Below are 144,179 nucleotides of genomic sequence, written 5' to 3'. Positions count from 1 at the left end.
AGCCTCGCACCTCCTGTGAGGATCTGGGATGATGGAAGTTATCTTGAAACAAAGGCAGGAGCAGGATCTCAGGTTTCAGGTGGTCACAGTTGCTTCCGGCTTGGGCAAATATGAAGATTTCATGAGACACTTGAACCTTGTCTCCTCTATCCCAAGACACTGCCCATTGGATCACTGACTAGAATTTATCTCTTTTTGACCAGGCTTTCCATCCTGGACCTGAGAGTGATTTCCTGATGGAGGTTTCAGTGAAAGTGTTACATTGCTATGGAAAGTTTCAGGTTTGACTAGCTGGCATTTTATGACAAAATGTTTCTGTATTGCAGGGTTTGTCTGCTCCAGTGAGATCAAGCAGGATTAAGCAGGGAGCAATAGAACAATCAAACGCTAACAAAAAAAGGGCTTAACAAAATGTTTTTCAAGCGTGACATCAGGAAGCAAAAGAAGAGAAACACAACATGGGGTAGTTCTACCTACTGGCATGCATAATACTAGATGCAACAATAAACTGTATTTTCTTACACACAACACACCTTTCCCCCAAAACTGGCTGCTGAAAATTGCAAGCACGTTATATATGAGAAATACGGTAGAACAGTTTGATGGCTATGGGCAAAAGTGAAAGGAAAATGTGCTGGCTACTCACAGGGAACAGAACAGGGAGCAGGCTGTTCTCCCTCCCTCTTGCAACTCACTTACTACAAGGAAAACATCTTTTTAAAATCCATTTTGCCATTCAAAAACAAGGTGCACGGGGCATGTTGTATGCATGAACATATGGGATAACAAAAGGGTTGGGTTTCCTAGAAGAGCTGCTCAGAAATTTTACCTGTCTCTGAGAGCAGCCGTCACCACATTCTTGTCCCTTCATTTGAAGACATTCGTCATGCGAGATAATCTCTTTACTTCCCCCTCACCCCTTCTACGTTCTTATTCCAGGCCCTTGTAGTTGGAGACTGGGACAAGATTTGAAGATTTTCTCATTCTTATTTGTTGGCTCTTGATTTAGGACTTCAGATGCCTTGTTCCAGGAGAAGTGTGTGTGTGTGTGTGGGGGGGGGGGGGGGAAATAAGGTCGACCCACCCTGAGACCGACCATGACCTTTCCATTTGATAATAGGCAAATTTCTTGATACACGGCAATAACAGAATAGAAACAATACAAGCAATCAAACAGTTCTGTATATCTACCAATTCTAGGGCTGTCATCAGAGTCAAAGTACATCTGGCCAGGACACAGGCTTCAGGCTGAGGCTCTTTCTTAGGTGTCAGATGTGAGGAGCCCATAGGTGGCATGCCGAGGCCCATCTCACCTTCCAGTGGGGTAGATGAGATGGACTGGTAGTGTGCTCTCTGTCCATGGTGGCCCAGGGGTTGAGGACCCCTCTCAGGAGCCCTTTCAGGAAGAGGATGGGAAGGGACCCAGGTGGGACCCTTTGTTACTCTCAAGTCTCTGCTTTTGTATTCTCCTTCCCTCCTGATGACTCTCCATCCATGGCTATTGCTGACTGGTCTCTTTGCGTGTTCATCACCCTGTTCACATCCTGTGTTGTCAGCACAATTCAAGCCCATCATGTGCACGCCCTTCCCAAAACAGGAAATCTAGGCCCCCCGTTGGCCTTGTGTTAGACAGCCTGTCAGCTTGAAAGGCTGTGTGAAACTTTGTGACCACCTTTAGAAATCAATTAACCCCTTCTGCCCATCCTGAACCATTCTAATATATATATTCTAATATCTATCTATTTATCTATAATATTAGAATGGTTCAGGATGGGCAGAAGGGGTTAAGGTGTGTGTGTGTGTGTACACCCCCACCCCATAAGCCAATCCCCCGAAACAAACCTTTAAATACCATTTCTAAGCCATCCCTAATCACACACCCCAGTCATTATTAGAGAAGGGCCTGACCTGACACATTTGAATTCCCTGAAGAACTGAGTGTGCTGGCAACAAGCACCTTTTCCTAGTGACAGTTGTCTGGTGCTTGTCTAACACCTCTCCCAACTATAAAAATGGGGCCAGTAAAAATATGACGTCGCCTCACAAATCTTACAGCTCACATTCCCTGGCCCATCCCAGACACAGCAGCAGCACTATGATGCTAATGGGTCATTCCTGTCAGATCTGGTTGAAAAGGTCCCTCTGAATGCAGGTCTCCTCTCTGCTGCATAGAAGAGGTGGAGAACCTGCTGTCACCGGTCCATTTGCCGCCTTCTGGGCCTTACAAAGCCTCCTCACCCCTTAAGTATATTGTTTGCCCTGCCCCCAGCTCTTATTTAATTAAAATCAGCCTGTCCAGGACTTAAATTGAGCAATAGAAACATGTCTGTGTGTGGTCTGATGACTTAATAATCATTTCTTCTTGCAAGAAAGAAGAGCCTGCCTCCTGCAGCTGATTCCCTGCTTTAGCTCAGGTATCATAGGTTTATTGTTGCTAGATGAAAGCTTTGAAGTTTTCTCCTCGCTGACTGACACAGCTGCTGCATGTCTGCTGTGGTTATGCACAGTAGACCAGTTTTGTTCTTGATAAAGGTAAGGGCATTGGGGCCTTGAACGGGACACTTAAGAATTGTGCTGCTAAACTTGAGAAAGCAAAACCAAAACTGACGGGTTTTCTCTCTTTTATCCCCAAATCTAAAATTCATATTGATGAATCATGTTTAATTCTGATATGATCCCTTCCGACTGCTAAGCAAGAAGGTGTGAGAAGTGAAATGAAATAATACGCTCTCTAGAGAAGGAAGCTTTCACCCCTGGAGGAAATGATGTGAAAATCTAGCCTGAGGGTGATTAGATGACAACTGATTTGGGTATAAGAGGTAACAGATAGTTTAGATGGTCTCAGACATGAGACCTTGCTTCTGTTGCCTGTAAGGACAGATTGCACACCACACAGTTGGCAGATCTGGGAGTCCCCTAGCTTCACAATGAATAGGACGGGACATGAATTTCCAGCAAGTTCTAATCCTAAGAAACACTGAGACCACAACACGATAGAGTCTCCTGCCAGTGCAGTCTTACCCTCGAGCTAACCTTGGGGGAGATGCTTTGAACTGGTAGGAGGATAAAAAGGAAGGCACTTCTTTACATGACAGTGGTGTTTCAAGCAGTGACTTAACTCCATCTAGGATAGCAAAAGTGGCTTTTTAAAATCTATCTATCTATCTATCTATCTATCTATCTATCTATCTATCTATCTATCTATCTATCTACTTAAACGTTTTCTAGAAAAGAAAAAAATATATACTTAAACTTTTTCTAGAAAAGAGCTGCTGAGGGAAGGCATGCTCTCAGGTTGACCACCCTACTTTTCCATTTTTATTTTTGCAAGAGCATTGCCTTGTTGCTCCTATTCCTACTCCTGTGTCCCCATCCTCTAAAAATATTACTCTACAGTAATGATCTGAAATTGTCTGGTACACAGGACTTGCTCTGGTGTTTTGGATCAGTGCCGCAAAATAACGTGCGTTTCAAAATCCAATAACTCTTGAGCATGGTGAGGCTGGCAAAGGTTGCCAAAAAAGTAGAGTGGTAAAAAGCTAAGCTAGATTTCAGAGTGGTACTGCTGAATGGCCTTTAAAGTGTTGTTGTACTTCCCACCATGGTGACTGTACAATGTTACCTATCCATAATGCAGCTCCCAAAACAAAGGAGAAATGGAGAGTGTCAGGTGATGGACCCTGCAGGTTATATTTTTTGAAATTCAATTAGAAACACAAGAAATGTAGTGTTAAGGAGAGTGAGAAGAGAATCGGGTATGGAAACAGGCAAAATAGCCACCCAACCCACCATAACTCTGTCTTGTAGTAACTTGATCCTCCATTTTTTCTTGTTTTATTTATTTCATCCCTGGGATGCATCCTATGAAGAGTTTAACTAGTTCAGACTATGGCTGTAGACATCTTACATTTGGCACAGCTGAACATCAGAGATCTTTAGTACATAAGCTAAAGGAGAGATGACGCTAGTGAAGATTTTTACAGGATAAGGCATAATTTCATAGGTAGGAGAACAATCTCATCCCTGGCATTATTAACGTTAATGTTAATAATAGTAATAATAGTCATTCAAACTCTGGGGCATTTTATCTTCTGTCCAAACACATGACAAGTAAATAAAGTTCTTAAGTAATTTACCCAAGGCAGAGAAGGCCCCTAAACCCTGCAGACTTCAAGGGAGGCAGATTTCCTCTCTATTCAGCACTGGTGAGGCCTCACTTGGACTACTATGACTGGTTTGGAGCCACATACTCGAAAAAGGATGTGGACAGATTGGAAAGCATCTCATGGAGAGTAACAAAAATGATTAGAGGTTCGGGACATATGACTTATGAGAGAAGGTGGAAAGAGCTAGTATCATTTGGTCTGGAGCAGGGGTGGGCAAAATGTGGCCCGTGGGCCGGATTTGGCCCGCCAGGCCGTTCTATCTGGCCTGCGGGACCCCCCCCAAATTAAGAAAATGAATATTTATCTGCCCCTGATTGCCTGTCATGAGGCCCTTGATGGCTTTCCAAAACTCAGTAAGCGGCCCTCCACCCAAAAAAATTGCCTGACCCTGGTCTGGAGAAAAGAAAACTGAGGAGTGATTGATTTGGTAACAGTATTCAAATACTTGAAGGGTGATTTTAGAGAGGATGGAGATGGGCTCTCTGTGACTGCAGGGGACCGGACTAAGAACAATGGCCTCAAGCTGCAGCCGGCAAGTTTAGGTTGGAGATTAGGAAAACTTTCTCACAGTGAGGGAGGTCAGGCACTGGAACAGGCTACCCAGTGAAGCCGTGGGATCTTCACGCTTGGAAACTTTCAAAAGCAGGTTGGGCAGACACTTGTCTGGGACGGCTTAGTCAGGGATGATCCTGCCTTGAGCAGAGGGTGGGACTATATGACTTTGAGGTCTCTTCCACCCCTAGTTTCCCATGACCTCCCTAGGACCGTATGTTTTGAATCTGGTATCCAAGCTCTTTCCCTCTGTCTCTGATTCAGAAAAGGACGCTTTCATTAAACTTGCCTGATTGGGCATGAAGACGGTGGAAAATGGTGCAAGAACAACTGCGATTTTTAGCACAATTACATCAGGCCTGAAGCTGAGTCTATTTTCCAGGATCAAATCTGAAGCTCTGCTCTTTCGCTTAAATAAAAACAGCATCTCCCTCATTCCGGTTGTGGTTTTAATAATATTATTTCCTGTTGGCTTGTTAAGATGTGACTATGCCTATTACAGTGTGAAGCTTGTTTGTTCTATACACACACACACACACACACACATACACACATGCATCCTTAGCTTCATCTAATTAGTTACTGACAGTTTAATCTTTTGTTCGTTTTGATCATTAAGTTACATGGAGGCTGTCTCTTCCCTGAAGCCCCCATGTAAACAAATGCATCCACTTTAAATAAACTCTGCTCAGGGATGCTGCTTAAAACCCAGCATAAGGGAGAAGTGAGAAGCCAGGTTTCTCTAGTGCCTCTCTCCATGCTCTGGAATCTCTTGCCCACACTTCTATTCATCTTTCCAATCTTCCTTGCCCCTCTGACACATCTCCTGTTCGTTGCTTGGTAACCTCTACAGCACTGCTGTGCATACCAGCATAAATTGCTGTATGCTTCCCCTTCTGGTTTTTTTTTTTTTTTTAAACTAGGAGACAGCCTAAAATAGGACTTTTTTTCCCTTTTTTTTTTTTTTTGACAGACAAATCAAATTCTGAATAAATGTTGAAAGCTCTGTTATCTGACAAATGCTCAATTAAAAAAATTGCCATGGAAGGTACATATTTAGAAACAGCTGATTAACAGCACAGGACATCTACATGTCAATTATTTCACAAAGTTAATGAAAACTCATGTTTCCTAAAAAAAATAAAATAAAATAAAAGATTGCCAAAAGGGAGAAGGTAGAGAGAGAGAAAGGAATTACTAATCATTAGTATTGTGCTAGCACCTAGAAACCTCAGTCAATATTGGGGTTCTGATTATATTAGGAATTGTAGGAAATCAGATGTGCACTGTACCAAATAGCTAGCTGCCTAAACAGGGAAGATGTCCTGGCTGAGTGTTTTAAGCACGGTCATGCTCCACAGATGGGAGGCACTACCAACACATTCTGGTCTGTCTATCTTGAAGGAAAAAAAAGCGGTGATAGCTGTCTGCATTATTTTTGTCTACACTCTTCTGAAGAGTGCATCAGAAGAGACAGGTTGAAGAATGCCTAGTTTGTGGCTCCTTGCTGGGCTGAGCTTGAGGTAACCCTTTCAAGTCTGAGCCATTTTGGGGCATATTCAGAAGCAGAATTTTAGATGCCTGTGGAAAGTTGTGTTGTAATGAAAGCGTCTGCAGAATTTAGATACCTCCAGGGTTAGGCAGCAGTTCAGCAGAGATTTTGAGAATCACAGTTTTGGACTTAGGTACTTGCATTGAACTGATGTACTTCTGTAGAATTGGGCTGGGATCTCAAACGGTAAAAGAGGGGAAAGCCATGAACACTGGAAGCTTGATCCTCAGTTGGTGTCATTGGCATCGTTTCAATGAAGGTAGTGGAATTAGGAATAAGAGACTCAGTAGGCGCTCAGAACAAACTCGGGAACAGATAATCTTGAAGAACATAGGGCGCTGATGGAAGTGATATTCTTGTTGTGCCATGAGCCCCTTGAAAGCACTCTACAGCCTGACAGAAGTACACAGCTCCAGAGCACTTCAAAAGGGCCCAATCACATGACAAATGAACCCTCATTACATGAGGATTCAGCTGAAGGCACCCCAAAGTGCAGCACCTTCATTAACTTCTGTCAGTCCCTGCCCAGGAGCAGGGCTGGGCTGATGCAACATGGCCCAACTCTGGTGCTGTGTTCAGTATAGGGGGGAGGAAGAAGGGAGGGGAGGGAGCTCAGTCTGGGGATTGCCCAGTGTCTGGGGGGTGGATTGGAGTCCACATGGAATATTAGACTGCAAAAATGCACTGGACTTCAACCTAAAAAAATATTATACAAGGAGCGGCAATGCTTTGTGTTTTTACCTCAGTTAGACTGGGGAATTACCATTTAGCCTGAAGTACTGCAGTGAAGGACCTAGGTATTACAGAAGATCATGAGATGAATATGAGCCAATAGTGTGCTCTTGTTTCAGAAAAAGTCAAGAATATACTGACTTGTATTACCAGGACTTGCATTTGTAAGTCAAGGGATATGATTCTTCCACTGCATTCTGCACTATTCAGAACTGGCCATCACAGTGCTTCAGGTCTCAGCTGGAGCAATGTGACCAGTTTTGGGCTCTCACTTCAAGACGGATGTGGACAGACTGGAATGAATCCAGTGGAGAGCGACAAAGATAATTAGAGGCCTGGGAAACATGACTTATGAGGAAAGGCTAAAAAAGCTAGGGTTATTTAGTCTGGAGAAGAGAAAATGGGGTGATCTGGTAACAGTCTTCAAATACCTGAAAGGCAGCTACAGAGAGGATGAAGATGTGTTTTTCCCTGTGGCCGTGGGGGACAGGATTAGGAGTAATGGCCTCAAGCTTCAGCAGAGGAAATTTAGGTTGGCGATTAGGAGGAACTTTCTGACTTTGAGGGTGGTCAAGCATTGGAACAGGCTACCCAGAAAAGTCAAAGATTCTCAATCCCTGACATTTTCAAGAGTGGGTTGGACAGGCACTTCACTGGGAGGGCTTAGTCAGGGCTTAATTCTGTCTTGTGAGGTCCATTTCAGCCTTACTTTCCTATCATAGAAATGATAGAAAATTAGGGTTGGAAGGGACTTCAGGAGGTCATCTAGTCCAACCTCCTGCTCAAAACAGGACCATCCCCAACTAGATCAGTCCAGCAGGGCTTTGTCTAGCCAGGCCTTAAAAACCTGCAGGGATGGAGATTGCACCACCTCTCTGGGTAACCTGTTCTGGTGCTTTACAACCCTCCTAGTGAGAGTTTTTCTTAATATCTAGCCTAAACTTCCCTTGCTGTAACTTGAGCCCATTGCTACTTGTCCTGTCATCTGCCCCACTGAGAACAGTCCAGCTCCATCCTCTTTCAAACCCTCTTCAGGTAGCTGAAGGCTGCTATTAAATTGCTTCTCTGTTTCCTCTTCTCTAAACTAAATGATCCCAGTTCCCTCAGCCTCTCCTCACAAGTCATGTCCCGCAGCCACCTCACCATTTTTGCTGCCCTCCCCTGGGCTCTCTTGAATTTGTCCACATCCTTTCTGTAGTAGGGGGCCCCAAACTGAAAACAGTACTCCAGATGTGGCATTAGTAGTGCTGAATAGAGGGGAATAATCACTTCCTTTGATCTTCTGGCAATGCTCCTACTAATACAGCCCAGTGTGTCATTAGCCTTCTTCATAACAAGGACACACCATTGGCTCATACATCTATATACTTTAAATCTGTATTTGATAGATATACCCCAAACTACATGTTTTAAAAGGGGATTCACAGATTCACACAGATTCTCAGAAGTTTAGGGCTGGAGGAGACCTCATGAGATCATCAGGTCCAACCCCCCTGCTCTGGGCAAGAAAGACTGCTGGGATCAAATAACTTGAGCAAAGTCCGTATCCAGTCTTCTTTTGAAGATCTCCGGGGTAGCTGCACCACCCCTGCTGGGAGTCTGTTACAGAGTCTGGTCATACAGTTACTTTCTGCTTCCTAAAAGGGGAGAAGGCAGATGTAGATGATTGATACCAAATATTTTTTCTACATGTGTCTGCGGGGCTGAAACAGATGACCTTAAAACGACATTAGTACATCTTCAACATCACCTTGGAAAGACACTGTTTCTTTTTGTGCCAGACAAAACCCAAGTGACAGTCTGAAGTAAGTCACAGAAAGATAAGATTTTTGGTGATGAAGAGTGCTAGGATCTACATTGGTGTATCACCATTTTAAGAATGAATTGTACTGCTCAAGTTGGAATACATACCTCTTTTTTTCCACTGTTTGAAATTGATTGAACAGGGAAGGAGAAACCTAAAATCAGGCATGCTGAGGGCAATTATGTTTCACTGAAATAGAGCAGGAAGCATTGGCCTTAGTCCATGGGCATACTAAAGTGTCTTTATTTACGGCAGGCCAGTGTTAGCTGAAGCTGACAAACTGCTTACTGCCATTAGTACATTTTTAAAAAGGGTTATTTAATTCCGTGCCTGTTAAATGTAAAATACATTAACAGCCCTAGGAACAGGGAGCAACATCCATAACTCTACTCCCTATACATATTATGTAGCTTATGTTCTTGGCTGCAAATTGGCACAGCTTTGATAGAAGGCAAGAAGGATATCCATATCCCCACTTCTACTTCACTTGTAACCTGCTGGTTAGGCTGTTGTCCTGGGAGGTGTGGTTTGGAACCTCTTCAGGCTGTGGTAGTCCTAGACTCCAGGTGTCCATTTTCCTGGCAAGTGCTCTAGCCATTAGAGGCACCTGTACATGTGCTGTGAGGATGCTGTGTTGTGTTGTAATTATATCACATTGGAGCAGACTCAATTGATCGAGTTTGCTGGAGCATGGTAATTACTGCACTCCAACAGACTCCAGCATCACATGTATCAGTGTCTGTGGTAACGTGGGGCTCCCCGACTAGCCACAGTGTTAGTTTCCCCACTTGCCTTTGGGCATGCCGTCCACCTGACTTTCCTGCCATGCCTTGTTCTTAATTAATTACGATGTTAATTAAGGTGGAGGGCAGCCCATTTCTTGCCCCGATGCCAGGGGGCACTATCTGTGGCTCTGTTCCTCCCCTGCACTGCAGCCCAAGCCTCACAGATGGCATCCAGATGACAGTGCTCCCGACCTACAGCTGGACCAAGCTTAGGCCTTATTGTCAGGTCTCAGTCAGAGACACGTTCATATTGCTCTCCTCTCACAGGGTCTCTGTCATGCCTCGACAACTTACTCTGCCTTGTTCCCTCTTGGAGTGGGCCCCTGAGGCCATAGGCTTTATTTAGTTTGTACCTTGGGTGACATACATACCATCTTTTGGGCCTCTCCTGTGACCCTTAACAGGGTAGTGGCCAGCCAATTACCCGACTGGGTCTAAGCTTGTTCTAGACCCTTCCAGGGCAACTCTAGCTTCGAGCATCAAGGACAATAAAAAGTCCTTTTTCAGATATGTGGGGAGCCGGAGGAAAAGCAGGGGCAACATTGGACCCCTGCTAAACCAGATGGGACAACTGACAACTGACGCCCAGGAAAAAGCCAACCTATTAAATGGGTACTTTGCATCGGTCTTTCATAAGTCCCATGGGACGCCCATGCCCACTATGGGACAGGGAAGTCCGGGTGAGGGTGATCCCCTGCCCTCCATTAATGCTGACCTCGTGAAGGAACATCTTGAGAAGCTGGATACCTTCAAGTCAGTGGCCCTGACAATCTTCACCCCAGGGTACTCAAGGAGCTGGCGAGCATCATAGCCCAGCCTCTAGCGCGGATCTTTGAAAACTCTTGGCACTCTGGTGTAGCGCCCGAAGACTGGAAGAAGGCCAGTGTGGTGCCTATCTTCAAGAAAGGGAGGAAAGTGGATCTGGCTAACTATAGGCCCATCAGCCTGACTTCTATCCCGGGGTTGATCTTAGAAAAGTTTATTAAAGAGGCCATCCTTAATGGACTGGCTGACGCCAACATCTTAGGGATAGCCAGCATGGGTTTGTCGCGGGTAGGTCTTGCTTGACCAATCTCATTTCCTTCTACGACCAGGTGACCTATCACCTGGACAAGGGAGAAGAGATTGATGTCATATATCTTGACTTCAAAAAAGCCTTTGATCTGGTATCCCATGATCACCTCTTGGTGAAACTGGCCAATTGTCGTCCTGGGTCCACCACGATCCAGTGGCTGGAAAATTGGCTCCGTGGTCAGACCCAGAGGGTAGTAATTGATGGAAGTCACTCATCATGGTGTCCTGTGACCAGTGGGGTCCCCCAAGGCTCTGTCCTTGGACCCATAGTGTTCAACATTTTCATTAATGATGTGGACACTGGAGTCAGAAACGGACTGGCCAAGTTCTCCGATGACACTAAACTTTGGGGCAAAGCATCCACACCAGAAGACAGGCGGGTGATCCAGGCTGACCTGGACAGGCTCAGCAAGTGGGCGGACGAGAATCTGATGGTGTTCAACACCAATAAATGCAAGGTTCTCCACCTTGGGAAGAAAAACCCGCAGCATCCTTATAGGCTCGGCAGTGCTATGTTGGCTAGCACTATGGAAGAAAGAGACTTGATGGTCATCATTGACCACAAGATGAACATGAGCCTGCAGTGCGATACTGCGGCTAGTAAAGCGACCAAAACGCTGGCTTGCATCCATAGATGCTTTTCAAGCAAATCCCGGGACGTCATTCTCCCCTTGTACTCAGCCTTGGTGAGGCCGCAGCTGGAGTACTGCATCCAGTTTTGGGCTCCACAATTCAAAAAGGATGTGGAGAAGCTTGAGAGAGTCCAGAGAAGAGCCACGCACATGATCAGAGGTCAGGGAAGCAGACCCTACGATGACAGGCTCTTTAGCCTGAAAAAGCGCAGGCTCAGGGGTGATCTGATGGCCACCTATAAGTTTATCAGGGGTGACCACCAGTATCTGGGGGAACGTTTGTTCTCCAGAGAGCCCCAAGGGATGACAACTAGGTTGAACGGTCATAAACTACTGCAAGACCGTTTCAGGCTGGACATAAGGAAGGATTTCTTTACTGTCCGAGCCCCCAAGGTCTGGAACAGCCTGCCACTGGAGGTTGTTCAAGCGCCTTCATTGAACACCTTCAAGAGCAAACTGGATGCTTATCTTGCTGGGATCTTATGACTCCAGCTGACTTCCTGCCCTTTGGGCAGGGGGCTGGACTCGATCTTCCGAGGTTCCTTCTAGTCCTAATGTCTATGAAATCTATACACGCACGCTGACACCATTAAACTATTGTAAAAGCATTTATCCCACTTTAAAGTGTGTGCACATGTCTCTCATTTCATGTACACATGGCCAAAGACTACAACTAGTAAAAAATCATGGAGGTTTTTTTGAAAATGGTTTGCCAACTGAAATGACTGTTTTCATGGAAAAAGTTAGGTTTTTAAAAAATTCCCTTTGACATCTTTCTTTCTTTTTTAAGGAGTTTCCATCACTCCCTTTCCCCCTCTTTCTCTTTACAGGAAAAAAGGAGGGACTATGCACTTTCCTCTTTTAAGAAATTTCATACAGGGAAAATTACTTTTTGGCTTGCCAACTGAACCTGCAATGTTCATAGACTACTTCTATTAGACTTGGGCCCAGTTGCTTTGTATTTATTTTTCAAGAAATCAATCCCTAAATCTTTTACTGTATGTTTGTATGTCACCTTGAGAATATCATTGAGGGTGAAAAGAGATAAAAAAACAAAAGCAGAAGAAAGGGAAGATAAAATGTCCCATCCCCTGACCCAGCCAGTGTTCAAATAACAGTCCAACTCTTGAGGGGTGGCATGGGGTCTGTGGTGGTTGCAGCTGGAAGGAGCCACTGCCACCACAGCCTGAGCTTCTTAGAAGGGCATGGGGTGGGCTGGGAGCTCTCAACTTTTGGGGGAGGAGCTCAGCCCCCCAGAACCTCATCATATTTCAAACCCTGCCCCCAGCCTATAAATGAAATAAATGAAATGGTTCATAGCTAATTGGTTATTGTTCTGGAGAGTTTCTAGCTTGCCTGATTAAGATCTCCATTTTGGAATGCGAGTGAGTAAAACTGAAACAGACAGAACCTGTCTCACTAATTCAGTTCCAGTTACTCATTTATATCAGGAAAAGGCTAGTGTAAACACAATGCACATTTCATAGTCATTCAGTGGAGCAGCCGTAGATTCTACATGCATATAGATCCCTTTGGTACATCCCATTTATGCTTTTATGGCTTCCCAATGAACAAAGCAAAAAAGACTTATTATATTTCTTAACATTAGCTTTAAAGGATCAAATATCTTCCTATGCTTAAAAAAATAAGCAAATTATGAGGCATAAGGATAAAGTCACTCTGCAACTGAAATAAATTATATAGCATATATCACACTTTCAAATTCCTTGGTATAGATATATCAAGTTTTTCCTTGATAAACATGCATCAGTATGAGCTGAAAAGTTGATGGGAAAGGAAATGTAGATCCCCAAATGGCAGCCTAAATATTTTTTTTTCATCTGCTGCTGCTGTTCTCAGATTAAAAATTTAATCTAAGTCCTCTCCTGTTATCTATTTAGCCAAATTTATTCTACAATAAAATGTTAACTGATGAAGCAGAATGTTCCTCTTCCTTTGAAGGCAGTCACGCTAGACTGAAACAGAAGGAAAACCTAAAGTTTTGTTTAAGGAAGAATATCTAATGATTTTCTGGAAGATACTTACAGGCTATAAATGCCTTAATTACTCTACTCGGCATCTGCTAGAGATAGGATAAATAAACTAATTAAGGGTTAACAGCCCAATCCTGCTGCTATTAGAGCCAATGGCAAAAGTCCCATTGAATTTTATGGGCACAGGAGGAAACTCTACTTGAGTTTTCAGTGCCTTATTCAGAGCACAGAGCCTACTGAGTATGGCTGAACCACTATTTAACATTAAAGCTGGTGTTGTTAATCTAGTTCTTGATCTTTCATTCTTGATTTTCCTTTAGGAGCTGATGAATATGAGTCTTTCAGTAGGCTTCTAGCAGGCAGATTCCATGGAAGTGTATGTAGTTTAACACATCTGTACCTCACTGCCTTAAAAGGATTATTCAGGGATCCTTATTTTTACTGACATCCTCAGTTGGTGACCAGGGCTGGTAGGGTAGGCAAATTTTCTAAAGCATTCACCAGGAAGCTTATGAGAATTGGCTAATTTCATGGAGTGCATTTTTCTGGTCCGTATAAATTATTTTGTATGTTTGCTTGGTTCACAAATCTTAGTGTTGTGCTAATTGTCGCAGGTTATCCCCCAAAAATTGAGATACTGTGCTCTATGGGCAGTTGCTCAGCTCTCGCCTGCCATGCATTGATATTAGTTGTTATACAGAGTGTGGGAGGTTGCCCTGGTCTTATTATGGCCACCTGAATTGTGGTCCTGGCTTTATGGACCAAATGCATGGCTCCATACCTTCCCCACACCAGGTCTCCATGCCTCACAGATGACATCCTTATAGATGTTCTACCAATTCCTGATGCAGCCCCTCTATGGGCCTTCTGACCCCTCAGCCTCTCAGCCCCACTCCAGGCCTTCAGATCTCTGGATCTTAGCACATCCTGGGCTACCAGACCCCTCGCTCTCCCTCTCAGTCCCATTCAGGTTGCCAGACCCCTCAGTCTCTCTTCCAGCCCCTTTCTGGCCCTCACTTTCATACAAACACTCCCTGGGCTACCAGGTCTCTTGGTCTCCCATCTGGCCTCTCTCTGGACTGTGAGACCCTTTTGGTCCCTCCTTCTGGACCATTTTAGTTCTCTGCTTTAGTTCTCTGGGCAGCTGTCCAGGTCATCTTCAGGTCCCTATCCAGACCTGCACTCTATTCCCAGCCCCTTGCTGGGGTGTTGGACCCCTCTGGTCCCACTACGCTCTCTGGGCTGCACTCTGTCTCAGGCCTCTTGCTGGGCCACTGGACATATGTGGGCCCAGTCTTCCCTGGCCTCTCTCTGGGCCCCTGGATCCATGTGGTCACAGTATTCCCTGGCTAGGTGCTTTTCTGCCAGGGTGTGCTCCTCTAAACTTCACTCTCCACAAGGTAACCCACAAGGCAGTGGGAGCTGATACTATCCACAGCCCCATCCTCACTTCCCCTGGAGTGGGCCATGTGTGGCATTTCATGAAGACTGCCCTGCCACAGGCAGCCCCACTATGTTAACCTGCTTCAATAGGATGCAGTTTCATGTCTTACACAGGACCGGCCATCAGGACTACCTGATCTTATTTGTCCCTCTCTGAACTCCCTCTAGATGTCTTACTCCCCTCCTGGGCTGCTAACCATTGGGGCCCCTGGCCCTTGCTCCATCTCCCATCCAAGTCTTCCATCTCTGGCCCCAGCTCACGCTTGGACCTCTTTCCTCGATTCCTCCTTATCAGATGGCCTAGCACCAGCTGTTATCATCCTGGGCTGCACACCCCTTGACTCCTTCCTCTTGGCTGAGGGCACACAAGGACCTTTGGCTTCTCCTAGGCCCTGGCTCTGCCTCAGGCACCTCTGAACTGAGAGGCCTGTTCTTTTTTTGTTTAGAGCCCTCTTCCTTCTCACTCTGTGTTCCATCCTTCCCCACACAAGTGCAGCAAGCTGGAGACACCCTGCCTGGCCACAGAACAGCCCCATTCTGCAAGAAGGCAGCAAGTAAAGGAGCCCCATTCTGCAAGTAAGTAGCAATCACCCTCCCCCCACACTTGCTGCTGCCCATGAGACCTGGGCAGGGTGTCCCTGGATGGGGACAGGGCTGCTGCCCATGGCCAGGCCAGACAGGGTGACCCTGGCTCTGTGTACATGTGAGAGGGAAGTATTGGGTTGCTGCTGCCTCCAGGCAACTTTAGGGCTGTGGGAAACATGGGGTAGAAGGGAGGGGATTGGGGATAAAATCCCTTCCACTGATGCATGGACCCAGGGACACCGTGTCCAGCTGTAGCAAAGACCCAGTCTCTTGGAGAGCTGCAAGCTGGGAAGGAGGGCTCCTCCACACATGCAGGGAGCTGGGAAGCTTGCTGCTTTCTGGGAGTGCAGAGCTGCTGTGTTGATTTAGGAAGACCACAGAGACCTGGGGAAGCAGCCCCACTTTCAGTGTGGAGCCCCCCTGTCCCTTTCAGCGAGACCACAGAGCCCCAGGGAAGCTTCTTCCCCAGGTGTCTGTAGCCTTGCTACAACTGACATGGTGGTGGCTCTCTGCCCTGCAGGAGCAGTGAGTGGGCCCTGCTCCTAGTCATGCCCCTTCTCACCAAGCCTCTGCTGGCAAGTCACAGCTATGCAGGTGAAGAACAGTCAGAGCAGGTTTTTTGTATTACCATGTGACCACTAAGCCGAACAACACTAAGCCGATTAAACATTCATCGACTTGCAGCATAAGGTCTAACAAGGCCCAATGAGCCTCTGTCATGGACTAGGGATTCTTTTGAACTGGGTAGTGTAAATTCTTGAATAAATTCACCTGACCAAAACCCGATTCCAGATATAGTAACCTGAACATTTAAGAGTGACTACTTTGTCAACAAGCAAAGAGCCTAACGCTAGGCTGTCCCAAGTGGGTTTGATTTGTGTGTGAACAGAACTCCAGTTGGCCCTGACTTCAGTGATTCAGTAATGCTTATAATAAGTGAGAATCTGACCCAGAGGAGCTACTTTATTTTTAATTAGAACATTTCTTTCTCGGAATCTGCTTCTATTTCCCTCCCACCTATCCACACTTCCCCTGTGTGGAAAACAAGCTCGGTAATATTCTAGCCAATCAAATTTCCGGCATTCATGGGAGGTTTGAAATTTAGCACTATGTGTTCACCATTTTCTATTTCCAATTCCCCCCTAAAATTAATGACTTTGCACTTCAAAGGCTCATTCCAGATTACAAAACAGATGGATTGCTCCCTGTTATATGAGTGAATGTAGTCTTGATCAAAAAGCAGCAATCATTGAATACATCATATTCAGTGACATTTGGGAGGGGGGCATTGTTCTTCATTCTGCCCAATGAAGCATGCTGGAACACCTGTTTCCTGTTTCAAAACTGTTGGTGATGGCTGCCAAAGAAGTCAGTGCTGAAACAGTATCATTAAGTTTCCTTTTAAAAAAGAAAGAGGGAACTTTGAAGACAGTCCCATACCTCAGCTGGGATTGACATCAGACATGTCCTATCTACAGATTGTCCTAGGTGATGATCTCTTTTAAACTTGGGGTAAAGACAGGGGCAAGGAAAGCATGTCAATAGATAAGGTTATATAAGAGAAAGTAAGAGAGTGGTATCCTAACTGGGATTGTACTACAACTGTAGATAAGGGGCTGCGGCAAGGATTTATTGATAGAAGCAAATTTGTTCATCAGTATTACTCAGAGCATTGGCCTGGCCCTGAGAAAAGCTGTTTGCCAGGTTATCATTGGTGCGTTCATTTTACATTATGCTATTTATTGTATTAACAGAAACCATTGCTTTGGTGATGTTCATGGGAGACGCAAGAAAGATTTTGAACTGGATAAAGGCAGCTGGAAAGGGAGGGACAATAGATATAATTTGTGGGCAGACTGGAGTGCAAAAAGTCTCTTCATCTTCGACAAAGGAAACTCTCCTCTTAAAATGGCTGTGAAATAATCATCTTTTAAGTAGCAGAACCTGTTTAAACATCAGATAGGGCTCAAAGCATGATGAGTGGGAGGAATCTCCCATTGATATACCTTTCAGCCCCTTTAGGAGAAGGGCATGCGGTCAAAAGTTGCCTTGGGTCATAGAGGACATGGGATATCAAACAGTGGCAGGATGATTGTGCAAGGGCAGGAAGGAGCAAGGAACACTGGGCATTCATAGGCGTGCTCCAGAAGGTGTGTGTGTGTGTGTGTGTAGGGGAGGGGCACTTTAATTAGCGATCCGTGCTAATTGAAAGCACCCGAGTGTCATGTGTATCAGTGTCCCTGTGCCAAAAAAATGGTGGCAGGGCACTTTGAACTAAAGCTTGTTCAGTTTAGTCAGAGCTGTTTTTGCTTTGAGTGGGAGACTGATCAAGATGACCTTGCGAGGTCCCATCCATCCTTACTTTCCTGTGACTCTATGAAGAGCTAAGTCATTACAACTGTTCAATAGTTTAATTAGTTTGCATGATAATATACTTAGAGACGTCTTACTGCTGCATTGAGGCCTCAGTTGTCCTGAGTGTTGTAAATATAGGCAAGATACAGCCCCTGCCCCAAAGAGCTTGCAGTCTAAGTAAGGAAATCAAATGTCTGTGTGTGAATTGTCTCTGAAATGGTCACTTTGAATATTCACCATCAGAGGAGTCGTGGTCACCTCATTTGCATTGTCTTTCTGCTTCTTGACTGGAATAAGAATAAATATTGGGAGATGGATCTAGCAGAATTTATCTAGCTCCCGTGTTGACATTGAACTGTGTGAATAAATCATTTCCATGTGTTTATTGACCAAGATGAAAACTTCTGTGGAAGCAAGGGAAGGTTTCAGATTAATGATAAATGATTTTTTATTTCATTTTTTTTCCTTGCAAAAAGAATAAAATAAAATGAAGAAAACATTAGAGGTAGGGGTGGGGGTGAATTAAACATTTCATGTGACAAACAAAGCATTTCGCTTGGTTTTCATCTTTTTGAGGCTTTTTTGTTTGTTTAAGTTAAAATTAAATTAACTCAAATTGAAAGCTAAATATCTTGAATTTTTCTTTTTTTCAACCGTACGTACTGGTCAAATCTAACCCAAAAGCAGAAGCTCTATTTCTCAATGAATAAATGAGTATGTGAAAAACTTGGCTCCGCTCCCTTACGCATGGAACTTTTGCTATATACATATAGTTAAAGACGATGGTTTTCAAAGAGTAAGTCAACTAAATACATTTCCTAATTGACAAGTAAGGATGTATTACCAGTGAACTCTCAGAAATGGTGGTCTGCTCATTTCAGCACACTGCAGCAGCTATTGTTGCTATTCCTAGCCTAAATTTATTGGAGAATGTTGTTCTTGCAGGCTAGCCGTTACTTAGTGTTAGCAGCTGTTAGTGCTGTGTGGGGATCACTGTACAATGAGAGAAATCATTTGCACAGGTGGTTATGCCCTGAGGTATTTTTGCTACAAAATTAACACATCTTTATGATATGTTCTGTATTTGTAAAATAATGAAACTTAGATACCAGGACCTGCCAGAGAGATGTCTTTGATTTCTGTAATCCAAATATTTTTTATTCACTGTAAGAAGCAAATACTTCATATGAAATACAGATAATAAATAAGAAATAATATAGATCAAGGTCCCATTGCAGCAGGCACTTAATCAGCATGTTGAGAAATAATTTCTGTCCAGATGAGTGGAGCATTTGTATGGAAAAGGTAGTAATAGAAAGTAATAAGTGAGGAATGAGACAAAGAAAATGTGGGGTTAGAATCAAGATCTGAGAAGTCCTAATGCCGTCCCTTGGCTCCAGCAACATCCTTCTGACCTGCTGTGCTGCTGGAATGCAAACCTTTAAAGATAGTTAATGTGCCTAGTCAGCTTGGTGAGGCTGGCAGTATTGACTTAGCTGTGTAGATTGCTTTGGGAGAGGAGACCTGAGACTATAAGTACAATGAAGAGAACAAAAGAGGCAAAGAAACAATAAATAAAATAAAGATGGGAAAAGAATAACAGGTAATAAATAAGAAGAATAGCAATGGTACAGGAGCCGCTCTCCCACCCTACTAGGCATGAACTAACCAGCAACTTGATATATTCTATCACTTCACACAAATGGTTCGTGTAAGAAGTTTCTACAAATCAAACAGGGGAAGTAAATTTAGTCTGAATATTGGGACCAAGTTCCCAACAGCAAGATCTATTTCATTGTGGAATGATCTTACCAAGGAGAGGCTGAAAAAGTTATTGCTTAAGAGGAACCTGGACAAAATGCTAGGAAAATATACCATGGAGAGCAGTGTTTCCTTGGCAGGGAGATTGACTGGCTGACCTACAAGGTCTTTCCCCATCTCCATCTTCTGTGACTATATTTATAGCTTTCCTGCCTCCCCTCTCATCATACATATATTTGAAATATATAAATATGTATATGTTTAATGGCTAGAGCAAAAACATCACTGCCAGCCAGAAGAAAAAAAAATCATATTTCACAGCCGTGCAATGACTTGTGCAGCCAAGTGAGACGCAAAGGGGGAAAGAAAATCAATGTTTGCAATATGGGGAAGGGACAAAAGCAATATAGGACTATTACGTTCCAGTGTTCTGCATTAGGAAATTACATAAAAAATGATTAGGGGAGGAAAGGAGATCCCACACCAGCAGTTTAAAAGAGGCCCAAGCAATACATTTTGATCACCCCATAATCTATTCAAGAGAAACAATCAATGTTGTCATAATCCTGGACAAATTATCACTCAGTTCAGAAAGGAGAACAGCCGGGCAAGTGTACTTGGGAAGTTTGCTCTGAGGCAGAAGGAAGGAAGTATGATCAGCAACTGCCGGAATTTGCAGCTGCCAGTGACATGGATACAGTTCTTCTGGCACCTGGAAATTCCCAAGCAGACCTGATCCAGTCTGTTATTAATCACGTTGTTGTTAACAACTGTTGGTAGTCAATAGTCATTGATGTATGAGTTAGCAGAGGTGCTGAACATGACACTCTCAGTCAGCTTCTGTTGACAAAAGTGAATCTCCAACCTTGATGTCAGGCAGTTAGCAAACCAAAATCAGTCAATCCAAAGACTTTATTAAAACTCGGCTCCCAGACAGCTTTCTGTTTTCAACTGCTCAAGAACATTGAAGCATTAGAAATAGGAGTCTCATGTCCTTTATCAGTCTAAGGAATGATGTCATTTCAGGTCATTAGCATTGACCATTGGCAACTTGTGAATGGGGTCTGAGCCCTTTAAAGTTGAAACCTGAATCAATGAGGAGATGCTTATAGCACTGGGGCTCAGGACAGTGGAGGCTACAATTGGGGTCTTTGAAACACATCCTTCAAAAACAAAAGCAAAGGCTGAGTATGTTGGACTTTGCAACATCATCATGTCAGTCTATTAGATATTTCTTGTCTCCGCTCTTCTATTCCTTTGTTGCTTCAGGTGGGGCAGAAGGTTCTGGGACAGCCACCTTTCCTCAGCCAAGAAGAGCTTTGGATTGTGGTCCATAAATTAGGAGACTAGGAAGGTTTGTAACATTGCCCTGGAATTCAAGAGCAGTATCTTGTTTTGGTTGCACAGACAATGATTTGGATGTGGGGGTGAAGAGCTCACTGGCCAAGTTCACAGACAACACCAAGTTATGGGGGAGCGTGATCACACTTGAAGATAGGCTGCAGATACAGGCAGACCTAGACAGGCTAGCAAGTTGGGCAGATTGGAACTAGATGAGATTTAAGATCGAGAAATGTAAAGTGCTCCACCTGGGGATGAACAATCCCCTGCACACCTACAGGTTTAGCAATGCCAATCTGACCAGTATTACGAATGAAAGGGACCTGGGGGTAATAATAGACCACAGTATGAACATGAGCCAGCAGTGCGATGCTGTAGCCAACAGGGCAAATACTACTCTGGCGTGCATCAATCGAAGCATCTCCAGCAAAGCAAAGGAGGTGATTCTTCTGCTCTACTCTGCATTGGTGAGACCGCAGTTGGACTACTGCATCCAGTTCTGGGTGCCGCACTTCAACAAGGATGTGGAAAAGCTCTAGAGAGTCCAGAGAAAGGCCACCTGTATGATCAGAGACTTGCACGGCAAGCCATACGAGGAAAGGCTGAGGGACCTGGGACTCTTCAGCCTGAAGAAGAGAAGGCTGAGAGGGGACCTGGTAGCAGCTTACTGCTATGCTAGAGGAGTACATCAAGGGCTCAGTGAGCAACTGTTCACCACGGCACCCTTGGGAAAAACCAGGAACAATGCTCACAAACTCCTGGAAGACCATTTCAGGCTCAACATTAGGAAAAACTTCTTCACAGCTAGGGTGTCCAGACTGTGGAGCTCCCTCCAGAGGTGATGCAATTGCCTAACCTGGAATCTTCAAGAGGAGACTGGACAGCCACTTTGATGGGGTCACCTGACCCAGTTGTCGTTCCTGCTTGGTGCAGGGAGCTGGACCCGATGATCTTGCCAGGTCCCTTCTGGCCTTACAATCTATTAATCTGACACACTAATACCATTCTGATTGACTGGAAGGGCTGGGGGAAGACTGATCTTTCTCTGAAAAATACAGGGCAATTAATATAGGTGCATGATAACTAAAATAGAAATCTCTGAAATGATGGAATTTCCTTCCTGTCCCACTCCCTCGGTTGATTGTATCCATAATATCTACCACCTGGTCTGCACCACAGAGTCAGTTGAGAGCACGGGGATAATCACAACTGGCTTTCAAACTAATGGAAGAGTGAAAAGTGTATTGTGCCTAAACTTCAGTAACAATTTTCTGCTCCCACTATCAAAAGCTCTTTCTTGACATCCTGAACAATTCTTGTGGGGCTGTTGCTGATCCAGTAGAAAGTTTTTCTTTCTGTGATAATGTTTTGAATTGGACTTACTTCATGACAAAGGTGAAGATGCCAGGGCGGCTTTAGACTGGACTGTTCTGCTGTCAGCCAGATCTTTATTTTAAGATGGCTTTTTGTGAAGGTGGATTTTTGTGAATTTAATAAGCTATGTGCAGTCCTATTAACAGAAATCTGCCAGGCTTTTGATCCAATACCTTGAGTAAGCTTGTGGGATCTGATGAGGGCACTCAGGAACCCTGGGATCATGGTGTTATTGATAGAAGAGCTATGTAGAGGATGAAAAACTGTGCCTGAATTAACTGTAGGTATATATGACATGGTTTCTTGTTTTTGTGAGAATTCAGAAAGACTGTCAGACCGCTGTCATTCAATATCAATATTGATTTCCGGATGGATAAGCTAGAAGGACAGCTATCAGTGGCATTGACCTGAGCACTGTTTTGCTTTGAGATCTAAAATGTATGGATGATAGTTCTCTCCATTTGAATTGCTGCAATTGAGGGCTAATTTGGTCAGGCTAGAAACAGCTGACAGTGTTAGGTTATCAGTCTGGCCAAAATCCCCCTGTGCTAGCACAGCACGACACGAATTTTGTCTGTCAGCAGCTAGAGGTGCAGGGCCCCAGAATCCAGAATCCCTGCACCCATCTCCTCAACAACTGGCAGACTTCGTGGTCTCAGCAGGGGCTACCATCCCTGCAGCTTTCACCCTGCTGCGCCTTAACACACAGTGTCACCCATGGCACGTGTTTCGCTTATCTGCAGCTTGAGGTACAGTTTCCTCAAACCCCCTGAGCCTATCTCCTTGAAACTTGGTAGGCTTCATGCCCTCAGAAGGGGCTACCATCTCTGCATATTTCATCTAAATTTAGCCAGAAATTACAAAAGTAATAGGCTGTTTTGTCCTTCCCCATTATATCTTATGGGCGGAACGTCGAAACAGTTTCACCATTTCGACCCTGTTTCGATGGAACAAAATGGAACAGCTGTTTCAAATTGAAACAAAATTCGAAACAAAATGCTGTTCTGTTGAAATGTCGAAACGCTGGTTGAAATGTAATGCTGCCATTTCACACAGCCCTATTGCCTACCTCTCCCTGCTCAGGTGTAATATTGAGCAAAAGGCAACTGTCAAATGCTTATAAAAGGGTAAGAGCAAAAAGAGATGTTGTTCAGAAGATATGAACACACAAAGCAGCCTACCACTATGGTGTGGGTTCCTCAGTGAACTTTGTGGAGACGTCATGACACCAAGGTTCCCATGAAGCTGTGGATCCACAGGGCTATGCCTATACCAGCTTTCTGCATGCCAGTGAAACATGGATGCTGAGGAAACCTGACTGGTTTTTCTTTTTCTTGATTCTTTTCACCTTCATCTGCTATTTTATGTCAGGAGAAGATCAAGATTCTCCTGGCCAAACCTAGAAACTAGCTCCTTTAGCACTGGTTCACTGGTACAGCTATCTCTGTGTGGACATGCTACATGAAAGATGAAGAAATTAAAGAACATGTACCAAGGGTATCTGTGAGCAGGTCAGGAATGTTAAATGTTCAAATACTGTTGCATCTACTACCATTTTTCTTACAGGCAGGCTATTGTATTAGTTCAGGCATAGCCATGACTTCCTTGTGCTACACAATGCCAGTTCTGGATCTACATTTGTACGTGACCCAGCACAAAGAAGCCCCGACACTGATTGTGGGATTTTATTGTAATGTAAATTATGATCTCTGCTGCACTCCTCACTATATTAACTGAGAGCCTAGGTAATTTGTGTGTGTCTGAAATATTTTTCCAGACTTCTGCCTAAGTGAATTTTAGTCATTAGCTTCCAGTGTAGATGCTTTTCTAAAACTGACCTTGTTTCTTACATTTCTGGCAGGGACTACATTTGGAGAAAGGTAGAGCAGATCAGAGTCCTGCATTCTAGCCTACAAAGACTCACAAATAAGTGATATTAAACTTACCAGCCCACAAATCATTGGGACTGTGGCGCTGGTACAGAAGATGTCTAATTATTTTGGCTTAGCTTATTAAGCACATTTGAAAATTGGCTGAATTGCTTGATTTGGTAAAAAATTACATGCTACATTTAATCAGCCCTCCTTTAAGGAACAAATGTCATTAAACACCACTTAATTAGCTGTTCCTACATCCCCACTGTGTGAAAAATTGTATCCTTGACGACTACAAAACATTTTTAAGGTCAAATGTGGTGAATAAAAATATCATTGAATGCCCTCTGGTAATAGACTACATAAAAGTGCAGCTCATTTCCATTAATTGAAAAGATTAGTTCTGTATCACAGTTAATCAGAATCTGATGGCTGCTCTGTACAGATTGAGAAAACCCAGTGTGGCTAAGTTTACATTTTTTTCAGTTGTTTATGAGCATGCTGATTTGTTATGGTGTATAGAAATAAAACTGTCCTCTTGCTCTATTAACTTAAGACTGCTGCCATACATTATGCCATGGAGTGTGAGGGACAAGTCTAGTGAAGGAGGAAACTGATGCTGGAAAGATGGAAATTGATGAGCTGCTAATTCACCAAATTAGTTTTTTTGTCTTCCTCAATTTGTTTTTGGCTCACGTGATTTCTCTTCTCCCAGTTGAATGAGATCAGAGACCCACTCCTCTCTCGAACCTTTTCTCCATCTTCTCCCCTCTTTCCAGTCAATGTAATGTGTGTGTCTGATCCTCTAGTCTGATTATTTTGCACAGAACTCTGCCACTTGAGTGTTACTCCTATTTAAAAACTATGTCAAAGGCCAGATTTTTGGCAAGCTGCAATGTAACAGTCCATCAATCTCCATCATTGGCTCCATCTCCTAATGTATAGAAGAAAAGGAAAAAAGGGGCAAATTATTACACTCTGGTAATACAAATAGATGTTATTTTTAGGTTGGAAGCTAAGGGCTTTGTTATACGTTGCACTTGGAGCTGGTCAAATGTTGATCAGAGTTAGGGCCTTGTTGCACAGTAATTTTGGGTGGCTCCTGGAGCTCTTAACACCTGGATTGTCTGCACAACAACACCTGGAACTAGTTTTAAACATTTGTTAGGTGACTACCCTGCACGTGTTACACTAAATTGTAAGTGCTCTAGGCTACACCTTACTGTAAACACCTCACCTGCCCCCCATCCCCTGCTCACCTAGACTGGGCCCACTGCCACCCTGTCCTCCCCTGAACCCCAGATTCCTGCTCACTCCTTCTCCCCACTTACTTGTGTCTGCCAGTGCAGTCTGTTCCAGGGGAGTAGATAGGGAAGATTTAACCTGGAAAAGAGTAGACTTTGGCAGGTTAGGCCTGCCCTGTCTGCTCCCTTGGGAAAGACAGTGTAATCTGCATGCCCTAAGGACAGGTAGCGTGGGCAGCCACTGTTGGCATTGGATTTATGACCTAGATACCTTGGTCCAGGCAGAGCCAAACCCTCAGGCTGACCATGACCTTTCCATTCAATAATAGGTAAATGTTATGGATACATAGTGATAGCAGGTAAAAATAATACAAGCAATTCTATATCTACCGGTCCCTTATTCAACCCCCTTAGTGCAAGTGGGTGGTGCTCTGAATAAAACAGTTAACTGTTGTGTCCTGCATAACAACATGGCTTCAATGAATCCTGACGGAATCTGCAAGGAGAACCAGATACTGTTGGATGTCCCAGAGGCCTCCAACTGGAGAATGGAGGCATTCAATAATGCAGAGATACCACTACTGAACACAATGCAGGCTATGATGGACCTTCTACAAAGGTGCCAATGCAAGGTCGCAGCTTCTCAGGCCTTGCTAAAGCATTCAATGGGCTATAAGCTGGAGATGGAGAACTGAGCGGAAGCCATGGATCATGAGGATGACAGGGTTTTGTGGATCAACCTACAGAGCAATGATTGGAAGGGTCCATATGAGTAGCTCTGCCTGGTGTCGACTTGGGATGATCAACAGTCTCAAGAGCTTCTGCATGAGCAGGGACATATTTGTGTACACAGTTATGCTGCTGTTGCCGCACATTGAGCACGAGGACACTGTCATGCGTCACCCCATTGCACCAGAAAAGAGGGTGACCATGGCCATCATGAAACTGGCCACCCCTGCCAGGGCATAGTCCAAGCAACTGCTCTCAATATACTTTCCACTCTCTGTTGGCCTTCTTCTCCTGCAGCTGTTGCTAGGTGCACCTTTCTGATGTCATCCATTGAGCACCCAGCCACCTGGAGCCAGCAGGAGCTAACAAATCTTGGTGTCCATGGTTCCTGCCAGTCCCACACTCCCATTTTTCATTCCCAACAGTGTAAGTCCTTGTGTCCGGAATGAGTTCTCCGTCATTCTTTGGGGTCCTCAAGACTCTTTCCCCTAGACTCCGGACTATCCTCAGAGCTGGCAGCATGATCTGCGCTCCCATACTTTTTAATGCACCTTTGGCCATTTGAAGGCATGGTGGAGGTCACTGAACTACAGGTTCATGGTAGAGCCAGAAAACATTACAGCATTCATTGTGGCAGCCTACATGCTCCGCAAAATTTGCAAGACTAGGGGAGAGGTATTCAGCAAGTCTGAGAAAGTACAGGAGGCAGCGGCCAGATAGACACATGGGCAGGTGGGACATGGTGACCCCTATGATCAGCATGCAAATGCTGGTCAGGGAGCCATTGTGCAGCATTCCTTGGCTGCACTCATTCTGCCTGTTGCAGCTGGAAAGGGTGCCCTGTAGGCCACTGATTGATCCGTGCTGAATGCTGAACTGTTCAGCAGTTACTGTTGAGTGTTTCTATAAATAATATTAAAAATGTCATTGCAACACTTGTCTGTCTCATAAATACATTGTCTCTAGTGGGGCGATGGGGTGGGGGGCAGGCTGCAGTGATGGTGGGGAGGGGAGGAGCTGGAAAGGGCTGAAATCTACAGGTTGTCCTTTGCTTTGTGTGTATGGAGGGGTGAAATGCCGCAAGGACATTAAAATGCATTACCTACCACTGGCCACATTAACTCAATGCCCAATATGCATGGGAAGAAATAAGAATTCATGGGGTGCTGATTCATGCACATATAAGCGCTTGGAGCATTTCAGCCCCCTGTGTGGAGAGGAGGAAAGTGATAATGAAGCAGCATTCTGCTCCTGTCTCTCAAGGTGCGGATATGTCTAGTTAGAAGGCCAGGGTCTCTTGTTAGCCGGGGGAGGAGGGGGAGCTTGGATGGTTGGTATGTGGATTTTAATTTGGTAGGTGGAGCATGGGGAAATCGGGACTTGGGGGACTATGGCAACAGAAACTTGAACAGAGATGTGGCGAGCACTGTCTGGGAATGGAAGGGAAACATTGAATGAAACAATAACCCCGGGAATATGAATGCAGGAATGTGGGTGCAGAAGTGGGGGGTTCCAGGCATCTTCCAGGATTGGGACTCACTGTGAGATAATGCAGGGAGCGCATTATTGCAGTTCCAATTAACGTACCCCAACACTCCGATATTCATGAAAAAATATATATAAGAAATTCACAGGGTGCAGTTTTTTGCGCATATTATTAGCGCTCAGAGAATTTCAGCTCCCTGTTCATAGGGGCGGTTGTTTGAGTCAAATTTAACAAAAAAGCAGGGATTAGCGGTGCACAGTGCCCCCTGCTGTGATTTAGTATGAAGAGATCAGCAGGATGGATTGCTGTGGGCACCCCCTGCAGTCATTTATTGTGAAAAGTGCACTGAGCATTTAATGAGATTTAAGACCAATGACGTGTACACAGGGACAGAAAAAAAAGCAAACCCCGTCTTTTGGGAGTGGCCTCACATGAATGGAACATGGATCACAGTTAAACCTATCCTGCAGTGGTGTAACTTTAGGCTGCTTAAAGTGTGCTTAGAAATAGTCTTTGGTATTAATGTGTGGACCGCCTAGAGGTCAAGAGCTCCAGGAGCTGCCTAAAATGAATATATAACAAGGCTGTAGGTTCTGTGGCCTATCACAAAGGTATCCATCTGCTCAAGGAAAACAGCGAGATGGATGCCAGGCTGGCTCCTGGCAGGAACTCTGGTGTTGCTTTAAGTTGCATTAAAAGGAAATACACTCCCTCAACTCATATGGCACAGATGAGACAACCTAGAAACCCCAGTTGATACCAGGCTTAGCTGTGGCATAGGTATACAGAAAATGCATACAGAGCCAGCGAGTTGCATACAGAGCCAGCCAGCGATTTCAATGAGTTAGAAACATCTGAGGGGAGAATTTATCCCAGATAGCCTGATAATCATTTCGGCTGTTCCAATTCTCTGAGCAGGAAGAGAGGGATGGTGGTTTTAAGATGGATTTGATCCATCTTTGTTCTCCTTGGATTCTGGGAATGTTCATGGATCTACCTGGTCTCCAATATAAGAAGAGCAATAGGTCTGTTACACCCAAGAATTTATTTCTCATTGCTTTATATGGGCTCCAGGCATCAGAGAATATCCATAAAGGCCGAGTATTTCCATCACATGACTAAGATGCCTCCTGCAATGCACTCAGTGCTAGAGGCTGGAAACAGGAATATTCATAGATTCATAGTTGTTCGGGTCAGAAGGGACCTCAATAGATCATCGAGTCCGACCCCCTGCATAAGCAGGAAAGAGTGCTGGGTCTAGATGACCCCAGCTAGATACTCATCTAACCTCCTCTTGAAGACCCCCAGGGTAGGGGAGAGCACTACCTCCCTTGGGAGCCCGTTCCAGACCTTGGCCACTTGAACTGTGAAGAAGTTCTTCCTAACGTCCAGTCTAAATCTGCTCTCTGCTAGCTTGTGGCCATTATTTCTTGTAACCCCCGGGGGCGCCTTGGTGAATAAATACTCACTAATTCCCTTCTGTGCCCCCGTGATGAACTTATAGGCAGCCACAAGGTCGCCTCTCAACCTTCTTTTGCGGAGGCTGAAAAGGTCCAGGTTCTCTAGTCTCTCCTCGTAGGGCTTGGTCTGTAGGCCCTTGACCATACGAGTTTCCCTTCTCTGGACCCTCTCCAGGTTATCCGCATCCTTCTTGAAGTGTGGCACCCAGAATTGCACGCAGTACTCCAACTGCGGTCTGACCAGCGCCCGATAGAGGGGAAGTATCACCTCCCTGGACCTATTCGTCATGCATCTGCTGATGCACGATAAAGTGCCATTGGCTTTTCTGATGGCTTTGTCACACTGCCGGCTCATGTTCATCTTGGAGTCCACTACGACTCCAAGATCCCTTTCCACCTCTGTGCCACCTAGCAGGTCATTCCCTAGGCTGTAGGTGTGCTGGACATTTTTCCTCCCTAGGTGCAGTACTTTGCATTTCTCCTTGTTGAACTGCATCCTGTTGTTTTCTGCCCACTTGTCCAACCTATCCACGTCTGCCTGCAGCTTTTTGTCCCAGCCTTACACCATTTTGGAGGGGGTTTCAATACCTCAATGGACGGTTCCATCCACTTTAAACCCTGTACAGTATCCAAGCAGGGACAATGTCTTTGGCATAATTAGGAATTGGTATTTTGCATCCTGTTGATTGTACTAAGCATCACTTCTTTCAGAAGAGCTACAGCAAGAAGGACCCTGTGCGGAGCGTGCCTCTCATTTCCATCTTCATTAATGGGTCTTCATTTGTGAAATGTTAGCAGGCAGTGCAGCTCTCAGGATCCAGGGTGTGTTAAACCTTCCACTCACCAGTGTGCCCTGAGTAGGCGGGGAGCACTTCACAGCATGCAATATTTTGAGTTCACAAGTGGCATCTGTTGGTTCCCCCCAAAATCCTCAAAAGTAGGAGAGGCATTTTTTGTATGACAGACTGGGAAGAAGGGAGCATAAAGGGTTGCCAAAAGGAAGTAATCTAAGAGCTATGATGGCATCCAAAATGAGTATATACTGGTCTAACACAAAAATTTCCTCTACTCCGCCCCCAGAAATTATTCCTGTATTCTGGTAGTTTTCACAGATTTCATAGACATTAGGGCTGGAAGGGACCTCAGAAGATCATCGAGTCCAGCCCCCTGCCTGAAGGGCAGGAAGTCAGATGGGGTCAAAGGATCCCAGCAAGATAAGCATCCAATTTACTCTTGAAGGTGTTCAATGTAGGTGCTTGAACCACCTCCGGTGGCAGGCTGTTCCAGACCTTGGGGGCTCGGACAGTAAAGAAATCCTTCCTTATGTCCAGCCTGAAACGGTCTTGCTGGAGTTTATAACAGTTCGACCTCGTCATCCCTTGGGGCGCTCTGGTAAACAAACGTTCCCCTAGATACTGGTGGTCACCCCTGATAAACTTATAGGTGGCCATCAGATCACCCCTGAGCCTGCGCTTTTCCAGGCTAAAGAGCCCCAGGGCTCTCAGCCTGTCATCGTAAGGTCTGTTTTCCTGACCTCTGATCATGCGCGTGGCTCTTCTCTGGACTTTCTCAAGCTTCTCCACATCCTTTTTGAATTGTGGAGCCCAAAACTGGATGCAGTACTCCAGCTGCGGCCTCACTAAGGCTGAGTACAAGGGGAGAATGACGTCCCAGGATTTGCTTGAGAAGCATCTATGGATGCAAGCCAGCGTTTTCATTGCTTTACTAGCCGCAGCATCGCATTGAAGGCTCATGTTTGTCTTGTGGTCAATCATGACCCCCAAGTCTCTTTCTTCCGTAGTACTAGCCAGCGTAGCACTGCCGAGCCTATAAGGATGCTGCAGGTTTTTCCTCCCAAGGTGGAGAGCCTTGCATTTTTCGGTGTTAAACACCAGCAGGTTCTCATCCGCCCATTTGCTGAGCCTGTCAGGGTCAGCCTGGATCACTCTTCTGTCTTTAGGTGTGGATGCTTTGCCCCAAAGTTTGGTGTCATCGGCGAACTTGGCCAGTCCGCTTCTGACTCCAATGTCCACATCATTAATGAAGATGTTGAATAATATGGGTCCAAGGTCTCGTTAGAGAGGGTGAGGTATACAATGTAAAACTAAACTAAAGTTGTTTCAGGGACCAGCGTTAATTAAAAAACCATGGCTGTGCTTTGGCCCTTTCAGAACCAAAAGAAAGAAGATAGATTCTCGAAATGGCATTACCCATGAAAAGGAAAGCGCCTGAAGAGTACCGCAGTCAGGTCAGCATTCTTCATATACATCATTCTGTTTTGGAGTGGTCAGCCGTCCTTGTGCTCCTCTTTTTCAGGAGAATGAAGAGCATCACTGCCAACATTGAAAATCCTTTGCAAAACCTCCCTCCCCCCATGAAAATAGCTTTTTTAAAAACAAAACTTTGCCAGAGATGTTGATTCCCCCCCCCACAACTTTTTCAATTATCAAATGTCACTGTTTATTATGTATGTTTCTTTTCACTTTTTTTCCTTTCCTGATATATATTTTCCCTACCACTATACAGTGATTTTTTAAAAAACTGTTGGTGCTATGTAATATTTTCTCATAACTTCATCTTTGGAAAGGTTACAGAGGAACAAGGACCAAAATTAGAAAGAACCCGCCCAACCCCAGACCCTGAGCATTTTACTGCAATCGCTGATGAAAAAGGAAGAGCAGAAAGAAAAGCAGGAAGCGTGAAAACTCCAAATTTTTATTGTGTAAATGGCACATCTTTTAATTTTATTGTGTATTATGGCAAGTAAAAAGTAGACAAATGGTAACATCAGGGTTTTTTTTCTTGAACTGACATGTCTATTTTATAATGACACCTTTTCCATTTAGTAATATGAGCTAATAACTTTGGCCTTCTTGGGAATGGAGGCTGAACCCTTCTTAATCCCTCTCCTGAAGATGCGAAGCTTACATTCCCACACAGATATGTATTAACCCATCTCAAAACCCTGCAATTTTCATTTCCCAGGACAAACACCATGGATCCCATCGGAGCCAAAAAGAAACATTCTACTGCTGGGAATTGAGAAATAGATCTTCAGTTTCCACTGATAAAAAGGAAGTGCTTCATGAGAGAAGAGCAGGGGTCTGGGAAGGGTGGGAATAACTTTAATTTTTAAACTCCGGTCAGAACACCCCTTGCCCTCCCAATTACCATCATGTATCTCCCTTCCCAGGTTAGTGAATGCACCAATCGCACGGTTGCTACGCCAGTGAGCTCGGAGATGAACGTTCATCTGTATCTCCCAGGGCAAAGGTCCAGCCCCAGCTTTCTTGTTATCTGAAGAGCTCTTCTGAAGTCAGTGAATCCTTTTTAAGCAGAGCGCTGGATCCTCTCCAGTACAGCTCTCCAAAGATTTGAGTAAGTGTATTTCCAACTCATTAGAAAAAACCCAACCCTACAATGTTAAATTTTAACAGGCTTCTCTTGCTGTAATGCAGCTGCTGTTAGCTGTCTCTCTGACCTCATCACGATGCACCACTAAGTGCCTTAAGATAATAGTTTTAGGCCAAAATGGTCAGAAGTCTAATAATGAGTGGATTTGAGGGCTAAGGTGTTGTCCTCCTGTCACTCCCTCTCCTCCACTTCCCTGTTCCTTCCCCTTTCGATCTCTTTGGTGGATCCCTTTATTGGTCTCATGCTTTTATTTCCTTTAACCTGGATATGCCAGCTGTGAGCCATGCCCCATGTAATCAGAATAACAAGATCACTGCCAGCCCATCTTCATTTCTTGCAGACCAAGCCCATTGCATCTGTTCATGGGGCATTTATCCTCCCCAACTAGAAAAAGCTATAGAAGGGGGCCAGATGTTTGAGCTTCCCAGTCTGCGAGCAGGGCTCTGGCTGTGGGTTTTTAGAGGCTGCACTCCTTATCGGTCCCTCAGTTCTTTGGAATCTGTAAGAAAAACAACGACTCTTCAGAAGCAGGAATTGTTCCTGGCTCTATTAAGGTCACTTCTTGCTTGTCAAAGCCGCTCCTAAAGAGGTTTTGAACCATTTTCGACTCAAGGCACTCCTCATTAGGCTCAAAGCTCAGAGTCAGAAAGTGGCAGCTCTTAGTTTTCACTCATTTTTTGGCAATGGAAAACAATACAGCAATTTTTCTAATGCACAGAACTCAGAAAGACTGCACCAGGTCGGCAACATTTTTAACACTATGGATTCTTAACTGAAATCATTGATTTTATTTTGTGAATCACATTTGCACACCTAACAGTGCTAACATTGCGTGGCATTCTGCAGAGCTCCTGAAAGGCTCTTAAGGCACCCTGGTTGAGAATGATTGGTTTAGAGGATATGATATATCTTCAAGCTGTATTTCCTCCCCTTTTGACTTGTATATGGCAATACAGGGGGACAAGAGCACAGAGAGCAGCACTTCTATTGTTCTATCCTATACCTCCCATCGCAAGCAACTTTCTAAAAGAAGATCACCAGCATTGTCAGCTATGGTGAGATTTTATGGTTTTATTTTCTTAACCTCCTGTTTCTTGGGCTATGTGATCAGATGAAAAATTTGATTTTCATTTAAAAGGAAAAAAAAAAAGAAGGTTTAGGAGTGGTGTCAAGCCTTCAGGTATAGAGAGACTTACAAATTCTGAAGGCAAAGAAACTCTTCTTTTTAAGACAATGTAATATAGTTCATGGTAAGAAAGAGGGGGCTTGATTCCCAATTTTGTATGCCTAGAGTTGGCAACACCAAGCCTTTTAAGAACACATGCCCATGTTAGTATGGTGCAGAGTAACTTTCAGATGATAGAAATAGAAAGAATGGTAAAATCAAATATGCTTTTAAATATTTATGATCTTTGTTTAATCTTTTGCATTGTTTTAGGTTAAACATCACCAAGGGCACATCTACACATGCAATTAAAGTGGAACAATAAACTCTGGTGCTTGTTGCATTGGAGTTTATTTCTCATGGGCATGCTGTTTGTGCATATGCCCAGGACCACAGCATGTTGAGATGGGTTGGAGCAGCCCCAGCTGTCAGGGGCCCGGGGGAGTTAGGCTGGGTTCCTCTGACCTGGCTCAAGGTGCTGTGGAGGGCTGGCTGAGGCATGAGGGTGCTCCAGCCTAACATGATTTTACTCCAGCCTAATAGCCCTGCATGTGTAGATGCCCTGGCATTTATTGAGGAGCTAATTAATCAACTCTGCAGTAAATGTCCCATGTAGACACACCCCATTAGGCATAACTTTCTTGCAATCAGTTTTACTTTGTAGCATTAAACTGTTAGATTTAGGTTCCCAGTTCTAAAAATGAATTAAATAAAACAATGAAAACAATTCTGTTCACATTATGCTTTGTGAATACATGGAATACGTGTGTGCGCGCACGCGTGCATGTGTGCATGCGTGTGCACGTGTGTGCTCCACAGACAGAATGCTCAACATCTTCAAAATACTGAAGAATGCCCTTTCTTCACGAGTGCCAGCCGTTGTACTGAAACCAATTCTAACTTTTGGGTCTTACCTGGATGACAGTTTCCCTTTAATAGAAATCTTCAAGAGCTTCTTCATCTTCCTTTTAACGATACGTTCTCAAAAGAAATTCTCATTTGTAAATGTATTTCTTTGACATGAAAGATTACAGCTTCCCAAATCAAATGGAAATGTTTTGCAGACCTTGTCTTTACCTGTCACCTTAATCTGAAAGGCTTGTACTTTCCTTTAGTTTCCATCAGGTGATTACTTAATGAAATGGAGCTTAGCTAAAAAGAAATGGATTTAATTTTCCTACTTGGACTACTACTTTTGAAAGATAAAAGAGGCACTTATCCTAATTAGCTTGCCCTTCTGCTTCTCTGATGATTTAGTGCAGAAAACCTGGATGTTTTCTCCAATTCTTTCCTTGGCTGGATGCATTTTCAGCATTTCAAATTGGAACTATTGGGACTGCGGCTTCCTTAGATGAAATGTGTTACAATAATAATCTGTGTAATCAGTTTAACTAAACACTTTTTCTTAGCACTAGAGAATACATGTGCCCTGATCAGGGGTAATGTGCTTGATTTGATTATACCAAGAAAAATCTGAGTTTTCCACTATCTTTTTGTCATATAAGGACTTTCCCTCCTTCCTGAAAATAGGAATGAAACGCAAGAAGCTAGATTAGCTTCACCTCAGGCAGGCAATGCTTCTTGGAGGGTTCTGGCCTGTTGAGAGTCTCCAAGCTTTGGCTAGTCTACGTACACATTAGACAGACTTTCAAGTGCTTGTTGGATATTTGTCCTAACTGGTGATCAGATCATAATTGACAGTAGCCCCAATTTTTGCCGTAACGTCTCTATGTATAGCAACTACACTAAAATAACACCGTGGTCATTGATGATGTCATGAATCTGGACATTTTGATATTTGAAATGAAGACAGCATTTATTGTTAGTATGGCTGTTTTAATAATAAAGGCTTGTCCCTAATGAAATAAAGGTAACATCTGACAGCAATTCCTTTTTCTCTGAGAAAGAAGTTGGTGGCCACGATCCACTTCCCAGAGGAAGGAAAATTAACTGTATTGTTTATTTTTATTGCAGAAGTGCTTGGAAATCCCTGTCATGCAATAAGACAAACAGAGAACTACAAATAGAGACAGTTGCTGGTAGTCTTAGCAGAGAAGCCTGTAGATATGGAGATTAAGGATATGCACATGCTGAGTTGAGAGAGACAGGGGAAGCAAGATACTGAGTTAAGCAGGACAGTTGTGTGGCAACTGTTTTGTATGTCCACTCCTATCCTGCAGTAAGTTGAAGCTAAATGAATGGAAGCTTCCTCCTGTTTCATTCAGGGGTAAGTTTGCCCCAATTTAGCTTTCCCTTATCATGGGATAGGAGAAGGCCCACGAAACGGTTACTAAGGAAAAGCTGATGGGAGGTAAATCTTCTCCGTCCCTTTTCCTCTTAACACAATATCATTTTTTCATACCCTGTTTCTCCCATCCTGAAGAATCATCCCTACAGATGATTGTTAAGGCACCTTTATCTAATGGGAGAAAAACTTGCACAGTTATGGTTTATATTTTATGTGGACTATGGTAAATATTAACACTCTTTATTTTGTGGAGATTTCACTGCTGTAACTTAAAAAAAAAAAAAAGATACAACACTTGCTATTGTGTTAAGTTTCACGCAATAAATAGAGACAATTCCCTGCTGAGTTTCTTTTTGGGCACATTTACTGCACAGTAACCAAAAATTAATGTGCAGTATGGGCATGCTTCTCCATGTGCATGCCCATACTTCACAGTAACTATAGTGACTTATGCCAACCTGGGCATATACTTGATAGGGCAGGTGTCAAATTTATGCTCAATTAGTTACTGAGTAGTAACCCACATGTAGATGCTTTACTGCACAGTAACAATGTGTGTGGACTGACTAGTCATATCACACACAGCATTAATGTGATTTAATGCTTACACATGTAGACACAGGCCTATTCCCACTTACTGTGCAGTAATTTAGTGCTCAGTAAATGTAATTTGTTGTAAATGCATGTGTGGATGTGTCCTATCTCTTTCTATTCACAATGCTGGATATATGTTTTCCCTTCAGTCTGCCATTCATACTTAATCTGACTGCTAAAATCTTAGGCATGTGGTCAAGTGATTGATATTAAGGACTAGGCATTTACCAAATATGTAGGGTCAGATTGTGCATTTTCCTTAGCCTGTATTGGAGCTTGCTCAGTTTGCACTAGAAACATAGAGGCTAGCAAAAATTGGAATATCTAGCACCAGTTCTGGAGGCCATGCCTAGCCCTATTGTGCTGAACTCTTGTGCACACTTCTAGAAAGAGAGATCGCGCCCAAAGGGCCTGTAATCCTCATTTTAAATATGAGGTTCAGTGATTGTGCATAAAACATGAGTGCCTTTGCACTGTCTTGTTGTGGGCATGGTTTGTAGGTACCGAGGTTTAGGGTGTCTTCAGACAAATCAACATAGCAGCAACAGTGTTTTCAGCTTGTAACCTCCATTAAATACAATTTGTCCTTGAGAAAAGGCAAGATGTTTCCAACACTGCTCCTCTCAAGGGGGAACAGGAGCAGTTGTCAATCTTGATGGTAGACCCCCAATAGTAAGTTCCCCATAGGGGGCTGCTAAGTGAATTCACATAGGTGGGGCATTCTTCTTCATCCCTGTGCAGAACTCTTACCTACCACTGAAAAGGCCCTGTGCTGGTATTTTCCACAGGGCTGAATTTCACCTTGGATAAGCTAACTTCCTGGCTGCCTCGACTGTGCAGCCTCCCCGAACATTGTCGGTCAACCTTGTGGGCGAGCCCCTTGTGGGGTGCGTGCTTTAGTAGGAGGCATTGTGCAACGGCTTTAGCCTGGCCCGTCACTGGAGGTCCCGCACCCTGCTTTATGCTAACAGGGAGTGAGCCTGTTAACAATAGCATTTAATGGAACTGCAGCCGTTTAGAAAATAGTGTTTTATCACTTTTGCCCTAGGGTATTTGGCATGGAAAAAAACAAGAGAAATGTGACCTTTGTTGGTTTGTTTTTTTTTCTGAGTGACAAATGGGTATTATGAAACCCTCTGTAACATTTGTGCAGTGATAATCAAACCACCCCTCCCTTCCAAGATTGTTACTGGGTTATTTTTTGGGAACGGTTACTGCTTACTAATTCTATAAAACAGATTTTTCAGTGGCAAACAGCTGATTTATCTTCATTTTATGTTAAGGGCTGCAGTAGGTTTAAGAACTGATTTATTTTGGCTGTATTAATATGGGCAACATCACTTGGTCTAATGATTAAGTATTCATGGCTGGCTATAAATTACTCTTTCTTTGCTCTAGATAATAACAGATTATTTTTCAACCCTGCTATATGTGAATTATGAAAGAGAGTTATTTCTCTAATCTCCGGCATATCTTGGTATGAAAGGGTTTATGCATTTAATTCTCCTGGTTCAGGGAAGAAGTGATCTTTTAAGACAAATGAGGATGAATGAATAGCTGGTGTCAGAAATATCTCATTTTAAACATACCTTATATAAAGGAAAAAGGACCCAAAGAGAGAATATTTATTTTCTCTTATTTTCTTCAAAGTGAAATTCAAGTGGATGTACAAATGTATTCGAAAGAGAGAGTGGAAACAATAGAATATATATTTGTTCCGGCAGGCTATTTCATTCCTGTAGATTCGGTATCTACTTCTTCAATTACCAGATGCATCTTCTTCCATGTTTACTGGAAGAATAGCCCTGTTTTAATGCATTGGGCTACGACTTGGAAAAGCCTAAATTCAATTTCTGGCAATAGTGTGTGACAACTCTAAGATTGAACACATCTGGTAAGCTTTGTGCTCAGGTCCACATTATTAAAATGTAGATAACAATAACTCTGTACCTCATAGAGTGCTTAGGAGTTTGAGTTCATTAATTTTCCTGAGGTGTAAGTGCCTAGCTGGATAGATGGTTTGATATTGTCAACAAGCTCCAGATGATATATTGGAAGACACGTGATTTTAGTAGCCCCTGAAATCTCTTCTTCATAGTTAAGTTTTTGTTTGTTTGATTATTTTTTTTGGAGGTTGTTTGGTGGTATATCCTGACATTATTCTAGACATAAATCCTGATGCTGTTTTGCTCTGGTGGCATCTTCCATTCTTTTTCATACCTGACACATGAAATTGTGTTGTTTTTTTTTTTCCTTCAGATGTTAATGTCTGGCACTTCAGTAAGTGCGCTTGTGTCCAATTAGCCTTGATGTTCAAAAGATGTGCTGGATCTCTGTGGCTTATTTATTCCTTCATTTTGATGGCACTGTTGGCAGGCGTGATTATATCAGCCAAACGTTTTAAAAGCTGAATAATGCATTATAGACCTTTACAGAGACACACAACCTGACTTATATTCATTATTGTAGCTTCAGAGCAAGATTTTTCCCCTGACTGTGGAAGTTAATTGATGTGGCATTGACATGCCAGTTCTAGAGAAGAAAGACAACTAGTTTGGCATGCAAATACTTTAGGTAACTTACAATTGAATGAAACCTCCAGATGTCGGCTTTGGTAGAGGAAGCCGTCAATGATTCTTGTTTTTGTATAAATGTTTTTCTCATAGCTCCGTTTACATTAAAGCATGATGTTGCCCTCCATGACAGGTATTTAGATAGAACACAGAGTGTAAAAATGTAAAAAAAAATTAGGGCTGTCAAACGATTAAAACATTTGATCACAACTAGTTGAGCGATTATGAAAAATTAGTCTCAATGAATAGTGATTTTAATTGCACAGCTGAAAACTCAAAATTACATGTAGAACAACTGAAATTATGCAAAAGTATGCAGGTACTTTGTATGGGTGCCAGGTGGGTGTGGGAACTTTTGAAGATGGGGGGAGTTGTGTGCGTGCGTGGGAGGACTGGAGCCTGCGGAGGGGGTTCCTGCAAGCCCTGGCAGGATGTGGGGTACTGTGGGTCAGGATTGAGGGGCAGCAGGACTGGAGGGGCTGTGGCTTGTGAGTGAGGGGAAGATGCACAATGACACACACACACACATACACACACACAACGATACACACACATGACACATACAAAACGACATCCATGCACAGACACACACATGACACATACAAAACGCCATCCACGTACGCACACATGCACGCGCACACACACACACACACACACACACACACACACACACACACACACAGACATCACCCAGCAGGTAAGTCTATGGAGGGGAGGCATGGGGGAGGGAAAGGGGCAGAGGGGTTATATTGAGGCCCCCATGGTGAGGGGTGGAGTGGGGCAAGGGCAGGGGCAGAGGTTGGGGTGAATGGGGCCCCGGAGCCGGGGTGGGGTTGTGGGAAAGAGCTGTGGTCCAGGCACAGTGGAGGGAGGCATGACTCTCGCCACTGCACGCACCCCCAGGGGAGCCATCGGGAGCATGTGTCCCTCGGATTTGTGCACAGAGCGGAGGTGGGCTGCACGCTGTGGGCTAGGGGCTCTGCAACCTGCTGCTGTTGCTCTGGGAGCCATGTGACACCATGCTGTGCCTCCTGCTGCTGGGCAAGCAGAGGACACGTGGCGCGGCCAGTGTACAGCTCCCGGGGCCAAGGCAGCAGGGTGCAGAGAGCCCAGGCCCACAGCTTGCCTCTGCCCCGCACATAAATCTGGGGGGCATGTGCCCCTCTGTCCCACAACCCACCCAGCCCTGGGGCCCCATTCACCTCAACCCCTTCCCTTACCCCACTCCCTCCCTCGCTATGGGTGCCTCAATCTGCCCCTTTGCCCTTTTCTTCCCCCAGGCCTCTTCTCCCCCATAGACTTACCTGCTTGGCGGTGCTCTACACACCACCTGGCTTCATTCCTGGCTGTCTGCAGGCTATGGTTGCTTGTCTGTGCCTGTGTCTTTGTCTGTGTGAACCCATCCCCACCGCTGCAGCAGCCTGGAGCCCATGTCTGGGTTGTCCTGAGATCCTCTGTGCTGCCACCACTGCCCTTCTGGCGGTCAGGAGTGGAGCGGAGTCCAGACACATACTCCAAAACCATGTGCACCATTAATGTGTTTAAAACTTAATGTGGACACCGAATAACATGTTAATCATGCATGTTAACTGCGATTAATTGACAGCCCTAAAAAAAATACAGATGTGCTTGCTTGAATTCCTGTGGACCCTAATGGTATTTTGGGAAGGAAAATAACAAGTGGAAGGGCTCACTAGTGTCTGTGGACACTCCTGTTGTTCCCTCATGTCTAAACACATGCAGAAAGTTTTACAAAAGCAAACATTTATTGAGGTTTGGGTAGCTTGCAAGGGCCCTTTCTCCCAACTTGCTTATCCCATTCAAATGCCTGTCAGAGTTGCAGTCCACGTGCTGAGATTAATGGCACCCCAAGTCAGAAAGGGCCAATACCTCCTTACTCCCTCCCAGCACTGAAGCGAAATATGACTCTGGGAAGCAGAATATTTCTCTGATATAATAATAATATATTTACTATATCATATAGTAATAATATATTTATAGAGGGAAGCAGAATATTACTCTGATGGTCTGCCTCCCTGAGTAGACCTCTTTTCAGAGCAGGGAGTCTTACACTCTACCTAATGCTGGTGATTGCTCCACAGCTGTCATTCAGTCCAACTTCAAGGTGGATGCTGCAAACCTCAGTACTTTATCAACTATAATTTGTTCAAAATTGATTTCTTCTGTTGGGGGAAAAAGGAAAGCATGAGCTAGATAGATATATCTATCTTTAACCAAATGTAACATGATAAAATAAACCTGTTAATAGACAATCAGCATTTTTTGGTTTACCACTTGTCTTTAGATGGATACCTATAATTAGTAGGAAGAGGTCTGTTTAACTGCTAATCCATTCCACTAGGAAATGAAAAAAAGTGCAGTTAAAAATGATGGATCTGTTTTAGGAACAGTGAAAAGGGTTTTGAGCTGTAATATTTAAACCTGATGATTTATGAGAGCAGAACAGTTAAACTGCGTAAAACGTACCCCTTTCTCAATCCTGTTCTTTTGTTAGCATCTGAAATGATCAATTCAAACAGCTTCATAATCCACTTGTTTATTATTGTCTCTTCTCAGAGTTTTTGAATTATTCTTGTTTTTCTTATTGACACGTTGCTACTTGTAATGCGTTAACAAGAGGACATTCAGTTTATCCATAGCTCTGGAAAGTAATATATGACAAGGAGGAAATAACAAGTGGAATGAGTTATACACATTGAGATGATGAGATGATGAACTTGTCTCAGCTGGTGTTTATTGACATAATCCCACTGAAGTCAATGGAGTTACATCAATTTATATAAGTGAAGTTTACAGCCATTGCCTTTGCCTGTGTCAAGAATTTTCTTAAGTATTAGGATATCATTTGAAAATAATAGATGCAAAATTTTTAAATGACTAACCTGTAGTGTCATACTGATATTTGTATGTGCAACAATTGCCCTAACACCTATTATATGCAAAGTTTTAAGTGGCTTTTTTGTTTTATTGCTTATGTGAGGTGCCTACCCACAATAGATAGCAAGTACAAATTTTGCCTGAATACAAGTCTGGCTGAAAACTGAGCTCTGTGTGTCACCGAGTGATTCAGCTAAGCATCCTGTATACTGGAGAGAAAGAAAAATGTTTTTCTTAGTACTGTAACTCTGAAAAACATATTCCTCCATCATAATAGCTTTAACATGGAATATATTCAACTGTTATCCTTCAGTGACCTTCAGGGGAAAGTGCTATATCCAAAAAAATAGGAGCAGGTAGAATATTTTGAGTTATTACGGGAACCTCTCTACATTGATCTGAAGGCTAAAAATGGTTGGTCTGATTCTGATCTCACTCTGGTCTTACCTTGGTGGACTTCCACTGACAAGTAAGTAATCCTGACTCATATTAAGTACAAGAAGGGCAAAGGGGAACAGATATTGCTTCAGTAAATCACGGCAGAGCGACAAGGTGGAACATGTTAACCACTCTCACACTGACTCTACTAAGTAGGTGCATCTACATATATTATTAAGGTAACAAAATTAACTCCAGTGCAGTTTGCACCAGAGTCAGCTGCTCCCAGGTGCAGCGTCTATATGTGTGCCCAGGACTGCAGCAGTTTTTGCTCGGATGGAGCAGCACTAGGCTGGCAAGGGGATCAGGTATGGGCTCTGGGTGGCAGCAGCAGGCAGTGGAGGGGCTGGCTAGGGTGCAAGGGTGCTACAGTCTGGGGCAAGGAGGAAGGCACTTTAGCACCCTTGTGGCCCAGCCAGCCCCTGTCAGCATTTACATGTGTGTTTCAGCACAGTTACGTCCTCTGCTGTGAGATAGTACTGACGCTGACAGTACTATCTTATGGCAGAGTTAATTAATTTACCGTACTCTAATACTGGTGCACGTGTAGACGGTGATGCTTTACTGCAGAGCTAATAAGTCAACATTACAGTAAAGCACATGTGTAGATTCACCCAGTATGAGTCAAGGTATCTTATTCCTTATTACTGCAATACACATGCAGGAAAAGGTCCTTAGTAGGGGAGCTGGGCCAATACCGATGGCCAATTTTTAACAAGCCATGTTGACAGATACTGATCCAATTACTGATATGCAGCTGGGCAACTTGGAAAGCAGCATCCGGCTGGTAAGTCTGTTGTGGGGGAAGGAGTGAGGGGGGAGGGAAGAGGTGTGGGGGGGCAGACAGAGGCCTCCACAGCGAGGGAGGGAGTGGGGCTAGGACAGGGGCAGGCACTGCAAAGCTGGAGTGGGGCATGGGACAGAGCAGTGAGCAGCTCATCTGGGGGCTGTGGGTGGGGGGGAGTGGCTCCTGTTGCTGCACACACCCAGGAAGGGCATGTGGGGCATGTGCCCCTGGATCTGTGTGGGGTGAGGGTGGGTTGCCTCCCCAACCCTCTCTGCTAGCACAGTTGCCACCTGCCCTGAGTGGAGCCTGACCCAGCTCCCTGCTGGGAAGATCTTGGTGTCACACCCGGCCCAAACCCACAGCAGCAGCCCACCCTCACCCATTGTGCAGATCCAGGGGCACATGCCCCCATGCTCTCCCAGGGTGCATGCAGCAGCAGGGCCCATACCCCCTGGATGAGCCAGTCACAGCTCCATCCTGCACCCTGCCCCAGCTGTGCAGCACCTGTCCCAGCCCCAGCCCCACTCCTTCCCTTTCTGCTGGGGCCTCAATATGCTCCCTCCCCCCACACTCTTTCCCTCACAACAGACTTATCAGCTGGACCCGGTTGCTCTCCACGCAGCCGGGCGGTGCTCCTGGCTGCCTGTGTGCTGTGCTGTGGCTGTGCGCATGCACACAGCATTTATTGGTCACGTTATTGACCACATCAGTCAAAAAAAGCCAATTGGTGATACTGTCAATTTTCCTTATATTGTTGCTGATCTGATATGGGACCAATGTATCGGTGCACCTCTAGTCCTTAGCGTCAGGCAGCCCATGCGTTCATTCTTCTCAGGTGCTAGGCATATACGATGTTCTAACACAGTGAAGAAGGAACTACCTAGTGGGAGAATCTGGATGCCGAAATCTGACACCTACATAACTTAATGTTCATAAACCAGCTTATATCAGAAGCATAAGAAGGAGCCAGCACTACTATTTTTATTAACACACTCATTTTTATCTTGAACACTTCTGGAGACTATGCCATATAACACTCACACTAGATAAAACTGTTCCAGTCTAACTTCAAACTCTCTTGCTCAGAGCATGAAAATCTGTGAAAAACACTACATACACACACACACACACACACACACACACACACACACACACACACACACATTTTGTGTATGTATATATTTATATGTTTATATGTATATATAAGAAGACACAGCTGAATTTATATTACATACTAGGGGTGTGCAAACTGGGACATATTTGATTCAGATTCGGATTTGGCCCAAATCGGGAACAGTGATTCGATTCGTTGATTCGGATCACTGTCCCAATTTGATTTAGCTGAATCTGAAGATTCGATGCTGATTGAGAGAATCAGCGATTCAGCCATAGACACAGCTTTAAATGTTTATTCTACATACTTCAAGGTACCAGGCATGGCTCATGAACATTGTGATGCTGGGATGGATGGAGCATCCCACAGAAGCACCGGGTGGGGGGGTCTGCCTCTGAGCACACGTGGGACCTCCCTGTGGCCTTCCAGCTCAGTGATTGGCTGTGGGGGGACCCCCAGTGCCACCCCAGACTCAGGAGACACCAGTCGCTGAGCTGGGGGGTAGGGGGCGGTCCCCCAAGTACTTCACGGCAGACCCAGAATTGGACTGGAAGTGCCTCTGGTCCACTTCTGGGTCTGGTGCTGAGAGTGCTGGGGACCCCCCTGTGCTCCTGTGGGATGTACCATCTGCCCCAGCATAGCAGCATTCATGAGCTGCCTGGTACCTTGAGGTATTTAGACAAAACATTTAAAGCTGTGTCTATGGCTGAATCGTCGAATCTTTCCGAATCAATTCAAAGGGTTCTGATTTGATTTGAAGAGATTAAAATGTCTCCTGATTTGATTTGGATTCGGAGATTCAGCTGATGAATCGGGCCAGATCTCCACTGAATTGAATCAGCAAGCAAAGCTTCATACAGCCCTAGCACATACAAATATATGTATAGGTACATAAGCATATATGCTTATATATGTACATAAAGCTGAATATATATATATGTTTCCTGAAGGAGAGTGGCAGGAAGAGAAAGTCTTTGTTTACATTATAGTCCTTTCCTTTTTCCACTTTAAGTCAAAGGATTGCAGAATATAAGAAACCTTCTGGATCACTGTCTCTAGTCCCCTACTTCTTCAGATGACCACATCATATACTTTTAATATAATTCAACTCTCAGCTCTTAAGGTATTCACCTTGGTGAAATCACCTGTAGACCCCCAAACAGAATTTGGCTTCTTGTGTAGTTTACAGCATCACAAGCAGTTAATGAAGAAATCAGTGTGGTGCCTAGAACAGGATGTCATGACTTCCAGGGTATGTGACAGGGTCTCCTATAGTAAACTAAAATAATAATATCAGTGTTTACATGGAGGGAGGGAAATGCAAAAGGAGGACTAAAGAAAATATGTGGGGGAAGGGGGTGTTGAAACGGGATGTTTTCAGAAAGGGTGTCGTGAAGTGACACTCTACCTGGTGTAGATCTCTACCTAGTAAAATGGTTGAGCTTCCCCAGTTAACCTCAGTCAAAGATCTGGTCCTGTTAGTTTACATGAATGAGAGGGGCCTCATATAGAGCCTTTCTGCCATTTTGCATTCCTCTGATGTACTGCACCAGTACATCATCAAAATACAATTCCTCTGATAATGTATTACCGTGTTATGCTATTAAAGTGACTTTGCTTGATGACACATTCAAGCAATACATCTTTAGACAGATGATCTGTAGCAGCACTGGCCTCTGAGCCTGTCGTATAAAGAAGAGTATGGAGAAGAATGACAGATGGAATGGAGCAGTAAGGAAAGAAGAGTGGGTTGAACACGTGCATCTACAACGCTGGATATGGAGCAAAGGAATAACTTACAGAGATGCATGGGAAGTGACCTTAAAGGGAAAGTTAAATGAGATGTACCAAGGGGTTGTGCATAGAAGCAGCACTTCTGTCTGGCTTTAAGGGAGTGTAACATCTGCAGGTGGTATGAAAAAGTTTTGAGCATATCCAGGTGATAGCCATATACGTTTTTCCAGCCACATGCAACAATTCTTTGATGAGGGAAGCTCTATTGAGGCTAAGCAAACACTTTCAAGTGGCACCCCAGGACACCTATGTACACATCTGTCTCGCATGAACTGAGTTTTGCTTCCCAAGCCAGTCCCTCTGGTGAGTTTTTCTTCTTCATGGAACAGCTATACAGTGTGGAAATTTAATATAATTAATAGTCTTTGTTCAGCTGAGTCCTGTACTAGAAGCACTGGAGGGGCTGACCTGTATGGGATTAGAGTGCATGGGTAAAGGTGCATGGAGAAGCTTGCAAATGCACTATTTGGGTTGGTCCTGAAGGACAGTTGAAATAATAGATCGTACAGAAAAGGCCATACAGATTCCTCCTATTTATTCCAACCCGGAAGGAAAAAAAACAACAATGCGAGAACATATGCAGTTATATTAAAAAGCATTCTTAACGTGGACAAAATGATGTGCTTTATTAACGTAATCAACTTGATAACTCACCTGTGTAAGCACTGCTACAGGAGTGTATTGGCTCAATTACCTTAGATTTTTAAGGAAAAGATTAGACCTTATCATAAGCAAGAAATAGGAGGGAATCGCTTTTAGAATAGTGCCCAAGCATAGCTAGAAAATAATTTTGAGGGTTATCAATCTTCATTTTCAAGGTATAGTGTGACCAGATGAGGTTAGGAAGAAAGACTTCTTCCCTATGGTACCGTATAGCATAATTAGATTAATTATTATGGTTTTCCACCTTTCTCTGAAGCATCTGGCACCGGCTAATGTTGGGAGATGGGGATCTACACAAGATTGATTTGTCCCTATGTGGTATTTCCTATCTTTCTACAAATAAATCCAGGGCAGCTGCAAAAGCAAATGGTCTAAAAGTATAAAGCAAACAGGATAAAGTCTAGAGAACCAGGCTTTCAATATCAGTTTTGTCTTCCTATGTAGCAAGGGAAAGGAACATTTTTAAGAGATAAGAAATGAATAGTCCTTACTTAGCTCTTATGTAGAACCTCTCACTGGAATATCTCTGAATAATTTGAGATGAATATATTAAATGATCCTTATAACCTCCGTTTGGGACAGGTATTAGTTACCTCCACCAGTGTTATGACTTTGGCTTAGTAAATTATTTTTATTTCTATGACCCTAGCACAGAGAAGGCAGAGTCATGCACCAGGCTTTCACTGGGCAAGGTACTGCATGAACATAGAGTTCAGGATAGTCCCTGCACCCAGAGCCTGAAATCTGTTTATAAAACAAAAGACTACAGATGGATAGAGACAGTATTAGTGAGACAATATTAGTCAACATGACAGGTCTCAGCACATCAGTAGCCTAATTGTTGTCAAGATTTTTTGTAGGCATACAAAAGTTAGGATTGAGATTTTAATGAAAGCACAACAAACTGAAAAGAGCTGGTTCTTGTTATTTTTCTAGAGAATTGGTGCACTCTTGGCAAAAACTCAAGATTCAGGCCAAAAATAGGATTTATAGCACCTTAAATCACAGGTTTTCATCCTCTCCATTTCCTGCAGGCCAGGCCTCCAAGTTGGATTGTATCTTCCAATATGCACAACCATCAAGCGCTCTCTGTTGTACCGTGGTGGATCCCACCAACTGAGGAGAATGGGGACAAGTCAAGCAAACTACAACTCCTTCTTTTATCTAAAATGTTTGTGTCCTTGGCCAATTTTTTCAGGAAAAAAACCCAAACATTTTCCTGGAAAGTAGATTTTTTTATGTAAGATTATGTTTGGTCAAAAGCACAGTTTTCTGATAAATATTTTCTGGAAAATCCTTGATTAACCCTAGTATTGTGTTCTTTGAAGAATGTGGCATTAAGTGTCATAATAGGAATGCTTGTGTGGAGCCTTTGAAAATCGGGACCTAAATGTTTTGCTAATAGTCATAGAATAGGTGGGATATAGAACAGAGGACTTCCTAACCCTTTGCCACTTTCTTAAGCTTCTAGACGTGGGAAACGAAAAGAGGCAGTTGATTGCCCCCGTGTAAAAGGAGGGATAGCACATGCTCCAGAACACAACAGGATGCATTTGGAGAGGAAAAGGCCAGGGAGCATTTATCTTTACGTCTTCACCTGCAATTAAAACTTGTTATGATCCATGTTGTACACAAAACTTCAGAAACTTCTGAAACCCTAAATGGGGCAAGTTCTAGCACTGTTATAAAGTTACTCTTCTGTTCTGTTCCTGTAGCCACTGAACAGACAGTTCTCTAGAAACTGCTTGGGTTTTTTAAGCCTCTATTTTCAGGTAGTCCATTGACAGTGGACTACCTGATGAAGTGGTTCCCATCATGCTCATTAAAGAGGCAATGGTTTTAGCCAATGATTTTTTGGTACAGTGTAAATAGCAGATTTACATGCAAGTGACCAAGAGATGAAATAACACTTTGCTGTGGTTTAGGAAAACACATGAACATGTGAAGCCCACCCCTATTTAATACAGTAGTTTTAAGCATGTTTTTAACTTGAAGCAAACATATAAGTGCTTTCTTTGTTGGAAGACTTTCCTAATGTGGACGTGCTGTCCAAACAGAGCTCAATTACTTATAGTATCAAATCTCTCAATTTTTCCCAATCCAAACTCTTCATTGAGTTCAAGAATACTCCACTTTTCAGTTTATAAAGTGGATGTAGATATTGAAATAGAAAGATTCAGACCTAATTGTGCATATACCTACTTGTATAAAGTCTTTTAAATCAAAACACTTAGTAATCTATTGGTGCATAATATTGTTGCATTAAATACTTGTCTGTACTTGTCTCTTGAATGTCAACTCTCTGTATTTTCATACAGAGGAAAACCGCCCCACGTACCATATTTTTATCTTCAAATAATACTACACTGTGTGGATCTACATGAGACACTACTTTACTGTAGTGTTGGCACGCATGAACCATGATGCCTATGCTACTATGCATTAGCAATGAGCTACGGCACAGTAGGATTGGAAACCGCCCCCCCCCCCCCAACTTCCTGGCTAGTGAGGGCCAATCTTGTGTCACCTATGACTGGGACTTCATAGTAATGGTGGTGACTGTGCAGTTGGGTACACATGTAGATGCACCCACTAGAACCTACTTTTCTTCTGCTAACTAGAACCTGTATTTTAACTGTATTCATCACCGTACCAAAGTCCTTGATAGAGATCTAAATAACTTCATACAAGAGATTTTTTTCATGTTCTACTTAGCTGCTTATTTCACCATCATCACTGTAGTTAGTATTTGAGCACCTTCCAACAATGCAGACCTGACTAACCTCCTTCACATGCGGGATGTTTAGTTTGAGTGTCCTTGCCAAATTTTAATAGGAGTGATTAGGTTCCACCCATCAAATTATAAGTTACTGTTTGATTATGGTGTTTTTCATAGTATCCTCTATGTGGCTGTGTTAATGCAGCTGTGTGCTATGAAGTGAAACCTTCCAGTAGCATTATAACAGGGGATGGAAGGATTCTTGTGTTAAATTATTTTGGGATCCTTGAAAGCCAAAATCTTTTTTAATCAAGTTGTTGCAGATATTTCAGGGTGGAATATTGCCTTCCCTCCCTCACGCTCCATCGTTTCTCAGCTTTCCCTTTTCTTCTTTCATTCCTTTTTATCCTAACAGCTCAGCTATTATCTTTTTCAGATGAGGCCCATTAATTCTTCTGTACAAATTCATGCACAGTCAGCTTTCCAATGCTAATGACCACAGAGAAATAATGGCTAATGCCCATTGAGAAGGATGTCTATTGTTTTATCTGCCTCTTAATTTATTGAAATCTCCATACACATTTCTACATGCCCACTTTTTACAGAGCCTATAAAAAGTAGTTCTTGGAATTGTAAGCATTTTGGCAATTGGCCTAAGAAAATGTTCCATTTCTGAGCTGCACAAAAGGATGGGTGGACCTGCTAATATTTCTTGGTCACACAGATTACAAAACATTGTCAGTGAAAGGGAGGAAAATTCTACAAGCTGATGCCAGAGACTGCTGAAGATCCCATGGTACATTTCACAAGTACTAGACAAGACATGGCAGCACATTTCTCTTCTCCCTATTACTCTTCCTCATGCAGTTTCATAGATTCAATGATTGTAAGGGGCTGGAAGGGACCTCACAAGATCATCGGGTCCAGCCCCCCTGCACTAGGCAGGAAAGACAACTGGGGGTCAGGTGACCCCAGCAAGGTGACTGTCCAGTCTCCTCTTGAAGATTTCCAGGGTAGGTGACTGCACCACCTCTGGAGGGAGTTTGTTCCACAATCTAGACACCCTGACTGTGAAGGAATTTTTCCTAGAATTGAGCCTGAAGTGCTCTTTCAGGAGCTTGTGGCCATTACTCCTGGTCTTCCCCATGGGTATCCTGGTGAACAGTTGTTCACCGAGCTCTTGATATACTCCCCTGATATAGTGGTAAGTGTTAAGTTTCAAGTGGACATGGTATTCTTCTTGATTTTCCTTTCCTATTCTGTTAGGCAGAGTTGCTCTCCACTTTTCAAGGGAATCAACATTATCTCTCAGAGGTAGCACAAAAAGATTCAGTTTCTGTATATCATTTATAAAGCAAAAAATGAAGAAACACACTGTGAAGTTTTCTTGTATGCACTGAGGTACTTAAGAAACGACTGTACCACATCCGAAGCAGAGACCCTTCCTGAGCTCCCCCCGAAGCTGGATTCTAAATGCAAGTCTGGCCTATTATTTTCATAAATAAACTGCACGAGTTGCCATTTTAGCCTAGTCTTGAAGTTATAAAAGTGAGAAATGAATGAATGAGAGTTCCCCGTGAAAACATAAGCTGTGGACAGATAAAGAAAAAGCTACTTTTCATTCAGACAAGACATTTGTTTACAGTGATCTCCTTAGGCAAAGCTTTATTAAAAGACCAATTAAATTAAAAGCCGTTAGATTGTGCAGGAGGAGACCACTCGCTAACGTGCAATAAACAGTTTGAGTGACACTTTGAGTCATTGCTTTGTTCCTGCTTACTTGATGCAGGCCAGAGGCGGTAGGGAGGCAAAGGTGATTGTAAGTTGGTTTTGTGCACTTCCTACTATGCAATGGTGCAAACTACAGCAGTCTGGGAGCTATCCTGTTTCTGTTGTTTCCTATAGCTTCACCACCATGGAGTGTGGTTACTAAACTTTGTATCCTAGTAAAGCCTATGTTACCTTCTCTAACCTAGGGGCTGGCAGTGTGAAACCAAGCATAAAGATCTTTCTTCAACTATACAACCACTAGAGAAACACTGGGCTATTCTCAGTGGGAACCTGCCCATATTGAGGCTCCTTTATGTCACCAGAAAGGTACCTTGGCATCACTGGGCACATCTACACAAGCATTTACTCCAGCCTAAGTTTACTCTGGTGTAAGCTACTCCAGCATAAGTGTTTTTGAGAAGGTATCTACACATGGGGGGAGTAGGGAGTAGATTTGTTGGTCTTTGCACTGTTTCCTGCAGCCCTGCAATACCCTGCCACCACTGGGGGGAAATCCAGACAGAGAGCACTGGGCCAGGAAGCAGGTGTCTCTTGACCTGGGGGGGGGGGGGGGAGGGCAGGGAGGAACTGCCTGCTGCCAGAGTGGGAACAATATCCCCCTACCTGGGTGGCATGGAGCTCCTGGCTCTGACTCCCTGATTAGGGGCAGGGGACTTGGAAAGAGCTGCAGGGGTGGGGCAGGTCTCAGCTCTGAGCCTCCTGCTCTGATGTGCCAATGGGGCAGTGAGCTATCTGCTAGCTGCTAGCTGCTCCACTGGCAGATTGGAGCAGAGGGCTGGGGCCTACCCCATCTCTGCAGCTCTTTCTAAGCCCTGTGCCTCAATTACCTGATTGAAGCATAGGGCTGGGACCTGCCCCTGACCAGGACAGTTCCCAGCCTCTGGCCTACACAACATGCTGGGGCTGGGGAGTTTGTCCCCCCTCCCCCCCCCCGACAGCTCAGTGGGTGCACAGTGAGTGCAGCACCCAGACGAGTGCACACATGCCTCTTGCATCATCTCAACCCCCTTTGAGACCCTGCAAGAGGCACATACGAGAACAAGAAAACATTCTTGCACTTCAAATTTAAAAAAATAGCCTGGGGAAAAAAATTTGTGCAGGGCATGGTCCAGGACCATGCCCTGAGGCAGCCAGAGGCTCAGTCCTCAACAAAGATGCTTTGGTAGCCATCCAGAGTGTCTCTATGGCTGGTTCTTGCCATGGTACTGAAGCAAGCTGCCTGCCTGTGCAGGGTAGGCATGGGTGCAAGCTGCAGGGACCTGGACCCAGCTTTCTGCCAGGTAAGTAGGGGGCTAGGGGGTTCCCCCGGTAGGGGGTTGGGGAGTCTGGAGGAAGTGGGGTGGGGAAGGGACCATGGGGATGGGGTTGCCCAGCTCCAGCCCTCATTCGTTCCCCCCACCCCCCACTCACTCTCCCACCTGGTCCCAGCCTCCCACACTCACCACCAGCAGCAGCAGTGGTCAGTGCTGCTCCGGGCTTCATGGCACAACCCCTCTGCATGGGGGGCAGCAGGACTCGACCCCAGCTGCATGGCACCCATGCTGTCGCATCACATGGGTACGTCCAGGATGGCAGGGTGCCGCATGCTGTCTCAGAGCTCCGGGCCACCACAGCATCCCTGAGCTGCCAGCAAGCAGCACCCTGCCAAGCTGGGCTGCACCTGCATGATGCAGCTGCTGAAATGAGGGTGCCAGGTGGCCAAGGTCAAGCCCTGCTGTGCCCCACTGCCCTGTGGGGGGCTGTACCATGAGGACCTGAGCAGCCCTGACCACTGCTGCTGCTACTGGTAATCTGTGGGCAGTCTGCGGGGCTGAAGCTATGTGGGGGAATGATGGGGGCGGGGGCAGGAGCCGAGTGGGGGAGTGATCAGGAGGTTGGAGACAACCAGGGGAATCCCTGAATCATCTCCAGCCTCCTGATTATTCACTTGCTTGTCTCCAGCCTTCTGCTCATTCCCCTCCTCATCTCCAGCCTCTGGAGGGGAATGAGCAGAAGGCTGGAGAGAGTAGGGGAACATCTCCAGCTCATGTCCAGGAGCTTGTCTTCAACCTCCTGCTTGTTCCCCTGCTCATATCAAGTCTCCTGCTCATCTCCAGCCTCCCAAGGTTGTAGACAAGCAGGAAAATGAGTAGGGGGCTGGAGACGAGGAGAAGAATGTGCAAGGGGCTGGAGACAGGGGGGAACTTGGGGGGGGGCTGTAGCCCCTGGGGAGGGCTGGGACCCTGGAGGCAGGGCATTCCATTTGCTGTGTGGGGGCGCTTGGGACCCATCACTTCTAAGCAGCCCCCACACCCACAGTTCCCCCAAACACTGAAATGCATACCCCCCACATCCCTCTACATGCACCCACCCACCCCCCACCTGCAAACAGCATATCCCCCCCATCACCCACCATGTGATAAGGAAACCAAAAGAAAACATTAAAACATATAGATATTTAGGCTTTATTTTATTATGATGCTAGAGATACTGGTAGGCTTCCAAATTGCTTTAACAGTGTAAATATAGCAATAAAATATTGGCCATCTGATCAGTTCCTCTCTCTCTCTCTTTTTTTCTAAGTGTGGAAGAACATGGATTTTGGGGTATTTAAAAAATGAATTTGGGATGCGGCTTCAGCAGTCCATTTGGCACAAGGGGTAGTGTTTCCAGATACTAATTGTCCAGGCTCCAGAAGCTCCTGTCTATTTGCAGCACTCATACTGTGGGCCCTAAGGCCCACCTGGCTAACTAGTAATGCCGTGTAGGGCTAATGAGTGAGTGGTACAACTAAATTCTTGGGACAACTAATAAAAAGAACATAATAGGAGTGTTGTATGGGTCAAAGAGTCAAAACATGAAAATCAGTATGCGTGAGGGAGACACCGAGCAGAGCCACCTGGGCCACACCCACCGGTTCTCAAACACATCCAAGGAGCCAGTGGATGCCACCCACTGGCACTCTGCCCAGAAATGTGCATGGACAAATGAGAGAAAAGTGGCCCTGCATTCTCCAGGCACCTTTCCAACCAGAGCCTCCTTCCTGGTCAAGTACAGGGCCCACTTGGCCAGGGCCAAGGCCAGGAGGAGGTTAACCAGGAGGTCCCAGGACTTGGTGGGGCTGCTGATGGGATGACCAAAAAAAAAAAGGTGTGGGGGAGGAAATTCAACCAGAACCTCAGGAGGAGGTTCTGGAGTTGGAGGTGGAGGGGCTGCAGCCTGGTGCACTCAAGGGTCATGTGCGCCAGGGTCTTTGTCTTCCCACGAAAAGGGCAGAAGACTGGGGTGTCTGTGAAGCCCACCACATACATGCCCATGGTGATGTCTCCATGGAGCAGTTGCCAGTTGAGGCCCTCAGTGGCTTGTGGGATGAGGGTGGAGTACAAATTCACGCACTGGGGTGCCCCACCCATGCCCTCACTGACCAGGACCCACCACTTGGTGTCTGGGTGGGATGCGAGGGTGGCATGATGGACACTTCAGTGCATGAGCGTGTAGAGGTGGTGGTGATGGATGGTGGAACAGTAGACTCGTTTGGTGTTCTCCAGCCAGCTCAGATGGTGGAGCAGGAATAGCCATGAGGCCAGGCAAGGCACTGGCCCTACGACAAACTCTGGTGGGCTGGAGAACATGGGTGGGGTTGGGGGGGACCACCACTGTGCAAGACCTGGTCAACAAAGGCAAGGGCATCAGGAGGTGGGGCAGATTTCACCTCCTAAACCAGATGGCAGGTTACACATGTCATGGATAGACCCATGCTCTGGGCCAGTGCAGCAGGGTCCACCCACTCCTGCCTATCATAGTTCAGGAGGTATTTAATATGCGTGACACCACCCAGGATCAACCTCTGTCACAACCATGGTGCCTCTGTCATCAGCACCTCCAGCTGGGGGTTCCAGAGGAGGGGCTCTATGAGCAGGTCAGTGCCCTGGGCAACTGTTGTGGGGGACCTGGAGGTGGAGACCAGCCCCCAGACCCAGAGGAGGTCCTGGTAGAAATATGGCAGCCATTACAGGTCCTGCAGGGTCCAGGCCAAGTCATATTGGAACTCCCAACAGTGGCAGAGGAAAGTGCACCCCAGGTGGCCCCATGCTGCTTAAATACTGACACTTTATCGCAGTTGCTGCAGGGCCTGAAGGTGGAACACCAGGACCTGGCTGTGCAGGCAAACCAGGCCCTGGCCGCCCTCCCACAAGGGAAGGCTCAGGACCTCTGCAGCAACCCAGTGCCGTCCTGGCCAGAAAAACTTCAGCGCCCATCTCTGGAGTCCCCCCCAGACCTCAGGGGACACAGGAAGAGTGTGTAAGCAGTGCCAGAGCATGGACAGGATCAGCTGCTTCAGCAGCAGCATTCTCCCACACAGGGAGAGACATCTCATGAGTGCTGCCCATGCCCGAAGCCGCTCCACCATCCTTCCTTCCAGCTGGTGCCAGTTCTCTGGTGGGGAGGGGTTTGTGGGGGACAGATAGACCCCCAAGTAGAGGAGGAGAGGCCAGGCAGGGTTATTCTGCCCCAAGTGGCACAATTTTCTCCATAACAAAGTGCATGTTCGGGCACGCGCACTGAGGAAAAAAGCCCCAGCTCAAATTTGCACCACTTCTATTTGACTGCTGTAAGCGCACATACTTGCATGTGTGAATGTGCTCAGTGACTGCGGAGCTGGTGGGGAACAGACTGGGGAGCTTGTTCCTCCCCAGCTCTGTAAGCACAAAGCTGGTGGAGGGGAACAGGCTGGGGATCATGCTCACAGAGCTGAGGGGGAAACAAGCTCCCCAGCCTATTCCCCCCCCCCCCCCCAGCTCCATGATTATGGAGCTGAGTGGGGAAAAAAATCCCCAGCCCCCCTCCAGCAGGGAGTTCCCAGTCCCAACCATGGGGCCAGTGCTGGGAGATGCTTATCCGACTGTGGGAGATAAAAATCTCCCAGCCCCCTGCTCTCTGATCAAAATTCATAGATTCATAGATGCTAGGGTCAGAAGGGACCTCAATGGATCATGGAGTCTGACCCCCTGCCCATGGCAGGAAAAAGTGCTAGGGTCATGTGAACCCCAGCCATGTGCTTGTCCAGTCTCCTCTTGAAGACCCCCAAGGTAGGGAAGAGCACCATCTCCCTTGGAAGCCCATTCCAGGTTCTGGCAACCATAACCATTAAGAAGCTCTTCCTGATGACCGACCTAAATCTACTTCCTGTCAGTTTGGGGCCATTGTTCGTGGTTATTCCAAGGAGTGTCCCAGTAAACAGAACATCTCCTATTCCCTGCTGCCCCACCCCCTCCAGTGAATTTGTATACTGCCACAAGATCCCTCCTCAGGCTTCTTTTGTGGAGACTGAAGAGGTCCAGGTCACTTTATCTTTCCTCATAGGGCCTTCCCTCAAGGCCTCTAACCATACGAGTGGCCCTCCTCTGGATCCTCTCAAGGTTGTCCACATCCCTCTTGAATTACGGCACCCAGAATTGGAAAAAGTACTCCAGCTGCGGCCTGACCAGTGCCATACAGAGGGGAAGTATCACCTCCCTGGACCTGTTTGTTAGGTCAGATTCGGATTCGGCCCGAATCAGGGACAGTGATTCAATTAATTGATTCAGATCACTGTCCCTGATTCAATTAGGTTGAATCCAAATCTGAAGATTCAATGCTGATTTGGAGAATCAGCAATTTGGACATTGACACAGCTTTAAATGTTTTTTCTACATACCTCGAGGTACCAGCACGGCTTGTGAACAGTGCGATGCTGGGGTGCATGGAGCATCCCACAGGAGTGCAGGGGGGCCTTCATGTGCTCATCGGCAAACCTGGAAGTGCACCAGAAGTACTTCTGGTCCACTTCTGGTTCTGCTGTTAAGTGTGCCCGGGAGCCCCTGGCACTGCTGTGGGGCACTCCATCTGCCCCACCATCACAGCATTCATGAGCTGCCTGGTACCTATAGGTGTGTAGAAAACATGTTTAAAGTGGTGTCTGTGTCTGAATCTCTGAATCTTTCTGTATCTCTCTGAATTGATTTGGAGAGTTCCAATTCAATTCATAGAGATTAAACCCTCTGATTCAATTTCGTTTTGGAGATTCGGCCACCGAATCGGACCCAATCTCAGTGGAATCAAATCAGGGACCAAAGCTTTGCATAGCCCTAATCTTTGTGATGTACCCACTAATGCATGACAAAATGTGGTTAGCTCTGCTAAGTACTTCATCACATTGATGACTAATATTAATCTTGGAGTCAACAATAACTCCAAGATCTCTTTTCCCTGCTGTGCTGCTGAGAGGGTCATCCTCCAGCTTATAGGTGTGCTGGTGATTCCCTCTACCTAGGTGCAGCACCTTGCACTTGCCCTTGCTGAAGTGAATCCTATTGTTCTTTGCCCACTTTTATAACCTGTCCAGGTCTGCCTGGATTCATTTTCTTCCCATCAGTGTGTTTACTTTGTCCCATAGTTTGGTGTCATCTGCGAATGTGGACAGAGTGCTTTCCACACACTCATCCAAGTTGCTGATGAAGATACTGAACAGCACCAGCCCAAGGACCAAGCCTTGGGGGACCCCACTGCCCACATCTTTCTAGGTTGATACTGACCTGTTCACCACCACTCTCTGGGTACAATCCTTAAGCCAATTTGCCACCCACATGACTCTGTAATCGTCTATGGCCCAGACGTTCAATTTGTTTATGAGAATATAATAGGATACCATGTTGAGAGGTATAGTCCAAGTATATGACATCTACCTTGATTCCTGCATCTATGCATTTAGTGACCTGGCCATAGAAAAAAACGAGGTTAGTCAGGCAGAATCTACCTGCTATGGACACATGCTGGTTGCCCTTCAGCATTATATTACCCACTGGACTCCTACAAATGTGATCCTTGATAATTTTTTTTAAGGGTTTTCCCAAGGATAGAGGTGAGACTAACCAGTCTATAGTTACCTGGATCCTCCTTTCTCCCCTTCTTGAAAATAGGTACCACATTGGCCTTTTTCCTTGGACCTCACCTGAGTGCCAAGAGTGCTCAAACAGTCATGCCAGTGGCTCTGCCATGACACTGACTAATTCTTTCAGCACCCTTGGATGGAGATCATCTGGTCCCACTGACTTAAACACATCCAGCCCCTCCAAGTGTTTCTTTACTAGGTTGGCGCTGACAGTTGGTGGGCTGATGTTCCTCCTCCTTCTGTCAGTAATGCATTTGAGAGATTTGTCTTGATCCGTGTTCAAGAATAAAGAAGGAAAAAACTCATTGAGGAGCTCTGCTTCATCCTTCTATCTGTCACCTACTGCTCTTGTCTATCCTGTAGTGGTCCTATGCCACCCTGCACCTTCTTTTTGCTCCCTATATAATTGAAGAAGGACTTTTCATTGTTCTTAATTTTTGTTGCCAGCATTAAGTTATAATGCTGCTTTTGCCTTCCTAACTGATTCCCTGCAAGTGCGACACAAGGAGGTATACTCCTCCTTGGTAGCTACCCTCTGCTTCCACAGCCTGTATGCCCCTTTATTTGCTGTTAGGTGGGGGGGGGGAGGGGCCCTGGGACATAAGGATCTCCCAGGCTCCGCTCCCCAATTGCAATCTCAGAGCATTCCCCACTTGGATTTTGGGGGTTTGGAGCTCCCCACTGCCAGGGCAGGGAGACATAGTCTTCATCTGGGCTCCTGTGGCAAAGCTTACCCAGGCAGCAGGCAGCTTCCAGTGGCAGGGAGCTGTCTCCCACCCCCTTGTGGACAGCTGACTGGGAGCAGATTTTGCTCCCATTCAGGTGTCAATATGAGCACTATGGCACTATTACTAATCTTGAGTAAATTTGCTACTTGCATTTTCAGGTAGCAAATTTACTCAAGATTAGGGAGGTTTACTGTGTAGTAAGCATGTGCATGTGTAGATTCACATGCTTACTTCCCAGTAAACTATGCTAATATGAAGTTAAGTGTCTTGTGTAGATGCACCCAGAGAATCAGACACACAATTTTGCACATACCAAACTTCCTGAATCACATAAATGAGAGAACAGATAATTATTTAACAAATGGGTAATTAGGTCCAAGAATTACACCCTATTAATGACAAAGCATGTAATGCGGGTTTAACCATTCTAATTTACAAAGAAAGCTGCTCTGTGAACATTTGACAAAAATCATATTTCTTCATGCAGTTTGTGAAGTGTGGTCTTCTAATTATACATTGAGCATAAGCTGTGTGCATTCCTATTTAGTCAAAATCAGATACAATGAGGCTTCAAAAAAAAGTGCTCAGGAAAATGATTGTATATTTATGTAGTTTTGCTTGTTTGCACTCCACTGTTATATTTAGTCTCTATGTGGTGGGCCATTTCCGTGTGTTATTGAGTTTCTCTTGTCCTGCTTTCAGGGATGTTTTGGATGAAAAGGTATCTCGAAGAAGATATTATTAAGATTTCAGTTCTATTCAAAGCAATTCAAGTTATAAAAAAGACTGAAACTTTTAACAGTGGAAGTGAATTATTCTTGGAACAACCTGGTAAGGGAAGGACCATTTTCTTGGTATGTAATGCCTTCAAATCAAGATTGGGTGGCTTTTGGGATAATATGCTTCAGTCCAGTAGTGGAATCCAAGTGGCGAAACTGGATTAAATCTTTTGGTCTGTAATGTACGGAACAGTTTAAGGGTGTCTTTTCTGTGAATCACTGACATTCATAGAATCATAGAAGCATAGAAGTAGGGTCAGAAGGGACCTTGTAGATCTTCAAGTCTGACCCCTTGCCTGGGGAGGAGGAAAACTGGACTCAAATGACCCCAGACAGGTAGGCATCGAGCCGCTTCTTAAAGACCCCCAGGGTAGGAGCCAGCAACACTTCCCTTGGAAGTTGGTTCCAGATCCTAGCCGCCCTGACTGTGAAGTAGTTCTTATGGATGTCCAATCTAAACCTACTCTCCAACAACTTGTGGCCGTTATTCCTTGTTATCCCGGGGGGCGCTAGGGGAAACAAGGTCTCCCCCAAACCCTTCTGGTCCCCCCTAGTGAGTTTATAGACGGTCACAAGGTCCCCCCTCAGCCTTCTCTTGTGAAGGCTGAACAGGTCCAGGTCCTGTAGCCTCTCATTGTAGGGTCTTCCCTTCTGTCCCCAGATCATGCGGGTGGCCCTCCTCTGGACCCTCTCAATGTTGTCCACATCCCTCTTGAAGTGGGGTGCCCAGAACTGGACACAGTACTCCAGCTGTGGCCTGAGCAGTGTCTCATAGAGGGGGAGGATCACCTCCTTGGCCCTACTTGAGATGCACCTGTGGATGCACGATAGGGTCCTGTTAGCCCTGCCGACTGTGACCCCGCATTGTCGGCCCATGTTCACCTTGGAGTCAATGATGGCTCCAAGATCCCTTTCTGCCTCCGTGCTCTCAAGAAGAGAGTTTCCCATCTTATAAATGTGCTGCTGGTTACTACTGCCCAAGTGCAGCACCCTGCACTTGTCAGCATTGAAACACATCCTGTTTTTGTTAGCCCACCCCTGCAACCTATCCAGGTCTTGCTGCAGTCTTTCCTCCCTGCCAGTGTGCCCATCTCACGCCAAATTTTGGTATCATCAGCAAATTTGAACAGGTTGCTTTTCACCCCATCATCCAAATTGCTGATAAAGAAATTGACAGCTTGGGTCCAAGGACTGAGCCCTGGGGGACTCCGCTGCCCACTTCCCCCCAGGTCAAATATGACCCATCCACCACCACCCTCTGAGTACGACCCTTCAGCCAGTTTGCAATCCATCTGACTGTGTAGGCATCAATGCCACAGTCGCCTAGTTTTTTAATAAGGATGGGGTGATTGATTGTGTCAAAGGCCTTGCTGAACTCCAGAAAGACTACATCCACGGCGACACCTGCATCCAATGCTTTTGTGGCCTGATCGTAAAAGGCAATCAGGTTGGTCTGACATGACCTGCCCCTAATGAAACCATGCTGGTTGCCCTTGAGCATCATCCTCGATGCCGGCCCATCACAGATGTGCTCCTTGATGATCTTCTCAAAGAGTTTCCCCAGGATTGAGGTAAGACTGACGGGCCTATAGTTGCCTGGGTCCTCCTTCCTCCTGTCTCGGCCGGGCTGAACCGACTCGAGGTGATTCAGAATTTACCCGTTCGTCAGGGCGGGCTGGTGAATAGAGAGGCTGACAAGCTTAATGGTTGCAAAAAACTTTACTTACGTCACAGGTGGCTGCGACGGAAATGGTTCGGTCGTCTGGACAACAATGTGAGTTGCTCCAGCTGGCGAGGCCAATGCCAGTAAACTCGTCCGTAATTCAAGCCGGTGGGAAAAGGGTACGTCTGGGACTGCGTTCGGCGACGGGAAGAAGGATCGATAGGTGATCAGTCTATCGATCAGCTAGCCGCAAGTCGGATCTCTAAGAGGCACTCTGCAGCGTGCTCAAAGTTCTTCGACTTGTGCGGAAGTCGCGCTAGTTTTTAAACGGCCAGCAAGCCAATTACCGGCCGCCACGTATGAATAATTTAGCACTAGCCAATTGCGGGGCACGAATTTACATCCGAATGGCGGGAACTCTTTGCACCGTGCACCTCCGTGCTGCAAAGAGAGAATGCATCCTGCAAAAGCAGCTGCAAAAGTGGCAGGAACGCTCTCCTGCACGCTGGTTCTTTATGCAGTAAAAACCCTCGCTGTGCAAGAGGCTCTCAGGTGTCAAGAAAATTCCATAGTGCCGAGGCACCAAACTCACTGGGTTATGACATGCCCCCTTGCCGACGGCACAACTGGAACTTTCGACACACACGCACACTATACGGATTCACTGACTTGGCAAAGCCTTCGCAACCAATGTATATATATATAAATACATAAACAAATAACTTTGAACACATAACAACAACTGCTGATCATCGTCTGATTGGAGAACATTCTGCTTCGGTCCGTCTTCTCCTATAACAGACAATGTCAGTAAACACTTAACAAAATAAAATAATGCCATAATAAGTCCTGAGTAGATGGTTTTTTTGTCGTCTCAGTGCCTCTCTCACAATTATCACTTTCTGGAATCAGGTGGTTGTGGATTACCGCTTTTGCTGGGGTCAAACCTGTGAAGAAAACAGAATAACAAGACAAAACACAACGAGAAAGAATCATAATTGGTTTCACTGTAAGGATACTGGGTGAACGTTGGAACAGCGAGTCATCCAGTTGTGATGAACAATAATAGGGGGACAATCAGGCTTCTCTTCCAGTTGGACAGAATAGGTATTGGGATATTGTCCCGGCTGTTGAACTGTCCCTTTGTGAACTTGTGGGTGAGACAGATGAGGGTGAAGTATTGAAATCCACACCAACTCATCAGGTTGGAACTTGGGCTCCCAAGGTGGGGGTTTCTGGACATTAGCTTCGTCCCATAACGGCTTAGTAGAGTTTAGTGAAATAAGGACATCGTGATTAAATTTAGTCCAATTTTTAAATGTCCCTCCTCCTCTAAGGCGAAGCTGCTCCTTGTATAAACCTATGTGTCTCTCCACAACGCCGTTGGACTGCGGATGGTACGGCAGATGAAGATACCATGCCACATTGTGAAGACGAGCAAACTTATCCAAAGCATTAGAGTTAAACGGAGGTCCTCCATCAGACTGAATTTCATGAGGAGGCTGCCAGGTGGCAAACACAGCAGTTAAGGCAGTAATAACAGCAGTGGCATTGCTTTTTCGTAAGGGAATAACCTGCAACTGTCTGGTCCCCAAATCAACCACAACTAGTCCTTTATTTGGCGGTTTAGACCCTGGGAGGGATCCCAGCAAATCCACCTGCCAAACTTTTCCTGCCTGAAACTGAGAAGGATCAAAAGCTCTGATCTGATGCTTAGTTTTATGACACTTTTCTTTAGCACACGTTTCACAGGCCTGAGCTACCTTTTCCCAATCCCGCCTGGCTCCATATGAGGCCGGCTCTGTAATGGTTCGGCACCAATGTTGATGACAAGCCCGTGGTCCTGTGTGACCCCAATTTTCATGAAGCCACGCGAGGAATGGATTTGCTTCAGGATCAGTGGTAGATGTGACAGGCAAAGCTATGTCGGTCTGGAGTGGATCCTCCAAGAGCTTATCAATTACCTCATGCACTGGATCAGTATCTGAACGATGGGACTTAGTGTGCCTCATCAATGGAAGACGTACAAATCTAGTTAACGTCCTCCAGATGTCTCGCCAATCATCCAAGTTCTCGGTGGGAAAAGCTGTGCCCGTAAGAATTTTGTAGATATACTGCGAATCAATCGCGATGATCGGAACTGGGAATGTATCATTATGATACATCAAACAATGTTCCAGTACCTTCAGGAATCCTAATAATTCACATTTTTGGGACGAATTATCACCTGGGTCGGCTTGGAAAATTTCCTTATCATGACAAGCTTTACAGTAGTACCCATAGGCTCCTTCATGTCGGGAGGTTCCGTCCAAGGCCATCCACGCTGGGGCTGAAGTTCCATGCAGCGTAGGAACCTTTTCCTCATCTTCTGGGCTTGGATCAGGTACCGTGTCTTCCAATCTCCAACAATGCCAATTATAATGGTGGGTTAGTACTAGCGTATTCCAGGTCTTAGATTCCCCTTGAAAATGTGGGTCGATTCTTCCCGCCTCCAGCAAGGGTAACAATGTGGCACCAGGAGCGCGTAATGTTCCATGCCCCCTTGCTAATGGCTCCACCAGTTGTTCAGCTAGGAGAATCTTTCCCATAGCTCCATATCGATGTTGCGCCGCTTGAAGCGTCTTATGGGCCGTGTATACTAACTCATCGCGGGGGTTGTGCACGACAGCCCACACGTGATTGGTGGTGAATCCAAGGGTTACGGTCGGTGACTCACCCATATCGATGGCATGGAGTTGTGTAACCGTGGTTAGCAGGCGAAGCAGATTCTGCTGATCCTTTTCCGTCCAAGGCGTGGACTTTCGGGACTTGTCATGAATCTGTCGCTGTAATTTAGTAAGGAGTGCCAAATCACTAGGTCCAATATAATGTCGATACCAATTTAAATGACCCAAAAGCTGTTGAAAATGCCTCTTAGTGACAGGGTGGAATGTTTTTAGCGGATCGATGTTAGGACCCTCATGCGAAACTCCATGGCGGATGGAACCAGTGTATCGAGTGCCAAGGAACGTAATGTCATCTACAGGATGTAGGCTTGACTTTTCCTCATTGATGGTCCATCCCTCACTTTGAAGGTGAGCAACTAGTTGATTTACTACACCGGCAACTACAGAGCTATCGCGACCCATGATGGCAATATCATCCACATAACTCCAAATTTTTAATTCTTTTTCTGGGGGAAGAGAGTGCAAGGCTTGAAAATTCTTCAGGGTGTTATTCATGGCACCAGTGGCTAACGATGGAGCGTTGCGATATCCTTGCGGACAAACTGTCCACCTGGACATGATGCCATCAATACACATATTCAGTATTCCTTCCGGGTCAGTTATTGGGATAGAAAAGAACATGTTTTTCAGATCTAATGTAACTCCGACCCACGGACTTTGCTGGAACTGTGCCATTTCAAGCATACACTGTGGCAGAGTAGACGGATTATGTTGTTGCAGTACTTGGCACCTTTTATTGATATTTCGATAGTCCACGACCAACCGAGCTTCATTAGGCTTCCCAGGTTTCACCACTCCCCATCCTGATGATAGGTAGGTGCTGGCTGTTACGGTCTTAATACAGCCTCGTCACTCAAGTCGTTGCAGAAGGTTAGTAAGGGACTATTTCAGAGAATCCTTAGTTGAATTGGCCGATTCGCCAGGTGGAAATGTCATGAAGCGTTGGTCGATGCCAGTCCTGCTCTGGGATAATTACAGGTAATGCCTGTAGCACTTGTTCCCTGAGGTCAAGTGTCTTTATCCCCGGAATTCCTAAAATGTTGATGCCCCCTAGAACAGCTTCTAGGGGATATCGGTGGTCCTGAACCCAAAACTTGACCTTCGTTGTGACAGCGATAGCATTAAGCCCTTGTACTTTGATCGTCTTGGTGGTCTTTTGATGAGGTATCATTGAGGTAATCACATTGGTCTGAGCTCCAGTGTCAAGAAGAAAGGATACCTGTTGTTTGTCATCCAGATCGGTAGGGTTGTAAACAGTGAGTTCAGCATATGGTCGAGAATCAGTAGGATCAGGCCTGAGTTGAGGAAGGCCGTCGGCTCCTCGTTTTTTGACGGATCCTCAAAATTAAATCCCATTGCTTCAGCCATACTGGTCTGGGCCTTGTCTCCCAAAAGTCTCAATAGAGCCTTTGTTAGTCCGGAGTGAGCAAGAAGAAATCCGAACATAGTCCTTTCCTTCAGAGTTCTTTCCTTTGAGATTCTTTCTTTTGGGGTCCTTGGAGGTGACCCCCATGGCTCTCGCTGAGGGGTATACCCTGGACGCCTAGGCCTCAATGTTGCAGCCAGGTACGCTGAAGGTTGATCCCTTGTGTTATTAGAAGCTTCCTCACCTTGCTTCATAAGTGCCTGCAATTGTGGGAGATGGCCTAAAAGACTTCCCACTGGTTGTCCTGCTATTGGGTTCAAGAAGAGTTGGAGTGTAACAGCATTCGCTCCTCCGTACACCTCCACGCAGGCATCTATAGCTTCCAAGGGTGTTGGAATTGCCCCAGGGTCCGATAGGTGACGATGAGCCCATCTCTCTTTACGCTGGACTGCTGTTAGTCCCATAGGATTTGTTCTTGGGCTCCATGAGAGATACGACACTCCAACTATAGCCAGGAGAAGTTGTTCTGCTGTAGCCTTCTTCGGGCAACCCTCATGCCAGGTGTGAAATTTGTGGGTTACCTGTCCTACCACAAGCGCTGGGAGCGGGATGGTCCAGTGGGCACTGTCCGTGACCACATTCAAATCAGTAGCGCGTCCTCCGCTCCATGCTGCTTGCCGTGTCAGGGTACTCGCTTTTTCTTTATCCAGAGTGTCAGATCCAAATTCCACTATCAGTCTTCCTAACCATATGGCCAAGGTTTCTTCCAGCCTGATTTTAGAGTCTTTGCAAAGCTCTTGAATCTCTGGTCTGGTGTGTGTGGTAGTGCTGGTACGCGTGGTATCTTCTTCATCCTCAACATGCTTTGTCACTGCTATCGGGTAAGCTGCGGCAGAGAGAGGGTTAAATTCTGCATCTGGGAGCATTGGGTACATCCCTTCTCCCATTGCCCCCTCCCTGTGGTAAAGAGGCGTGGTTGCAGGGAATGACGTCACCTCAGGGGGTGGAGTCATCAAAGGGAATCCCCACCGGGTCTTCCAAAACTCCGCCCCTCCTTTCCGGGTTCCCTGGGTAGCTCGGGCTTCTTTCGCCGCCATTTTCTGCTAGCAACATCATGCGGCCGGCACTGTTAAGAAACGCTGCTCTGGAGCCCTTTGCTGTCCGCTCCAGCGATTCTTTACCCGCAGTATACATCTGAGCCTCCAGATTCGCGTATTCCCTCAGTAGGCCCGTTACTGCACGGAACAGCACATTGATCATCTTTCCCTTTTTCCATTTCATTAGACCCCACTTCGGCTTGTGACGGCCCTTAGTTTCTAAATCCTCCCGCAGCTGAACGAGGAGCTCATGGCCCCGTGACTCAGGCACCAAATCCGGACAGTTGAACCAGTCCGCGGGGGTGGGTTCCCCCCCCTCCTTCAAGTATCGGGTGCATTGGGTGAACTCCTGAGCGGGGGTCAGCTTTTCTGCCTTCCGCGCTTTCACCCCGGCTAGGGATATTGTTGATGTTTCTTCCGGGGGCCGATAGTAAACCCAGTCGCTCCCCATTATGCATCCAAACTCCCCTAGGGACAGCTTTGTTCTCCACTCTTTTATTACGGTCTCTTCTCTTTTTACGGAGAAGTAACCATCAATACTTCTTTCCTCCCCTTCTACTGCCTGGTGGTAAGCGATATGCGCCCATAGATCGTTAGCATTCTCTACGTGGCGGTTCCCGGTGCGCCAGGGGCAGCACCCAATTAAGTTCTTCTCCATCACCATGCCCTTTGATCCCATCGGCATGTGCCACGGTGATCCCGATCCCATCATGGGTCGCGGTGATCCTGATCCCATCCTCGTCACCATGTTTCGGCTGGGCTGAACCGACTCGAGGTGATTCAGAATTTACCCGTTCGTCAGGGCAGGCTGGTGAATAGAGAGGCTGACAAGCTTAATGGTTGCAAAAAACTTTACTTACGTCGCGGGTGGCTGCGACGGAAACGGTTCTGTCATCTGGACAACAATGTGAGTTGCTCCAGCTGGTGAGGCCAATGCCAGTAAACTCGTCCGTAATTCAAGCCGGCGGGAAAAGGGTACGTCTGGGACTGCATTCGGCGACGGGAAGAAGGATCGATAGGTGATCAGTCTATCGATCAGCTAGCCGCAAGTCGGATCTCTAAGAGGTACTCTGCAGAGTGCTCAAAGTTCTTCGACTTGGGTGGAAGTCGCGCTAGTTTTTAAACGGCCAGCAAGCCAATTACCAGCCGCCACGTATGAATAATTTAGCACTAGCCAATTGCGGGGCACGAATTTACATCCGAATGGCGGGAACTCTTTGCACCGTGCACCTCCGTGCTGCAAAGAGAGAATGCATCCTGCAAAAGCAGCTGCAAAAGTGGCGGGAACGCTCTCCTGCACGCGGGTTCTTTATGCAGCAAAAACCCTCGCTGTGCAAGAGGCTCTCAGGTGTCAACAAAATTCCATAGTGCCGAGGCATCAAACTGACTGGGTTATGACACCTCCCTTTTTTAAAGATGTGGACCACATTGGCCATCTTCCAATCATCTGGAACCTGGCCTGAGCATCATGAGCACTCATAAAGGCAAGGGCCTGGTGCCAAGGGCCCTGCAATAACCCCTGCTAGCTCCCTCAACAACCTGGGGTGGAGAGCATTTGGACCTGCTGACTTGAACACGTCCAGCTCTTCCAGAAGCACTCTAACCCGGTTCTCCTCAACCTTAGGTCTTGAGGCGTTCCCCTCAAATCCATCTTGAATCACGGTGGGGGAGTCCCAGTCCCTGCACAAGAAAATGGAGGTGAAGTATTTGTTAAAGAGGTCTGCCTTCTCCTCTGGCACAACCACCAGATTGCCCAGCGCATCTTGCAGGGGCCCCACATTTCCCGGTGCCTTCTTCAAGCAGAGACTTTAGTAAGAATTTTCAAGTGGTCAGCCTATCTACTTAGAGCCTCCTAACATGCTGAATTTTCTTTTTTTTTTTTAAATCTTTTCCCTTGCTTTTTATGCTGAGATGAGAGAAGAGGTCTTTGAAAAATCTGGCTGAGAAGATAGGTGATGAGATCTTTCAGAGACCCATCAACACAAGGGTTTCTGATAATAACGGGGGCTAAGTACAGACAATCAAAAAGCCAAAGCAGAATGGGCCAGTTTTGTTCAAAGTCTTCATCAATGACCTGGAAGATGGCACTGAGTGCACCCTCAGCAAGTTTACAGCTGACACGAAGCTGGGTTGGGGGGGAGTAGTAGATATGGTGGAGGGTAGGGCTAGGATTCAGACTGACCTAGACAAATTGGAGGACTGGACCAAAAGAAATCTCATGAGGATCAACAAGGACTAGTGCAAAGGACTGCACTTAGGATGGAACAATCCCATGCACCAGGATAGGCTGGGGGTGACTGGCTGAGCAGTAGCTCTGCAAAAAAGGACATGGGGTCACAGTGGACAATAAGCTGACTATGAGCCAGCAGTGTGCCCTTGTTGTCAAGAAGGCTAACGGCATCCTGGGCTGCATTGGCAGGTGTGTTGCCAGCAGGTCAAGGGAAGTGATTATTCCCCTCTATTCAGTACTGGTGAGGCCACATCTGGAATAGTGTCCAGTTTTGGGCGCCACTACAGAAAGGATGTGGACAAATTGGAGAGAGTCCAGTGGAGGGCAACAAAAATGGTTTGGGGGCTGGGGGACATGACTTGTGAAGACAGGCTGAGGGAACTGGGCTTATTTAGTGTAGAGAAGAGAGAACTGAAAGGGTATTTAATTGCAGCCTTCAACTACCTGAATGGAGGTTCGAAAGAGGATGGAGCTGGACTGTTCTCAGTAGTAGCAGATAACAGAACAAGGTGCCAGGGTCTCAAGTTGCAGCAAGGGAAGTTTAGGTTAGATATTAGGAAGAATTTTCTCACTAGGAGGGTACTAAAGCACTGGAGCAGGTTACCTAGAGCGATTGTGGAAGCTCCATCCTTGGAGGTTTTTAAGACCCAGCTAGACAAAGCTTTGGCTGGGATGATCTAGTTAAGGCTGGTCCTGTCCTGAGCAGGGGGTTGAACTAGACATGATTTCCTGAGGTCCCTTCCAACCCTAATTTTCTATGATTTTATGATTGATCCAATCTATGTAGGTCTCTCTAAACTGCATATATTAGGCTGCTAATGAAGAGAACTCACCTTCATTTTTTGGTTGTCCAAGGCAGGTAGATGCCTGCTCTGGCCAAGGTCAGAAGGCAAGGGGGGGTGGGGTGGGAGGGGAGAGTGCTCCTGGATGCCTTCCAGCTCTTCTGGGCAGTGATTGTCCCAGGGCTTCTTCTTTCCCAACCCCCCCACTTCTCAGCCGGGGGGGGGGAAGAGGCAGGTAAGGGGTAAATGGACACTCACACACACTGGCTCCCTCCTCTTCCCTCCACCAGGGTCTGCTTAGTGGGTGGGTGGGGAAATAAGTACCTGAGGTGGGTCTTCTCCCCTGTAAAACCCAGCTCCACCCATAGTTCAGAGATGGGGGAGTGCCTTGGAGGCTTCCCCCTCACCTGCTATGCAGACCCCAGCTGGGGGCAGGTCCAATGCAAAAGTCCATCCCCTCCTTAGCCCCGCTCCCCATGCCATCAATGGGTGGGCTAGGGAGCAGATGCTTTGCCGCTTCACCTCTGTGACAGCCTATGGGCAGGCCAGCCAGCTCAGGTGGAGCAGATGAGTTGGGGTGGAGGCTAGCCCACCTGAAGGGAGGGTTATTAGGAAGCTACAACACATCCTGGGATGCCAGGGACCTATGACCTAACTTGAATCTGGAGGGGATCTGAAACAGAATTTCAATACACCAATCTAAAGTGATTACATCTGATGCTGCATCCATCCATGTCTACCTTAAACCAGATTCCAGCATTTCAAAACTGGTCTATGTGCACTGAACTTCTGTTCTGTTACAGGTTTAGACATGCTTCCAATCACTTATACTGGTTTATGTGTAGTTTCTGTCCCTAGCTGGGGAGCTCAATGTAGGAAGTGAACACCCGGAGCATAGCTGAGGGGCATAGCTGTAGGAGGCCCATTCCATGTTTAAGATAGGTTTGGGATGTTCTGAGCCATGCCCCATGCAGCATATTCAATCTTGAGCTAGAGGAATATGACTCAGGGAAAACTATTTCACTCTTTCTAGACAAGGGAAACGAGAGAGAGACAACGTGTTGGACACGATTGTGTTGGAGTACTTTCCTCCAATACAAAGCATTGAGAACTGGGCAGAAGCAGTGAGACGAGTCTCTATTTCCTTGTCCAGCCTCATTTTGGATATTATCTAGTAGACTCATGAAAAAAAAAATATCCAGTGGGTTTTGATGGGTAGCTGAAGACAGGCAAGGTAAGATTGCGTGGAGGTGTTGGATCATGAAGATCACACCAAGTCGACCCAAATTCACATTACTTTGCTGTGATCTTTGCCAGTAATCACTCTGGAACAAGTATGTGTGTGCTGAGAAGATGCTCAGCTCATGCTGAGGCCACAGGACAGGACAAGATATTTGTACCTGTTGTTCTACCTCAATTAAATAATGCCTGCAACTCTCAGTTGGGGTGTGGGGAGACAACAATTGAAAGGCTGATAAATAATAAGAGCAAAGGAGAGAAAGAGAAAAGGCAGAAAAAATGAGATGATGAAGCAAAAGACTAGAAAATGAAGCTAATGTGCAAGACAAAGGAATGCAGTTGAGATTCAAAAATATTTTTAAATAATCAATAGATACAGGCTATGGAGGCAAAAAGGTCGAAAGTGCTCAGAAAAAAGAGAAACGGAAAAGCAAAGTAAGAACAGAAAGAGAGAGAGGCTTAGAGACTCGTGCATAGGTGCAATCTTGTATAAATTATTGCAGGGCACTAGATCTGAGGATGCACAAGATCCACAGCTGCAATGCAAGAGCAGGTGTACAAGGTGTGAGGAAGAGAATAGAAACTTCCACTTATTCTGTCCCAATGAACTGGGAAAAGAAAGAGCTAAAGAATATAGTAAGATATGGGTGACTGACTGCAAGTCAGAAATACAGCTAGGCTTAGAAAACATGTTTATATCATTTGACATTAATAACAGAAAAGTGCCTATAAAAGTGATAAAAAAATATGTATTACTCTGTAGTATGCCAAGTTTATGCTATCCAGTGTCCCAGCTGGTGTATTTTTATCTAATTCCAGGGATGGTCACAGTGAGCTCTGCTTCATATTTCTGATATACATTACACTACCGGGAAATAAAGCAGACACCAGTTAGATTCATTGCTGCAGATGGTACAAGTTTCAATGTCATGCTTTAAATTACTATAAAAAACAGGAGGAACTAGCTATTGTATGAACAACAACAACAAAAAAACCCCTCTTTATATGGCCCAGGGAATTACTAACTGCTACAGAAATCTTCTAACCTCTTGGTCAGCTAGCTTAAAAACAGGCAGGTTGAATAATGACCCCAAATGATCACCTTCTGAAGATGGGCAGGTGGCCTATGTGAGTTAAATCAGTGGGTTCAGCTCACATCCTAGCAGACCAGCATTGCCATTGTAGGACACACTGCTATAATGATGGAGTTGTCAGGTGGAGGTTCCACCTGAGTGCTCGCAGAATGAAAACCCTGGAGATTTCGGAAAGATCTCACGTCCTTGGTGACTGAGACCTGGGGGCCAAATAGCAATGTACCTACATCTCGTAGTTCTGGATCTATTAAGGAAGCCAACCCCTAATGTAGCTAGAGCAATGATGTATCTATAACGTGGCTACTTAGCCCCCCAGGTCAGCAATCTGAGCAGGGTGGTTTATTACAATGTGCAATAGTCTCCCAGGGAGAGAGGTAGCGGCCCTATCACTAATCGTTTTAAATGGAGCTGGAAGATGCTTTATAGGATGCAGCCCATTATTAGTATGGACGAAATGACCTAATGGCTCTCTTCTATCTTTAAATTCTGTGATTTGCACAGTCTGAATGTGATGTTCTGCATCTGTTTAAATGGCTGAATGAATTGAAATGTAATGTGGTAGAGACACATTATTGTTATTTATACAGTGCCATAGGCAGGGAACTTATATTCTTGACATTCTTACCCTGAAGAGCTTTTATTCTAAATAAGATATAGTATGTCAAGGGATACTTACAATGCATGAAGTTGGTGGGGGATGGAAGAAGTTCACAGCAAATAGAGATGGCATGACTTGCTTTCCGGAGCTCTGCATGACGTGCATCTTACTCGCTCGGATTTTTCTGAATCATTATGTTGCTTCATATTTTATTTTACTACTTTTATCTTTTATCCAGTTTGGGAGATTAAAATGAATCATAGAGGCAGTAGATGATGACATACATCTGCTACAGGCAGAGGAGTGATATGAGTGAAGTTTTTAAAGGAGTTTCCAAACAGCAGTTTCTTGGTCCATTGAAACAGGGAGGGTTGCCTGTGAGTAGCGGCTAGAAGGAATCTTGTGTATTATGTGGACACAATGGATCGTGATACTGGATAAAACTGGAGACTGAAATATCCCAGCCCACTGTGAGCTCTGTGACCCATTGTGATATGAAGGCAACTGTGAGAGAGAATGCTCTGTTCCCAAATTCTGCTCACCTGACTTCTTGGGGAAAAAGGAGATGGAGGTTTCTGATTGCCTCATTCACATGCTGACTTCACATTGCTTTGTGAACATGCCTCACCTGAGCGACCTGGTGCTCGTCACTCATTGGTGTCTGAAACCTAATGAAAGAGTTTCTTGGAGGTGTTTTGTGGGCACATGGTCTCCCGGCTGATCCAGAGCTTGGCGGTGATGCAATATTGCTCAGGAGGTCAAAGTCTCCTTGGTGTATCAATCAGTGGACTAGCTGCAAGAAATGTGGGCCATTGCTTATATTTATGGGCAAAGGAGAACTCCTGGTGGAGGTTAGTTACTGGGAAAAATAATCTGTCACGCAGAACACAAATGGGAATCTCTCTAATAAATGCAGCCTCCCATAATAATTAAAGACACCTGTGGGTGACCATTGAAGAGGAAGTGTTATGGTGGTTTGAGCTAGTCCTAGGTCCTATTGTCAAATGGTCTTAGGGACAACTTAGACTCCAATTTTTTGCCCCCTACAAGTTGCCGGTCACCCAAAGCTACAGTGGGAGACGCCTCAAAAATTTTCAGCACCTCCAAATATCAAACCCTTTGCTGTCCTGTGCTTTAGTGCACCCTTTGGTACAATATATGTACAAAGCATTACATTGGGTTAAACTGAATAATGGTTATAAAGTGCTTTAAGAGCCCTAGGCAAAATGTACTAAGTAGGTGCATCTCAGTATTTATTACCAGCTATTATGACAAGCAAATGAGAGGAATCCAGTGCTGGTTCCAGTTTGAGCTCTCAGCTGGCCAGGTAGACAAATAGAGAGGCAAAGAAACCTCTTTTTCTTTCATAGGCAGGAGAGAGACTGTGTGAGACACATCTAAAATAATTTTCAATTTGAGGAAGGTGGTGACCTGAATCTGGCTAATATAATGAGAAAATGTGATTCATGCTGAATCTCGAAAAGGAACATGACCCATACATTTAAACAACAGCAGAAATAAGACGCAGTGTGTGCCAGCAGAGGCCAAGGGACTCCGCTGACCATTTGTGGCCAAGAGTTAAAAACCTTTCAGGGAGACATGCGAACACGGCCATTTAAAAGAATCAATACCAAGCTGAGTGATGTGCTGGATTGCAGACACAGTGTAGACAGAGAGACACTCTTATGACAGCAGGCGGCAATGGGAGTTGCAAATAAACAAATGAGATGGAAGAACTGGAGCACATCCTAAAAAATCCTGGAGAAATGAGGTTCCAGCTGGGGAGCTGGTAGGAGCGGTTTCCCTGAAGTAGTACGGTGTTGGATTCTATGCTTTTAGTGTGCAATGAGGCTGAGTCACGGGAGTCAATGGGAATCTTTGTGTTTTTACCTTAATAGACTTTGGATCAGGCCTGAAGCACTAGGGCTTAGACAAAAGAGTCGGAGGTTTGGGACAAAATCCTGGGTCTATTGAAGTCAATGGCAAAGCTCCCATTGACTTCAGAAGAGCTAGAATTTCACCCTCGGGGCCCAAAAAATTTGAATTAGACCTAGGAAAGCATTGAAAAAGTGTGGGAGATCAGATTAGCTTAAAAGGCAACAGATGTGTACTGTGTTATAGAAACTTTGTAAAACCTTAAGGAGTACCATTAACCCACCAGGTCCATATTCATTTCTAACTGTCACAACAAGGAGACTTTCAAGAGTAGGTGAATGAAGGCAGGAAACGAAAAAGGACTGAGTGAGGAAGTATTCGAAAGTCTCACTAGATTTCCTACCATTTCAAAAATGGAAGCAATTTTCCTACCACTTCCTATCATTTGGTTCCAGCTGAAATAAAACACCCAATTTTAATCAATGTGCTTTTTCCCCATGCTCCTGAATAGAATAATTGTAGGGCCTGTCCCCAGTGGTGATTAGATATTTGCAGAATATTTTTATGGCATCTCCCATCAGTTCCTGCTGTCCTGAGTGCACATCTGCACCTCTGCATTTTCTACTGTTATTCTCACCTAACTGAAGCTCAAAGAAGTAAACCTTGCCATGATAATCCATTATTCTTCATACATAAGCACAGTGCTTTCCAGGCATGTAACATGGCTGGAGCTCTCTGTTAAGAGACTAACAGAGCTAGAAATGCCAGTAAAATACAGTGAAATCAAATTGTTTTTTGGGCTATTGTATTATTATTATTATTTTAACTATTGTTTGTATTGCCAGAGAGCTTAAAGGCTCTGTCATAAGCCATGACCTCATGGCAGAAGGTGTTGGGCCAACAATTGTAATTTTTAAAATGAATTTATTTGCAAACTAATGAATATCCTCAGGGTATTATTTTCCAGCAGGGACCAGATATTGATACTATTCATTAAAAATAATTATTTTGCATGTCTTCTACAGACTAACATGGCTTTTTGATGAGTCTTCAGATTAGTTTATAGAGGGTAGTCAACCTGGATTTCAAACATGATTTTAAGCTCAGCAGAGCTGTATGTAAGAAGAATTCCTCATGTGCACTTATTTTATATTTTGTGAACTGATGCTTTTAAAAGCACAAGCCTTTACATCAGGGAATTTTTTTTTTCTTCCAAACCTTCATAGATAATGTACTTCTGCCATAAGGGATGTGATTCAATTATCCCTGCTAAGGAAACATTCAGATTTAAGGCAATGCCCAAAGCAAGTGGTGGCATGCAAATTCGTCCAACCCAAAAAACAACCCCACAGGGTGGAACAAGTTGAAATTTTTCAGTGAAACAGTTCTCTCTAGGAAAAATGCTGATTTATTGAAACCAAAACATTTTGTGCAATGCACTGATTTCAATGACGTCTCTTATGGGAATCTATTCAGGTGTTAGGTTTTTTTGTCATGGCTTTTTAATTCCATATTCCATATTTTATACCATGTGAAATTTTGGCTCAGATAGGGAAGGGAGATAAGATCACAATTTGGAGTGTTTTGTTATAGAGAAATTTCCACTTTTTGTTCTATTTTGGGTTCAAACCAAATGTTAACATCTCTGGGACTTCTCGTTGAATTAAATTTCAATCTTTTGTACTCAGAGCTATCAACATTCAGAGACTATTCCTTTGAGCCATGGTTCTTCCTGGGCTAGTGGCTTGTTCCTGAAGATGTAGTTTATGACAGCCTATACCAGCAATAAATTACTGCTCCATCCACTTCGTGCATCAGATTCAAGTATCTGCATTTTTTTCATCCCTCTTTTTCAAGGAGTGCCACATGTGTGTGCGTGTGTGTGTGCGTGCATGTGTGTGTACATGTATACATGCACATGCACCCTCCCCCCCCTTCTATGTCTAGTGTTGCATATTCCAAAATGGGGCACAGGGGTAGGGAGTTCTCACTCTTCCTTCTTCCCTGTAGGGGTGTTTAAGTGGGCCCAATCCAGTTCTTATTTTATGTTAGACATAATCCAACACTTATTTGTCACGTTTTTTTTGGTGGGAAAAACAAAGCAAAACAAATAAGCTTTAAAACAAACACAGAAAATCTATCCCCATCTGGCTGCTGAATCCAGTTAACTTCCTGAAACATGAAATACATGCTTTTCTTTAAATGTGGAGTCATTTAATTTCTGTAAGTGACCCATCATTCCTGTTTTATGAAATGAAGATGATGAGGGAAATTCTTGGTTCTGACTATGCCCTTTATAATTTTCCAGCAACCTAAGCACATCCCCTTGAGCTGTTCCTCTTTCCACATTAATGCTCCTATTGTGCATGGGGTCTGTAATTGGTGCTAACCCCTGGAGGATGGCTGCTGTAAAACCACAGATCTACATTTCTGGGCTTTCATAAAGCTCTTCCAGGAATACTTCCCCTCCAGGAGCTCATGTGAGGACTTTCAGGACCAAATCATACACATCTTCTGCTTAAACATACAGGGTGCATCTATCTACATGTGCACAGTTACTGTGCAGTAACCTGAAATGAATGAGCAGTATGGGCATGCACACCCATACACATGCACACCCATACTGCACAGTAACTAAGGTGACTTATGCTGATTCGGGCATAAATTTGATACCTGCATGATGCAGGTATCAAATTTATGCCTAAGTAGTTACTGCGCATATATAGATGCCTTACTGCACAGTAACACTATGTGTGTGGACTGACTTGGGACTAACTTCAGTTCTTGGGACTAACTTTAGTTTAGCTAACTTTAGTCCCAAGCCAGATCACGCACAGCATTAATGCGCTTTAACGCCAGCACTTGTAGATGCTTACGGTGCAGTAACTTGCTCCACAGTAAATTTAATGCGATATAAATGTATATGCAAACATGCCCACAGTCAACTGCCATGTGACAGTTAACAACAGCCAAAGAGCCACCAGCTTCTAGCAGCAAAAGTCCCTGACACCATAGACACACTTGTTCATGTGCTAAATAGAGGTGGCACAGCGGACTTGATTAATACAGTCTGCTTTGCATTCTAATTAGAACGCTCCTGTGTCACATCATCATGTGTATTAAGCCCCTGCATGTTTCAAAATGACCATGGGGGCACTTTATCTAAACCTCATCAAATGAGCTTTAGATAAAGCATCCCGTAGCCATTTTGAAAGGTATAGGGGCTTAATACACATGATGGTGAGCAGTTTTAGTTAGAGTGGCTGTCTGGGAACTGCTGTAATTAAAATGCCCCCTCAACACCGCTGAGCATGTGCATAGACATCCCAAGGGAACTCTAGCCAGTTTTCAGTATCTGGTGGGAAATTTAGCTATACTGCAATTGCTCAGCTGAATGGGAGTTCTGCAGTTAAAGACACTAGCAGGGGTTGAAGAAACATTGCCTTTCACCAGAGGACCAGGCCATTATAACTAGTCAAGCGCAAACAGTGTAATGATAGGATGAACGTCTGACCCAGCACCTCTGCCCAGTCAGTGCACTGAGGCTGTAAGAAGATATGTTCATTGCCATTCAGATTTTAGGCAATGAATAATGTATTAAAGGACTATGCTGTGATATGAGCTGGGATGAAAGCCTAGCATTTGGGAAACCCTGTCCAAAACCTGAGAGAGGCAGAGATATAAGAATATAGGTGACTTTCATTCTTATGGATAGGATGATGTTATTCTTTCTGCTTAAGGAATAGGTAAAATCCTTGATGTCAAGACCCTTAGAAGCTTACCAGAGAAAAAGGCTGAAGAACATTTGAAATGGCTTGAAAAAACTGTGGTGGCAGGGGCACTTCAGAGATTCCTTGTATCTGGATTTCTCTTATCCATGTGATCTGGTCTGGTTAACGTGTTATTTGTCTGACCTACAAACCTCTGGTGAGGAAAGAGAGAATATAAATAGTTAAGAAACATAGGGCAGCAAGGGGAAAAGGACTGGGGGGAGTGGAGGGGTGGAACAAAGCACTCTTAGGTCTCTAGGAAACCAAGTAGCACTTTCAAGTGGTACTTCACATTGTAATTCAGATAGTTAACCTAAGGGGAAGTGGGAGAGTGCAGGACAAAACCTTTCCCCAGTGTGTTAAAATGCTTTGATTGTTTGTTTAAGAACCAAACTGGGTTGTTAAGAGCCATTTTGTCTCTCTCTGTAGAAACTCCTCTACATTACTGAGTGCATGCTCTCTTTCAATAGAAGAGCAATGTAGTCATCAGTGCTGCACAGGGAGTCACCTGGCAGGAATGCCATGCTTTCCATGGGACAATGCAAAGAAAGATGGCAGGAAGGGTTATGGAGTGAATGTACTACTAAGTGAGTTTGGAGCAGGGAAGAATCAGTTTTTGACTGACTGCAAGCATTGGTGAATTTGGATCCAGTGTAGAATATGCTAGTAGTGCTAGCAAATGCCCTGATTACATGATCTCCTGCCTTTTTCCTCCATCCAGGAGCTTAGCTTTCATTGCTTGCTCATTCCTGCCCCAGCCACTTGCCTCCATGCCACTCTTTAAGCCTGAAGCTCTCTAACTGTGCATGTAGCCAATGTGTGCATTGATATGCTGCTATATCACAGGGACATGAATTTTGATGGGTGATTTTTTTTATTGGACCAACTTCATGGTTGGTCCAAGCTTTTGGGGGTAACAGCACCTTTCTTCAGACCTCACTTGCTGTATCACAGTTACTCTATCTTCTTTTTTTCAGAGGCAAGGATTTCTTAGGGTGATATCTTTTATTGGATAGACTTCACGAAGTCTCCTGTGGTTTCAGCAGTAGAATCCTTACCTGTCACACAAGTGACCTGAGTTTGATTTCTGGGTGCTTATACAGCCACAGCCATAGCCATGGAGATACCAAACATCTGGATTCTGTCTCAGAGGGCATGAAAGGTCTGGGCAGTCTCCAAACTCCTGCTTAGGCATATGTGTCAAAGGTCTGGGTGACCTCTCAGACATACACCATGATCCAGAAGGATTGGTGGTTGCCAAAAATCCCTTTTCATCATCTTTTATCCCACATTTGCAACTTCATGTGACACCCATTTGTAGCTTCCTGGTCTTTGGGCTTGGGTCCTATTTCTGCAAATAATTATGCTTGACTGTGTGTGTGTGTGTGTGTGTGTGTGTGTGTGAAATTATATATGCTTACTTAAATGTTAACAGGGTTGGAGTAGGAGAATATCATATTTTTGGGATAGGGACTGTCTCTTATTAGTGTATGTGTTTGTACAGCACAGTGGAATAGGGCCCTGGTCTAGTTATGGCTTCTGGGCATTTTTGTAATAAGAAATAAGCTGGGTTTGTACTGGGGCAGGGGGAAATGCAGTAGTATGCTTGCAAGCTCCACCTACAAAACAGGGTCTGCTTACCCAAGACGACAAAATGAGAGACTCTTCTTATTGTCTTGTTGTGCATGCTCAGTTGTTTCTTTGGTTGTTTTCCTTAGCTGGGTTCAAATTTGCCACTGGGGTTTTTTAGGTTTTGGCTGGAGCAAAAATGCCTTTCTGGGTACCTTGGTCTCTGGTCAGTATGCACTGAGGTGGAAATATAAGGGGTAGGAGCCTCTCCAATAGGATCTGTTGAGTAGCAGGCTCTGAGCATTTTGATACCATGATCCTTCCACGCCTTTCTGGTGCAAGGACTGCCACCTTGGCTAGCCCACATGGAAGTGAACAAGGCACCTATAAAAACAGAAGTTTGATGTGATGCAGCATGAACTAAAGGGTCAAACCTGTTAATTTTGACTGTAATGGATTGAAATCTTGCATGGTTTTGGCTAAGAGGATAACTGACATATTAGCTTTGTGGCTCACACTTTGACTGTTGATTTAAAATATTGTCAATATGACAAGAAAAATTCCATCTTCCGAGCTTGGAAGGAGGAAATTCAAAGTAAGCTTGCACATATCAGCCACTCCGGAAAGCATCTGGCCCCTCCTAGAACAGTTTTCAAGTACGCTGTTGACTTTTAGCTTCCTTAAACTGAAAAAAATGAAAAGGAAAAAAAAAAAGGAAGGGGGTGGGGTGGGGAGAAAGAAAACAGAAACTGGCACTTTTCCATACAAAAGTACAACCATTTGTGTAATGACACTGAAGAGATATTGACCTGCTTCTGGCCTCTTTTGTGGTTTATGGTACTTTGAAAGGTTTGAAAGGAAATTGATGGTGACAAATAGACATTTTTTAAATGTCAAGTCACTCTAAAATGGATTTTCATCCATTAATAGACTTACCCTGATATCTTAAATGTTACAGAGCTTCCCACAGATGGTACTTAGCTTCCTATTCAGAATTTTCAAAACCATAAACGTGTAACCGTCCTCCGCAAAGATAATGTTACAACACATTTCACAAATAAATTTATAGAGAATTAAATGGTAGGCAAGTTAGAGTGGTTTTATTACTGAAACAACCTTCTACATCAATTGTTCCTTCCTGGGGCTTTGTTGAGGATGACCATGCTGTTGCTGCCAGCTTGCTGAGAAATGCAAAAGCTCTGCTGATGCACTGATACTTATTCCACTGATCCACAGCAAATCTCCCATAAATTTGAGTGAGACCAAGGGAATGAATGAATATAATGAATTACTTCTGCATAGATTGAACTGGTAGAAATGAACAATCTTTATTTAATTTTACAGTGGCTTGTGCCCTTCAGCGATGGTGAAACTGGTTAGACTGTGAAATGTAGTTCTCTGCTTACCCAAAGAGTAGGGAAAGCATAAGTGCAACATTTCCTCTATTACCCTCCCTCTGAACTTCAGTTTTACACATCAGCAAGCAGTTCAGCCTTATGCCCCTTTGATATTAAGGGCTAAATCTTATTTTCAATGCCACTTATTAAGTCATATCACTGTGATTTATCCCACTTAAGCAAGAGTTTGGATGCTATTTGTATAGCTTTTCTTGTCCTGGTGTTTCCTTCTGAGCATGTTCAAAAGGCTGTATGCTGGCTGGGACATATCAGTATCTCTGGGACATATGTGTAGTATCTGGTCCCAAAACTTTAGTCACAGAAAAGCAATAGTGAGTGAGTGAGTGAGTGAGTGAGTGAGTGAGTGAGTGAGTGAGTGAGTGAGTGAGTGAGTGAGTGACACTGGAGCATGAGGTAGAGGGTCCTCCTCCCTTTTAGCCCAATAGTCTAGTGGTTAGGACATTTATGCAGAAAGGATGACATTCAGGGTCTGGCTTTGCCCACCCTGATGGAATCTGAACCCATATCTCCCCTTTCCCAGTGCTCTAACTGCCAAGCCATGGGTTAAATATTGCTCAGAAAAATCTCCAGCTCTCGTCTTGAATCTGTCCCCCTGGGCAGCCAGGAGGGGAAGATACGTGAAGCCAGGAGGAATTGAGCAAGCCAGGGGAGTGTGGCTTAATGAGGGTAAGAGGCACAAAATATTACACTTCCCTTTATCTATTTAATGAGTTAATATTAAATGCCGGGGTGGAAAAGCCATTAGGAATATGGGCTGGATCCTGGTCCTTTTTCCCCCCCTTCTAAGGCACAGAATGGAAGAAGTTAACTTTTCCACTGAGAAGCTGTATCTTTTTAAAAACACAACTGTTTCCAAATTGTTTTGATAAACAGACTTTAAAAAAAATCTTTTCATCATTCATTGAAATGACGTTTCCATGAAAATTTTTGATCAGCTCTACTACTTACTTCACAAGTTAATTCCCTTTTTGTGTAAGGTCAATCTAATGAGAAATCAGTGCTTGGCATTGGCATATAGATATAGATATACAACAGATGATAATGTTCTGTAATCCATGTGCCCCATATTCCTTATGCACAGCATGTTGGGATTGACAGTAGGGCTGTGCAAAGCTTCGGTCCCTGATTCGATTTGGTGGAGATTTGGTCCCCTTTAGTGGCCGAATCTCCGAATCCGAATCACATCAGAGGACCCTTTAATCTCTCCGAATTGAATTGAAACCCTCCAAACTGATACCAAGAGATTTGGAAAGAGTCGGAGATTTGGAAATAGAGACAGCTTTAAATGTTTTTTCTACATACCTCTAGGTAGCCAAGGCTCATGAGTGCTGAGATCCTGGGGCACATGGAGTGTCCCACAGTAGTATAGGGGGCTCCCCAGCTCGCTTGGCAGCAGACCCAGAAGTGGATCAGAAGCACTTCCAGTCCACTTCTGGGTCTGCCAGGGAGCTCATGGGGGGCCCCCAGCACCCCTTTGCTTGGTGACTGGTGCCTTGTGAGTCGGGGGGGGGGCACTTGGGGTCCATCTGTGGCTGATTGCTGAGCTGGGGGGCTCAGGAAGGCCCCCCAGTATGCTCCCTGGTGGACCCAGAAGTGGACCAGAATTACTTCCTGCACTCCTGTGGGATGCTCCATGTGCCCCAGCAAAGCAGCAGTTACAACCTGTGCTGGTACCTCAAGGTATGTAGAAAAAACTTTTAAAGATGTGTTTGTCTGAATCACTGATTCTCTGAATCAGCATTGAATCTTTAGATTTGGCCAAATCTAATCAGGGACAGTGATCCGAATCAGTGAATTGAATCACTGTCCCTGATTCGGGCCGAATCCGAATTGATTAGGACCCACTTCACACACCCCTCATTAATAGCAAAATAGTTCAGGTATCTTGTTTGTGAAACACAAAGTCAAAACTCCTTTTCTGAGGTTTCCAATGTTGTTTGTATTTTGAATTAACTCTAATAGTCTTTAAAGGTAAGATGCATCTAAGCCAATGATAAGTGCCTTGGTTTACCTTAAAAAGGTCTCTTGTGTATTGCAGGCAAAGCATTTTGTGTTTTATAAAATATTGAAAAATAGGAGCCTGAGCCCAAGCAGCTTCCATAGATTTAATAGATTTATAGAGTCGAAAGGGACCTCAGTAGTGAGTCCGACCCCCTGCCCCAGACAGGAAAGAGTGCTGGGGTCATGTGACCCCAGCCAGGTGCTTGTCTATTCTCCTCTTAAAGACCTCCAGGGTAGGGGAGAGCACCACCTGCCTTGGAAGCCCGTTCCACATTCTGGTAGCCCTTACCATGAAGACGTTCTTCCTGATGTCCAATCTAAATCTGCTCTTTTTCAGTTTGTGGCCGTTGTTTCTAGTTACCCCAAGAAGTGCTCTGGTAAACAGAGTATCTCCTATTCCTTGCTGTCCATCCCCCCCCGAATAAATTTGTAGATGGCCACAAGATCACCTCTCAGCCTTCTCTTACTGTGGCTGAAGAGATCCAGGTACCTCAACCTCTCCTCATAGGGCCTTACCTGCAGACCCCTAACCATGTGAGTAGCCCTCCTCTGGACCCTCTTGAGGTTGTCCACATCCCTCTTGAAGTGCAGTGCCCAAAACTGGATGCAGTACTCCAGCTCTGGTCTTACTAATGCTGCATAGAGGGCAAGTATCCCCTCCCTGGGCCTGTTCGTGATGCACCTGTTGATGCATGAAAGAGTGCGGTTAGCTTTACTTATCACTTCATCACATTGACAACTCATGCTCATCTTGGAGTCTACTATGACTCTGAGATCCCTTTCTGCTGCTGTCCTACTTAGAAGGCCATCTCCCAGTCTGTATGCATGTTGGCGATTCTTTCTCCCTAGGTGCAGCACTTTGCACTTATCTTTGTTAACCTTCCAATTAGAGCTGAATGAACAGTGAACTTTCTAGCCACTGGAAAATGTGGATACTTCAACATTTGTTTTCATATTGAATATGGATGAAAAATTGAAGCATCAGATTTTTATCATGGAGTGCAAAGTTCTAAAAATACTGATTTGGAATCCAGTTTTAATTAAAAAAAAACATGGTTCATCATTCCCAAATTGAAATGTTTCTTTTTTCATGTCTGGAACTTAATAGGAATGCTTTGCTTTAAGTCCAGTCCACACTAAATAGTGCCTGCTGAAGTGCCATGTTACTGTTTAGGCATTGTCGTTTGGGTGCTTTATGTTCTTGTTTCCTATGGGCTAGACTACCTGACTGGACCATGTCTCCCACAATGCACTGCAGTCATGTGACTCCCATGATGCATGATCTGTCTCAGGCTACATGTTCATCATCAGGAGGCACTACTTCACAGTTAGGGCAGCTAGGATCTGGAACCAACTTCCAAGGGAAGTGGTGCTCGCTCCTACCCTGGGGGTCTTTAAAAGGAGGCTGGATAATCACGTAGCCGGGGTCATTTGATCCTAGCATTCATTCCTGCCATGGCAGGGGTCAGACTTGATGATCTGCTCAGGTCCCTTCCAACCCTACCAACTATGAAACTATACATTTAGAATAAAATATTTCATTGTGAATTACTCAATAGATATTTGAAATGTTTTGGGAAAATCTGATTTTTTTTCAGCACATACTTTCAGTTTTGTGGAAATGACATTTACTTTTAGGAAACTCATTTTGCTAGAACATTTTTGAGCAGCTGTACTGGGTATGTCATTTAAACACAGGCAGGAGCACTGTTTCTGTGTTGGCATGAAGATGGTTTCTGTGATGAGTCAGGCTCAATAATTCTTCCTTCTCTGGGCTGATTTCTGAGAGTAGTGTAATTACCCATCAACCATCTCAGCAAGAACTAATATTTTGGTCATTATTTCTAATGGGAAATAAATTGGATTAGAAGAGCACTTCCCTATAGTTAAGTTTGTTGTGAAAAACAACGTAATAGTTCATGGATGTTTTCATTTGGAAGTAAAAACAGGCCCTTCTGTTCTGGGTTCTTCACTAAATCTTGGAGCATCAATTCTGGGTAGCGTCCTGCAGTTACTTAGACCTTCTTTGCTAATACATTTTTTTTCTAATACCATGGAAGATGAAGTGAGGATAAGTCTTTGAAACTGCATTGGAATAAAATGACTGGAAGCCCTGCAAACCCATAACTGGATTGAACCTGAATGTAAACACTTATCGTAATTGTACACTTTCCAAATGCAGTACACAAAGCACTGTCGTGACTCTGTGGGGTACTCACTTTTATGCTTTCTGAATGGCTTTCTGTGTCAGATTTTCTAAATGGGCAAATGTGGTAAGCTGTTCACTAATGTCATATTGGTTGGAAGATGGAAAAAAGCTACATTTACTGCATAATCTTGTTTAAAATTGAAGTGTTCCAGTAAATGGAACTGTGCAGAGTCTCCAGACTTACTCGCTTATCCCTCCTGTAGGCAGGTGGATTTATAGAGGTGATACCTATATGGCTATTTGGAAACAGCTGCACCTGCAAATCACAGCAGTATTTAAGTAGCACTGAGGTATTAGGGGCTTTTCTTTCAGCAGTCTTTAATTACAAAAGGATTCCCAACAGGCAGCTTTGGCTGATGATGAATTCAGGCATCTAAAATTTTTGTCTTCCCCTATGCGACCTCTTTTAGTCCGTTAAAATGCTATTCTTGCTGTGCCCAGCTGGAGGACTCTTAGGACCATATAGTTTCTTTCAGATAGGGTGTCCAAGAGGATGTGTGTTCAACCTTACATTGTTTCAGAAAGTGATAACAAAGCATTCCCAGCCTGCTGGAAAGGAGCAAACACCCCTCGGAGGGTGTTGTTACACCTGACTCTTAGTCTGCACTAAGATTTCTTAATACAGGAGTGTCCACACATCAAAGCATGAAAACTAGTGCAAAACTCAAAATTATGCCACTTTGGGCAAGGTTTATCTTTGAGCTGTGTTACAGCAATGTGTGACTGCTCCACGAAAATAAAATTACCATGCCATTGCTCCTCACCACACCATGCACTACATTGTCATGGGCCCAGTATGGTGCGATGACTGTGACGAAGGAGACAGCAGTGGTGAGGAAGTAGCATTCTAGCAGCTGCCTGTTGCCACACAGGAGCAAGAGGATATGGTCTTGGTGGACTTGTTCTCCAGCCAAACTCTGAACTGGGTGACTCAAACATGGAAGATGGGAGGAGCGCCAATGATATCCTCATTGATCAGAGGGACACGGACAATCCAGCACTCATTGCTGGTAAGTCTGAGCAACTTAGGGCAGGGTTAAAGAGTGGCTGGGAGTGTGTTCAGGAGCTTGGGGATGGGGAAGGGTCACACGTCTTGGGGGGAGACTCCATGTTCTGGGTTATGACGTGGCTTGGGGGTGCCTTTGGATGCTAGGGGAGGTGCTGGGGTTGATGATGGCCCTTCTTACCCCTGTGATCAATAAGGAGGGAGAGGACTCTTAGTCACACCCCTCCTTGCCAGCCTCTGGTGACAAGTCGCAGTGGTGCAGGTCAGAGACAGTGTTAAGCCTTAAGCTGTGACTTCTCAAAGCTCATTTTAACATTAACAACATTTAGCATTTCACAGTACTTAGTACAGCCTAAGGGCAATGCATAGCAACACAATAACTTTGTTCAGTCAGTTGTAGGCTCACCCCAAAATTTTAATCATTGAGTGGGCCAGGAAACTCAAAACTTTCTTCCCAATGGTTTAATGAATTCAGCCTCAGTTCAGCTCAAATTATGTTGCAGATTATTTCTATCTTAACATACTGCATTGGCTTGAATTCATCCCTGATATAAGTCTGCTTGTGTTGTGGCCTGTTAAATTTGCAGCCCATTCATCTGTCAGGATTATCTTGCTAAACACCTACACTGTCAATGTTTTAGTTATCTCCTTGTTTTAATGTGGTCTACATTTGCAAATACAGCTTTGGCTAAACTGTCAGTTAAAACCTTAAAGATTGGTGAGGCCGGACCTGAAGTATTTATAGCTTTTATCCGCCTTCCTAACCTTCAAGCCAGCTTGTTATCTGTCCTTAGTATTATATAACCTATATCCAAACACAGAATCTACTGTATGGAGAATAGTCAGTGAAAATAGCAGATCTGGCATTCGATGCATCACGATAATTCACTAGTGGAATTGCTGTAGCTCAGTGTATTTCAGGAATGATTTTGAATAAATAAACATCATTTTGTCTGAAATTTTCTCTAACCTTTTTGACATTTATGGAACAATTAAGATGATCAAGGATCATGAAAATGTTTTATTTCACGTTGGTGGGAGAATACCTCTACTTCTTCCTGCTCTTGCTCACTCATTACACATTATACATTTTTCCATTAAAAAAAACAAAACAAAACTAGAAGGAATGAAAACGTAAGACAGTAGGCTCAGTAGCATTGTAAAAAGCTGGCCTGAAATTTTTCTAAGAAAACTTTTTCTTCAGTAGGAAATGCCTTTCCAACCAAAAAGAAATTTTAACCAAAAAGAAAAAAAGAATCTTAAAAAACTTGGAATGAAGAACGGCAGAATTTGACAGTGTTTCACTTTCTCTCCCTCCCCACCTTTTTTTAATGGGGCGAAAGTACCAAACGTAAAGAAGCAACCAGGATCAGGAAGAAGCAGAGGTTGTCTCTCATCACAACAAATTTTAAAGTTTTCATACACAGAATCTTAGAATCATAGAAAATGAGGGTGGGAAGGGACCTCGGGAGGTCATCTAGTCCAACCCCCTGCTCAAAGCAAGACCAGCCCCAACGAGGTCATCCCACCCAAGGCTTTGTCTAGCCAGGTCTTAAAAACCTCAGAAGATGGAGATTGCACCAGCTTTATAGGTAACCTGTTCCAGTGCTTCACCTCTCTCCTAGTGAGAGAGATTTTCCTGATATCTGACCTAAACTTCCCTTGCTGCAACTCAAGAGCATTGCTCCTTGTTCTGTCATCTGCTACCACTGAGAACAGTCAAGCTTCATCCTCTTTCAAACTATCCTTCAGGTAGTTGAAGGCTGCTATTAAATCCCCTCTAAGTCTTCTGCTCTCCAGACTAAATGAGCACAGCTCTCTCAGCCTCCCCTCACAAGGCATGTGCCCCAGCTGCTTAACCATTTTCATTGCCCTTCACTGGACTCTCTCCAATTTGTCTGCATCCTTTCTGTAGCGGGGGCCCAAAACTGAACACAGTACTCCAGACGTGGTCTCATCAGTGCTGAATAGAGGGGAAGAATCATGTCCCTTGATCACTGGCAACACTTCTACTAATGCAGCCTGATATGCCATTAGCTTTCTTGGCAACAAGTGCACAGAGTTGGCTCCTGTTCAGCTTCTTGTCCACTGTAACCTCCAGGTCCTTTTCTGAAGAGATGCTGCTTAGACAGTTGGTCGCCAGTCTGTATTGATGCATGGGATGGTTCCACCCTCAGTGCAGGACTTTGCACTTTTTGTTGAACTTCATGAAATTTCTTTTCTTCCGGTCTTCCAGTGTGTCTAGGCATTTCTGAACCCTACCCCTATCCTCCAGCGTATCTACTACACCTGCCAGCTAGATACCCTCCAGCGTATCTACTACACCTGCCAGCTTGGTGTCATCTGCAAACTTGCTGAGGTTGCCCTCTATCCCAGCTTCCAGGTCATTGATGAAGATATTGAACAAAATCATCCCCATAGCTGACCCATGGGGCACTCCACTTGATCCTGGCTGCCCATGAGACATTGAGCCATTGACTACTAGCCTCTGAGTCTGATGATCCAGCCCATCATACTTACATACTTACAGTCATAATGGATATTATATTATTTTTTCATTACTTGCTTTATTAAACCATTTTAAAAGCATACTGGAACCAGAGATGGAGCTCTCATTAATTTTGGTCACGATTGTCCTTGCATGGGCACACATCATCATATGGTGACAGGATGCAACAACAGGAAGAGAGCAGAAGCAAGAAAAAGATATTTTAAAGGAATTCAGGTTGCTCCATAGCCAGCCAAAGAACAGCATGTGCAGGAGTACACTGATACATGGCCTTTCACAGCATGCAATGCTAGATGGTTTTTGGGCCACAGCCAGAGCTATAGAATCTTACATCAGCATTTGGGAACTTGACTCCTGTTGACTCTTAAGAAGAGCAAAGCTGAGCACATTAGGAAGGGCTGAGTGAGATTTAATTTCTTGCCATTTTCAGAGCTGATAGGCATTTCCATATCTTCCTCGACTGGGAGGTATTAGACTTTGCAGGTGCTCATGAGTCAAATGATTATTTACCAGTGACCAGTGAACAGAGCAAAGGTTACACCCTTTCCCCAACCTGTGTGGTTGGTGGTGGGGTTCTAATTTTGCAAGGCTCAGATTTACTGATATTTGTCTTTTAAGCCAACCAGCAACATGGGGCTACCCTTGATGACCACCCAGAAGCTGCAGCTGGCTTAGATTGCAGTGGCCCACCTTCTAACAGGGGTGGGTCACTAGGAGCACATAACTCCAGTGCTCCAGACTCTGAACTGTCTTCCAGTAGGTTTCCAGACACAATTCAAGGTTCTGGTGTTGACCATCTAAATGGGCTAGGCCTTATGTATCTAAGGGACCTCTTTCGTCCCACTGTGATCCCTAAGGTCAGCTGAGAGCAACACTTGTACCATCAATGCACCAAGTTTATTTGGTGAAAAATGAAAACACAGGAAAGCTTATTTTTGGCAGTTGCTCCTCAACTCTGTAACTCACTCCCCCTTCAGGTTCATCAGTGCCTGAGACTCGACATTTTCCACAAATTCTTTAAGATCTCCAAATTTGGGCAGGTGTTTAGCAAGCAGGGCTAGACTGGGATATTATTTAGTTTTTTATGTTGATACTCAACTTGCTTTTTTAAGTTGCTTTGTTCTCTTGTTTGTTCTTCTCTTTTATATGGTATCTTGTTCTCTTACTGTAAACTGCTCAGAGTCCTTGTTGGGAAGGGCAGCATATACATCTAATAAATAAAGAACCAAATTTAGCTATGAATTGGGTGCCAAGAACTAAAGTGCGTGGATGCCCTTCCTGCATTTCTTGGCTCATTAGCACCCCAACAACTAAGTGAACAAGTCAGATTTCAAAATGTTCACAATAGAAATAACCTTAGTCAACCCTCCCCTCCCCCCCACATAGCTGCCCAATGGACTTTCCAATGGATTTGCAGAGAGTAAGGTAGTGTTTGTCTCTCTTTGGCTAATGTAGAGAAATCCATGAACACAAAAATATATTATGAGAAGTTTCAGACAATAAAAGGAGACTTGGCATTCCCTCCCCCAAATTAATCCCTCCTGGAGAAGGAACTAGGAACTACTTAAGTATTTTTTTGTGTCTAGTGCGGGCCCTTGTTGCTGCTGTTTTCGTTCTACCTTTTTGTGTTATATAAAATATGTTTCCCTAAATACTTTTAGATTTGTCTGGCCCCCTGCTCCAATTGTACTGAAAGGAACTCGGCTGACATGATTTTTTCCCTTGTGATCTTTGAGAACTATCTATTCCCCTTGCCTTGCACAAGACTGATGAAGGGGTGCCAGAGACATCCCAGTAGAAAAGTAGATGGTAGTGGTGCAGGGTAGCAGGGGAATCTTGAAAACCTGTATTTTTCCTCAATATTTCTAGCATTTTTTTGGTTTCAGCCTTTCTCATGACATTTCAAATGAAAAAACAAAACAAAACAAAACACCCTCCAGTGAGTATATTAGTACATTAAAAAAAAAGGGGGGGGGGGCTTTACAAGTTGAAGTGAACTTCAAGAAGCTTTTGTTGGAAGAAATGGTCATATTCTTGTCAGATCATATCTGAATGAGTGCTCCCTCCCTAAGTAAAATAAGTTTGTTTTTTTTCCCCTTACAAAATCCTTTCTCACTGGTAGTTTCAGCAGTGGGAATAATCTACAGTCATTTAGGCCATCACGGAGCAAATCAGAAGGGTGGCATCTAACTTTGGTTTAAGATAAGATTACATTTATATTTTGGTGTAACTACTGAGCTACTTGAGCCAGGGTGCACCATGCTGCTAAGAGATATATGAATTATACATATAGCAAGAGACTGGTTTTGCCTCACAGGGCCCACAATCAAAGCACTGATTATAAAATGTCAAGAGAGAGACTGGGAGAGGAATATAGTGAGTTGCCCAAACTCACCCAGAAGGTTTTTGGCTTAAACATAAGAACCAAACGGCAGTTTGCCCAGTCCTACCTCGGCATCCCAGGCAACAGACCTCAGTGCACAAGAAGTAAAAGCTGCATAATTTGGCCTTTAGACTGTACTGTTCCCTTACTGAAGTCAATGGGAACAGGATGGAGGTGATTATAGATCTGGTTCTGAGTGAACCTCAGTCTAATCTAGTGATTTATCTACAATATTTTGCTTTTTCTGCGATGCCACAAAATCACTGTGACATTTTGATTTCTTGATTGGCGTTGAGAGTGCTCATCACCTCTTGGGATTAAGGCTTCTGTAAGGGTGAATGCAAATCACTTCACAACCCCATCCTGCTTAGGCTGAAGCAAATAGGATTTATGCCAGTGAATCCATAGGAGCAGACCTGAGAGTGATTATATTTGGAGTAAGTTCTTACAGATGATTAACAGGTGCAACTGCTGATTAAAAGCTGTTCACTGAAAAGTGAAAAAATAAGATTCAAATGAAAAAATCCACATTAAGGGGAAAATTGAGCACATTTTTTTTTTACTTTGAGTATACACTGATGAAGAACCTTGGATACTTGGGGCTTGGTTTATTAATAAAATTTCACTATGGCTCAGAATTAAAAAAAAATCAGAAGCAAATAAGAGCTAGGATGCTTGTCTGAGCCTTGGGATAACATTCAAACTCAGGTTCGAAGAATAACAAAGACATTTGAGTTTTGGCTAATAAGTAATCTCGAACTGCCACTTGATATGCATTACTGCCTTCTGAGGAATGAGAAGCTACAAAAATCCAAAGGTAATTTATTCCATGAGGAAATTCAGAAGTGTCCTGGCACTGAATCCACTGGAAATGTATGTAATCTTCAACATGTAAAAGATACATTTGGTTTATCAAGAGATCGGGAGCTATTTGGTCAGCAGCTGAATAATAGCCTTACTCAGTTCCTAAATGTTGCGCCTCCGACCTTTATTACTGCTAATGAGTTGATGTAAATTCCAGGACTGACGCATGCAATATCCAGTCCCTGTGTAGTGCTAGCTGATTGTGTATCCCTGGATGCACCATTTTACAATGAAACAGAAAATGGATTAAGAGAAGAGTTTATTCCGAAGACCTGGTCAAATGGTATTGATAGACTATGCCACTGATTCTCAACCAGGGTACTCTGCACATGATTCAAAGGATAACTCCAGAAATTTCAAAGAAGAGGCTGAAGTATCAAAAAAAATTCTTTCCTGTTTGTTGGATCACAGGAAAGTAGGGCTGGAAGAGACCTCACAAGGTCATCTTGTCCATCCCCCAGCTCAACACAGGATCAACCCTGACTAAATCATCCCAGCCAAGTAACTGTCTAACCTGCTCTTGAAAACTTCCAAGGATAGAGAATATTTTGGTTTTCTTGAGTTCTTTGCAACAGAAGACTTGCTCTATTATTTTTCCGTACTTAAAAAAAAATGAGTGAAAGCTCTGAGCTGGCATTTTGTGAGGGGTGCCTTGCATCTAATGAGGGGCGTCTTGAGTCTAGAAACATTACAAAGATGACCCATGGAGGGAGTTAAGACTGAATAAAGCTTACAAAACTCTTGGTGATAACAATATATGTAGTGGAATGGGGACAATAAGTAAAAGCTGATACAACATGTTGGCTTAGGGTAGAGAACAGAAGTGTGATTGTCAGCTTTATGAGCCTATCTGCTAGATTTCAGCATTTGAGGAAATGCTGTTGAAGATAAACAGAGCAAACTTAACTAACTTTAAAAAGCTTCCAAGAAAATGAGTATATGTATCAATAGTGCCTAAAAGCTTATAGATTCATAGATTCATGGATGCTATTGTTGGAAGGGACCTCAACAGATCATCGAGTCTGACCCCCTGCCTGGGCAGGAAAGACTCCTGGGGTCAGATGACCCCAGCCAGATGCCTATCCAGCCTAGTCTTAAAAAACTCCCAAGGTAGGGGAAAGCACCACCTCCCTTGGAAGCCCATTCCAAATTCTGGCCACCCTCACCATGAAGAAGTTTTTCCTGATATCTCACCTAAATCTGCTCTCTGTCAGTCTGTGACCATTGTTCCTTGTTACCCCAAGAACTGCCCTGGTGAACAGAGCCTCTCTGATCCCTTGCTGTTTCCCCCTAATGAATTTGTAGGCGGCCACAGGATCACCTCTCAGCCTTCTCTTGCGAAGGCTGAAGAGATCCAGGTCCCTCTGTCTCTTCTAATAGGGCTTGCCCTGAAAACCCTGAACCATATGAATGACCCTCCTCTGGACCCTCTTGAGGTTATCCACATCCTTTTTGAAGTATGGAGCCCAAAACTGGACACAGTACTCCAACTGTGGTCTGACCGACGTCACACAGAGGGGACGTATCGCCCCCTTGGATCTATTTGTCATGCACCTGCTAATGCACGATAAAGTGCGGTTAGATTTGCTGATGATTTCATCACACTGACGACTCGTGTTCATCTTGGAGTCCTCTATGACTCTGAGATCCCTTTCTGCTTCTGTGCTGCTGAGAGGGTCACTTCCTAGCCGGTAGGTGTGCTGAATAGTTTTATGCCCTAGGTGCAGCACTGCATTTGTTCTTGTTAAACTTACTTTATATCAGGATCCCATTATGCTGGATACAATATATATACCATAACTTCTTGCACATAATGCACACCTTTCCCCCCCCCCCCAAAAACTGCTGCTGGAAATGAACATGCACATTATATGCAAGACATATGGTATGCACAATTTCTGTTAGTATGGGCAAAGGAGCAAGCAAAATCCCCACATCTCACAGGGAGCTGAACAACGAGACGTCTCTGCTGCCTTTGTGCTTCTTTTCCGTTGCTACAAAGAAAGATCCCTTTTTCTTCCTTCCGCCTTTCAAAAACAAGGCATGTATTATATTTTGGGGCATGTTATGCACAAGAAAATACGATATCTATTGAGAGCCAGGCTCTTCCCTGAAAAGATTACACTTTAAATGGTGAAACAGATTTGTAACACTTTCCATCAATAGCAGCAGAGTTCACTTTGATCCAGAGAATGTAGAAGGGATTCTTTAAAGAGCAACTAAGCCACCGCCTGTCCCAAGGAGTTATACTAGACTATGGGCATGATTCTGGTATGCCACAGACCTTCACTGTTTGCGGCTTAGTTTTTAGCTGGAGCCAAAGATGCTTGGTTTGACCTATACATCTATAAATAGCTTGGGCTCTGACAGCTTGAGTGCATTTCTTTTCCTGTGCCACACTGCTATGGCTTCAGTCAGGGAAGCGAGCAAAAAGCGACCTCAGTATAAGAGAGAGGGAGACGTCAGTAGTGTGTCCTTTAGTGTCTGCCCACACCCATGGTTCAAACAGGCTTATACACTGACCCCTAGGGCTTCCCATAAGGCTCACCCCTAGACTTTTATGCTTGGCATGATGACGATTGCTATTTGTTTGAGGGAGGGTGTTATCTACCCTTGCTTTCCTTGTGATTGGCTATTTTTTACTTTGTGTATGAGGAGCAGCTGCTGGTTTTAATTTTGATTTCATTTTTATTTTCTAGTGCAAATGTCCAGACCCCTGGATAGGCTTTTAAATAAAAATATTGATGTATATAGCATAAATAGATAGCAATAAGACCTAACTAGTAATAATTGTGATCTGTAAAGAAACCATGAGGCCAGGGGACTCGCCATGACTTTGTGACCTTACCTCTCATTTACTCTAAACTCTGGAGGTGGATTACAACGAAGAGAGTAACATTAACTGAGGCCTGCTCTTGCAAGTTTTCACTCCGGAAATTAATCCTTTCTCAGGTAGGTTATCCAACGGATTTCAATGGAGTGTTTCACTTGGATAAGAGTTGCTTGTTTGGGACACGGTTGGCAGGCTGAGATTTTGGCTGGTGATTATTTTATCTCCATGTTATAGAGGATCTGTAATTCAAGTGGGGCCTCATAGTTTCATTCTTATAAATTGGCCCCGGCCCTCACTTCTTTTGCCAACTGTTTCTCTGCTACTCCCTCCTCTCTGGAACTAGCATATTTCCTGCTTGGCCCCAGACAGATTAGTGCACTGATAATTAGCGGTAACCAAATTCTTTCTCATTGCATTGTCCATGAAAGGCTTTGGCTGCATGCTTTTATCGGAGTGAAGATCAAATACAGGAAGCAGCCACGTCTTTGGCACAATTAGGCGTATCAGATTTTCAGGCTAGGCCTATCAGAGACTAATATACTTCTTTTTCAGTGAAAGAAAGGCTAACTGATGGAGCTGAGTTACAATTAACAGGTGAACAGTGCGATAAACTTAGCATTGCAGCTAACTGCCTCGTGTATATATGTGGGCACTCCTTATAATCCCAGTGCTGCTTATCATTGTATTCTAAATTAAAGAGACCTTGCTTTGGTTTGAATTATTTGTCTGTGATTTTTGCATGAATAATATGCTGTTCACAGAGCACCTACGCAAGGGTATTCCCAAAGTGAGAGTTTTGAAGCTGGGGGATGCTAAAAGTATAGCAGAGATGTGGTTGGCAAGTGTTTCGTGACATGGGGGTGAAAGGGGAAATCTTAGGAGGACAAGGTTTTCCTTGGAGCATGTTGTTTTAGGTTTTCTGTGGTCATCTCTGCTGAGCGAATTGGCTGCTGGTGTCTAGTATTAGCTGGAAATTTTTGAGGGATTTTCAAGGATGGATCCAAGGCAAAGCATTGCAATAGTTTCCTCCAATGGATCAAGAGATGGCTGAGGAGGTAAACATCAGAAAGGAAGTATTACAATCATCATGCTAAACATGACTAAAAAAAGCCATCAACACCATCTGGGTGTCAGGAGCAGCTGGGGATGAAGAAGCACCCCTGAACTGCAGATCTTATTCATGGAGGGTAGGCAGGATCCCCCCATCATGAGGCTAGATACCCCTGCCCTCTCACTATATAGTAGATCTAGCAACTGGCAAAACCAAAGGCAGGATATCAATTCAGTGGAGGAGGATTGCATCAACCTATTTTATTTCCATCTTATATGGATTCTTACAACAGGCTCTTTGTCAGCCAAGAGTACCCCAGCCTGTAGGCGCTGAGGAGCAAACACCTCGTGCCAGGTTGTTGTAAGGAGCAGAGACACAGAATATCAAAAAGGGAGGCTGAAAGGGACCTCAGGAGGTTAGGAGCACAGGAAGTATTTTGTTACAATAAGCTTGCAAAATCCCAGCAGAGGAAGGAAAAAACCCCACAGTCCATGCCGATCTGAACAAAACTAAATTCCTTCTTAATCCCAAATGTGGTGACTGGTCTGACCCCGAGTAGAGGGAAAAGACCCTCAATTTAGGATCCTTGGGTTTTTTAGTCCCAGCAGAAACGTTGGCAAACCCCAGCCAGAATCCTCAGCCTCGGTCAGCCAACACCCAGCGCTTCTAAGGAAGGCAAAAAATGAAACAAAGCCCCTGAAACTTGTTGCAACAGGAGGGGCTACAACTTCCTTCCAGGCCCCTCCTTCCAGCAACCAGGAAAGCCCAGAAGCACAGAAAAAGCAACCACGCTGCACTCTGCATTGCATTCTGGGGACCGCAACCACAACTCCACAAATCACTCACACCAGCTGGCGAGCCAGAACGCCCCTTTCTAGCATCCTGTCCTCTCTGTCAACTCAACTCTGTCAATTTTCTTTCATAAGAAAAGCTTTATTCTTTTGCTGCCAAGCAGGATCCTCTGCATTTTCTACCTGCTCTGTGCTGCAGAGCTTTTCTGCTGCTCTCCAAGCAATGCATGAATGTGTGTGTGTGTATGTATATGGGGAGAAGGGTGGGGAGTATCCTGGACTTACCATCATTGCTTTTCACAGATACTCAAGACATTACTACTCCTTGATCATCCCTGACTAATGATATTCAACCTCTTCTTCAAAACCTCCAATGATGGAATTTCCCCAGCTTCCATAGGCAGTCTATTCCACTGCTCTAACAGTGAAGAAGTTTTTCTTGATATCCAATATAAACCTGCTTTAATATAACTTCAGGCCATTGCCTCATGCTCTACTCTTTGCAGTGAGGGAGAAACGGTGTTCTCCCTTTCATGAAATATCTGAAGATTGCTATCATGTCTTTTCTTAATCACCTTTTCCACAAGCTGCCCATGCTTATTTCTCTTAACCTTTTCTTGTACAGCTTACCTTTTAAGCCCTTTATCATAGTGTTGCCTGCCTTTGGACCCTTTATAACTTATCCATGTTCTTTTTAAAATGCAGAGCTAAGAACTACACATGATATCCAAATGAGGCCTGACCAGCACTGAGTAAAGTGGTGCTACCACCTCCAGTGTGTTATGCCTAATGCTCCTGCTGATGCAGGGCAAAATTGCGTTCGCCTTTTCTGCAGCTGTGTCATGTTGCATGTTCAGTCTGTGATCTTTGTTCACAATGGGGTTATCCAGCCAGCTATGACCCGTTTTGTATTTGTCTTTTTTATTCTTCTTCCTCATATGTAGCACCTTGCATTTGGCAGTACTGAACTTCATCCTTTTAGCTGTAGCCCTTCCAATCTACTAAGATCTTTCTGAATTGAACTCTTGTCCTCCGGTGTGTTTACAGTCCTTCCTAATTTCAGCCTTCAGACTTGTTCAGAAAGCTCTCTGTTACAGTGTTCACATTATTAATAAATAGCTCCCTGTTCCGGTATTCAAACAATGAATAAACATGTTGAACAGCACCAGACCTAGGAGACACCCCTGTGTGACTCCATTTGAAACATCTTATCATTCAGACATAGATCCATGTATAATTACTCTTTACTTGTGGCTATTGAGCCACATGCCTATCCATCTTGTAGTTTTTTTCATACCACCTTTCTCCATTTTTTTTTTATAAGAAGGTCATGCAATGGTCAAGCCTATGCTGCCTTGATGACCTCACCTTAATTTGAAACTGTTGGGCGTTTGTACATGCCATGTTTTTTGCCCCTTCTTGAGCTGCAGTGGAGTGACTGTTTGCACAAGTGAGTTTTCTGGACACTTTAAAAGTCTTTCTGGTGCATTAAAGTAAAACTCCTTACATGTAATTTAGTTTGGCTCACTGCAAATTAAAGCAATGTGTCCTTGGATGTGTTATGTGCAAACACAAAAGCACACAAAGATGTGTAATGAGTCTCTTTGTCCACCAGATGGCACTGCAACTTTTTTGTAGTTCACACCTTTGAATTGCTTCTGTTTTTGAATTGCTTCCTGGTTTTTTTTTCCTTGTGCTGTTTGCTGGCTCCCTGCTTCCATAGCTGTGTGGCAGGACATGGGGTAGGAGGCCCCAGGCTAGTGGGGCAGTGCTGGACCATCCTGCTCTCCTGTGGTGCTGGCTGGGGACTGGACTTAATTAATTAAAAAACGTAGCCTGTGCAAACACTGATGTGACGCTTCAAAGCTTAATTGTTCAAAAACTGTGTGTGTACAAATACTGATGTGATGCTCCAAAATAAACAAGTTTGCATTTTATAAACCTATTTAATTTAATGAGAATTAAACCCCGTGGTATGTACAGGTGCCCATCAACTTTTATATTGACAGTGACTCTGGAGGTAGCTGACAACTGAGAAAACAGACATAGTCAACTGTTAGTTCGTCAACAGGGATCAACTCTTCTGAACAACAGCTCTGCACATTAAACTTCTGGACACAATTAGCAGTAGAATTGAATGAGAGGAATTTCTAGCCTGCTGTAGTTCAGGGGACATTTCTTCAAGTTTTACCTAGCAAAATGGAGTGAGTGGATTTGCATGATAAACTGTCTTTTGTATTGGGATAACTTGCAACCCTGGAACCCTCCAGAAGGCTTGACTCAAGGCCTACAGAGTCATTGCCCAGTAGTTCAGGTATTTGCTACTGCGCCAGAAATCAGAAATGTACCTTTGAGCTTTCCCTTCAGACTTGTTGTGAAGGCTGCCCCCAGTTCACACAGCTATAAATGGGTTCCTAGTCCTCTGAGCTGGGAAGCCAGAGGTGGTCAGATGTGGTGATAACCACACTGTTCCCTTGTTTACTGTTGGCTAAAGAAATTGGTGTGCCCAATGGGCTCATTGGCATGGGTAGACCCTTGGTCTTTCCTCAGTAATGATTAAGAAATAGACCAGCTAGTTTTATATGCTACCTCTAAGCCAAAGATCCTAAAGCACATTAAAGACACGTAGCTTCACAATCCCTATTAAATAGTATTATCCATTTTATAGCTGTAAGAGTTGAGGAATGGAGAAGATAAAGAGCTTGCTGATAGTCATATAAAGTCATGTAAGAGCTGAGAACAGAAGTCAATGACTGCCATTCTTTCTGTTTTAATTTCTGGAACACTTTGTTAATTAATCACTTGCATGCACTATTTTAAGGAAGTATGCAAATGTGAAAGAACTGAGACTGCAGCTTGATGAAGGAAAAAAAGAAATCTTTCAAAAATTGTGCGGTATTACTGTAATATTTTTCATGAAGCAAATTCCTTGAGTTGCTCCATTGCTCTCCTGACAAACAAGTGGAGTAACATAAAATGTAAATTACAGAGAACCTATTAGAGAACCCAAACTCCCAAAATGCTAATTACAACAAAAAGAAAATTAAAAGTTTAACAAGAATGCAGTAAAAGGAGGAATTTAAATGTTCTAAACATATTCAAATATAACGCTTAATTGGCACTGAGCAAGTTTAAGTTAGACAGCTAACAAGCTAAACACTTTTGATGACAGGAAATTAATGTAGTGACACAGAAAAAGGCTATTTTATTTGGTATTTTATGTGTTTTATATGACAATTTAATTAAACATTGAAGTAATCCAGGCAAATAATTCCCTAGTGCAATAAACCAAGAATGACCAGCTTCCTTTTCTTTAAAGGATCGATGCAGGGGGACACTTAACTAATTCCATTTTATGACTCTATAATCTAAACTTTTAGCTCAAAATTAATGAGATAAATTAAATTACTAGGGGCTACTTTTCCCCCTACTGCACACTTGCACTAAGTCAATTCTTTGACACCGGGAATAGACCGATATTTAGAAACAGCCCTGGATGTGATGTTACGGCTTCAGGTTTTTATAAAAACACATTGATGAGTCTAAATGTTCATGACACTTCAAACAATCACCAGGGCTGTCAAACCAACCCTAAGTCTAATTATCAGGGCTATTATAAGTGGGCTGTGGAATCCACTGCAATATTTATATGAACAAAAGAAATAAATGAGTGAGTCTCCTCTCAAAATGAGTCAAATAGGTCTGAGGTCATTAGTTTTTATAAACTTGTCATGAGAATCTTCTTGACTAGCCCATTTTTGTTCCCATGGACTCCAGCAGCATCATGACTTAGCCTAACTCTCCAAAGTCTGTGAACTTGTGCTTGTACTTTAGAGCATTTCTGTCATCATCATCATATACTCCTCAAATGTACAACATATCAAGCGTGCTCCGGGAACTCAGCACCTCTCGGGATTGTGCCCAGTGTTTTCATGGCTAGGCTTTGCATAATTGAAACGTATAGCAGGGATAGTTGTGTTGCCCTGAGGGGTCAGGCCAATGCTCAGGATCTCAATATTGTGCTGTTAGACAGGAAGGCATGGTGTACAATTGCACATGCACACATAAAAATCAATTAAGCACTCATACATTCACTAGGTGCATACACCCCTACTAGACATACACACAAACACTAGCAATGCAGATACACACACGTTCAAAATAACCAGTCTAGGTTCATGCACACCTAGACTCCCCCCGCCAATGATTGTACTCCCCCCACCAATTTAAGCCCATACATGCTACATACACCAACTTTAGGCAGAATCAGTTACCAACACCTGCACATCCAATACACATACATGGATAACTAATTCATATACCACACACACAATATATATACATGTATATATATGTGTATTCATTAATTCATACACAAACCACCCACCTACACATACACACAGGTGAGTTCCTAGCTTGGGTGTTGTGATGTGTATGTATGTATGTATGTATGTATGTGCTTGGTGTACTTGGGATACCTGGGGAAAAGTTAAGGTAAGAAAGTGGAAGTGTAGGGAGTGGAAGTTACCAGGACCAGGATTAGAACCAGTAGACTAGAGGGGCCTGGGCTGAAGAACTGAGACTGGGGGTAACTTTAGGTTAATTGACCTTAAATGATTAAAAGGCAAAACCCAAAGCCTGCAGAACAGGGGAGCGATGCCGGCACAGAAGCTGGGACCAGAGCCAGAGCTACAGGGAAGCTGAAAAGGTAGGTGGGGAGAGGGAAAATGGGACTTAGGGAAAGTGTGGGTGTTAAAGAGGGGCTCTGGGTGCGGGGAGCCAGAGGATGGCTCTGGGGCAGCTAGAGAAGCTGCAGGGAGTGGCATAAGGTGCTGGGAGCTGGAGAAAGGCTCCAGCTGCTGGAGAAAACTGAAGGACGGCCACGAGGAGTTGGGAAGCTGCAGGGGTGGGGGAGGACTACAGAAGGTACAGGGAAAGCCTGAAAACAGAGAGACAGACAGCAGAAAATCACAGGAAAAGCAGCAGAAGAGACTGAAAGGCAGCAGGGCAGTGGAAAAGCAGAGAAAGGCAGTAGAAAGTCACACGGAAGAGGCAGTAGGAGCGTGCCAAGCAGGGGGAGAGCAGAAAATCACAGGAAAAGCAGCAGGAGAGACTGAAAGGTGGCAGGGGCAGTGGAAAAGCAGGGAGAGGCAGCAGAAAGTTACAGGGAAAAGGCAGTAGATGGCACAGGAGGCTGAAAGGCAGCAGGGACAGCAGGAAAACAAGGGGAGGCTGAGCGGTGGCAGAAAAGGGGAGACGGAATTGGGAGGAGATCAGGAAACTAGTGGAGAGGGGGGCTGGAGCTAAGAGAGAGAGAGAGAACAAGGCTGGAATTTAAGATAGGGAAGGGACTGGGATTCATTAAAACATGACCCAACTCAGGGTTGCAAATGACACTGATTTTATTAAACAGGGGAGATGGTGATACAATGACTTATTGGTTCCCTTGTACCCACACACACATATACACACACACACACAATGGCAGCAGGGGTTAGAGAGGCTTGGTGCAGGGGCTGAAGTCCACTGAAGTCCAGGAGAGAGAGAGAGAGAGAGAGAGAGAGAGAGTCCAAATTGTAGGAGGAGCTGTGCAGGTAATATCTAACTATCCCAGGCTGGAAGTTGATCCTCAATGGCCAGTCAGGGTCTCCTTCAGCTTGGTGTTGTCCAGAGGGGGTCGCCAGCAGGGCCTCTGGGGTGGATAGATGACGTGAAGCTGGTCTGGTCTGGATGGAAATGGCATTCCCACTGGGTCTGTCTTCACTGCCCTCTTTTATAGGAGCAGACCTTCTATGACCCTAGTGGCAGGGGCATGCCCAGGCAAGGGTCAGCCCTTGGTGTACTGAGCATGTGTGCGCCTTGCAGGGGTGTGCAGTTTCGCGTGTCTGTAATGGTGGGGTACAATGGTAGAGTTGCTGGTTCTGCAGGGTCTTTTGTCTTTCAAATGCTGGTTCTTGTCTCTGTTCCTGGGTGAGGTCCATGGTTTCTGGATGAATCAATGTGAGGTGATGGCATGGTCATTACAGGCCATTCAGTAGAGGCCTGCTACCATTGTATTTCAATCATTCCCGATGACTCTCATTCATCCGGGAACCAATTTACATGGGAGGGATACATGAATCATACAATTGCAACACAGGGGATGCCCAGGCAGAGGACACAAGATGGAGACTTGACATACAAAATGGAAACTTGACATTACTTTGGTTCACTTACAAACACAGGCCTAAACCATACAATATCCATATGAAACAATAAAAATCAATATGAAAATGATAATAATACAATATACAACAGTAAAAATCAATACAAACCTAATAATTATACAATATAAAACAGTGGGTATCCAAAACCAGAAACTTGCTACCAAAATAAAAATGTTAAAGCTTATCCTAAGTCTGAGCTCGCTTATGCTTGTCTATGGGGAATAGAGGGGGAGAGAAAGAAAAGCCAGAAATATTTGGGGAAGGGAAGGGAATACATATCTATCATATATATATGTATTTAAAAAGAAAAACTGGGGGTTTTGCTACAGTTGGAAGAGAATTAAGTTAGAAGCTAGTATGTGTGAGCATATATCATTGTATATTATTAATTTGCATTACAGTAGCTCCTTGAATCATTACTTGAGATACCGAGGTTGGTGTGGTAGGTATGGTAAGAATAAAAGGAATGATCTGCTGCGTTTACAAACTATTCAGGTAAGACTGCCCGAGGATGGGAAGTAGTAGTGTTGTAGCTGTTATAGTCCAGGGAGTATGTAAGAACTAAGATTTATCTGGTAATTTATTTTATTAGGCCCTCTTTATACTTGGAAGAGATGCTAGACAAGCTTTTTGGAACAACTTGCTCTTTCTCAAGTCTGGGAAAGAAGCTGATCTAGCTTCAGCTAAATACCTATTTGAACAGCTACTTTAAGCCCCACACATTAAGGGAAGGCAAACACAGATATGCTTTGTCCAAGGGAGCACGGCAAGTTGATGACAACCCATGTCCTTTGAGTTCAAGCCAGCGATCGGTGCACTTGACACTTGATCCAACCAGATTACTCAAACTAGTGAACAAGCATGTTGCTGTACTCCGAACAAACTGAACGTGGTGGTGTTGGGTAGGAATGATTGTACTCCCCCCACGTCAGGAGGGCATGCATTCATGCAGCCTAGTTATCACTACAGGAATAAAGGTATTTCTTGCACAAATTACACTGCCTGTCCCTATTGGATATGACTCGTATGTCCAGAACAGAAGGCACACAAGCCATCTAAAACTGGAGAAAACTGAGGCGGCACGTGACACGATGCAGCGCTGCACTGCAGTGGGGTGGAAGGGATAATCTACTCAATCTTTTCCATCTCTGATTTTTATGGCGTATTCCAAGGAAAGTCTTAGCATTTTCTTTTTAGATTATAACCAGGATTTATAAACAGGCTTGCTTGTCAAGTGGTGGGGAAAAAAAATCTAAGGGAAAGAATGCAACCCATGTCTATCACTTCATTTTTGTGAATTTGTTCCCTAACACTTTGTCATGCTAAAACAATCTAATAGAGATTAAGTGGCAGAGAAGGAGATCCCGATGTCTTAAAAATGATTGAATTTATATATAATATAGTCTTCAAAGAACAATCCATCTTAAAGAAGCTGCATATGGGCACTAAATATTCTGCTTTTTAAAATCCTTTCCCTTGGAAGAAGGCTGCAACTAATGTATGGTAGTATCTTGAAAGTAGCTAAAAGGCTGAGGAGATGAATGGGGGATTATGATGAATGGTTTCCTGAAATAAATGTCCCAATAATTTGCAGGGAAACTATCCAGTACTGAAGATATTCTGGCTTAGAAAGAATAATAGATAACGGATCTTAACTGGAGAATAAAACCCTGGACAAAATGTATCTAAAAAGTTCCTTTTATTGGACATGATGTTTCACAGCAAACAGACAAATGCAGCAGGATCTGAGACTATGTATAATGAATGTGGCAGGCATATGTTACTGATGGGCAAAACAATGAAGAATGATAGGAAAACGAAGCTTTTTGGCTGTGAAGGTGCACTTTAAGATCTGAAATGAACTATGTAGCTAGAGAAAGTGAAGCATCGATGAAAAAACTGGAGGCTACAACCCAGAGAGGACATGCGAGTTGAAAGAACGGCAAAAAGCAAGCTGTTTAATCTGTTGGCATCACTAGAACCCTGAATTCATTATGAACTAAGCAAAGGGTACAAATCAATTAACTTTCCCCCCCACCGTTGTCAATAATCATGTCAGGTTATTACATAAAATCATGTCAGGTTATTACATATTGGACTCTAAGCTGGATGTCAGGAGGATATGTAGCTTTGGACTTGGATACTAAAGTAATTTAGCTGTGATTGATGCAACGGCTGATTAACATATGAAATTGGTAACCAGGGAAGTATACTGAAGCAAAGCATATAAACCAACCCAAGAGAAACAGATTTCTTTCTGAAGAGATGGGATTAAAAATAGATCTGAGGAAATAAATTGTAATAAATAATGTCAGATGAACTTTTTTTTTCTCCTCCCCACCGCACTCATGAATAGCATGGCATATACTCTCTAGTTTCCTTTGCTCGTTCTTCAGCAAGCATATTATTCTTGGTTCTCTTTGGTGAACAGTTTGCTGCCAATGCTCTTGAATTGTGCCATGTGTGTTAGACCCACTTCCTGCATGGTATTTTCAATGAGATCATTTAAGTAACAATCCAATTTAGTAGGAATCTGGCCTATTACAGGATCCTCAGAGTGGTAGCCTCTAAACTCCTTACAAACATGGATTTAACTGATTTCCACATTACCCTTGTTATATATAAAATAATATTGGTATACAGATAAGGAACTGAGAGGTTAAGGGCCAGATCTCAAAGAAAGAGTTAGGGACCTAAGTAGAACTTGGGTGAGTTTTTATGACTGAAGCCAAAACCTGTGATCCTAGAAATCCTCAGTCAGTTGCTCTGTAACTTGGTGGGCACCAAAACTTCAGGGATGCTTTATGTTTTGACCTGTAATGTCCCCAAATATATCCAAGGTTCTGCTTCTGCACTTGCCCAGAAACTCCTTGGTCTTGAGAGTGCTGCGCAACTTGGTGCTTGCCTTATGCCTAAGTCTCATCAGGTTCCATAAACCAGGCATTCTTGCACCTGCGCCTGGAGAAGACCTCGATCCAGTTGTTTTCAGAGCATGCCTAAAATGTTCCTTTGGGACTGAGCTCTGCACAAAATGCAGCGGTGCCCAGTGACGTGTAAAAGGATCTTTTCTGTTATGAGGAAGCTTAGTAGGGTGGAGCACTCACCCTATGGAAAAACAGCAATCCTCTGCCTAAAGGGTTTCAGACCCACATCTCTCACCATTTTTCTGGAGAACATCTCAGCCGCCAGGTTTTTGTTTTCTGGGGGGGGAGAGAAGGGGCTATGGGTGTCATTATCTACCCCTCCTGCGAAAGTTGTTCCACTGTGGAGAGAACTCCAGATTCTTGGAGGGAAAGGCGGGAGAAAGCTTATATGACTTTGTAGCCTAGTAATTAGGGTGTTCACCTGGGAAGGGGAAGTCCTGGGTATTTTATATGCAAGTTATGTCTGCTAAAATAGAAATAAATAGTTTAATTCTAATTAAAATGTCTCTAGTATTCACACAATTCCAAAAGTTATGGAAAAAAATGATAGGAAAATAGGGTTTTATAGTCCTTAGCTATTTTTTCATGACAGCATAACATTTCTTAGTCGCATCACAAAGCTTCTGGTAGGGATAGCAACCTATTATAATGGCTTCTGCTATGGTTGGTCATAGCAGCGCAATGTACCATGTAGTTAGCTGAAAGTAGCATTTAAAAAAAATCTTCATTCTTTTATATAATACTGACCCACAGAAGGGATTGATTTTCATAGATTGCATGGATTTCATAGATTTTAGGGTTGGAAGGGACCTATTAGATCATTGAATCCGACCATCTGCCCTGGGCAGGAAAGAGTGCTGGGATCAGATGACCCCAGCCAGGTGTTTGTCCAATATCCTTGTAAATCCCTCCAGGGAAGGGGACGGCACCACTTCCCTGGGAAGTGTATTCCATATTTTGGCAACCCTCGCTGTAAAGAATTTTTTCTTGATGTCCAGTCTAAATTTGCTCTCCTTCAGTTTGTGGCCATTGTTTCTAGTTACCCCCATGGACACCCTGGTAAATATTGTGCTCCCTGCTGTGTCCCCCCCCCCCCCCCCCCGATGAGTTTGTAGACGACCACAAGATCACCTCTCAGCCTTCTTTTGTGGAGGCTGAAGAGATTCACATCCCTCAATCAGTTCTCGAACAGTTTTTCCCTCCTCTGAGCCCTTTCCATGTTGTCCACATCCCTCTTGAAATGCAGCGCCCAAAACTGGACGCAGTACTCCAACTGTGGCATCACCAATGCCACATAGAGGGGAAGTATCACTGCCCTAGACCTGTTTATGATGCACCTACTTATGCAAGAAAGAGTGTAGTTAGCTCTACTCATTACTTAATCACATTGGCTACTCATGTTCATTTTGGAGTTGACGACGACTCCGAGATCCCTTTCTGTAGTTGTGTTGCTGAGAGTGGCACCTCCAGGCTGTAGGAGTGTTGATGATTCTTCCTCCCCAGGTGCAGCACATGGCACTTATCTTTGTTAAGCTGCATCCTATTCTTTCCACCCACTTCCCCAGCCTGTCCAAATCCACCTGGATTTGCTCCCTGCCCTCTAGTTTGCTTACCATTTTATTTTATTTTATTTTATTTTATTTTATTAAAAAAAAGTATTTGCTGGATCCTGGTGTTAAAAAAATAAACAAACCTGGAACTCTTTTTGGTAGCATCTCAGCATTGCCCGATCACTCCTGGATTTTATCTTTACAACAGTTCAGTTGGAATGACTATTCATATCTCTGCTGTGAGACAGAGAACTGTCTGTCTGTAAGCTGGGCAATGCAGCAGGCTGAGACTGGATCAAGTCAGCTGCCGGAGGTCACACAAGAGGTTTGTGGCTCATCTGGGAATTTGGCCCAGCTCTCCCTTGTCTCAGCAGAGTATATTATCTAGACCTAAATCCTTTGCATGGTCTCTTCATGGCACAAACTCTCTTAGAAGTGAAAGGATGGCTTAGTGGTTAAGCTACTGAGAGACCAGGCTTTGGTTTCATGTGCCATATTGGTCAAGTGATGTAGCATATGTCGAGATTGTACTTGGAGTATGCTCCACTTGCCATCCACTTCTATTGGCTTGCTCCAAACCCAAAAATACACTGATGAGACCACAACAGGGTGTCCTTCTGCAGCTCTCCTCAATGCCTCAGTTTCTGGTATGCTTCACAGCACCTGTTGGGGATACCCTTGGAGCAGCCTTACCAGTGTATTTCCAGGTTTGGAACAGGTGGCTAAGATGGGATCCAGAGCAACTGGCTGGGTCAGGCAGCCACTGCTGTATAGACATGCTCTTGGGTTTCTCACTGTTTCTTGAGTCAATCAAATCCAACATTTACATTCTCACACCTTCCACCCATTAGCAACATTGTGACTAGGGAATTAGAAGTCAAATGCTTCAATGGTCAACATTGTGATGCCTGTGTCCCCTTTGTATTTTTAGCTCTTAGGCTCTGCGGGTCAGTTTGCCATATGTAAAAAGGGGATAATACTGCCCTACCTCACAGGCACTTAGCTATGGAGGTGATGTGGGCTGTATAAAGCAGTGTATATGCCCCTCTGCTCAGACCACCCATGAGGGTGAGGGCTCAATTTTTCTCTTGCAATCCGACTAGCACATAAACCCAAATTTCTGTGCTGATTTAAATTGAGGCTCCACTCATGTTGAATTTGGCCCATTTATTGTTAATTATTGTCCTATACACCTATCTGGTACCTCTTGCCATGTTGTCTTAACATCTTACGCAACTTAAGTTGTGATGTTCAAGCTCCCAGTAAGCAAAGGATGAGCACCCTCCTTTCTGATTGCCTACAGTTTTATCAGTTAATGGGAGCTTTGCCATGAACTTCAAAAGGAGTAGATTGGAGCACCGTGCTTGTGTTTTGTAATCATTCCCTCTAGCTTTTGGATGTTTGGTTGTATGTAGATATGAAAGATGAAAAAAATAAAAGAAGTGAAAAGAGCTTGGATTTTTTCCCCTGGATTGTTCTACATTGTTATACCCAATGGCATTACTTGATTTAGGATCCCATTATCTGCGTTTTTCCATCAAACTTCAAACCATTAGTTACATTAATTTTTTTCCAGTGAACTCGACTCTGTTTTTTAACACGAGCCTTTGCTACTCTGTTACACTTCTGTCCAAACACTGGAAATACAATCAAATGTGAGATTAAGGCAGCGTTCTGTTTCCATTGATCAGCATAACGATACCAGAAGTACTGGGTATAAAATGATGTACTAATTTAGCTTATTCTTCATTTCTTCCAGCTAACAGAGAGAGAGCAGCTTGCCTCCAGGGTACCAAAAACTTTGCAATTCCATGTATTTGAAATGGATAATGAGTTTCAGCCACTTAACTAGCTCCTTCTCTCAGGATTTTTGAAAGCAAAGATCTCTGCATCCTGCATATGCAAAAAGCATTAAGTCATTTTGGGGGTGGGGGGAAATCCTTGTTTTTTACCCTACCTTTGTAGCCTGAAATCAATGGCTTGGCTCTGTGGGCTGGTGACCCAAATAGCTGAAATGGTTTAATCAATGTAACAACTGAGATGGTGTCGAAAAATCTACGCACATCACAGATCCACGCAATTACATTTGACACTTTAAGTCTCTAACTGTTCAGCAACCTATATAGCCAGATAATGGCTCTGCAGTACATTGTTTATGCACTTGAATTGCTAACACATTTCCTGGTGGAATTGAAAGCCAATGTCTGTGGCCTGACAAATGCCTTGTGTGTAAAAGGATTAGGCATATTTGTAAGTACTTGTGTTGGCTAGTTCCCTACTGGATTAGTGTTAGCCTTAGGGTGCGATGGCAGCCATTAGGATTCAGAACCCAGCAGCATTGTGTATGTTTATGTCCCCCTAAATCAGATGTGCTCAGTAAGCAGAACACAGCCTTTCTCGCTTGGGGTGGGGAGTGCACGCAGATGATGACCGAGTGTAATTATATTCTGATCTGACATTTTTTTCCTTAATGCCATCTCCTTTGGAATATATGTATTAGGCAAAATTGCTGGTTGTGGTCTCTGTGAGTTTTGATGAGGAATTATAATGCACTTCCTCTTTCAGATACCTACGATAATAGCATTTAATGGCTTTGCTCTCACCTTCATTGTGATTATGAGTGATTTTTTTTCCCCCCAGGGTCCAATCTTTTGAGCAAGTATCTACAGTGTAAATGAATCTCTATTATGTAAATAAATGATGGGCTGGATCCTAAGATACTGAGATAGGGCCACTTTGTGTCTTCATTTGCATTGGAGCAGTGCTACAGTAACTCCACTGACCAAAGTGCAATTATTTTGGAATTACACCATGGTACAGAATAGCCATCGCAGAGTGGCCCCTTACTAATCCACAAGCCGCTGGAAGAGATTGGGGGTGCTGAACCAGATCTATGGGCAGCAATGGAGTGGGCCTGCCACTGGGAAAGTTCAGACCTATTCCTACAGCACTTTATAGTAATGCAAAACAAGTCCCTCATTGGGCACAACTTTGACACAGAAGCAATACGTCAAGGTGAACAGAAGAGATCCAGATACAGATGTTTCAAAACAACACTTCACAAGATGAACTCCTTGGACAGCCCCCTGTGTGCATGCGGTGTCCAACAAACAGCACAGCATTTAATGAAAAGCTGCAGTTTTTACAAATGCCCAGATGGGGCGGATGGCATCTGCACATTGAACGATAATACCAGACAGTGGCTCATAGATTTTAAAGTTTATATCTGATGCCATGTGAGAGAGAGAGAAAGAGTTTTTCTGTAGGGTAAATTCCCTCTAATTTCAATAAAGCTTTGTCTGCATAAAAATCATGGGTTTTATTCTAGTACCCTGAGTCAGAGGCATAACAACAGAGCCACGTGTGCAGGGCAGCTGCGACCCATGGGAACAGTGGTGACTTTGGCTGCTGCTGGCACAATCATGTAGCTGAAGTGGCAGCTATTTTTTTTCTCCCCCACCAGTAAGTTGGTGCCCAGGGCAGTTGCCCAAGTCTTACATTACTGCCCTGAACATACAAAGTAGCACTTTTCATGCAACGGGTCCTATCACTTCCCTACTCAATATAAGGAAGGTTCTTAGAGACTATCCCCATGAGGATATCCGTAGTGTAAGTTGTTACTCAATGTAAATTAAGCTGGCAGAATCTTATTGTGTGTTAGGACTTGATAAGTAGGCCCAGTACATTTTAAGAAAAAAGTAATGATCCCTCCCATTTGTATTGTATTCTTCATTGTCATAGAATCATAGAGAGCAGGGCTGGAAGGGACCTCGAGGGGTCGTCTAATCCAACCCCCTGTCAGAGGCAGGGTTGTTCCAACCAAAACCATCCTATAAAATCCATTGTCTAACCTATTAGCAAGACTACACAGTCAACCCTGACACAACTCAAGAAATAACACTCTAACCTGCCACAATGAAAGCAGAGAGACCATGGCAGCCAATGTCTAGCTGATGCAAAAGTTGTTAAAATATGCTTGAGAGATCCCAGGGAGAGGGCCCACATCCCCCACTACAGAGGAAGACAAAACCCCCCACAGTCCATACTAATCGGACCATGGGGTAAAATTCCTTTCTGACCCCAAATATGAAAGTTGGTCTGAGCCTGATCAGAGGGGCAAGACCCCTGATTCTGGCTGACCTCCTAGCCAGGAACCTCTGGGTTTAAGTCCTTGCAGGAGCATTAGCACACCCCAGTGAAAATCCCCAGCCTTGACTACAGCCAATACCCAAAGCCTCTGAGGAAGGCTTAAAAAAAAGAAAAGACCTTGATACTTGTAGCAGGGAAAATTTGTTCCTGGCCCCATGTGGCAGCCAGCAAAACCCAGAAGCATGGGAAATACCCAAAGGAGAACATTGGCATAGCTGGTGCCTGATCAATGCCTGCATCCTGCAAGATGCTGAACACAACGAATCTGATTTTGCAAAGTACTTTGGCATATGCTTGACTTTAAATGAATGAATAGTCCCATTTGCTGCAAGTCAGGCATGCATTTCTGGCCAGCCCCTCCTGCACTCCTGGATTAGGCCCAGCTTCCTGCATCCCAGATTCCTGCTTACCACCCTTTGGCATCTCCTGGATCACCTACAGCTCCCAACACTGTCCTGGTAAAGCAAGCAGGGAAGAGGAACCTGCCCGTTGCCAGTGCCACCACCACCCTCTGGACTAGGCTCAACCTGGAAAACAGTAGTGGCCCAGCAGTGGCAGTGGTGGTGGCTGGGCAGGTGGGTTCCCCTTCCCTGCCTGCTCCTTGGGAACAGCATCAGCAGTGCAGGTAAGCCAGAGGACATGGGGATGGGGGTAGGGGATGAACCACCAATTTATTAAATCAACAATAACACAGTTAAGCAATCATATCTATTTTATATAAATGCATAAACCAGTCATTGCGGTAGTGCCTTAAGACAACAGCCCCATCTTACAAATATATACAGCTTCCTTGAGTAATGTCCATACTCATGTTGAATAATACTTTACCCACTGAGTAGTTCTGGTAGTTCGTACTTTATCCTGTTCGGCAGAAGTTAGGGCAGCGTTGCACCTCAAAGACTCACTGGTTCAGAGAGGCATGAGCTTTCACAGGTAAGAACCTGCTCTGTCAGATGCAAGAAGAAAGATTAAAAGGTTATATATATAAAAGTGTTTCATAAAATAATAGCAATGCTGGAATAAATCCATTTTGTGCACAGTGGGCACGTCTACATAAAACACTATAGTGCCATAGCGACATGCTTTGGCATCATAGCATCCATTGGCAAAAATGAAGACAACACTGCTATGTTGCTGTAGCAACGTGCTCCCTCACTATAGCACATTGCTATAGTGAGATAATGGCCAAAAATAACCATGCGCTACTGGCATGGCACAGAATGGGCTTTTACTGTGCCATTTTTTAGTACTTCCATAAGGAAGTAGTAAATGAAATCATTTGTAGAGAAGTGATCTAGTCCAGCAAATAATCATTGCAACACCTACAACTATGAAGAGAAGTAAAGTAGTTCAGCAAATAATCATTGCACAAAAAAAAGGTTTTATTTAGAACTTGCCCTTACTTTCTGAAACACCCTCATATATAAAAGCTTTTAATCTTTCTTTGTGCATCTAACAGAGCAAGGAATACTGAGGAGGGGACACTGTTAACAGAAGTAAAAAATGGGTTAATTGGATCAGCCGGGATGAACACCTTGAAGGACACTTGAGTTAACAACTAGCCCAGGGAATGGGGTAAGAAACCACAGTCCCTGTTAACCATTGGCTAAGCAGTGAAATGTGATGTTTTGTGGTTTTGTAGTTCTGTCATCTTTTCTGCAATTCCTAGTAGATTTGGTGTTTGTGAAGAGCTCAAACATCACACATAATTTAATCTTTTATATTTTTAACTTCCTGAACTTTGAATTGCAAAAATGCACATATGGCAATTTAGGAACTTTCTCTTTAGTGCTTAACGTCTATTAAAAGACAGTTGCTGGTGTGTCAGGAGCACAGCAGAGTGAGAAATTGTTTTCCCATTCTTTCAAACTACTTGATCTAAGAAGTTTCACTCAACTGCAAGCCCACCCTTTCTCTGTATAGGGTCAAGAGGAAAAGGAAAGCCATTGGAGAAGGAAGGGGAAGTGGTGAGTTCTGTTGGAGATCCGATTCAGCCACAAAGCTGATTGTACTCAGGAAGGGGAATGCCAAGGGACAGTGGCGTTGCATAGTGGGTGCACAGGAATGCACGTGCACCCCCTGAGAGTGCTGGTGCACCCCCTGACCAGCCATGCTCCTCGTTTAGGTGACGGGCAGGGAGGGCAGGCAGGAGCACCGGTGCCCTCCCTGAGAGCACTGGCCAGGGAGTAGGAACACCGGATGTAGTGCCGCGGCCAGATCCAGGAGTGATGGGGCAACTTCCAGGAGCAGTGTGCCTGCTTTCTATTTGGTGAGTTTTGCTGCAGGGGACCACCCCACCCCTATCGGCGTGATTGGCTGCAGGGGATGCCCCACCCCAGGTTGGCGAGATTGTCCACCATTTGCTGAATTGTCCCTGGAGGGGTACATGCCCCCCCCCCCCGACTAAGGTGGCACCAGTTGCCCATGCTAGGGGACCTGGAAAGAACTGAGTAGGGAAGAGAGCAAGTTTGGTCTGAGCTGTGCTCAGGAGGACAGGGAACAGTGTGATAGAACAGAGAAGACCTTTGAGGTCTGGCTAGACATCACATGTTCCAGGATTCATCTGAACCAAGGCGGGGGTGGGGGGAGAGGGGGGAAGTCCTCTAAACTTTGTGAAGTTTCTTTTTCCCGCTGGGCAATGGTGTTGAAATGTGTTAATACTCTATTATAGCCTAAAGATGCATTCGATGTGGATTTTATATAGACTTTGCTCAAGTGGGAAAATCTGGATCCAAACTTCCCCACAGTTCAGATCTGAGGTTTTGGTTCAGCCAATTAACAAAGACCATATTCTGACCTTGATGGAAGTAGAAAAATTTACTGTGCGACTCGATGTACTGAATCAAATAATTTGTTGTGATTTATTGTCCAACCGTTGTAAATATTGATGGCAAAAATGGGCTCAGTAAATTACCTTGAGGGACAATAAACATTGATATTCAGCTCAGCAAATCAATGTTTCTTAGAGACTGGTCTGAGGTAAATACTTGCATTTAAATGTCTTGGAAATTTAATGAAACAGTTGTAAAACAAATTTTAGTGGTAGTCCCTGACTTTATAATGTATTGAAACAAAATTGCATATTTGAACAGACATCAGGACTGGGACAGGTCAAATTTGTTGGCCAGCACTGTGGGTAACATTGTTGCAAGCTACAATGCAAGTTACCTGGACAAAGGTAAATAGCAGAAACAGAAATGATTGAAGTAGGGGTCAGAATTTTTCCCAGAAATGTGACAGTGATACTTACCTAGCTTTAAGGGGACTCAAAGATTTGTCTGTTATTCTTACTTTATGTTGGCAATCCCTCGACATGAGGATGACAGTCTTCCAGTAAATCAGGAAGTCGTCGGTGAGTCTGGAGATGACTGAAGAGGCCAATCTGAGATCTGCAGGCCTGGTATACAGCTCCAGAAGGAAGGAGTAGATCCTGATGATGTCAGGTCACGGCTTTTTCCCTTTGTCATTTCACCTCCATAATGAGGTAAGTTTGCTTGAAATGGTTGAAGCCCTCTTGTACCTCCTGGCACCACTGGAGACAATTGAGGTACCACAAGGAATTGTTGAGTCTCCCGGGTATTGATGTTAATATTACTTTCAGCCTATTTTATATTAAAAATGTAGTTGTGGTCTGAAATGTGGCAGTAAAATAGTCATGGTGGTTTTCACTGTTGTTTTGTAGAGCTATCCAGAAGAAATATGTACACTTTCTCAGGAAAGAGAATGAGTGTTTGTGGGTCGAAACCAGCCCCCTGTCCCTACTTGCCCTTGGCAGCCATGGAAATGAAGTAGTGAAGCACGGTGTGAGACTTGTCTGTCTCTAGTATGCTCAAGAGCAGCCATGCGGGACAGCCTCCAACACAATGAGTACGTGGTCTAGATGAATGGTTCTCAAACTTTATTTTTGCGGCTTACTTGAAAATTGCTAAGGGTCTTGGTGGACCACTTAATAAACTTTTTTTTTGTGCTACAAATCAAAGCACACAACTCATATTTTAATATCCGTAGTCTTACCTTACAAGTACAGATATTCTTGATTGTTCCGCAACCTTTCTGTGGACCATCTGAATGGAGCTCGCAGACCAGTGGTGGTCCACGGACCACAGTTTGAGGACCTGTGGTCTAGATAAACCCTTTATGGTTAAGATGCTGCACCAAGAAATTCAGGCTTAGTTTCTGGCTCTGTGCCTCATTTTTCTTCTGTAAAATGGGAATAAGAACCCCTGCTAAAATGCTGCTTAGCACAATGAAGTCCTGCTCTCAGAAGGAGCATAAGGCAACTAATAATAAAATGTGGGGTTTTTTCTGACTTCCATGCCTCTCAATTAAGACTAGGATCTGGACTGGAGTATTTGTGTCTGTCTCATACATTCTCAGATGTAATAAACATTTTGCAGTCATGCCCCTGAACTCATGTGTGGTTTCCACAGAATGAATAGGAATGAAAATAGTCAAAGCTTTATATATAGTCATTAATATCAGGAGTCCTTACTTTGCATCCATGTAAGTGGAAGGACAATTGAGTAAAAAGGTGTCATTTGTATGGTCATTTTTTAGAAGATGGAAATACCTTTTAATTAATCACTGTTGCAGAAATGTTTTTTTTTTAATTATTGGATGATCAGCACAAGATAAATAGAAGTCTAAACACTCAAGACACATTACTAAAAATATACCAGCTGCTAACTGTAAAGTATCAGTTCAGGCTATAAGGCAAAAAAAACCCTATTGTAGACCAAAACTCTAGCTTGAAGCTACTTTGCATTGGAAAGTCAATGAGTATTGATTTTAATATGAACTATGTTTGTTTTATATTGTTAGCTATATAATAGATTTTTGATCTAATGGGCAATTATGTTCAAAGTAATTCCCTGGCATTTTTCTGATCTAATAGTAGCCCTTTGTGAATAGATTCAAAAGAATAATGTGACGAAAACAAAAGTGTAGAGAATTTTTTTTTTTTATTGAACTAACAGAAAGAAAATATAATAAAGTGGTTCCTGCGCTTTCAAGGATCAGGCTCTGTTTATCAGCCTGCTGAAACAGAATGAGGTTGATTAAACTGTTGACTCACTTCATCTTGGCATTAATTAAAAATTAAAATATATCAAAGGAGGCATCTTAATACAATATATATATATATATATATATATATATATATATATATATATAGTGAAGTGTAGCATTCAGTTCAGTGTCAATAATTTTGTGAGCCTTAGAAAGAAATGTGAGTGTTTCCGAAGGTGGTAAGATGTGCTTCTAGGATAAAAATGGGAATCAGAACTTCATTTGGTCTTGTTTCTTGTGGGGAAAAAAAATCCCTGTTTGCCTTAATTTTACCAAATGTAAAATGGGGATAATGAAAACTTACTGGCTGCACAAGGATTTTGAACATACAAATTAGTCTCCATGTTACTACTACTTTAGAGCAGTCTGTGCATGTGTATCTGTATACATGTGAGCGCACACAGGCAGGTCCAGAGCACATGCTGAGAAACTGTTGCTGATGCTTCTCTGTACAAGTTGAAATGTGCTGCTTAAGCTGCTAAAAATCTATTCTGTTCAAAGCCCATCTGTGGAAATTGTACAATTGCAAATAAAAGTAGATTAGAGTTGTTTAGCCTCTCTGCCACATACTTCTAGGGCCTGGACACATGGCACAGCTATGCCAGTATTATTTACATTGGTTTCACATACGGCTGAAAATTACAGTGGGATCCAGAGCAGACAGATGCGTAGCTATTCCAGGGAGAGTAGTTCACAACAGGCTGCTATTAGTGTGCTTCTCACTGAGTGGATGTGGGGAGCAAATACTGTATTTACCCAAATCCAAGACAATTTTGAATTTAAGATGACCCCCAACAATTAGATTCAAAACATGCATTATAATTTTCTAGTCTATAACCTAATTCATGAGTATGGAATGTGTTATAATGCATAATAATTTTCCAGATATATAATCTAATGAGTGGGTATAGAACCTAATTATTCTGTAATTACTTTAGATTCCTTTGAAAATCCCCAGCCTTTATGCTTTTCTTTATCTATTTCCTTTTTATTTCACACAAGAACGGTTCATCACAGAGAATGGTGGCTTTATCAGTCCTTAAAACTAATGTTAGTACCTCCCTGAAATAAAAAAAAATAAATAAATAATCCCACAAAAATAAGTTAATGGGTGTTTGACTATTTTTTTTCCATAATATTTAAGTACTGTTCATAATCTCACTGTTTCTAATAATATCCAAGAGCCATATTCTGTTTCAGCTCCAGACTCATGACACCTTTTCAGAGGAGTAGGTGTTCTTCATACAGACCAAGAGATCTGGAGCAATACATATGGTCTCAGGGCCTATAATACTCCTCCTCCTCTTCCTTCTCCTCTTTCTTCATAAGTCTCATTGACATTCATTAAGGAGACTCCCAAATGTGAGACTAAATCCCAAGAGTTTATCATTAATCTAGAGGGAACAATGATGAATTACTTTACAAATAAGCATCTATTAAGCCACAGGCCAGTAAATATTGGGATGTCTAGCAACACAGAAGGCAATCTTATGGGTGAGATGCTTGGTTGGTATGAAGTGACATCCAGGGAGATATGACAGGCTGATGATCTGTCCCTTTACATTTTTGTTTTGAATCTGGGTGTGAGTTTCCATTTCCTCCCTTTGTTGTTTTAAATTCAGATATAATGGCTGCATCTACATGAAGTGCTTTACTGCACAGTAGACTAATCTACTGCCCAGTGAAGCAGCAGCATCTACATGTGCAGGTGCTTACTGTGTGGCAAGTTAGTCAAATAGCATTAATTGCACGTGTAGATGTGCCCATTGCATCTTATCGATGCTAATATCAGCAGAAAAAGACATAGAAGTACATAATCTCTCTCTGCCTCCCCAAATTCTCCTTGCCTGAGGCATACAAACTAAAACAGCTGCTATCCTTGGCAGATCTGACAACTTCCACTGAGGGCCTCATTATGGGGAAGACACCAGGCCTTGATAGATTATCTGTTGAATACTAAAAGACATTATTGCCCCTCTTCAGCCCAGACCTCCTTCCAGAAGAGCCTCAAAATGGGATCCTGCCAGTTAGCTGCCAGCAAGTGGTCTCATGCTGCTGCTCAAGAAGGGGGATTTCAGTGGTATTATGAATTAGCGACTTGTATCACTCCTGGATACCCATTATTATCTTGTTTAAAGCCCTGGACAACCACCCAAAATAGTTATGGACTTGGTTGAAAGCACTGAATAGGAATACTGCATGTTTAGCAGGATCATCCAGGATAACCTGCTTCTACTTCATGACCTGCTGGCAGGTGAGGAACTCTTTGCCTGAACATTAGCCTTGTCTCCCTGGATCAAGAGAAAATCTTCAGTCATAGCTCAAGAGGCCTTTGGTTCTGGTCCCCTCTTCACCTCAACCATCCAGCTTTTGTACCAGGACATCTATAGCCTCCTGAAGGTGAAAGAAGTGCTATGTGTCCCATTCCCAGTGTGCACAGGCATCTGGGAGGGCTGCCCCCGCTCTGGAATGCTCTACACCTTAACCATTGAGCTACTGCTTCAAGCAGGCCAGGCCCTCCCATTAACCCCACCCCCACCCCTAGCCCTCCCCCCAGCCACTATCTGCCCCTCCCTCCCCCCTCCCTCCTACTCCATTAAAGTCCAGTACCATAGCAAGGGGAGGGGAGTGAGCAGGATGACCGCCCTGGGCACCGAAGTGAAGGGGTGCCAACAGGTGCTGCCCAGTTGGGGCAGAGCACAGCACAGAACTACGAGTGGCTTGTTGGGAGGGGGGCCAGCTCCCGCCTCTGTGTTCACTCCAGGGCAATCATGGGGGTGGGGGGCAATGTGCCCACTGGATCTGTGTGCAGGGGGAGGGTGGGCTGCCATTGCAGGCTTTCTCCGACCACCAAATGTCCTTGCTATGATATGGGTTAAAGTAACAGCATATGCTAATGACATGATTGTAGCCAGTGAGAGTGATGTCCAATGCATGTCTGAATGTCAGGGGACCTATGAGCATGCCTCCTCAGTCCATACCAACTGAACCAAAATCATGTTTCGGCTGGACAATTGAGGAGGTTGTGGTGCGACTGCAGCAGTGGCACTGGCACTTGCCCAGCCTTTCCTACTGTGGTCAGGTTCTAGTCATCAGCAGCCTGGTGGCTGCTACTCTGTGATATAGATGTGCCATCATGGATCCCACCCATGACCCTCCTCCAGAAACTCCTCACAGACTTCTTCTGGGATGGGCACTGCTGGCCCCAGCAGGCTATCCTTTACTTGCTCACCAAAGAGTGGGATCAAGACCTGATTGACTTGGTAAGCAGAATGACTGTCTTTCTTCCACCTGCAAGCCCTTCAGTGCCTGCTCTTTGCTGCTGAATCCTTCCCCTGGCAACAGTTGGTGTTTGCTTTCCTATGTTTAGTCAAGGACCTCAACCTTAATTGGGAACTTTTCCTCTCAGCTCCTGATTGCCTCAGCTGGGATGCTCTCTTGCCCTTCTACTGCTGCCCCATCTGGGCCTAGCATGCCCCCTTCCACCTGAGACCCAGGCCAGGCACCTGTGATTTCCACCTCCTCCCCTCAGCGAGGTCCACTTGGAGCCTGGCAAAAGCCCTGTCTGACTTGCTGAGCCTGTACTCTGTGCACTTTGATTCTCTTGGCTGAAATTAAGTCTGTCCTCCTTACAGATGGACTTGCTGCCCTTGAGGATCACCTCTCCACACAACCAGCCCTCCCCAAATGCAGCTTACAAGTCAGGTCATCTCCACTGTTGCCTGTTTCTCTAGTTGTGGATAGAAACGAGAGCAGCAGGCCTGGTACACTGTGTAATCCTCGCCGGAACATTGATCAATAGATACTGCTCACACAAAGGCCGTGCTAAAGCTTTGGCCAACGTAGACCTGACCAGGAAACCTGACTGATGCATGAACTCCTATGTAAGCAAAATTTAGCTTATGGGCTAGATGAGTACTCCTGCCAGAAGAGGGGAGGGGGAGATGACTGCACAAGGTGTAAGATAGTCCAGTGCCTGCATAAGACTACAGTGGGAACACCCCAGTCAGAATGTGAAACAAGCCTATGGTAGAGGAGCGTTTCAGACATTGAAGATACAGGTGGAATACACTAGGTAATATGGTTTGATAATTGTATAAAAGGAGAATTTTAAATCAGGGGAACTTTGTAATAGCCTAGGGGAGCCTGCATAGTGTTGTGCCAACTACCTCGTCACGGGTACACATGCCTTAACTCCTGGTCTGATGTACTTTTTAGGCCAAAATGTGTTAGGGCTGTGCTTGTAGGTTTATTGGGATGGCCAATAAACCTGGCTGAATCTTTCCCACCAAACCGAGCCTGCGGTCATTCTTTAAGACAAGATTGGTGTTGGGCTCTCCTGGCTGCACCTTTGTTGCCACTACCATTCCTGAGACTTCAACACTGACAACACATAGATAACAGCCGATGCGGACAACAGCAATGACGACACTGATGACGCCCAATAACATCCTGCTGTCCTTCCCCATGGCCAATGAGAACAGTGGCAGGATCTGCTTTTGATTTTTGCCTGGGAAGGTGCTTTGCACATTGACGGTTAACGTGCAGCATGCCCCTCTTCTCACTACATACCCTGAGGTGACATGGAGGTGGCACCTAGTGGCAACACAAGAGCAAGCCTGCCCAACCTGGCATACCTTGTTCAAGCTGCTCATCTCAGCTATGACTATCGGTGGTGGCTTTGTCCAACACTTAAACCCAGGGGCATTAGCGGTCTGCCCCTTTTGCAAGGAGGAGGTGGAGGAGACTCTTTTCCATGTGTTCTTGTACTGCCCTCACTCTGGTCAAACTGCTGCCCTCAGCATCTTCTTTGGTGCTCTAGACTTGGAGTTTTCTGAGACTGTATATTTTCTCTATCCTGTACTGAGTGGCTGAGGGAAGTATGCTCTAATTTCTGGCCCAATGCTTAGGGCATACTTGCTAAGGGTTAAAGACCTGGAATGGAAGAGGTAGCAATCTGCTTGGCTTGCTGGGATCTTGACTTTGCCTAACTCTTCCCCAAGGTTACATATGAAACCTGGGTTCTCAATTTGGAGCCAAAATTCCACTGATTAGCACAGCACCTGCAAGTTAGCTGTTATAATGCTTCAAGCCCTTTGTGGATTTATCTCTGCTTGTTAATACATAGCAGCAAAATAGATACACCTTTAATACAACAGTAGCTTGCCTTGCAAGGGGAAAGGATGGAAGTTTGCAAACGGTTCAAGGAAGGGTTATTCATTTAAACTTAATACTTCCAAAAAAATTACCTATCTGTAGAGTCCTGACAACTAGTTTTGACTGCAGTCCAGATGACAACAACCAGCAGCATGACAGGAGGCACACACAGCCAGAGTGCAGTAGCTTAACCAATTAATTATTTAAAGCAGCAATTGAAATGTCACCCTCCCCCAAGACTCCCAGCCTGTATCCCACCCCCATCATTCTTGTTTTTTTCAATGTACCCTGAAGGTCTATGACTCCATGAAGGGCCCTCATGAAGGGTGTCATCACAGCATCCTTCTGGTTCTTGTGCTAAATGGACTTCAGCTCAATTCCTTATCTTAGCTTTAACATTTCAGAACTGCACTTTCTGGGTGAGCTTCTATTTTGACATAAGGTGTAACCCCATGTAGGGGATGCTGTGCAATCTTTTTTTTAGTCACAAAAGCATGGATCACAGCAGCAGGGCTGGTGGCTGAAACAGTCACAACCTCCTACTTAGGCACAAATAGGAAAAAAAAAAAAAAATCACATGGCCCCTGCTGTAAAGTGACTCTCTGAAAGCATCCGGATAGCTAGCAGTCTCCACTAAATTGTGAATTGAATTGCCACTAATTCATATAGCCAGAAATTTAACTACAAGAACTAATGTAAAAGTAGCTAATATAAAAGGATGCTAAAAATCCATAGTTTACGTAACAAAAAGGATAATGATTAGCAATTTGGTTATGCTGTTTACTGTGTAGCGGGTGGAGGGGGGTGGTATTTATTAGTGTTTATTGGTTTAACAAAAAAGCATGTAATTTAAGGCCCCCAAATAACTGGATATTCTTTCAGTCTGATCTTTTGAACAACAAGGTTTAAAACCATCACCCAGGGGCCTCTGTATCACGTCCAGTGGTTTCAGGTGGGGGTAGATCTTTCAGAAGGACATCTCAACTTAATTTAAAGCCTCCAAATAATGAGGAATTTACCAAATCCTTTGCTAATCTGTTCCAGTGATTGATTACTCTCATTAGCCAAATACATTACATATGGCTACAGTGCAATTATACTGTGACTATAGTGTAATTAAAGTCACAGTATTTTGAAGTATAACCCTCATTTTGGTATCATAGTAGCAATTTAGACTTGGCCTGCAATATATAGCCTCTGACACTGTCTGAGAGCTATGCCAGCCTAGCGTTGTTGGGAATAAGCTATTTACTTGCACACAATGGATCATATCCTCAGCAGGTGTAAATCAACATAGGCACTGTCAGATGAATCAGTGGACGCATAATAGTTTGCACAAGTGAGGATCCAGCCCACATTTATGCTGATGTAGTTGAAAACAGAATTTGCCTTGTGTTTGCATGGTACTGCTGAGTGTCAGCTTGTACTCCTTTGAAGAGAAAACTGCAACTAGAGTTTTTCCCTACAATAGAGATTTTCCTTAAGGGCACCTGACAAGTATTTTGCCATGGGTGTTGTGAACTAATTTTGGCATGAGTGTTATGGACCATAAGAAGTAGCAGCTTCTTCTAGCAGAAACCTTCAAAAGCATAGACTTTTCTGCATGATCCCTAGATACATAGTCTACAAGGGAGGGGAAAGATGTGCAGTTTCACAGAGAACAAGATGCCAGCAGGCATGCGGCTTGGTGAGTATCCACATACGTATCCCAACTCACCTCTGAATGGCAGTCGACATATTAATAGGTACAATGTATAAGCTTTGAAGGAAGTGGGTTGGTAAAAAAAAAAAAAAAGATGTGGACAGCAGAAATATGTCTTTGTTAAGATTTCCAGAGGAAGCTGTTAACAATCTTCCAAGATTTCTTCCCTTTTTATTTCCTTTCTTTCCTGTTAATTGCTTTCTTGATGACCATTGATGGATATATTTCAATTAAGCCATTGCATGATAAACTGATTTATAGAATGGGATCTCTATTTACTCCCTGGTTTCTTCCTCAATTAATACTGCAAAGCAAGCATGCCCTTCAAGCAGACAGGGAGGCAGTTCATCAGGGCAGTGGCAACACTGTTCACATAAGGGGTTCTAACATCTCTTCCAGTGTAACTCCATTTAGTGAAGGATGTTATTTAGACATAAGCTCATACTTCAATATGTGGATCTGGGACTGACTTTTAAGTAAATCATAGAATCATAGAAGTAGGGTGGGAAGGGACTTTGTAGGTCATCAAGTCCAACCCCCTGCCTGGGCAGGAGGAAAACTGGGCTCAAATGACCCCAGCCAGGTAGGCATCAAGCCGCTTCTTAAAGAACCCCAGGGTAGGAGCCAGCACCACTTCCCTTGGAAGCTGGTTCCACATCCTAGCTGCCCTGACTGTGAAGTAGTTCTTACGGATGTCTAATCTAAACCTACTCTCCAACAACTTGTGGCCCTTATTCCATGTTATCCTGGGGGGCGCTAGGGGAAACAAGGTCTCCCCCAAACCCTTCTGGTCCCCCCTAGTGAGTTTATAGACGGTCACAAGTTCCTCCCTCAGCCTTCTCTTGTGAAGGCTGAACAGGTTCAGGTCCCGTAGCCTCTCATTGTAGGGTCTGCCCTACTGTCCCCGGATCATGCGGGTGGCCCTCCTCTGGACCCTCTCAATGTTGTCCACACCCCTCTTGAAGTGGGGTGCCCAGAACTGGACACAGTACTCCAGCTATGGCCAGACCAGTGTTGCGTAGAGGGGGAGGATCACCTCCTTGGCCCTACTTGAGATGCTCCTGTGGATGCACGATAAGGTCCGGTTAGCCCTGCCGACCATGACATCAGATTGTTGGCCCATGTTCATCTTGGAGTCAATAATGACTCCAAGATCCCTTTCTGCCTCTGTGCTCTCAAGAAGGGAGTTTCCCATCTTATAAGTGTGCTGCTGGTTCCTACTGCCCAAGTGCAGCACCCTGCACTTGTCCGTATTGAAACGCATCCTGTTTTTGTTAGCCCACCCCTGCAACCTATCCAGGTTTTGCTGCAGTCTTTCCCTCCCAACCAGCATGCCCACCTCACCCCAAATTTTGGTATCATCAGCAAATTTAAACAGGTTGCTTTTCACCCCATCGTCCAAATTTCTGATAAAAAAATTGAACAGTGCATGCCCAAGGACTGAGCCCTTGGCGTCTCCACTGCCCACTTCCCCGCAGCTCGAATATGACTCGTCCAACACCACCTTCTGAGTATGACCCTTCAGCCAATTTGCAATCCATCTGACCGTGTAGGCATCAATGCCACAGTCGCCTAGTTTTTTTAATGAGGGTGGGGTGTTCGACAGTGTCAAAGGCTTTGCTGAAGTCCAGAAAGACTACATCCATGGTGACACCTACATCCAATGCTTTTGTGACCTGATCGTAAAAGGCAATCAGGTTGGTCTGACATGACCTGCCCCTAATGAAACCATGCTGGTTGCCCTTAAGCATCATCCCTGATGCCGGCTCATCACAGATGTGCTCCTTGGTGATCTTCTCAAAGAGTTTCCCCAGGATTGAGGTAAGACTGACGGGCCTATAGTTGCCTGGGTCCTCCCTCCTGCCTTTTTTAAAGATGGGGACCACATTGGCTATCTTCCAATCATCTGGCACCTGGCCCAAGGATCACGAGTGCTCATAAAGCTGTGCCCAGGGTCCTGCAATAACCCCTGCTAGCTTCCTCAACATCCTGGGGTGGAGAGCACCTGGACCTGCTGATTTGAACACATCCAGCCTCTCCAGAAGCACTCTAACCCAGTCCTCCTCAACCTTAGGTCTGGAAGCATTCCCTTCGAGTCTGTCTTGAATTACGGTGGGGGAGTCCCAGTCCCTGCACAAGAAAATGGAGGTGAAGAATTTGTTAAAGACGTCTGCTTTCTCCACTGGTGCAATCACCAGATTGCCCAGTGTATCTTGCAGGGGCCCCACGTTTCCTGGTGCCTTCTTCATCCTCCCTATGTATTTGAAAAAGGACTTTTCATTATCTTTGGTCTTGGCCACTAGTCCTAGCTCTATGTCCTCCTTAGCTTTCCTAACAGCCCCCCTACAGGCCCGAGCAGTGGACGTGTACTCCTCTTTGGAGATAGCACCCCCCTTCTACCAGGTCTACACTGCCTTTTTGGCAACCAGGCATTCCCGGACTTCCTTGGTGAGCCAGGGGGGCTTTTGGGCACTCTTGCCCCCTTTGCTTCTTGTTGGGATCATCACCCCTTGGGCCCTGAGTATTGTCTCCTTAAGGAATGACCACTCATCCTGGGCACTGAGTTCCCCTGCCCTTGAGACCCCCAGCGTCTCTCCCACCAATCTCCTCAACTCATTGAAGTTGGCCTTCTTGAAGTCTTGGGCTACTGCCTTGCTGCAGGCCTTTGATACCCTGCGCTGGATGGTGAATTCCAGCAAGCGATGATCGCTATCACCCAGGTGGTCAAGGACCTGGAGCCCCCTTACCAGATCATCGCTTGTGGCCAGGGCCAGGTCCAACAGGGCATTTCCTCTGGTGGGACTGTGAACATCCTGGGTTAAGTGGAGGTCCTGTATCTCGGCCAGGAACCTCCTGGAATGGTCTGACCTGGCCGACTGCTCCTCCTGGCAGATGTCTGGGTAATTTAGATCATCCATGACAACTACATCCCTTGCCTTAAGTGCCTCTGCAAGCTGGCCCGAAAATTCCTGGTTCAGCTCCTCCCTTTGGTTGGGGGGTCTGTAGTAGACCCCCACAATTAAATCCCTCTCCCCATGACCCCCTTGTATCTTGACCCAGAGCACTTCAGCTTGCCCCTCCTCTGACCCCATTTTGCTGGCAGAGGATATGTATTGCTCTTTGACATAGAGTGCCACACCTCCTCCCTTCCTTCCTTCTCTATCCCACCTGTAGAGTCTATAGCCCCTAATGCTAACTGCTCAGTTGTGGGATGAATCCCACCACGTTTCTGTAACTTCTACTATGTCTGGGTTTGAACTGGCTATTCTGAGGACGAGTACCTTCTGTTTGTTCCCCATATTACAAGCATTGGTATATAGGCATTTAAGGCCTTGCAAATTCTATGTTGTTTGGATTCAGATATTACTTATTACAAAAGGATAGTCTTGGGTTAGCTAGCTGTAGAGCCTGATCCCTTGACCTCTTGATGTAAGATTGTGGCAGGCCACCGTGTATGCCTGCCACTTTAAGACCGGAAGGCAGCCAACAGGTGCTTGATTAAGGCAGCGATTTTAGATCTCTGGATGCCTATATAAAGAGCTCAATTCCCTGCTGGCTGGGCAGGCAGTAACATTGTCTGGATGTAAGGCTCCATAACACCCTGGAAGTAAGGGCAGGAGCTATAGGGGATGGATTAGAGGCTCCTGGTCCTGGCCATGACCTAAAACTGCACCCTGCTGGGAGTGGGTGGCCTGGTGAGGCTCTCAGTGGTGTGGGAGTCCCCAGAAAGTGCCAGGTCAGTTACCACCCCAGTGAGAGGCGGGTAGGGTCACCTTAAACCTAGCCCTCACCTTCGGATGGGTCACGTAACACCAGAGGTGGTTGGGGGCCGGGCATAGCTGCAGCCACCTGAGCCCTGTGGGGTGCAAGACCCTGAGCAAAGGTAGCTGGGGCCAGACACAGTTATGGATACCTGAGCCCACCAGGGAGGGAAGCCCCATGGCCTCTACTGAAGGGGGTGGCCCCGAGTTAAGGGGGCAGCCCCCAGTGAAGGGGGTGGTGTGGAGCCCCTGGTGAGGAGTAGCCCCAGAAGGGGGGTGGAGATGAAGTACCCCAGTGTGGGGGAGAAGAATCAGAGGGCTGAGGCCCCAGTAGTTTTATATATAGAGAGAGTTGCCCCTGGAAGGGGCCAGAGTAAGCTTAGACCCAGTTGGGGAATTGGCTGGCTACTACCCTGGTGAGGGTCATGGGAGAGGCCCAAAAGATGGTACATCTGCCACCCAAGGGATGGACTAGCTAAGTCTATGGTCTAAGGGGCCCGCTCCAAGAGGAAGCAAGGCAGGATGAGTCACTAATGTATGAAAGAGATCCTGTGAGAGAGGGTAGAGTGAGAGAGGCCCTAGTGAGAGGAGGGCATTATGATTGGGTGTATGATTGAGGCCTGACAGTGCTGCCTAAGCTTGATCCCGTTGTAGGCCAGGAGCACTGTAAACATCTGGATGCCATCTGTGAGGCATGGGCTGTTGAGTAGGGGAGGTTCAGAGCTGCAGATAGTGCCCCCTGGAATCGGGGCATAGAATGGGCAGCCTCCCGCCTTAATTAACAACTATTAGTTAATTAAGAAGAAGGCATGGCAGGTGAGTCAGGTATAGGGCGTGCCCAAAGGCAAGTGGGAAACCTAGCACTGTGGCTAGGTGGGGAGCCTCAGTTTTCCACAACGAGCATGAACTTCTGTTGCTTATGATGAACGAAAAGGTCCATTAATATGGGGCAGCAGAAGACACTGCAGTCTAGCCATTAATGAAAGACAACCCCCCCCCCCCCAACTCTTATTATGGACAATGTACATTTATGGCAGCTTCAAAAGGGGAGGGGAAACTGCTTGTCTCAATTGCAGAATCTGCTATTCTATAATTGTGTGATGATGCAAGTGTGCCAAGACTACTTCAGCTTTAACCCTGCTTCATCCAAGGACAAAGATAGGGAGATTTAGCTCACTTATTTTGCTATAGGCCCAGGCAGATGTAGCAGTTACAACATAACTGCTACCACCTGGTCCTGAGCACCAGCTCACTCCACTCCTTTTGAAGCCCCTACAAATATACATTTGTCTCTACCCTTTGACAAGCACAAGCTATGGCCATAGCTCAGAGCTGAAGCTTGCTTTGGAGGGAGTTTCACTTGGAGGGTTAACAAGATTTCATTTTCAGTTGTTAAAGAATACATTAAAAGCAGAGAAAGAGAAAAAGAATCTGAAATCATTATTAAAAATGTCATCACTAACATTGTTTAACAGATTTGCTTCTTTGGAATTCAGGTAAGTGGCTTATGCTTAATGTGACTGGTTTCTGCCTCTGACATGTATAAAGGCCTCAATTAAAAACAACAAAAAACCAAATTCTAAACATAAGCAAGGTCCACAGGTGGTAAAACCAGAGTAGAGCTATATTTTACATCAATCGAGGCTCTGGTAGGGTGATGTATTAATTTCAATAAAGCAAGACTTCCAAAGAGGAGAATCTGGCCTTGCAGTGTTAGGTGCTCTGTCTGGCTTTGGCAGGGAACAGATCCTTAAATTAGTAAAATGCTCCCTATAATAATGTTACAGTGTATTGACTCCACTTTAAATGCTCTTGGTGAGTGACAATATTAAACAATATTAGCAGGGTGGCTGAACAGCCGAGAATCAGTAATGGTATTAAAACACCTTTTTTTTAAATATTCACTTAATATGGATGTTTCTTAGTAGGGTACTTCTAGAAAAAATGATAGCAAAAGGTCAGGTGTTTCCAAGATATAACTATATTGCGTTGCTATAAAACCAACTAGTGAAAGAAACTCCTTGAGTTTGCCTTCAGAAACCAGATGTGACTGAATAATTCACAAGATAAGGTAATGGGGCACAGAGCTTTTCACTCCAATTGATGGGTTTCAATCTCTCGGTATTGCTCGAGTTCAAAAAAAATGCTAATCTTCCTTTAAATTCTCTTATTCTGATAATGGGCACCCTTGGTGACAGGTTTAGGATTAGATTGTAACTAGGATTAGGATTAGGTGCATAGAAAGTGTCTGAGTGATTAAAATGCTCTGACCAGAGATTGCTGTGGAACAAGGGTAGGCACTTCATTTGCTATGAGGTCAGGTTCAGTCATAATGGATAAGTACATATGATGTGGGGGCGACGAGTGGGTGGAAGTTAGAGCAAATTAAAAATGGACACCTGATCTAACTCAGATCCACCTATCTAGGGGTCTAAGTGTAAGGGCCACACTTGGGTGACTTAAATTCAAACTACAAAAGTTTGGTACACACAGACTGGTCTAAAATGGCAGAACTTGGTCTAAGATAGACCTGGATTGATGTGCACTCAGATCAAATTGATCTAGGTTAGCCCAGTGAACTGAACTTCTGTACAGTTTCCAGGGCATCCCAAGACCTGGGAAAGCCCAGCTGCTGGTCCCAGTCTCAGGACCAGTGCCGTAGCAACAAAGTTTGGTGCCCGGGGCAAAGCCTGCAGTGGCAGCCCACCCTCGTCCCATGCACAGATCTGGAGGGCACCCCCCCCCCCCATGCTTACCCAGGAACATAGGCAGAGAAAGAAAATCTTATTTTTGGGGGGACTGAGTAAAACTTAAAATTAAAAGATATATCTACACACACAGACACTGCCCAGCAGGTAAGTGTGTAGCGGGGAAGGAGGGGAGGACAAGCTGCCCAGGCTCCGACCCTCCCATGACCCACCCTGGGGCCCCATTTACCCTTCCCCCTCCCCCACTCTCTCCTTCACTGTGGGAGCCTTGATCTGCCACCCCCACGACCATCCCCTCCCCTCCCCTCCCCTCCCCTCCTTCCCCCCATACACACTTATCTGCTGGGCGCTGCTCCACATGCAGCAGGGCTGGGATGAGTTCCCGGTGACCTGCAGGCTCCAGCTACCTGTGTGCATCTCTTCCCCTCCCCCCCCCCGCTGCAGTTGCCTGGATCCTGCACCCAGGCTGCCCTGCTGTCCTCTGTGCTGTCATTGCTGCCTTGTGTTTGGGGGGGGCTAAGCCCCCACCACCTATGCCTGGGAGTGCATGCAGTGGTGGGAGCTGCCCTCCCTCCATCCCCCTCCATGCCCCCATAATGAACCACTCATGGATCCATCCCATGCCCCATCCCAGTTGGGCAGTGCCTGTTGGCGCCCCTTCGCTTCAGCGCTTGGGGTGCCCTGCTCACCCCCACCTTGCTATGCCACTGTCCAGGGCTGTGCTTTTCCTACCCACCCTCTGGCACTGGCCTTTTTTTAGCTTTGCCCCCCACTCCCCTGGATGGACCAGCCAGCCTGACCCCTTTCATTCCAAGATGCTCCTAGTGCTGGTTTTCATAGATTCATAGATGTTAGGGTCAGAAGGGACCTCAATAGATCATCAAGTCCGACCCCCTGCATAGGCAAGAAAGAGTGCTGGGTCTAGATGACCCCAGCTAGATGCTTATCTAACCTTCTCTTGAAGACCCCCAGGGTAGGGGAGAGCACTACCTCCCTTGGGAACCCATTCCAGACCTTGGCCACTCGAACTGTGAAGTTCTTCCTAATGTCCAGTCTAAATCTGCTCTCTGCTAGCTTGTGGCCATTATTTCTTGTAACCCCCGGGGGCGCCTTGGTGAATAAATCCTCACCAATTCCCTTCTGTGCCCCCGTGATGACCTTATAGGCAGCCACAAGGTCGCCTCTCAACCTTCTCTTGCGGAGGCTGAAAAGGTCCAGGTTCTCTAGTCTCTCCTCATAGGGCTTGGTCTGCAGGCCCTTAACCATATGAGTGGCCCTTCTCTGGACCCTCTCCAGGTTATCTGCATCTCTCTTGAAGTGCGGTGCTCAGAATTGCACGCAGTACTCCAACTGCGGTATGACCAGCGCCTGATAGAGGGGAAGTATCACCTCCTTGGATCTATTCATCATGCATCTGCTGATGCACGATAAAGTGCCATTGGCTTTTCTGATGGCTTCGTCACACTGCCGACTCATGTTCATCTTGGAGTCCACTAGGACTCCAAGATCCCTTTCCACTTCCGTGCCACCCAACAGGTCATTTCCTAGGCAGTAGGTGTGCTGGACATTTTTCCTCCCTAGGTGCAGCATTTTGCATTTCTCCTTGTTGAACTGCATCCTGTTGTTTTCTGCCCACTTCTCCAACCTGTCCATGTCTGCTTGTTTTATGTTGCCAATGCTAGGAACTGAGGAAATAAGTCCCCGTGTGGGGAGGGGTGGAAGAGATGGGGATTTAGACTTGCTGGGGGTGGGTTCAGGAGCTAAAAATCAGGCCTGGTCCCCCTCAAGCCCCCCTCCCCCACAAACCCCATGAGCCTCCCTAACAAGCCCTCCCAGGCTCCACCAACCCCCTGTGGACATGCCTTCCCCCCTCCCCCAATCCCCTTGTGGATCCTGCTTGTCCCCCAATTGTTTTGTGAATGCTGCATGTACCCCTGATCCCTCCCCCAATTACTCGTGCAGATCCCAACTTCCCCCGATCCTCTCCACAGACTATATTTGCCCCCTGATCCCCCTGTGGATCTCCCAATTCCCCATGAGCCTTTTTGACCCCCCCCGCCCTGATCTCCCAACCCCCCATTAGTCTCCCCATCCCTACTTACTTTAGATCAGGTAGCTATTGTTACCTCGATTTAACCTCCCTGAATATCTGTACTTAGCCAATGGGTGTAGACTACTAGCAGAATAAGGTGTTATCCAGTAAAGCCCAGAGTCTGCTCCACTTATTAGGTGCCCATATTCAAACCTATTCTACTCTGAATCCTTGAAAAGCCATTAATGCATCTACTAGTGCTATGCACTGTCATCTTAGCATTAAGACTAAGTCAAAAGAAAGCACCAAGACTGAGAAGGACCTACTCAGCTTTTGATTAACAGTTTTTCCAACACTTAAACAGGCTGGAATAGGTTGGCCATAGGCATTATAGTCCCTTATTTTAACTGCATATTAAACTAGCCATTCCTTTCCATGTATTGTGAAAATTAGTGCCCTAAATGAACAAAGCACTGAAGCACACGCTTAACTTGAATGAGTTATAAGCACTTTAGTTGGTCTATGCTTCTGCTTGAGTTCACAGTGTATAAAAATACTTTGCTTGAATAAGGCCTTACATTTAGATGTGGCTATTTGTGCACTTAATGTAATGCCTTCTGCAATAAACTGACATTACCTAAATGTCAAATGAAGTGGTTTGCTCCCTGCTTACTTATTACTGACTAGGGAAGAAATCTCCCCTTCTGTTTTACCTTAACTGATATCAGAAGGGAAAAAAAGATATGCATTTCTAATGGGGTAGTTGAAGCTGCTTCTAAATGGGAGCTCAATTCAGTTGAATTCAAGTATGCAGCCCAGAATTATTGTGTATATCTGGATGGTGGTTATAGCAGATAATTCCTGGAAGAAAAAAAAAAAAAAGAATAAGAACAGTTGTGGAACATATCTTTCATGGAATCTCAGCATTTTCATTTCAAGTCACAAATGGAATTGTGATGTCCCGCTATGAAAAGGGAATAAATGTTACTCGTGCTTTTTCAGACTTCAGTACAGGTTTGGCTTGGGTTGGACTCATGTTGGTGAAGGCATGAGAGGAAGAGTGTCCTACTATATGCAAAGTTATTTGCTCTTCCCATACTGCTGGTAGTGGTATTGTTTATACTATGAGAAATACAGTGTGATTGAATTCTCAGAGTTTCAGCTAAAATTCTTCATGGAGCACTTCTTTTTTTTCTCCAAAGACATTGTTGCTTTTTCTCCATAAAATCTATAGATCTGGTTATAAAATAAAACAGAAAGAATGAAATTATAGCAGTTATTCACTTAAATAGACTTTGATGTTTTTCACACAATAAAATGCACACTGTTTTCCAACTAAGTTTGTCTGACAAACACCTTGGAACAATAATATCCATTCATTCACTCATCCAGCCTATGCTATTAATTTGATTAATTTATTTAGATATTTTTATTCATTACCAATCATCATGATTGAAAATATGGACAACTAGTTATTATAACGGAGTTTGGTAAAAATGATAGTTTTGATAATCTGAAGTAGCGACTGCTGGACAAGCAGTGTGTGTGTGTGTGGGGGGGGGGGTTATATTTTATTTAGGATATTTTGTACATGTTCTTCCTTAATTTCTGTTCAAACTTGTAGAAATTTCCTTAGATATGTGTTGTCTTTTAACATTTTCTGTTAATGCTGGATATGGATCTCGAGAAAATGATCTGGTCAGGGATGATTTAGAAGGAGTATTTCTGCCTTTGTGATGTCCCTTGAGGTCTCTCCCAACCTACCCTTTTATGATTCCATGAAAACCTCTGTTTTTATAATCGTTCCCAGGTCTAGCATGGATCTCAAGGCTCTGGAAGTTCTCGCCTTGACCTGGCAAGGCACTTAACTTTAAGTCTAAGTAGTCCTTCTGAAGTTTAACATTGTGATTCAAGAAAGTTCAGGAGCGTGCTCCATGTGTGTGAGCCAATGGATTGGGGCTGATGTGTTCAGCAAATCATTCACAGTATGGTGACTGCTGTTAAGTTCTTTCAACAACTCTCGGCAGACAAGGTTCTTTGGGCAAATGTGATATCTTTTATAAGACCAAGTACATAGTTGGAAAAATTGTTCTTTGCAAGCTTTTAGGCACAAACACCCTTCTTCAGGCATAGGGAGAGTCTGCTGTTGTTTTGTATTCTCCTGGACAGAATAGAAGCCGATTAATTCTGAGCTTAGCTGATGGGGCAACAGATGCATCATTGCAAACAAGGGTAAAGCACTGCAACCGGATAAAAAAGAGCAAGGTACAATGCTTTCCTATTGCCTGTCTCTGTATTGTTATGGGGCATCCTTATGAAATGAAGTTGGTAGGAGTAAAGCAAACACAGCCAAGGTATTTTCAGCTCCCCAGAGAAATTTGGTTTAAAGTGACACTGCTTATAGAAGAGAGGGAAACTCATTTTCCTTCTTTATCCACATACAGGTGGCCCTGTCTCTTCTCAGGTGAGAACAAGACAAACAATGGAAATCAATTTTGAGAGGCTTTCTTTGACTATGAAAAGTAAAGAGCTGTAACATCCTGTATGGTCTTTCCCTTGCATTGCTTAAGTCTGCTAACCACTACCCTTGAAGTTCACTGGAGTTGGTGGATACATGCTGATATTAAAGAGGTGTGACATCTGCCATACATTTTATTCATGGCAGATCATGGCAGGAGGCAGGTAAGTGACAGTGAAAAACAAGGCTGCTAGGAAAAATACATTGCAGTTCAGAGCAAGACAAATAGCAGGGCTTGACAGAAACAACCACCTCTTATCTTCATAACTTGAGTCTGAATTTTTATCCTTAAACAGATTTGCCCTCAGTGAGGTCAACAAGTTCTTCCATTTTTCCTCCTTTTCTCTTTCACTGAAGGAAGTGAATTTTTGGGTAGTCTGTAAATGATTGGAGGTGTTAAGGACTCAACCTTGCTTGGCACTCAATAATCCAGCAAAACACTTAGAGATAGGCTTAGCTTTAGAGATGGGCTTGAACATATGATTAATGAACAAAGGACTCTGGAAGTCCTCAGCTCCAAACATTAATTTAAAGATAAGCATGCACTTGAATGGTTAGGGCAGTCCAGATAGCAGTGCTCAGTACCTTCTAGAACTGAGTCCTAAATGAAAAAGCAGGCCCATCTCACTAAGAAAGGACTGCTCCATGGTTAGGTCTTTGATTTTGGAGTTGGAAGACTTGGGTTCAGTTTTGTGTTCTTCCACAGGCTTTCTGTGTGTCTTCAGGCCTCAGTTCCCACCTATAACATGAGAATAATACACTTCCAAACCCCACATGGTGATTGTGGATAGCTATTTGAAGAGTACTATGGTGATAGAATCTAGATAAGTGCCCTTGATACTCAGGTATTACAGTGACCGTCACAGGGTTCAGATACTATGTTTTCAATTTGTAAATGGTCAAAACTATGCCAACAGTTATTTGAAATTGCCTTCTTCTTGCTCACTTTCTGCTTTCCTCAAGCTTGAGTTTACTATCGGGCCAATGCTAATTCAGTTAGTTACAGAAGAAAAAGTATGCTTCCATTCAAAACTTTCTAGTTTCTCTACCTGACCACCCGGTGAAGTGTATGAAAACCTCTATTGGTATGTGAGCTTTAGGCTCACTTTCATTAAAAAATAAATGGTATCTTGCACTGAGCTGGAAGTAGGGTCTGGAAAAAGTAGTGGCAACATGTAGGGGTGCACACACACCCCCTAAGAGCTCTGGTGACCCCCTGTCAGGCTGCACTCACTGCTTAGGCAATGGGTAGGGGGGTCAGGCAGGAGCACCAGTGCCCCCCCCCCCCCGCAAATGCCAGCTGGGGAGTGGAGTGCCATGGTGCTCCCAAAAGTGGCTGCAACCACTTCCAGAAGCGGCCACAGCAATCGGCCATTCTGTGACCAGCTGTGGGAGGACCCCGCTGTGGTCACCAGGATCATCCAAGGGGGGGACCCTCTCCCGGTCACTGACTGGTCACTGGGGGGGGGGGGGCACATGCCCCCCCCGACTAAGGCAGCACCAGTTGCCAGTGGGGGAAAAAGGATCCTCCTATGGGTTAAAGCACAAGCCTGAGTGTTAGTAGATATGAGTACTTGGCCCTGTTTGGACTTCAGCAAGTCCCTTATGTTATCAGTGTTTCTGTTTTCCATGGTAATTCAAATGCCTGCTTATGTTCCAAGGTGCTGCAAATGTAATAATATTAATATTGTTGGTCAGCCTTAGATGGAAGATTCTATGAAAGTCCAAAGGATTGGTAAATATAGCCTGCTTCTTTTCAAAAGTTCATGATATTATTTTAGCAAATTTGAAATCAGTGATGCAGAGTATTATTAGATCCATTTGACATATGGGCAAAGTTCCTTTTATATCACGCTCCATAGACTGCAGGCCAGGGTGGTGCCTTAAAAACTAATTTGTTGCACTCTACAGTACTGGCAGTCTGAATGCCCAATGCATACTCCTGATCCTCTCTCCAGGATCAGATTAAAAAATAACATGTATTTTGTGTGCCCTCAGCTACTGTAGGGGAAAAAAGGCTTGAGACTGAGAGAAGCGATGATATTTTTCAGCATTCAGTAGAGTGATGGTATAAACATGCCATCAGGGCACACTTGTTCAAGAACTGAAGCCTTTCTCTGCAAACATGATGTATAGAAACTCATTTTGCTTTTTCTACTTAGCTTCATTCATATACTAAATGAAAACTATGAATGCATGTAGTCCCAGGAGCTAGAGCTTTATAAAACATACCAAATATCATGAAACTTGAATAAAATCCCAAAAGGTAAGAACAGTAAATCTTCATGATACAGCAGAGGAAAATACACCAAACCCATAGTGAGACATACAGAAAAGATTAAAAACCAGAAGTGTTGACTTGGGGCTGGTCTGGCTGATCCTTGAGGTCCATCTTAACCCTGTAAATCTATGATTTCATGTCTGCTACTCGGAGCCCATCAGTCCAATCGCACAACCTAAGAGTTATACGCACTCAATAGTTTGGTCATTTAAATAAACATAAAAAGGTGTTTTCTAGTCATTTTAGCAAGTCTTATATTCAATAATGTAAAGATCTGTGGAATGAACACTTTCATCAGAATAAGGAAAATACAACTCTCAAAGCATCTTGTTTCTCTCTCTCTATATCTGCTTCTTTTGGGAGTCTTCATGCTACACATTTAAAGAAATAAAACAAAACAAAACATATATAGCCTCAAAATGATCATTTTTGCCCTTTAGTTTTGGGACTTTCAAGATAAATTTGAAAGTAGCTATTAAGGGTGTGGACTGATGAATTATTATATTTTTTTTTAAGAGGGAGGAGGTGTTAACTGAAATTCAGTTGAATCCACTGTAACTTGTTTCATGTATCTGCTCCTACCCCGTAGTAAGTGGAAGTTAAACTAAGGCAACTTATTTTAGAATGAAATAGGGTTAGGTTACTGTAGTTTGGTTTTGCTTACTATAGAATAGGAGCAAGCAGATGAAACAATTACAACAACTGATATGAAAAGTCTTCACAGGCAAAGTCAGCTCTCAAACTCCTGCACCAGGCAGCACAATTAGGGAAGGAGGTGAGCAGTAGGCCTGTGCGAATAGGCAGCTGTTTGATTTGGCTTTGGATCCAGCTGATTCAGATGCCAGTGATCCGATTCAGAGCTCTGGATCAGTTTCCTGCTTCGATTCGGCTGAATCGGCTCCGAAGCTTTGGAGCTGCTTTGAAGATCTGGCCATAGGATATAATGGGGAATCAATGAAATATCTATAACTTTGTTGTTTTTTATCTGATTTAAATGAAATTTCAGGAATGGTAGGCTCTGCTGAGAGCATGAAGTTTGCCAAGTTTCAAGAAGATAGCTGTAGGGGTTTGGGGGAAACTACACCCCAAATTTATGAAAGCAAAACTCGTGTCACGTGTATGTTACACCACAGTGGGGTGAAAACTGCAGCAGGGATCAGCCCTGCTGAGGCCACAAAGTCTGCCAAGTTTCAAGGTGATAGGTGCAGGGAGAATCTGGCTTCTGGGGCCCTGCACCCCTGGCTGCTAACAGGCAAAACTAATGACATGGGTGATCCTGTGTGTGTTAAGGTGCAACGGGGTGAAAACTGCAGGGGTGGTAGCCCCTGGCGAGGCCACAAAGGTTGCCAAGTTTCAAGGAGATAGGTACAGGGGTTTGGGGGAAACTGCTGTAAGGTGGATAGAAAACTGGCTGGAGCATTGGGCTCAGAGTAGTAATCAATGGCTCGATGTCTAGTTGGCAGCCGGTATCAAGTGGAGTGCCCCAGGGGTTGGTCCTGGGGCCAGTTTTGTTCTTGTCTTCATCAATGACCTGGAAAATGGCATGCACCCTCAGCAAGTTTGCAGATGCCACCAAGCTGGGGGAAGTAGTAGATATACTGGAGGGTAGAGCTAAGATTCAGAGGGACCTTGATGAATTGGAGGATTGGGCCAAAAGAAATCTTATGAGATTCAATAAGGACAAGTGCAACGTTCTGCACCTAGGACAGAACAATCCCATGCACTGGGACAGGCTGGGGGTGACTGGCTGGGCAGCAGCTCTACAGAAAAGGACCTGGGGGTTACAGCAGTCAATAAGCTGAATGAATAGGAGCCAGCAGTGTGTCTTTGTTGTCAAGAAGTCTAACAGCATCCTGGGCTTCATTGGTAGGTGTGTTGCCAGTAGGTCAAGAGAAGTAATTATTCCCCTCTATTCAGTACTGGTGAGGACACATCTGGAGTACTATGTCCAGTTTTGGGCCCTCACTACAGAAATGATGTGGACAAATTGGAGAGAGTCCAGTGGAGTGCAACAAAAATGGTTTGGAGATTGGGGGACATGACCTATGAGGAGAGGTTGAGGAAACGGCTTATTTAGTCTAGGGAAGAGAAGACTGAGAGAGGATTTAATAGCAGCCTTCAACTACCTAAAGGTTGGTTCAAAAGAGGAGGGAGCTGGACTGTTCTCAGTGGTGGCAGATGACAGAACAAGAAGCAATGGGCTCAAGTTGTGGCAAGGGAAGTTTAGGTTGGATATTGGGGAAAACTTTCTCACTGGGAGGGTAGTGGAAAGGTGGGTGGAACAGAATAGGATGCAGTTCAATAAGGACACATGCATGGTGCTGCACCTAGGAAGAAGGTATCACCACCCAACATATAGTCACTGTTGACTTCAAGATGAACATGAGTTGTCAATGTGACGAAGTTGTCAATGTGAACGGAGCACATAAAAAGTGGAAACAGGGTGAGATCACTAAAGATGAATATACCTCCTCTGCTCGTGCTTGTAGGGAGGCAGTTAGGCGGGCCAAAGCTACCATGGAGCTGAGGATGGCAACCCAAGTAAAAGACAACAAGAAATTGTTTTTTAGATATATTGGGAGTAAAAGGAAGGCCCAGAGAGGAATAGGACCACTGCTAAATGGGCAGAAACAATTGGTGACAGACAGGGGGGACAAGGCTGAACTCCTCAACGAATTCTTTGCCTCAGTGTTCCTAAGTGAGAGGCACGACAGGGCTCTCACTGGGGTTGTAGAGAGGCAGCAGCAAGGCGCCAGACTTCCATACGTAGATCCTGAGGTGGTGCAGAGTCATTTGGAAGAGCTGGATGCCTTTAAATCGGCAGGCCTGGATGGGATCCACCCGAGGGTGCTGAAGGCACTGGCCGACATCATTGCAGAGCCACTGGCAGGAATATTCGAATGCTCGTGGCACACGGGCCAAGTCCTGGAGGACTGGAAAAGGGCTAATGTGGTCCCCATTTTCAAGAAGGGGAGGAAGGAGGACCCGGGCAACTATAGGCCAGTCAGTCTCACCTCCATCCTTGGTAAAGTCTTTGAAAAAATTATCAAGGCTCACATTTGTGAGAGCCCGGCAGGGCAAATTATGCTGAGGGGAAACCAGCACGGGTTTGTGGTGGGCAGATCGTGCCTGACCAATCTAGTCTCTTTCTATGACCAGGTTACGAAACGCCTGGACACAGGAGGAGGGGTGGATGTCGTATACTTAGACTTCAGGAAGGCCTTCGATACGGTATCCCACCCCATACTGGTGAACAAGCTAAGAGGCTGTGATGTGGATGACTGCACAGTCCGGTGGGTGGCGAATTGGCTAGAGGGTCGCACCCAAAGAGTCGTGGTGGATGGGTCGGTCTCGACCTGGAAGGGTGTGGGCAGTGGGGTCCCGCAGGGCTCGGTCCTTGGACCGATACTCTTTAATGTCTTCATCAGCGACTTGGACGAGGGAGTCAAATGTACTCTGTCCAAGTTTGCAGATGACACAAAGCTATGGGGAGAAGTGGACATGCCGGAGGGCAGGGAACAGCTGCAGGCAGACCTGGATAGGTTGGACAAGTGGGCAGAAAACAACAGGATGCAGTTCAACAAGGGGAAATGCAAAGTGCTGCACCTAGGGAGGAAAAATGTCCAGCACACCTACAGCCTAGGGAATGACCTGCTGGGTGGCACAGAGGTGGAAAGGGATCTTGGAGTCCTTGTGGACTCCAAGATGAACATGAGTTGGCAGTGTGACGAAGCCATCAGAAAAGCCAATGGCACTTTATCGTGCATCAGCAGATGCATGACGAATAGGTCCAAGGAGGTGATACTTCCCCTCTATCGGGCGCTGGTCAGACTGCAGTTGGAGTACTGCGTGCAATTCTGGGTGCCACACTTCAAGAAGGATGCGGATAACCTGGAGAGGGTACAGCGAAGGGCAGCTCGTATGGTCAAGGGCCTGCAGACCAAGCCCTACGAGGAGAGACTAGAGAAATTGGACCTTTTCAGCCTCCGCAAGAGAAGGTTGAGAGGCGACCTTGTGGCTGCCTATAAGTTCATCACGGGGGCACAAAAGGGAATTGGTGAGTATTTATTCACCAAGGCGCCCCCAGGGGTTACAAGAAATAATGGTCACAAGCTAGCAGAGAGCAGATTTAGATTGGACATTAGGAAGAACTTCTTTACAGTTCGAGTGGCCAAGGTCTGGAACGGGCTCCCAAGGGAGGTGGTGCTCTCCCCTACCCTGGGGGTCTTCAAGAGGAGGTTAGATGAGTATCTAGCTGGGGTCATCTAGACCCAGCACTCTTTCCTGCTTATGCAGGGGGTCGGACTCGATGATCTATTGAGGTCCCTTCCGACCCTAACATCTATGAATCTATGAATCTATGATCAGTAAAGCTAACCACACTTTATCATGCATTAGCAGGTGCATGAAAAACAGGTCCAAGGAGGTGATACTTCTCCTTGATGTGGGATTGGTCAGTCCGCAGTTGGAGTACTGCATCCGGTTTTGGGTGCTGCACTTCAAGAGGGATGTGGACAACCTCAAGAGGGTTCAGAGGAGGGTCACTCGTATGGTTAGGGGTCTGCAGGCAATGCCCTACAAGGAGAGATTGAGGGTCCTGGATCTCTTCAGCCTCCTGAAGAGAAGGCTGAGAGGTGGTCCTGTTGCCACCTACAAATTCATTAAGAGGGCACAGAAAGGAATAGGAGAAGCTCTGTTTACCAGGGCATCCCTTGGAGTAACTAGGAACAACAGTCACAATCTGACAGAGAGCAGATTTAGGTTAGACATCAGGAAGAACTTCTTTACGGTAAGGGTTGCCAAGATCTGGAATGGACTTCCAAGGGAGGTGGTGCTCTCCTCTACCCTGAAGGTCTTAAAGAGGAGGTTTGACATGCACTTGCCTGGGGTCATCTGACCCCAGTGCTCTTTCCTGCCCAGGGCAGGGGGTCGGACTGAATGATCTGCTAAGGTACCTTCTGACCCAAACACCTATGAATCTATGAAAAACACTGGAACAGGTTACTCAGAGACATGGTGGAAGCTCTATCCTTGGGGGTTTTAAAACCTGACTAGAAAAACCCTTGGCTAGGATAAAATATTTGGGGCTGGTCCTGCTTTGAGCAGGGGGTTGGACTAGATGTGACCTCCTGAGGTCCCTTCCAACCATAACTTTCTATGATTTCTACGAAAATGCTTTCCCCCCCATTTCAAAAAGTCTAATTGTTCACCTACATATGTCCTAAGATCAGTACAATTGTTTTTAACTCATATAATCCTAAATGGGTGATTTTATTTTAATTGGATATTTTTGGGTTATGGAACAAATATGTTGATAAAAGTGATTTGCGTTCAAAGGAAGCTTCAGTTTTCACGTTCAAAATTTTATCTGTGTCAGTGCAGGAGTAGAAAAGCCAAGCAGCCAGCTTTGTATCTGTTGCTTAATGGGACCTTCTTTATGAGCGTAAATAAGAATATGAAGTCAAACTCTCAAGAAATGCTACCCTGCTTCTTTCTTTGTTTCTTGTATCCAAAAATAACTTGGCCTGACAAATTCTGACAAAGGCTGTGGGACCTGGCTGCAGTATGGAGGATGGCGGACCAGTCCGTGCGCTCGGATGATCAGTTGGGTATGTGTGAATGTGCAATTTATATTGTCTCTGGTGGATCAGAATGATAATGATCCCATACTCAAGTGCCTTCAGAGTAGCCGAATTTCTTTATGTACTGTGGATTGATTTGATCAAGTATTTCTCTCAGTTGTTCGCTCACTGTGAGCAGCCTCAAAGTAACATTTAGAGTCACTGGTATTTGGAAATAGCAACGTATTTCTCTTCATTAAAAGCTATGGATTTTCTGAATGACATTTTTCTTAGACCAGTGATTGGGTTGCTTTTACAGAATCATGTGACTGTATTCCTTTGAGCTATTATCTAGTTGAAATGAGACCTTCAGGAATATATATTTTTTTACTTTTACTCTCTCAAGCCTCCTGAAGCAATGGCTTATTCACTACCTAACAGTAAGCAGCTTGGGCCTATGTCTAATAAAGCCTAAATTAGCAGAAGTGTGCACCTTCTTAATGCTGGATTTGGCTCATAGAGAGAAAGTGTATTGTTTTACTCCATTTGTTTTTTTGATATTGCACTTCAGAATAGATCAGATATTGAAACCTTCTGGAATGAATCCAATCGTAAATTGAACTACTAAATAAACCATTGGAAATTAAATATGATTGTTACCTAACAGCATAACAGTATCTCTTCATTTAATAAAAGGTCTCCTTTTCAGCACAGCTTGTAGTTCTTATTTCACATGGATAATAAGGGTCAGATTCTCAGTTTCACTGCAATCCAATGCAAGGATACATGTAAAAAGTCAGTACTCTACAACATTATTTCAAGTTATATTATATTACATCAGGTATTGTGTTTGAAGTAGATCTTTAATGTACAAATATCACAAAAGCCTTTTTAGCATAAGAGAGCAACTTACTGAATTGCGTTTCTTAAAGACTTGTAATCTTCTGTAATTTCTATGGTAGCCACCAAAAATAGGTCTGCTGTCAAGGCGATCGCTTAGAGTTGGGGTCCCTGAGAACTTGCAGCAGGGCGTCAAGAGAACAATGTCTACTTGTCTATATGAGGGCAGCGATTATGCAGCTGTAGCTTTCTGTTCTTCCAACAAGCTGTTCAAAGACATTGGCCTTGATTCAGCAAAGCGTTTAAACATGCATTTACCCTAACTAACATGACTACATGCTAAACCTTGTGCATATGTTAAATTGCTTTGCTAAATTCTGATTTGGGCAAAAGGCATGAAGAAATCTCCTTTGGTTTGTTCTTTGCATGCATGCTATGTCATAAGTCTTTCTTCTTTAACTGCTTTTTGATGGCATCTCTTACATGTTGCCCAACGGCAAAAGTGCTACAGCACATTGACTCATTCTTAACACATGGCCACATGCTTTCATCCTCTTTCCCAAATAACTCTGGAGTTGAATTCTCTAGTGAATCTTGGTCTTTGCTATAAATCTGTTCCATTTAATGCTGAGTATTTTCCTGTGGTATTTGCTTTTAAAGATCTTGGATATCTGTCTGTACTTGTAGGTTTCCAGCTTACATGGGCATACATTAAGGTGGAGATGATAATGTTCATTTGGAGAATTCATAGTGCAGCCTTCAAGGTACAAATTTCTAATGACAAAATATTGTTTAAGGGTAAGTGCAGTCACTGCACTGCCAGGTCAGGACATCATTTCCCCTCTGAACATCGATTGGTCTATACGCTACTTCCAAAGTATGTAGGGACCCACTTCCGGAATATAATTGTAATGCTTCTGATTTATTATTTATATAGCTGTAGTCATAGACCAATGCCTATTCACACTTAGTGCTGTACAATCAAAGAATGGGAAAAAAATGATTCCCAAAGAGCTTACAGTGAAAGTATAGTATAGATGGATACAGATAGGTGAGGGAGCACAAGGCAACCATGTCACTATACTGATAAT

The sequence above is a fragment of the Alligator mississippiensis genome, chromosome 3, assembly GCF_030867095.1.
Source record: "Alligator mississippiensis isolate rAllMis1 chromosome 3, rAllMis1, whole genome shotgun sequence".
In the NCBI taxonomy this organism is placed as follows: Eukaryota; Metazoa; Chordata; order Crocodylia; family Alligatoridae; genus Alligator; species Alligator mississippiensis.
Note: the sequence above shows the minus strand (reverse complement) of the source record.